Genomic DNA, 144,179 nt, shown 5'->3' on the forward strand with positions numbered 1-144,179 from the left:
ACTCCAGTCCACCCCATTCCAATCCACCCCAATTCAATCCAGCTAACCCCATTTCAATCCACCCCACTCCAGTCTAAACCACCACACTCTACTCAATCAACCCCCTTTGCCCCAATCTAAACCACCCAATCTACTCCAATCCAATCCACCCTACTACCTCAATGCCCTCCAACCCACTCCACCCTATTCCACCCCACTCCACTCTGTGTCACTCCACTACACTGCACTCTATGACACTGCAATCTACAAAACTCTCTGCCACTGAACCACTAAACTCTATTTCCCTCTACTTAAGTCAAAAACACTCTACTCCCCCTACTCGACTCGAGTACACTCTACTCCAACAAATCCAACATAAACTGTTACAAGTTGAGTCAAGCACACCTCCTGTTTTCTTTTTTAGCAGTGTCTACAGGAAGTCTAGTGGTGGGTCATTGCTCCAAACACTGTGTTACGCACTGAAGAATTCTCATATGGGCAGCAAGCCTAGGAACATATGTTGGATTTGGGTTTCCTGGTGCCACTATTACAGCAGCTACATTAACAGGCCCAGATTTACTAATGATATCCAACGCAAACCAGGATGTGTTGGAAAGTTTGTATGTGTTGGGAAGTTCACTATACATTACTTTATGCTACTTTCCGTCGAGTGGACATTCCATGGGTGGTGCATGCAACTTTTTGTTCAATCACCAAAGGATTTTGATGCAATTAATTATCTATTAACATTTGTAGAAAGGTATTTACACCAAAACCTTACACCTCCTTGATGCAGATGTAACAGAGAGAAATGATTTCACTTGTCCTTGTTTTTCCCACTTGCAAGTGTAGCAAGTCTTAAAGGGTGGTTTTGTATTGGAAGGGTCCCCTTCCAGTACAAAACCTATGCTTTAAAAAGCACACATACACTTACACTATGGCACAACGTTGCATGCATTGACGCATGTCTGCCAAAAGTGCATACAGGGAGAATAAAAATGTGCCATATCTTTTAGGTTTCTCAAAGGGAGAGCAAAAAATCTGGCATTTCTAAAATATGGCACATTTTTCTCTCTCCCTTCGACTCTAGGCGTGCAGCAATTTTGGTTGCTGAACAGCTTTGGTCCACAATCTGTCAAAAGCAGCAGATAGGCACATATTTTGGCTGTCTGCACCACAGCAAAACCAGGTTCAACTCGCAAACCCTGAGATGCGAGCCTGTTGCTTTGTACACAGCCCTTGGACTCAGTTGAAAAGCAACAGCACAGCATGCCCAGTTTGAGAGAGTGTTCCAGGACCTTAAGTCTTTGTTGTTAGCCTTATTTTAATCCACTTTCAGAGACACAATGCTCCAGCAGATAGATGCTCAACACAACATTTATTTCCCTTTAATCAGGGGCATTGGAATCTGATTATATGCTACCTAGCATCTTATCATAACTGAACTGCCCCTGACCCTCATATCAACGGTCATTCCTTATTTCTATGACATCATAGCCAAGTGATGCTTCTAATTGAAGGGTTTTATTCATGGGTCTCATGGACAACAGACACATGAGTATGTAACAAGCCTAGCATCAGCATGCCCTTGTCTGGGTTGTTGACATTTGTGGTCCTCTTGACAATGGACATCACTTGATTGTGATTGTTGATGAATACTCCTGTTTTCCATTAATAGAAGATCTTTCATCTATCACTCAAGAAAATGCCATTGAAAAATTAGATGGCATTTTTGCTACATGGGGTGGCCCTGTGATTTCAAAATCTGACAATGGCCCACCTTTCAACAGTCGAGAATTTAGAGACTATCTCAGTCACTTAATGTGAAGCATTAGAACAGCACCCCTCTTTGGACACAGGCCAATGGCCTTGATGAACATTTCATGAAGACTTTGAAGAAAGCTGTGATGCAGAAGCTTGACCTTAAGGCTGTCTTGAATTCCACTCTTTGCGGTTACCATTCGACCCCTCGCTCAACCACAGTTGAAAGCCATGTGACCCCGAAGTTCAGGAAGCCATGACAACCAAGTAGCTTTAATGGACCAACCATAGGTCAATCACTGAGGATGGAATCCCTACAAAAGACTTGGATCAAAAAGTAAAATGAAGGCCTGTGAAGACAAGCAACGGCATGCAAAATTTCTACTTTCACTAGAGGAGATCGAGTGCTTGTGCGTCAGCCTCGAAAGAGGAAATCTGATGCTCCCTTCGATGCTGGGCCTGTTCATGTTGTGACCAGCAAAGGGCACATGGTGACTGCCCAACGTTCTGGGAAATCTATTACACGATACTCCTCGCGCTTCCGACATGTGTCTCATCGCTCACTGAGCATTTACACCAACGTAGAGACTGGGTCTGAATGGACAGTTGAAAATTAATTGAAGGCTGTTGTTTCTACATCAACAATGCAGATCACGACACTTCGACTGCCTGTTCCCATTTTCCAAAGACACGATCTGGACGAGTGATCAGAGCTCCACGAAAACTCATTGAAGAGCTATAATTGTGCATATATTTGTCAAGATTTTTTATTTTTTATTTAACCAAGGGAGAGATGTAGTGTAAAGTGAGTTAGAAATGATGGAACCCTTTTGGCTATTTATGGAGTCCATAGACTGGTGATGTAAGTGTCAGAGCGTAATGAAATTAATGCAGGTTTAGAATGAGGAGTTTGCGTTGCACGCTCATGAGCAAAGATGTGGAAAGCTACCATCCGTGTGTGGCATAATCATTGGCGAGTTGGGAGGACGCTACACCTCATATCAACTATCAATCCTTTTTTCTGTGACATCATAGGCCAGTGCTGCTCCTGATTGGAGGTTTCTATTCTTGGATCATATGGGCAACAAAAACATGAGTATATAACAAGCCTATCATCAGCATGCCCATGTCTAGATACGCTCTGATGGCCCACCACAGCAAAGACCATGGTCAGTAATAAACGCGTGAAGCTCAGCTGGGTCTTAACATCATTCTCCAGAGCCTGGGAACTAGAGATGTTGTTGAAGAAGGTAGTATTTTTCTGCTAGTCAATTCACAGATTAGACATTTGCTCAACCTTATCTAGTTGACCCCTGGCCTACTTTCATGCTGATGCAAGTAGGCTTGGCGAGGGACAGGAACTGAAAACAAGTGTTCATTGGCTCTATACGCTGGAGGCTCGACCGAGACGTGTTTGTTCACCTTGGCAGGTTCCACGTATGCCAGATAAAGTACAGTCCAGAGGTGCCTGAACAAAAAGAAAACAGAGAGGAGATCACTCAGCCAAACAGCCTGTTCGATTCAAGGGGCTGGGGTCACGTCTTTGTCCAACATTGACTAAATCTGTGAAAAAAAGGAAAATTCTGTCTTGAAGGCGCATTTCAAAAGAATTATCCTGTATTTCAGCAGTCTGGTATTGGGCAAGTGAATGAAGTGCCTGTAGTAGTCATCTTCACAGCAATGAAGCTAAAGAGTATTATTCAAGTTGTGCTAGGCAAATCCAGTCTGTAGGCAGCACTCACAGAACCACAACTGACACAACCGTCAGCATTAGAATACCTCTCTTCCACCTGAGGAGGGAATACATGCTCCAAGTTCCAGAGCACAATATGCAGTGGCTAATGCAAGTAAATAATGATTAAAAAGTCAAGAATTAAAGCAAACGTTACATAACAGTAAAAACAATAAATACAACATGTTACACTGCACCTGACATAATGGGGAAGTGTTTGTCATAATTATGAGGAACAAGGGAGATTTTTTAAATATGGGGCTCGAAAGTCACCTGTGCAAAGTTTTCACCTTACTGACTGCTCTGAAGTGGCCTATCAGACAATATTTGGGTTGTTTGGAAGGGGAGGGGCAATATATGTATCTTTGAGGTTATGTGACTGTCTTTGCTACAAGCTTTCGCGCCATTTTAGAGATGAGTGAGTCTGGAATGTTTCTGATTCCGGCCTTTCCATACGGGTCTGCCAGCTTGGCGCCGACTGCAGAGCGGGGTCTAACGTAAAGAGATACTTCAGCCTTGCGTAGATCCTTCCAATGTAATATGACCAGCGGAACTTCAACTCTTTTGGTCTTAGCAGTAGATTGAAATGTGACTGCCCACTCCTGCCCCACATGAAACAAAGAACAGAAGCAACTTCCCTTGTGTTCCAACTGGCGCGCCAGCTTCCATCATGGCTGCCAGTCAGGGATTTAAGGGACAGCCTCAGAAGCCACCAGTGGATGCACCTTACAAGATGGAGTTGTGAGTTCAATGGCTTGTCTCCAAGTGCCATGTGTTGAAGTACTGAGCAATCCTGTTTTGGGCCTTTCTGAGACACCCTGGTGAACCAAACCACTGGTGGTTACCCCTTTGGCCCACACCAAGGTAAGACTACAGTAAATGGCTGCAATGAGGTGCTAGTGGATTTTATCACTCATACTGTAAATGGCCAGTCTAGGGCTATTCACATTAATATTGTATGGTATGTACATAACAGAGAATTTGTAGATGTGATGAACGACTTCAACACTCTTCACATAAAAATATTGCAGGTAGGGGCTAAAAAAAAAAAACCCCATCAGAAATATTGTTAATTTCAATGAAATCATTTAAAATAGTTAGAATATAAATAAATATAATTAAATGTAACAAATATACAGATGAAACATCAATTATTTAATTGTAAAAAATGTTAACACATTTTTTGCATTAACATTTTTAATGTAACATTGCATTTTAATAGTATATAGCTAAGGTACTTTTACTTAATTCTATAACTTTTAATAATTAATAACGCATAGTAAAAATAGATATGTGTTTTGACTTTCAGAGGGATTTATTTTCTTAATCTAAATGCCAGAAAAAGAATTTACATTTATTTTAATATATTTACATTAATGCAAGATTTAATTTAAAATTAAGTTACTAGTGCTGTAGCTTTTTTCGTTTGTTCTAAATTAAAAATAAATATATTAAATTAACTTGCAGTAATATTTATGATATAAATCTGTATTTTTTATTCAGATCAACTTTTTAACTTTTCCCTATACTGTATCATAGAAAGACCACAGGGACACCCCCTTTGAGTTGACAGTACCGGGTCAATGGTTTGCAACTGTAATTTTTTGTTTTAAAAAATATTTTATTGCATTTATGATACAAATAACAAACCAGAAGAAGAAATCTCACAGATATGGTAAACAAATATGCGAACTGAAACAATCCCAACAAACCAGACAAGTGGATGTCACTGGAGCAACAGTGAACAAGGTAGAAGTCCCATCATGATGGGTACCAGAGAGCAAGTGGGTCAATGATACAGCTAAATGTGCACCAGGGATAGCCTCTATGTTCCGAGATCTGGGCCCCACTGCGACACCCCAAGCCCCTCTTGTGCAGCTGCCACCGTCACATCACTCAGTCCTCTCGGTCGGTCGGGCCAGACAGCACACCGGAAGACTCATTTCAAGCCACACAACCTTATTCCACAAGGGCAGCAGGAGTGCTAGCTGCAGTAGGGATGGTAATGGAACATACGGATTCAGCAGCAGATGACTGAAGGGAGGCAGGGGCTAACGCCTCTGTGTCCCTAACTCTCCCTTGTCTGTCCAAATGTGGGCAAGCCACTTGTTCCTCTGGAAAGGTTAGGAGGGTAAGTGAGGTACTATAGCTAGTCGGACTCGGGATCATAGATACTGAGGTGGTATGGATACTCAGTCCCTACCTACATGCTGATGTTCTACGGTCCCAAGCATAGTTCTGTTTCTGAGCATAATCCCTGCAACACTTTTAATGTCCACCCCACCATAATGTGTTCAACATGTGTTAGCGGGTATTATTAGTTTAGGGTTCAGCCTTGCTGGGTATCAACTACTACAGAGTATTGCAATTGTTTTTTCCATCTGCTAATCTGCATAGTATTAAATAGTGTGTAGGTAATTAAGTAATTTTTCTTTTTTATAAGTAAAATCAGTGGCTGATCAATGAATTATTTAGTGTTGGTTGTTGTGTGCCTAAGAACCGTGATACAAGGCCTTGGTGGCCAGGCCCTGTGGTCAACACGCTGTGTGGGTTCTCAGACACAGGTGTTTGGCTGCCGTCAACTCCACCACATGCAGTGTAGATTGAGCAGACATGAGTGATTGAGTGCAGATGTGGCTGCAAGTCATGTGCAGCAGGGTTTAAAAAATAAAGTACATTATAAAAAAATCAATTCACTGAAAAAAACATAATTAAATTGTGAGTTCTGGTTCAAAGCCATCACACTACTTAAATTCACCATTTATTTTTAGAAAGACATGCCAAAACATGCACAACCCTTCATATTGCTATCTTGATTGCTCTTTTGTTTGTGTCTGTCCAATTGCCAATTTGGTGTTTTGAGTATGGCATATGGCAGGAGTTCTGGAGGGTGTTGCGTGCATTGCTAGCCATAACTGGCCGTGGTTTTGCAAGTTTGAGCAAAAACCATAACTCACGATACAACTGTGTTTTCTTCATTAAATATGTAAACAAACATGGTGCTCTGACCACCGAATTTCAATAATTAATTTTCCCAGTTGCTCATGGCTCAGAACTTTGATTACAAAATGTTGCAAAAACTCATGATAAGCAGACTCATATGGTTGAACATAAGAGAAAGACAGACCTATGGCTCACAAGTCTTTGGCAGCAGTCTAGTTGTTAGAATTAGAGAAGTGAGGGTGGACTCTTTTTCAAAATTAAAGGGATATTGAACCCTATGGTCCCTATGGTCCAGTAGATAGCAACATATCATTTAAACGTGTTGGCCATGTTTTTTTATGAGGGTTTTTTTGATAATGTACAGATTAATGAAGCTGCTTCGAGGTCCAAGCCAGTGAGTGCCGCATGTCTCCGTCATGGTCGAAGGACTGAGACAAGATTTAAACCATGGGGTGTGCACACATAACTGAAGGTACCAGCTGCAATTAGTGCTGTCGGAGGAGCAAAACAAAACTAGGAGGAAGTGGGAATAAATGTTGCGGCTCTCTTCACACAGCGACAAAAGCTACAGTATCAGGTTTGCACAGTGAATAGCGTTGCTCCCGGTGATACAGAGGGAACATGGGGAGAGGCCAATTCCTTTTCGGGGATCCCATCTGCAAAGGTGCACTTAGGGAGAAAATGTGCTCATTGCTAATCAAGAAGGTATAGTCTGTTCGTCATACGAAGACTGCATAAAAAGTTAACAAACAGATTTTGGAAATGGTGAGCATCACGTACCACATGTATGCAGATGGCACGTAGCTCTACTTCTTGGGAAGATATCATCTGGTTCAAAGACATTCGAACGAAAACCCAAATTTGGCTATCATGGAAACACCTCAAATTGAGCCCTATAAAACAGAACTCCTGCTCTTCTCACCTGGCCACTGTCACCCACAATACATGCATGTCTGACAGGCTTAGATACCATCAACTGCACACCTGACCTGCAATGGTCGAAGCAACAGAATCTATTGGGATCACACTAGACACAAACCTTAACATGCAAGCACATATCAGGATAACCACTCGCAGTGTGTTTTACCAATACGGACTGCTTAATAAGCTAAAACCTATCGTGCCACCACAAGACTTTCAGCTTGCTATTTAATCCTTTGTTGTGTGCAGACTTGGACTACAGGAGTGCAACCTTAACAGGCCTACCAAAAGCATAGATGGCACCACCAAGTGAAATTATAAATGTCTCAGCAAGATTAATCACAGGAATGAGGGATTTCCATCATATCATGCCTTCTCTGAAGTCTCTCCTGTGGCTCCCACTGGAGACCATGATACAATTGAAGAAAGTGTGCATGAGGCACAAAGCCCAGCACCTTAAGACACCCAGGTATTTAACAAATAAGCTCAAGTTTTAAGGAGGCAGTCGCTCTTTATTGGAGCGTGAACTCTCTCCTGCTACAACCCACCAAATTCAAGAAAAAGAAGACCTACGCATGCACTTTATTCGGATCCGCAATGAGAATATGGAACTCACTTCCATCAGAAATTAGGTCTAACACTTTGACCTTCGCATTCAAGAAGGAAGTCAAAAGAATGTTACTAAACAGCTTCTTAAGATAAGGTTCTGGATCTGAGGCTTTCCACCCACAGGGCACCACCCTAAGGAAACTATGCTACTCCAGCAGTCATGCATCTACGTGCCGCCACAAGGGTTGATGGTGATTTTAGAAAAAAAAATTCCTAGATGCGGATTTCCTTTGTAGAGTATATTTTAATATCTTGGAATGGACTCACTTGCAAAACATCTGATTGGATGTCATGAAATGAGATCTGATGTTTGTGCACTGTACTCTGACACCCAAGGGTCATACTTGCGCTCTATAACACTCTCTAAAATAAAAAGAAAATACATTTAAAAAACTGTCTGAAGAATTGAATAATCAAGGTGGGCCTTAATGCGTAATAAAGCTAAAAAGATATACTAGTGCAAATAGTAGGAAGTCAAAAGTTCCAATGCAACACTGCTACCGCAAGACACTGTTCAAAAATGATCCTCCAACAATTGCCAAACACCAGCTGCTTTGGGAAGTGATGAGACTCTGACTTCCCTCTCCTTTTTTACAATCTCTATCTGAGATGGCCGCCATTTCTGAAATCTCACTTCCTGCAAGGTTCAGGTTAGTTTTATTTTGATTGCAGGGTTCATGGCCGTAAACACCAAATTTCCTTCGGACATTAATATCCATATACCTAGCTGCCTGTCAGCCTTGGTGTGGTCTTCCTCCAACCCTTTTGCTCTACTCTTCTTGTTTTTGATTAATTTATTTTTGTTGGCCAGGGCTCTGCACACTTTACCACTGCTAACCAGTGCTTAAGTGCTTGTACTCTGTTCTTTAAACATGGTGAAATTGGTTCACACCCAATTGCCACATTTAATTTACTTGTAAGGTCCTAGTAAAGTGGTACTCCATGTACACAGAGCCTATGCATTAAGTGCTACTAGGAGGCCTACAACATTGATTGGGCCACTCTCTTAAGTAGCCCCTTTAAACCTGCCTCAGGCCTGCCATTTCACTCTGTGTGTGTGCAATTTTAAACGGCCATTTTGACCTTGCAAAATAAAACTTTTACCAGGCCTAAACCCTCCTTTCTAATACATATATGTCAACTCTAGGTTATGCACTGAACAGACAATAGCGCAGAAAAGCAGTGTATTTAAAAAGTGAACATGTACTTTTAACTTTTACCTTTCCTGGTAGTAAAAAACTCTTACATTTGTTTTTCACTACTGCAGTGCCTGCCTCTCCCATAGAATAGCATTGGGTTACCTTATTGCATTTAAGAAGTGAAAACTTTCAATTAGGAGCAAGCAGCACTGTTCAGTTTGGTCTCTAAAGTATTCTACCTTTAAACCCTCTTTAATGGTAAAGTTGGATATTAAGTCACAATTCTGAAAATACCACTTTTAGAAAGTTGGCATTTTCTTCAGTCGTGGCCAGCAAGGCTCGTGGGTGGCGGGTTGAGCATGGGGGGAGAGGGTATCGCACAGGGGGATCTGAAATAAATTTAAAAAATGTACCTCGAGGCTGGGTCCCGCATCTTCCCTGCTCCTGCTCTCCTGCCTCTGACAGGAACAGGAAGCAGGCAGACAGGTTCCCTTCCCTGAGCCAATCACAATGCTGCAAAGCAGCACTGTGATTGGTCTGAGTGCCGTGCCATGGCGCTCAGCCACGGGCTGCAGGGGTGGGCATGTTCTCCATGCAGGCTGGAATGCAGCCTGAATGGAGAACAAAGCAGTGTGCATGACTGTTTTGGGCGGCCGGAGAGGGCCAACCAAACAGTCATTGCGCACTTTAGGAGTGGGCAAACCACTCCTCCCCTGCCCTGCTTAGAGAGCAGAGTAGCCTTGCCCACCGCCCGCCGCAAAGCAGCAGGATACGAAACATAAACTGACAACTCTAACTCTAAGTTATTGTCATTTTATGTTTCTCACTGCTTAAAAGCACTGGGGCGACGCTCCTCAGATAGCGGAGGACCCGCCCCTGATTTTCTTGTCCTAATCTTTTGGTGCCTGCAGCCTGTATCCTGGGTCAAGTGACTAGATGTAGGTGGCAGTTGTTTTTTGTGTATTACTCCCAGACAGTGATACAAAGGTGGAATAAGTGTCAGCAGAATGGGCCATCACTGACTTAATGGAGGGACGGAACTATCACCTACCACATTCACACATCACAAAAGCTCTGCCTCAACGCACTCACAAAAGGTTTCACACTAGTCTTCTGTGCCCCCATACAAGCTGGGTCCAGGGTAGGGAGGCAGGAAATTCCAGATACCTCTGTAGGGGGAGGATTTTAGAAGCTTCTCTCACTTCAAAGTGGGCAATGTGGACAAACAGTGGATCCGCACACTTAATTCTTTAGTAGACTTTTAGACCGGGGAAGACTCAGAAGAAGGACTGTTGTGCTGCTCTGCTACAAGAAGGACTGCTTTGATGGGCTGCTGCCTTAGTGAGAAGGACCGGACCTGCACCTTGAACCCACGACAACCAGCGTGACTCCAAGGGCTAGTTGACTGGCCTACTGATCAGAATCTTACGGACAGAAAAGGCTCCATCCATCTTGTACCCTGCACCTGGACTCTGACTGCTGTTAGTCTGAACCCCCCAAATTGTGTCCCTTTAGTCCTGGACCCTTGGAAGTGGGGGTAAAGATGCTCTGCCAGCCCAGCTGTGGTCTCATCAGAACCAGTGTGATGCAGCCTTGATGCAACCCGCATACCAGACTGAACAGCTCATCAGATCCTCCGCTGAGTGATGCATCCTCGACGTGGACGACAGAGCCTCTCATCTGAACCAATTCAGTGTGATGTAGCTTTGAGGCAAGCCCGCTTCGCAGCCCTCACAGCTCATCTGAACCAATGCTATGTGACATATCTATGAGATAGACCTCACATCACTTTATGGGTTTGCCGCTGCGCAGCAGACTGCTCTACAACTAGTATTTAAGGTACATTTCTCAGTGGGGCAACTTGGCCCCTGTGTCCAGCCTACGCTCCATCATGGTCATTCTCAACTAGTGACCTTGATCCAATCTGGCACGGCAAGCTATCCACAGTTGCTGCTTTGTGCATTTAGGCACTATTTTTAGATAAATCTTTAAAATTGCATATCTCCTGTTTTACTAATTGGATTTTTGTCATTTTGGTGAAAAAGCATTTATTACATTTTACTCTATTGTTCTAAAATGGTGTTGTGTTTTCACTGTAAAATGCTGTTTTTGTGCTATGTAAATACTTTACACATTGCATCAAAGTTAAGCCTATCTCTTTTGTGCCAGACTACCAGAAGGGTTAAGCATAGATCAATTTGAGGTTTGCTTGTGTTTCACACTAACAAGAATTGTGATTGCTGCTTGAGTAAGGTTTCACCCCCATCGAACAGTGACCCATTTGTCACTCTAGCTCTACAATTGTGGCAAGCATTTAACAAACACCATTTAGACTTGTTATTACCTGTAACTGAACAATTATTAACACCAGCGTATCGTGTAATCATGACAGTATTATGTTTATGATAACATTTAATAATATAGACGAAGAACTACTCAAAGAATGGCGTGAACATACCATGTAAAGTTCCATCAAACGTATAGGCACTTTATAAAACATGCTAAAAGAAAAATGGACATACAAATGGCCAAAAAAGAAGACGTCTATAAAGAATTGGAAACATTAAAGGTGAAGAATTTGTAAACAAAGCTTTAGAGACAATGGAGTTGAACCTAGAGAGACATGAGGAAAAAACACTGGAAAATGTAGTACATTCATTTTACAAAGATAAGTTGGATAATTAACACAAATGCAACATCACAAAATAAAATGATGGGCGGAGTCACAGACCTGGGTTTAATCCATTGTTATTTTACTCATTACGTCACCCCACTTTGAACCCAGCCATACGGAAATCAGTCTTGACCTTGCTCCCCATGGGAACAGACCAACATGAACTGCCAGGCCAGGTCCTCCCTGGACCGTAAACAAGCATCCTGGGACCTGTTTCAGGGAATCACCCATCATCAGACAGGCTAGCTTGAATCCAGTGGTGCAGCGAGCAAGGGATCCACATCTGGGCATACCTTAAGCCACTTAGAGTGCACATAGCAACGTCACAAAGTAAAACTTTTCAGACGCTCACCCCCAGTCACAGATCTGGGTTTGATCCATTGTTATTTTGCTTGCGATGCCACCCCAGTTTGAACCCAGCCATATGCAAATCATTCTTGACCTTGCTCCCTATGGGAACAGTCCAGCCCGAACTGCCAGGCTACGATAATACACCTGATCTGGATATGTTCCAATATTATCTAACAGGAGCAAAGCTTCCAAATTTGTAGAAAAAAACTGACAATGTCTTAGCTAGTGGAAAATAAATGTATACAGCTCAACAACAAATGAAAGTTATGATAAATAGATTATGTTAATATGCAAATGTAAATAAACATATGTAAGAATTGTAAGAAATGATTTGCAAGAAACTGTTGTGAAGAACAAAAAAAATAAGAAGAAATGTGTTGAACAAAATATAGAGTGAGATCTGGATTTGATTTAGTGGGATTTAATCCTATGTGAAAATAATTTTAGACTGGTAGGGCCTTTTTGTCGATTACCCATTCTTACTTATACCTGAATAGGCTGTGTACTGTCCCCACACAACGGTCAGCATAACCCCCTGTAGCGAGTCTGGAGCCAGGGTAGGAAGGACAGGGACTTTGTTCACTTCAAAGGCATGTCTTTGAAGTCTACCCCACTTCAAAGGCCCAACTGGGTATACGTACTGAACCTCAGACCCTACTACTCCAGTACACTTCTGGATTTGAGAAGACTTTGCCAGGGAGAAGGACTGATGTGCTGCTGAAAGGATGTCTACTCTGCTGGCCTTGCTGAACTGCTGCATGTCAGTGCTGACTTGCTGCCTGCTGCCCTCTTGTCTGGGTGCGGAGACTGGACCTGCATCACTTGAACCCAGAGTGACTCCAAGGGCTAGCTGGCTGGTCTCCTGATCTGAAGTCTCAGGGACATAAAAGCCTTCAAACCAACCTGTTCCTACACCTAAACTCTGCAATCTGTGAGTGTACCCTACCAAGTGGTGCCACCCAAACACTGTGGGCCTACTGTGTTTTTCCAGTGGAACCGACACATCCCCTGCTGAGCCACACATCCAGAGCTGCACCAACGCATCTCCTCAGCTGAGCAGTGCATCTTCAAGCAGACCCAATGAATCGCCGCTGTTGCGTGGATTTGAACCATTGTAAAAGACTAAAATTGCCATGCATCCTTCATTATGGGACCGACACACCGCCTTCAGAAATGCTACTGTATGATGCTTTTCCCAGTGTAAGCTCCTCGCATTGAAGGCATCCTTGATGAAAACACAAAAAATTTGTATCGCAGCTTTACCGCTCATCGGAACCGACACATCATCTCACTGTGCCTTGCATCCTCGACACTGACGTTCGCATCACAAGCCCTGTAGACAGGATCTGCGACATCGATGCGTCGAGTCTGAAATTCAACGAGGCTGCGGTGCGAGGCCGCAGCCTCGTTGAATTTCGGAGTCGACGCATTGCCTCTGCTGCGTGACGCATCTTTGACACGGATCCACGCAAACAGGATGAAAATGACAGTTCAGAATGATACAGAATGAACAACAAACAAATACTGTTGTGACACTCTGGAACTCTGCTAGTCTGCTAACATAGGTAGGTATGCCTTATAATTGGAATTTCCTTGAGAGCATCTTGAATTGGGAGGTTGCCTGAAAAAAGACAGGTTAGCACAAGCAAAAATAAAAATAAAAACTGAACTGGAACAATAACCCAATGAAAGGTAAGGAATCAAGGATCTGGATGTATTGCTGACAAATCAAACCCCTGGGGAGGCATCCAAAATGGTGCGGTCACAACGCCTCCTTCATTACCATTTTGTCCACCAGATTTGTATGTTATGACTCGTCTCTAAATTTAATGTTAGCATGTCTTAAACACATTTCAGGTTTTTAAATGAGTCCCAAATGGCTGGAACAGAGATGTCTCACTTGACTGGTAGTGGATACTTGTGTGGATGATTGCCCTGATTTGAAAAAAACAAATGGACTAAATCCTATCACTGTCTGAGTGGAGTCATTATAAGGAATTCAACAAAAGGTAGGAAAGATTTCCAGTTGGACTGTGAAGAATTGATAAATCAACACTAATCTTCTTACACAGTTTTGTTTAGTCTCTCGGTTTGCCTGTTTGTCTAAGGGTGATATCTGGATTTTAAGGCTTGATCTATTTTCAGGTTCTTACATATTAAGGACCAAACTCTAGAGACAAATTGAGAACCAATGTCTGAAATAATATACTTTGTCAATCCATGCACATTAGCCAAGGCAGAAAAAGATGAGACAGGCATTAGGCTGTTGATAAAAGACAAGGTAGAGGAACAAAATTAGCCACCATAGAAAAAAAAGAATGACTACCATTTTAGTAGCATAGCTTTGGATAGAGGTAGGTTGATGATTGAATTGTTTGAAATAAGTTTCCAATTTTGAGCAGCAATTTACACTGGTAGTACATGTCCTATTGGACACTAGGTACTCATTCTCTTTTCCTTGTGGACATGTATCATAAGACTTGATAAACGTCTTGACAATTTTGAGTATCAATGGGCACCAGTTACCTGAGCTTCCATTATTCCTTTACTATGAATTTCAGCCAATTTGGTTACGTGATTAACTTGAAAGATTATCAATTGAAGATCCTTAGATGGAATTCACAATCTCTGGTTGCAAAATAGGAAGCCTTCACTCACTCCAATTTTCATATTTCTTCTTTATGCAGAATACATTCTGGAAAGGCAATCTGCTACAGTGCTATTTGATCTGGGTATGTAAGTGATGATGAACTCAAGCTGCTGAAAATAATAGCCTTTCTAACTTGGCAGCAGTTCTTACAATACACTTATTGTATACGTTTCTATGGTCAGTCTAGGTAACAATTGTAGAATTTAGAGCTCCAATAATTAACATATCTCCATTGCTTGAACACAGCCTTGATTGCTAACAATTTATTTGCAAGGACTAAATAATAGTTTTTTGATGGGGTTAGTTTGTGGGATTTGTAGGCTACTGGAGATTCCTTCTTGCCTGTGCTCTCCCGAATCAATACTGCTCCAATTGCCAAATCAGAAGCAGCAGTTGTAATGATAAAAAGCTTCCTGAAGTGAAGAGAAATCAATAAAGCAATATGGGTGCTTCAGTTAATCTTTCCTTCCGAGAGGGTTGAGATACTTCTTTAGACCACTGAAAAAGCTTTTCTTTCTTTATGGGAAAAAGAATTTCAGAGCAGTTCTTAACAAATTTTGGATAGTAATTTACTACCTCAATTGACTCTGAGTTTCTTTGACAGAAGATGGTACCGGCCACTGAAGAATACTTCTAACCTTCTTGCCATCCACAGCAACTCATTGGGTGGAAATAATAAATGTATTGTACTGAATTGTGATCAACCAAACTTTTTCAACAGTTCAACCAAGGATACAACTATGAACAAAAAAGGTGAAAATGTCCTCGAATGACAAGATTACCATTATCTTCTATAATTCCCCTAATATTTTAAAGAATGACAGGATTCTTTATCTGATTTTATAGCCCAATACTTATCTAAGAATGCCACTGCATTCATAAACCTTCCCTTTCTGGGACATATATAGGAAGCTACACTCAGATTTAACAACTCTAACAATGAATGTTTATTGAGACTCTTGATATAAACATTGCACTAAGAACCCACCTATGCCAACCCAATCCAAACACCTCATCCTAGTCCACCCACTCATCCCAATTCACTCCACCCCAATCCACCCATCTAACCCAATCCAACTCACAGCAATCCAATCCACCCCAATCTAATCCACCCCACTCCAATCCAAACCACCCCACTCCACCCCCAATCCACCCCACCCCACTCCAATCCAATCCACCCCACTCAAATCTGCCCCACATCAATCCAAAACAATCTGCCTACTCCAATCCGCCACACTCCAGTCTTCCCCACTCCAATCTAAAACAATCTCCCCACTCCAATCTGCCCCACTCACATCCAAAACAATCTGCCCTACTCCAATCTGCCCCACTCCAATCCCTCCTTTCCAATCTGCCCACTATAATCTGCCGCACTCCAATCCAAAACAATCAGCCCTTTTCAATCCGCCCCACTCCAATCTGCCCCACTCCAATCCAAAACAATTGGCTGCACTCCAATTTGTCCCACTCCAATGCAAAACAATCGACCCTACTCCATACTGCTCCACTCTAATCCAAAACAATCAGCCCCACTCCAATCCAAAACAATCTCCCCACTACAATCCACCCCACTCCAATCTACCCCACTCCCATCCAAAACAATCTGCCCTACTCCAATCTGCCCCACTCCTTTCCCTCCTTTCTAATCCAAAACTGTCTGTCACACTCTAATCTGTCCACACTAAACTGCCGCAGTCTAATCCAAAAAAATCTGCCCTCTTCAATCCGCCCCACTCCAATCTGCCCCACTCCAATCCAAAACAATTGGCTGCACTCCAATTTGTCCCACTCCAATGCAAAACAATCGACCCTACTCCATACTGCTCCACTCTAATCCAAAACAATCAGCCCCACTCCAATCCAAAACAATCTCCTCACTACAATCCACCCCACTCCAATCTACCCCACTCCCATCCAAAACAATCTGCCCTACTCCAATCTGCCCCACTCCTTTCCCTCCTTTCTAATCCAAAACTGTCTGTCACACTCTAATCTGTCCACACTAAACTGCCGCAGTCTAATCCAAAAAAATCTGCCCTCTTCAATCCGCCCCACTCCAATCTGCCCCACTTCAATCCAAAACAATTGGCTGCACACCAATCTGCCCCACTCAATCTGACACAATCTGCCCCACTCCAATCCAAAACAATCTGCCCCCTCCAACCCATCCCACTTCCAATCCAAAACAATCTGGCCCACTCCAATCCACCCTACTACAATCTGACACACTCACATCCAAGACAATCTGCCCCACTCCAATCCAATCCACCTTAATCCACCAATCCCAAACAATTCCACCCCACTCCCTCCCCAATCCACCCCACTCCAATCCCATCCACCACTATCTGCATTACTCCAATCTTCCCCACTTCAATCTGTTCTAGACCAATCTGCCCCACTCAAATCCATAACAATCTGCCCCAAACCAATCCAAAACAATCTGCCCCACTCCAATCCAAAGCAATCTGCCCCATTCCAATCCAGAACTATTCACCCCACTCCAATCTTCCCCACTCCAATCCAAAACAATCTGTCCCACTCCAATACAAAGCAATGTGCCCCACTCCAATCGAAGACAAGCTACTCACTCCAATCAAACCCCCTCCAATCCAAAATAATCCCCCCACTCAAATCAGCCCCACTCCAATCCAAAACAATCAGCCCACTCTAATCTGCCCCACTCCAATCCAAAACATTCTACCCCACTCCAATCCACCCCACAGCAATCCAATCCATTCCAATCTATCCAAACCCAATCTACCCTACTCCAAACCATCCTAATCCAATCCAATCCACTTCAATCCAATCTAATCCACCCTAATCCAATGCACCCCATTCAATCCAATCTACCTCTATCCAGTCCAATCCACCCCCTGCAATCCAATCACATCAACTCCAATCCAATGCACCAGATGCCAATCCAATCCACCCCACTCAAATTCACCCCACTCCAGTCCACCCCACTCCAATCCAAACCATACACTAAATCAGTTTCACCTCACTCCAATCAACCCCACCACACCTCAATGTAATCCACCCCACTCCAATCCACTCCACCCCAATCCAATCCAACCTGACCCACCCCAATCCACCCCACCCCAAACCCCCACCCCACTCCAGTCCACCGCACCCCAATAAATCCACCCCACCCTATTTCAATCCACCTCAGTCCGCTCCAGTCCAATCCACCTCACTCTACTCACTCCATCCCACTCAACCCCAATCTAATCCACCCACCCCAGTTCAGTCCACCCCACTCAATCCAATTCATCCAGCCCACCACACTCCAATCCACCGCACTACAATCCACCCCCTCTAATCCAACCCACTCCAATCCAACACGCTCCAATCCAATCCACTCCACTCCAGTCCACCCACTTCTGTTCAATCAACCTCACTCCAATCCACCCTACTCCAATCCAATCCACCCAACTCCAATCCAATCCACCCCATCCAGTCCAGTCTAATTGACCCCCCTCCAGTCCAGTCGAATCCACCCACTCCATTTCACTCTAATTCAACCCACTCCAAACTACTCTATTCTAATCCCATGCACCCACCCAATTCCTAACACTCCAATTCACCATTCTGAAACCAAACTAATCTATGCCACTCCAGTCCACCCCATTCCAATCCACCCCAATTCAATCCAGTTTATCCCATTTTAATCCCCCCACTCCAGTCTAAACCACCACACTTCACTCAATCCAACCCACTTTACCCCAATCCAATCCACCCCAATCTATTCCAATCTAATCCACCCTGCTACCTCGATGCCCTCCAACCCACTCCACCCTATTTCACCCCACTCAACTCCACTCTGCGCTACTCCACGACACTGCACTCTACAAAAATCTCTTCCACTGAACCACTAAACTCTATTTCCCTCTACTCAAATCAACGACACTTTATCCCCCTACTCGACCCTACTCGACTCTACTACACTTTACTCCAACAAATTCAGTCTACCACACTCCGCTCCCCCCTCTCCAATCTAGGACACTCAATTCCCAACCTTATCTAGTTGACCTATGGCCTACTTTCATGCTGATGCAAGTAAGCTTGGCGAGGGACAGGACCTGAAATCAAGTTCCAGGGGTCATTTCACTGCAGTGCCAGCAGCAAGTAATGGAACGTACCAGTGCATGCCCTGGAAAGTGTTCATTGGCTGTACGCTGGAGGCTCGACCGAGACCTGTTTGCTCACCCTGGCGCGTTCCAAGTACATGGGATAAAGTACAGTTCACAGATGCCAGGACAAAAAGAAAACAGAAAGGAGATCACTCAGCCAAAGAGCCTGTTCGATTCCAAGGGGTGGGGCAAGTTTTTGCCCAACATTTATCAAATCTGTGAAAAAAGGGAAACTGTGTCTTGAAGCTGCATTTTAAAAGGATCATCCTGCCTTTCAGCAGTATGGTATTGGGCAAGTGAATGAAGTGCCTGTAGTAGTTGCCTTCACAGCAATGAAGCCAAAAAGTAACTTGTAGGGTCAAGGCCTTATTCAAGTTGTGATAAGCAAAGCCAGTCTGTAGGCAGCACTCATGGACCCACATGCTCCAAGTTTCAAAGCACAATATGCAGTGGCAAATGCAAGTAAATAATGATTAAAAACTGAAGAATATAAAGCAAAAGATATATAACAGTAGGAAAAATAAATACGACATGCTACACTGCACCTGACACAATGGGGAAGTGTTTGTCATAATAATGAGGATCAAGGGAGATTTTTTAAATATGAGGCTCGAAAGTCACCTGTGCAAAGTTTTCACCTTACTGACTGCTCTGAAGTGGCCTATCAGACAATATTTGGGTTGTTTGGAAGGGGAGGGGCAATATATGTATCTTTGAGGTTATGTGACTGTCTTTGCTACAAGCTTTTGCGCCATTTTAGAGGTGAGTGAGTCTAGAATATTTCAGATTCCAGCCTTTCCATACTGGTCTGCCAGCCTGGCGCCGACTGCTGAGAGGGAGGAGGGGAGTGGGGGGGGGGGGGGGGTCTAACGTCAAGAGATACTACAGCCTTGCGTAGATCCTTCCAATGTAATATGACCAGCGGAACTTCAACTCTTTTGGTCTTAGCAGTAGATTGAAATGTGACTGCCCACTCCTGCCCCACATGAAACAAAGAACCGAAACAACTTCCCTTGTGTTCTAACTGGCGCGCCAGCTTCCATCAATGCTGCCTGTCAGGGATTTAAGGGACAGCTGCAGAAGCCACCAGTGGATGCACCTTACAAGATGGTGTTGTGAGTTCAATGGCTTGTCTCCAAGTGCCATGTGTTGAAGTACTTAGCAATCCTGTTTTGGGCCTTTCTGAGACACCCTGGTGTACTAAACCACTGGTGGTTACCCCTTTGGCCCACACCAAGGTAAGAATACAGTAAATGGCTGCAATGAGGTGCTAGTGGATTTTATCACTCATACTGTAAATGGCCAGTCCAGGGCTATTCACATTAATATTGTATGGTATGTACATAACAGAGAATTTGTAGATGTGATGAACGACTTTAAAACTCTCATGAAAAATATTGCAGGTAGGGGCTAAAAAAAACAACCCATCAGAAATATTGTTAATTTAAATGAAATCATTTAAAATAGTTTGAATATAAATAAATATAATTAAATGTAACAAATATACAGATGAAACATCAATTATTTAATTGTAAAAAATGTTAACATATTTTTTGCATTAACATTTTTTATGTAACATTACATTTTAATAGAATATAGCTAAACTATTTTTAATTAATTCTATAACTTTTAATAATTAATAATGCATAGTAAAAATAGATATGTGTTTTGACTTTCAGAGGGATTTATTTTTTTAATCTAAATGCCAGAAAAAGAATTTACATTTATTTTGTTATATTTAAATGAATTCAAGATTTAATTTAAAATTAAGTTACTAGTGCTGTAGCTTTTTTCTGTTTGTTCTAAATTAAAATGAAATATATTAAATTAACTTGCAGTAATATTTATGATAAACATCTGTATTTTTTATTCAAATCACCTTTTTTACTTTTCCCTATACTCTATACTTTACCATAGAAAGACCATAGGGACACCCCCTTTGAGTTGACAGTGCCTGGTCAATGGTTTGTAGCTGTAGTTTTTGTTTAAAAAAACATTTTTAGTGCATTTATGATACAAATAACAAACCAGAAGAAGAAATCACACACATAAGGTAAACAAATATGCGAACTGAAACAATCCCAACAAACCAGGCAAGTGGATGGCAGTAGAGCAACAGTGACCAAGGTAGAAGTCCCTTCATGATGGGTACCAGAGAGCAAGTGGGTCAATGATACAGTTAAGTATGCACCAGGGATAGCCTCTATGTTCTGGGATCCGGGCCCCACTGTGACACCCCAAGCCCCTCTTGTGCAGCTGCCACCGTCACATCACTCAGTCGCCCCAGTCAGTCGGGTCATTCAGACAGCACACAGGAAGACTCATTTGAAGCCACACAACATTATTCCACAGGGGCAACAGGAGTGCTAGCTGCAGTAGGGATGGTAATGGAACATCCGGATTCAGCAGCAGATGACTGAAGGGAGGCCGGGGATAATGCCTCTGTGTCCCTAACTCTCCCTTGTCTGTCCAAATGTGGGCAAGCCATTTGTTCCTCTGGAAAGGTTAGGAGGGTAAGTGAGGTACTATAGCTAGTCGGACTCGGGATCATAGATACTGAGGTGGTATGGAGACTTAGGGCCTCATGTAGGTAAATAAATTTTACCGATTCTTAAATACCGAGCCGTACCGAATCGGTAATTAAGAATCGGTAAGTTATATGTAGGTAAAAATTCGGTAACAGTTACCGAATCGGTAACATTCGGTAATCAAGAATCGGAAATCACCGAATCGGTAAATACCGAGGCGGTATTTACCGAATCGGTAAATACCGAGGCGGTATTTACCGAATCGGAAAATACCGAATCGGTATGTACGGAATCGGTAAATAAAATCACATGACTTGACGAAACAGCTAATCCTGTGCAACCACACCCCACCCAACCAGTAAATGGCCACACCCAGGCAGGTGTACATAATTAGCCGACCCTGGAGAGGCTTGGAGTGCAGAGGAGAGGCAGGGAGCCGGTGCCTGTGCGAGCGGGAAAACGAACATCATGTCCAGCCAGAGAACACAGAGAGACGGAGGCGAAAGGAGGAGGAAGCTGAAATTTAGCCCCAAGGAACTCCAGGTGCTGGTGGAGGAGGTGGTGAAGCAGCACCAGAAGCTGTTTGGAAGGCAATCCCTGCAAGTGCCTGAGGCTGAAAAGCGCAACATTTGGCTGGCCATCCAGGCGCAGGTCAATGCTGTGGGAGTGACCCACAGGGACATAGAGGTCCTAAAGAAGCGCTGGTATGACCTGAGGATTGTAACCAAGAGGAAGATGGGCGACATCCAGAAGGAGGCCAGCCAGACTGGAGGTGGAACCAACAGGGCACCTGCCCTCACCGAACTGGAGGAGCTGGTGGCGGCCACAATCGAGCAAGAGAGCGTCGTGGGTCTTGGGGACGCCGACAGCTCTGCCAGAGCCGCCACACACCAAGGTAAGACGAAAGCACAGCAATGTAGCCCCCCCTACCCCTATCCCACATCCCCCATTGTGAAACGGGAATCACACTGCAGTCCACATGTGTCAGTGCAGACAGGCAATGCATTCTGGGAGATGTAGTCAGGGAAACACCAACCATGATGTAAATGGCACAGGGCAACAAGGCATGTCACGCACTTGAGGCACAAGGAGACAGAGGACATTTTGAAATGTGAAATGATTTATTGTGACGCTTGCAATGCAGCCCTTCGGGGACACTGAGCCAATGTTGTATTTCTGTCCACAGATGTGACATCATGCAGGAACGGGCATGCTGCAGGAGAGAGGCCACACCGGCCACACAGATCACCTCTGGCCAGCACAAGTTCAGACCAGGGAGCAGGCCCACTGGCAGGCGCACCACCAACACAGGCAGCTTCGCCGCACCCAGAGCCAGCATCACCTCACCCAGAGCCAGCATCACCTCACCCAGAGCCAGCATCGCCACTCATGTTTGAGTCACCGGCCACATCTCCGCTTGCAGGTGTGAGAATGAGGAGGCGTCCATCAGCCAGGCTACGAGCCTTAGACACCTCGTCTGACGACAGCATGGGCCCTGAAGAACTCACCGGGCCCCAGGAAGGGAGCCATGCCACTGTGCCCCACACCTCACAGGCAGCACAGACGGGAGCAAGAGGGCGCCGCAGGTCGCGTGTCCAGAGTCCACCAGCACCCATTGACGGCCATGGTGTCTTCTTGGGGCTCGAGGGCCAAATGTTGAAACAACAGCGCCTGCAAACAAAGGCAGTCATGTCAGTCCAGAGGCACATGCGGGTAATGAAAACTACATTAGTCAACATGGACAATAACATCAGCGGTATGGCAGCGGGCATTCGGGACATGTCCCAGTCAATCCAGCAGTTGGGATGTATGACGTTACAACGCACACTTTTACAACGCATGCACTTACAACGCATTTTTTACAACGCAAAATCCATTACAACGCACTACACTTACAACGCATGACACTACAACGCATTTTTAAAAACTACCTTTACAACGCATACCATTACAACGCATAATATAAAATTGCATTTAAGGTAAGTATTAGATAGTATAGGGGTAAAAATTACTATTCTAACTCCAGGGGGTGCAACAGTAGGGTAAGTGTTGGATAGTATAGGGGTAAAAATTACTATTCTAACTCTAGGGGGTGCAAGAGTAGGGTAAGTGTTGGATAGTATAGGGGTAAAAATTACTATTCTAACTCCAGGGGGTGCAACAGTAGGGTAAGTGTTGGATAGTATAGGGGTAAAAATTGCTATTCTAACTCCAGGGGGTGCAACAGTAGGGTAAGTGTTGGATAGTATAGGGGTAAAAATTGCTATTCTAACTCCAGGGGGTGCAACAGTAGGGTAAGTGTTGGATAGTATAGGGGTAAAAATTGCTATTCTAACTCCAGGGGGTGCAACAGTAGGGTAAGTGTTGGATAGTATAGGGGTAAAAATTACTATTCTAACTCCAGGAGGTGCAACAGTAGGGTAAGTGTTGGATAGTCTAGGGGTAAAAATTACTATTCTAACTCCAGGGGGTGCAACAGTAGGGTAAGTGTTGGATAGTATAGGGGTAAAAATTACTATTCTAACTCCAGGGGGTGCAACAGTAGGGTAAGTGTTGGATAGTATGGGGGTAAAAATTACTATTCTAACTCCAGGGGGTGCAACAGTAGGTTAAGTGTTGGATAGTATAGGGGTAAAAATTACTATTCTATCTCCAGGGGGTGCAACAGTAGGGTAAGTGTTGGATAGTATAGGGGTAAAAATTACTATTCTAACTCCAGGGGGTGCAACAGTAGGGTAAGTGTTGGATAGTATAGGGGTAAAAATTACTATTCTAACTCCAGGGGGTGCAACAGTAGGGTAAGTGTTGGATAGTATAGGGGTAAAAATTACTATTCTATCTCCAGGGGGTGCAACAGTAGGGTAAGTGTTGGATAGTGTAGTGTAATATTATGCGTTGTAATGGTAGGCGTTGTAATGGAATGCGTTGTAAAGGTAGTTTTTAAAAATGCGTTGTAGTGTCATGCGTTGTAAGTGTAGTGCGTTGTAATGGATTTTGCGTTGTAAAAAATGCGTTGTAAGTGTAGTGCATTGTAAAAGTTGCGTTGTAAAGGTTGTTCCCCCAGCAGTTGTGCAGCAAATTAGATGCTGACATTGAAGCACGGCGCCGGGAACGGAAGAGGAGGGACACTACCAACAGGGCACTCAACCGTCTGGCAACTGCGACTTCTCTACTCTGCCGGCGCTCTGTGTCGATGCAGGAGGGCCTGACACACTGCTGCAGCGACCTGTCTCGGGGGATGGTGCAGGTGACAAGTGCACTAGGGGTGCTATTGACTAGTCAGCCGTCGACAACTGCTGCAGGGGATGCTGCGGAGAGCATCGACAACAGCAGCAGGAGCAGCATCACACCCCCCGTCCCAGAAGGACGCAGGAGCAGCAGGCGGCTTGGGGTTGGCTCTAGTGAGGATGCACAGGCCGTGCCATCCACCACTGCAGCGCGTATGCGCAAACATTGATGTAGCCCTACTTAGCCACTTCCCATTGGGTGACGTAACCCTGGACTTACTCCTTGTATTGATGGGATATTGCCAGATTGGCTTGTTCATGTGTTCATGGCGTGGTGCCACATTAAAACTACGTCATGGCTTATCACAACTGGCTGTGTCCCCTTACTTAGTCAGAAATAGTTGCATGTGATCTCTGTCCGTCTCTCTCTCCCATCGATTGCAGTTGGCACTCTAGCTGCGTTGCCCTCTGGCTGGCCTGACTCATCCTCGTTGTCCTCAAAATATGTTAGTTCCACATCTGTACCTTTTTTCGTGGCAAGGTTGTGCAGCATTGCACAAGTGGCAATGATCTTGCAGCAGTTGATGGGTGTGTACTGGCGTGCGCCTCCGCTCTTGTGGAGGCAGCGGAACCTGCTCTTCAGTAGTCCAAACGTGCGCTCCACCACATTGCGTGTTGTTTTGTGTGCCACGTTGTATCGTCTTTCACTCTGGGTTGATGGGTGTAGGTAGGGAGTGCGGATGAATGACCGGCATGCATATGCACTGTCGCCTAGATGAGTAAAAGGGAAACATCAGTCACATGCCTCTATACACTATGATTTGCAGGTTGCAAGGGGCGTCACTGTTACTTACCTAGCAGGTATCCCTCTCCAAATTCTCCGGCACTCAGTCGTGTGTAGATCCCACTATTCTGAAAGATGTAAGAGTCGTGGGTGCTCCCAGGAAACTTTGCAACAATATCTGTGATGATGTTCCCTGCATCACAGATCACCTGCACATTGATGGAGTGGGTGGACTTTCTGTTCCTGTAGATGTGCTCTGTGTCAGCTGGTGGACAGATTGGGATGTGTGTGCCATCAATGCAGCCAATGACATGGGGGAACTGTGCCATGTGATAAAAGTCTGTTTTTGTTTTCTGCAGTGCAGCCTGTGTGTTCGGGAAGCTGATGTAGTGGTGCATTCTCTGCATCATAGCATCCAGGAACTTCCTGAAGAAACGGGACAGGCAACTCTGGGATACACCACCCACCGCAGCTATCACCACCTGATAACTGCCGGATGCCAGTAGATGTAGGCTGCAGAGCACCTGCACATGTTGGGGTATGGCGTGCGCCCTTCTTATTGGCTGGTCCAGGAGTGGGTGCAGGTCCCTGATTAAGTCCATGATGGTTTCGGGGTGTAGCCTGTACCTCTCATGTATCTCTGCATCAGTCAGCTGGAAGAGTGTGATGCGCTGTCTGTAGATGCGTTCCTCCCGTCGCCAAATCCTCAGACCTGCTGCCTGTAGACGTAGGCGCCTTGCAATGACATACATAGCGGCCATGTTGTCCACGCTGTTGCATTTTGGGATTGCTTATGTGCACTGTTGATGGTTACCACCTGCTTTCAATCCGTGTTAATTACCGACTCTTATTTACCGATTTTCTTGGATTTCTTAATTACCGAGTGTTCCTACATGTCATTTTAATTTTTACCACTTCATATTTACCACTTCATATTTACCGATTCGTTAACCCCTTCGGTGCTCATGACGGAACGGTTCCGTCATGAGCCACGGTTGAGCTGTGCTCATGACGGAACCGTTCCGTCATGACCACGCCCGCGCAAGAAACCGTCAGCACAGCGGCGGAATTTGCGCAGCATGGAAGGGGTTAATTATGTATTCGGTAAATATGAATCGGTATTTTAGAATTCGGTATATATGAATCGGTATTTACCGCCTCATATTTACCGAAAAGTGGTTTTTGGACTCCTACATCTCACTTGTCTGAATACCGGTCGGTAACGGCATATTTACCGAAAATCGTCCGTTACCGACCGGTATTTGGCTACCTACATGAGGCCCATGGTCCCTACCTACATGCTGATGTTCTATGGTCCCAAGCATAGTTCTGTTCCTGAGCAGAATCCCTGCAACACTTTTAATGTCAACCCCACCATAATGTGTCCAACATGAGTTAGCGGGTATCATTAGTTTAGGGCTCGGCCTTGCTGATTATCAACTACTACAGAGTATTACAATTGTTTTTTCCATCTGCTAATCTGCATAGTATTAAGTAGTGTGTGAGTAATTAATTACTTTTCCTTTTTATAAGTAAAATCAGTGGCTGATCAATGAATTATTTAGTGTTGTTTGTTGAGTGCTGAAGAACTGTGATACAAGGCCATGGTGGCCAGGTGTGGTCAACCCGCAGTGTGGGTTCTCAGACACAAACGTTTGGCTGCCGTCAACTCCGCCCCATGAAGTGTAGATTGAGCATACATGAGTGATGGAGTGCAGATCTGGCTGCAAGTTGTGTGCAGCAGGGTTTAAAAAGTTCTGGTTCAAAGTCATTACACTACTTAAATTTACCGATAATTTGTTTAGAAAGACATGCCAAAACATGCACAACCCTTCATATTGCTATCTTGATTGCTCTTTTGTTTTCTGTCTGTCCAATTGCCAATTTGGTGTTTTAAGTATGGCATATGGCGCGAGTTATGGAGGGTGTTGCGTGCATTGCTAGCCATAACTGGCAGTGGCTTCGCAAGTTTGAGCAAAAACCATAACTCACATTACAACTATGTTTTTTTCAGTAAATATGTATACAAACATGGTGCTCTGACCACCAAATTTCAATAACTAATTTTCCCAGTTGGTCATGGCTCAGAACTTTGATTACAAAATGTTGCAAAAACCCATGATAAGCAGACTCATATGGTTGAACATAAGAGAAAGAAAGACCTATGGCTCACAAGTCTTTGGGAGCAGTCTAGTTGTTAGAATTACAGAAGTGATGATGGACTCTTTTTCAAAAGTGAAGGGATATTGAGCCCTATGGTCCCTATGGTCCAGTAGATAGCAACATATCATTGAAACGTGTTGGCCATGTTTTTTTATGAGGGGCTTTTTGATAATGTACAAATTAATGAAGCTGCTTCGAAGTCCAAACCAGTGAGTGCCGCAAGTCTCCTTCATGGTGGAAGGACTGAAACAAGATGTAAACCATGAGGTCTGCACACATAGCTGAAGGTACCAGCTGCAATGAGTGCAGTCGGAGGAGCAAAACAGAACCAGGAGGAAGTGGGAATAAATGTTGCGGCTCTCTTCCCACAGCGACAAAAGCTACAGTATCAGGTTTGCACAGTGAATGGGATCTCATTTAGCGTTGCTCCCGGTGATACAGAGGGAACATGGGGAGAGGCCAATTCCTTTTCGGGGATCCCATCTGCAATGGTGCACTTAGGGAGAAAATTTGCTCATTGCTAATCAAGAAGGTATAGTCTGTTCATCATACGAAGACTGCATAAAAAGTTAACAATCAGATTTCGGAAATGGTGAGCATCACGTACCACATGTACGCAGATGGCAGGAAGCTCTACTTCAAAATCTCTTCTTTGGAAGATATCACCTGATTCAAAGACATTCTGACAAAAACCCAAATTTGGCTATCATGGAGAAACACCTCAAATTGAACCCTATGAAAACAGAAACTCCTGCTCCTCTCACCACGCCACTGTCACCCACAATACATTCATGTCTGACAGGCTTAGATAACATCAACAGCACACCCGCAATGGTCGAAGCCACAGAATCTATTGGGATCACACTAGACACAAACCTTAACATGCAAGCATATATCAGGGCAACTACTCGCAGTGTGCTCGGACTGCTTAATAAGCTAAAACCTATCGAGCCACCACAAGACTTTCAGCTTGCTATTTAATCCTTTGTTGTGTGCAGACTTGGACTACAGGAGTGCAACCTTAACAGGCCTTCCAAAAGCATAGATGGCACCACCAAGTGCAATTCTAAATGTCTCAGCAAGAGTAATCACAGGAATGAAGCCTTTCCATCATATCATGCCTTCTCTGAAGTCTCTCCTGTGGCTCCCACTGGAGACCATGATACAATTGAAGAAAGTGTGCATGAGGCACAAAGCCCAGCACCTTAAGACACCCAGGTATTTAACAAATAAGCTCAAGTTTTAAGGAGGCAGTCGCTCTTCATTGGAGCGTGAACTCTCTCCTGCTACAACCCACCAGATTCAAGAAAAAGAAGACCTACGCATGCACTTTATTCGGATCCGCAATAAGAATATGGAACTCACTTCCATCAGACATTAGGTCTAACACTTTGACCTATGCATTTAAGAAGGACGTCCAAAGAATATTACTAAACAGTTTCCTAACATAAGGTTCTGGATCTGAGGCTTTCCATCCACAGGGCACCACCCTAAGGAAACTATGCTACTCCAGCAGTCATGCATATACATGCCGCCACAAGGGGTGATGGTGATTTTAGAAGATTTTCTCCTAGATGCGGATTTCCTATGTAGAGTATATTTTAATATCTTGGAATGGACTCACATGCAAAACATCTGATTGGATGTCATGAAATGAGATCTGATGTTTGTGCATTGTACTCTGATACCCAAGGGTCATGCTTGCACTTTATAACACTCTCTAAAAATATAAATATAATAAATTAAAAAAAATGTCTGAAGAATTGAAAAGTCAAGGTGGGCCTCAATGGGTAAAAAGCACAAAAGATATACTAGTGCAAAAAGTAGGAAGTCAAAAGTTCCAATGCAACACTTCTACCGCAAGACACTGGTTCAAAAATGATCCTTCAACAATTGCCAAACACCAGCTGCTTTGGGAAGCGATGAGACTCTGACTTCCCTCTCCTTTTATTCAATCTCTATCTGAGATGGCCACCATTTCTGACATCCCACTTACTGCAAGGTTCAAGTTAGTTTTATTTTGATTGCAGGGTTCATGGCTGTACGCACCAAATTTCCTTCGGACATTAATATCCTTATACCTAGCTGCCTGTCAACCCTTTTACTCTACTCTTCCTGTTTTTGATTAATTCATTTTTGTTGGCCTTAGGGCTCTGCACACTTTACCACTGCTAACTAGTGCTTAAGAGCTTGTGAAATCGCTTACACCCAATTGCCACATTTAATTTACTTGTAAGCTCCTAGTAAAGTGGTACTTCATCTACACAGAGCCTCTGCATTAAGTGCTACTAGTAGGCCTGCATCATTGATCGTGCCACTCTGTTAAGTAGCCCCTTTAAACCTGCCTCAGGCCTGCCATTTCAGTCTGTGTCTGCAGTTTTAAACTGCCCTTTCGACCTTGCAAAATAAACCTTTTACCAGGCCTAAACCCTCCTTTCTAATACATATAAGTCACCTCTAGGGTAGGCACTGAACAGCCAATAGCGCAGGAAAGCAGTGTATTTAAAAAGGGGACATGTAATTTTAACTTTTACATGACCTGGTAGTGAAAAAGTCTTAAATTTGTTTTTCACTACTGCAGTGCCTGCCTCTCCCATAGAATAGCATTGGGTTACCTCATTACATTTAACAAGTGATAACTTTCAATTAGGAGCAGGCAGGACTGTTCGGTTTGGTCTCCAAAGTATTATACCTTTAAACCCTCCTTCATGGTAAAGTTGGATATTAAGTCACAATTGTTAAAATACCACTTTTAGAAAGTTGGCATTTTCTTCAGTCGTGGTGGGCAAAGCTTGCGGGTGGCGGGTCTACCATGTGAGGATGGGGTGTTGCGCAGGGGGGATCTGAAATACATTTTAAAAAATGTACCTCGAGGCTGGATCCCGCGTCTCCCCTGCTCCTGCTCTCCTGCCTCTGACAGGAACAGGAAGCAAAAGACACACAATTTGTGGCCGGAAGGCAGAACAAATCAAAACATTCACCCCCAGTCAAGCGATCTGGGTTAAATCCATCATTCTTTTGCTCACCATGCCACCCCAGTTAGACCTGGCCATATGCAAATCAGTCTTGACCCTGTGCCTCATGGGAACAGTCCAGCCCAAACTGCCACGCCAGGTCCTCCCTGGATCGGAAACAAGCATCCTAGGACTGATTGATTTAGGCCTAGATCTCTGTACTGGGGTGAATGTATGAAATTGTTCTGCATTCTGCCCATCAATTGTTGTTTTTGCAGGAACAGGAAGCAGGCAGACAGGTTCCCTCCCCTGAGCCAATCACAATGCTGCAGCATTGTGATTGGTCTGAGTGCCGTGCCATGGCGCTCAGCCACAGGCTGGAGGGGTGGGCATGTTCTCCATGCAGGCTGGAATGCAGCCTGCATGGAGAACAAAGAAGTGTGCATGACTGTTTTGGGCGGCCCAAGAAGGCCAACCAAGCAGTCATTGCGCACTTTAGTAGTGGGCAAACCACTCCCATCCGCCCGCCGCAAAGCAGCAGGACACGAAACATACTGACAATTCTAACTCTAAGTTATTGTCATTTTGGGGAACATGGCGGCCGCTAGCTAAACGGCCGCGGTCCTGCTCCCTCGGGCTTCGTATGGTTCTTGCTGGTGGGGTCCCTCTACCTTGCGGCTGAGTTAAGCACCCTCCTCCCTCCACTCCTACCTTGAGGTGTTGTTTCGGTGTTGTCTCGGGCAGTGTGCCACCATTGCTCAGTGTAGTTTATGGCTCCGGACCTTAGCAACGGCTCATCGGTGCTCAGAGACTGGCGGTGGGAAGGTGCGGCACGTGGGTGGCAGTGCCGTGGTACAGCCTGCTTCCAGTTCCGGATCACCGGAGGCAGGGTCAGCACCAGCACCGGCCCCTACATGAGCTTCAGGACTGCAGCAGAAGGGGAGGCAGAGTTTGGACTCCAGGTAGGGCATTCAGGCTCCAACCCGAACGAGGGGGCCATTGTAGCTGTTTGGAGAGGAGGTAAGGGGAAGTGGGCTTTTTCTTCGTACAGTTCTATGGGTAGTGTCTCTTGGTTCCATCAAAGAAAGACCTTTGTAATTTCCTGGTTGCCTGAGAAAGAAGAGCTATTTTTTGTATGGAGACAAGCGATGGTTTTAATGTGGGTATTTTACCGCCAAAAGTTAGCAGATATACCCTGTGAGCCAGAGGAGCCCATTCTTCTTCCAACATAGATATTATTCAGCCTATCCTGTCCTCCCGAGTCTCTGCCCCGTCTCTGAAGTTAGAGTGTGAGCAAAACAAAGTAAGTGGAAGGGGGTGTGATTGAGCACAGAACTACCGTTAAGGGGAAAAAGGTGGGCAGGGGTAGGGGTAAAAAAGCATCGCCTTTAAAAGTGAAAATAACCCCTTCGCTGAAAACATACTATAAGGTTATGTCTTCCTCAACTACCTGAGACCCTCAAAAAGATGTTGAGCAGGAAAGTCCTCTGGCGGGTCCGCATAACCCCTGCAGGCTGCAGCCAGGGAACTCTCTAGACATCCCCAGTAGTAAATCTCCTGATGAGTCAATTGTAGTGCCAAATGTAATGCCAACTACCTCGCAAAGCAATTCAAGGGACCAAGACCACTGGACTCTTCGAAGGATTCAGTAGAGAGCTCTGAGGGTCCATCACCTACTATCCACCTCGATGTAAGTCTCTCAAACAGATTCACTGTCTTGGCATCTCAGGACAACCAGGTGGTTCAGCCGAATGTTCCCTATGATTGCACCGTTCCCGACACTATGACTTGTTCATTGGTGTATATATTACTGGCTCTTAAAGATGACAAGTAGGTTCACTGTTTCGGAGACGAACCAGGCTGAGATGACAAGTAGGTTTACTGTCTCAGAGACAAATCAGGCTGCCATTCAAGCATCCTGTGAGTCTTTGGCTCAGAAATTGGAGGAAGTTACACTAAGAACCGACGCAATAGAGTTGGAGATCCCTAAAATCAAGGAAGCTATGCATACTACCTCAGTGGACTAGGCAAAGTTAACGGCCCAGAATAAAGAATTAAAAGACGACCTTGAACGTCTGGAAAACCATTCGAGGAAGAACAACCTGAGGCTCATAAACATTCCTGGACCCCTTGAGGGGACAGATATAAAGGGGTTTGTGATCTCTTTGTTAAAGGAAACAGTGTTGAAGAACTCGCCCAGTATCGACCTTGCGCATGAGATACAAAGGGTGCATCGGGATCCATTTAAGAGGAATCTAGCCAAACAAAAACCTAGGAAGATACTGGTTAATGTCTTGGCATACACTGTCAAAGAGCTAATTTTAACTTCGGCCCTCAAGGAGGGCACTATAACATCTACTGGTCTGAATTCCTTTTCCTTCTCCATAAGATCTGATATTTCTCACATTACAGCAACAACACAGTGGGAGCTGGGGAAGAGGTTAGAGAAGTTAAATGGACTAGAGGCCAGGGCACAGCTGAGGTTTCCGGCGTCATAACGTGTCATGTGGAATAATCATATGCATCAGTTCCGTACGACCAAGGAGGTGGATGCTTTCATTGTAAATTTTAAAAATGGAGATGGAGTATAGGTACGGAGGGCGTTGAAGTTAAGTTGGCCCCTAGCAGGCAAGACCTTAGATTTAAATGTTAATAGTTGCTTATCCCTATAATGCCAGAGGGAGCGGAGATTGAATAGGATTTGCCTAATGGAAGGGAGGGTTCCCCATGGGGAAGGGGGTCACAGGGTGGGGGAGCGGAGGAGAGGGATGGGGTGCACAGGGTGGGGAGCAGTGGGTAAATATTTTTTAAAAATCCTCGTCTCTAAATTAAGAATTGTCCATCTGTTTTGCACTGAGTGTTCACAAGCCAATGGCAGGAACTTCCCTAAGAGATAGTGAGGTGAAATTCATCTCATGGAATGTGAATAGGTTAAGATGTCCCCGCAGACAAAGGTTGGTACTGAAATATTTAGAACTTTCCTCAGCCCAAATTTGTCTTATTCAGGAGACGCACTTAAGTTTTACAGAGTGTCGTACAATATTTTCCAGAATCCCCTGGGTAAAACATTACTGTACCTCTCAACAAACAATGCATAGTAAAGGTGTAGCAATTTTGATTAAGCTGGGGGTATCTTTCTCTATTAAATCTGTACAGACCGACCAGTCATGGAGGTGGGTAGTAGCCCAGTTGGACTTCGGAGGTATAGAGCTAGTATGTGCCTCAGCCTCATTTTGTGGACCCAATGGTGACGACCCAACCTATATCTGTAAGTTACAATCTAAGTTAACAGAAGGAGTCCCTCACCTGATTTTTGGAGGTAATTTCAATGTCCTTCTTGATCCACAAAAAACAGGTCAAATCAGAGCCGCTATATAGGGGCCCCTCGGGTCTGATGAGCTATGAAGAATTTGCTGCATGACCTGGACATAGTAGATGTCTGGAGGGCAAAGATGGGGGATACCCAGGGGTTCATATTTTACAGTAAGAAGCATCATCACTCATCTAGGTTAGACTATATCCTAATCGACAGGTCTAGCCTGGACAGTCTGACGGGGATTTCGATACTACCAAGCCACTTATCTGATCATGCGCTGGTGTCATTCTCCTATTCAAGGAGGAGACATATGCTACAACCCAGATGGACGCTCAATAGAACTATGCTGCTGGACCCCGAGATTATCCGGGCCATTAAATTGTCTTCCCTAGACTATTTTCCAATAAACATTGGTTCAACGACCATGGATTTTGTCTGGGACGCCTTTAAGGCCAATATGAGGGGCAGGCTACATGGTCTTATACGCTCGAAGAATAGGGCTGAGGCCCGGGAGCTACACACTATTGAGGGAAAAATCCTTCAGTTAGAAGTGGAGAGAAATCGACTCTGCAATGGGAGTCCAGGAAGGTTGGCACAAGTACAGGGAGACCTGGAAGGTGCTCGGCAGGAGTACAGGGCAGATTGGATCAGAAGTGTAGGGCCCAATGGCTCACTAAAATATGCAAAACTTTGAGTATGGGGAGAAGGCAGGCGCTCTACTGGCTTGGAAAGCTAGAGTGGATTGTTCAAAGAACAACATTAATGAACTGATTATAAATAACAAAGGAGAAAAGTCAAGCAGTTCAGAGGACATGCAAGCCTGCCTTCTCTTCCTCTTCTCAGAGCTTTGCAAAGAGGAAATGGTCCCTTCCACTGACTATATGCAAAATTGTCTGAGAGGGAAATCTCTGCCGACTTTAACGGATGATAGCCGTGATGTCTAGATGCCCCTATTACCGTAGAAGAAATTAAAGATCAAAAATAAACAAATGTAAAAATAATGAAGCCGCGGGTTTGGATGCGCTCCCAAATGAAGTTTATAAACTTTTATCGGATGAGTTGGTCCCAGTATTGGGTAGTCTGTTTAACTCGGTGTATAGCCCGACAGGTCAGGTCCCCAGGTCCTGGAAAGAAGCAACCATAGTATTAATACTGAAACCGGGGAAGGATCCCCTTAAAGCCGATTCCTATCGACCAATCTCCCTGCTGAACGCCGATTATAAGATATTTATGGGTATTCTGGCGGGGAGACTGGCCAAACTGGTCCCTAATCTGGTCAATATCGATCAGAAGGGCTTTATATCAGGGAGATATATTCAGGAGCAGACACAGCTGTTGATTGGCAACATTGATTTGGCCAAGGCAAGATCAGACCCCTTGGCTATTGTAGCCTTAGATGCGGCCAAAGCATTTGACAGAGTCTGTTGGGTGTACCTCTGGGAAGTTCTTGGTACAATGGACTTTAGCCCTATTTTCATTCAGACCCTTAGGAAATGTTACCAGGGAGCCTCTGCAAGGTCACTGTTGAATGGCATGTTGACTTCCAGCTTTAACATTCAGAGGGGAACAAGACAGGGTTGTCCCATTTCGCCCTTGCTGTTCAATATTTATATAGAGCCATTAGCTCAAGCTATTAGATTGGATGACTTAATTTACCCCTTTAAATCTCAACTTTATCAGTGTAAGTTGGCTCTATACGCTGATGATTTGCTGTTGTATACCAGTAATCCGGGGGCGGTCATACCAAGGGTTGAAACCCTTCTGGAAGAATTTGGCTCTATCTCGGGCTATCTAGCCAATACTTCTAAAACAGAGGGAATGTGCTGGAACATAGACCAATGGGAGGGTACTACAAGTAAAGAGCTAAAATACTTGGGCATCCATATTGTCAAAGAGCTGGATAAAATTCCCCAGATCAACTTGAATAAGATCATCAAAGAAATAAATCGCTTCTTCGCTAGATTGAGGAATCTTCCTCTGACAATCTTTGGAAGGGTTAACTTGGCGAAGATGGTTATCCTCCCCAAGCTGACCTACTTGTTTAATGCAATCCCCTTGGTCTTTCCCAGCAAGATTATTTGTAAGATTCAGAGTAAGATTGGGAGTTTCATCTGGGGAGACAAAGGAGCTAGGCTGTCATGGAAGAAATTGAGATGTAGGCTCTCCCGGACTTTGGTTGGTCCGCGGTCGCCTTTCAGTTTAAAAGTGTCCGGATGTTAGTCTCAAAACCGGAGGAGACGTTGTGGGGGAGGTTGTTGGGCGAAATGGCCATGGTGGAGGTGGTGGAGAAGGTTTCCTGTACAAGTTTGGGGCTCCGAGGTTCTTTAAACAAGTCCGCTTGAAGGTCCTTAAGGCCGTTTTGGAAATTTGGCACAAAGTAAGATGCAGGTGGGGGATCGGGTATTACTCAAACTTCACACCTATATGGGACTCCCCCGGGACCCCGCTTTGTCTCAAGGACAATCTGGCAACACCAATTAAGAGAGCGGGTATTACCATCTGGTCAGATCTCTTAGCAGCAGAAGGAATCCACCCCTGGGAGGTATTAGGGGCAAAAATTGGAATTGTTTTTTCCAGGTTTAAATATATACAACTTGTATCCTGGTTTGAAGCGGAAAAGGGGGATATAAGACGAGACTGGGAAATGGAGCAGTTCCTTCAAACAGTACATCTAAGGAAGAAAGAGATTTCTATTTGGTAGAGGAAGTGCTTGGATGCTGAAGATCTGGAACTTCCCCCGCAATATACAGTCTGGAATCAATCCCTCTTTGAGTCTAACATTGTCGACTTGTATGAGCCCTCTTTGAAACTACTCTATAAATTTATTAAACCGGCCAGCTTAAAGAAGAAACATTTCTTTGTCATTAACAGACTTTACTATACACCTGCCAAAATAGCCAAGTTTGCCCCTCTATCCACCCCAAAGTGTCCAAGGTGCAAGACTCTCAATGCCAATGATATCCATATCTTCTATGAATGTTCTGAACTTAGTGCTTTCTGGAAGGGTGTGGGGGATATCCTATGTGGCATTTTTAAAGTCAATATTGAGGTTAACGCTTCACTAGTAATCTTTGGGGATGATGGTCTGCTTAGTCTGAATCTATTGCAGATCCATAGAGGGCTGTTTCTATATTTGGTGTTACTCGCCCGGAGAGAGATATGCATGAAGTGGAAAGATCCACGGCCCCCGAAATGTGATGATTGGCTTAAAGCCGCATTTGCCATGGCACATTTAGATCAGAATGGAACTGGGGAAAATACGGCAAACATCTGGCAGCCCCTAATGATTTGGGGCTGAGATCTGAGATTAATATAGTACCAGCTGCCTTCTTCCGGTCCAATGATTACACCAAGCCTTCATCAAACGGGGCTGGTCAGGCTGACCTAAGCAAGTGCAGCAAGTCCTAGGGTGCCCAGTTGGTAAAGACAGCTTTCACTAAGATCTGCAGAAGCTTATTGGGAGATGAGGACAAAAAAAAAAAGTTATTGTCATTTTATGTTTCTCACTGCTTAAAAGCAGTGGGGCAAAGCTCCTCGGCCATAGCGGAGGACCCGCCCCTGATTTTCTTGTCCAAATCTTTTGGTGCCTGCAGCCTGTGTCCTGGGTCAAGCGAGTAGATGTAGCTGGCAGTTGTTTTTTGTGTATTACTCCCAGACAGTGAAGCAAAGGTGGAATAAGTGTCAGGAGGATGGGCCATCACTGACTTAATGGAGGGACCGAGCTATCACCTACCACACCTACACATCACAAAAGCTCTGCCTCAGGGCACTCACAAAAGGTTTCACACTAGTCTTCCGTGCCCCCATACAAGCTGGGTCCAGGGTAGGGAGGCAGGAAATTCCAGATACCTCTGTAGGGGGAGGATTCTAGAAGCTTCTCCCACTTCAAAGTGGGCAATGTGGACAAACAGTGGTTCCACAGACTTAGGGGCATATTATCATGGACGGCGTTAAAATTATCGCTGCTTTAGCGGCAGGAAACTGCAGCTAAAGCGGAGATAATGGGCTTGATAATATGCCGCAGAGAATTCCAATAGAAGCCCATGTTCTGGTGTGAACATGGGCTTCTATTGGAATTCTCTGCGGCATATTATCAAGCCCATTTTCGCCGCTTTTAGCGGCAGTTTCCTGCCGCTAGAGCGGCGATAATTTTAACGCCGTTCTTGATAATATGCACCCATATTCTTTAGTAGACTTTTAGACCTGTGAAGATTCAGAAGAAGGACTGTTGTGCTGCTCTGCTACAAGAAGGACTGCTTTGATGGCCTGCTGCCTTAGTGAGAAGGACTGGACCTGCACCTTGAACCCACGACCACCAGCGTGACTTCAAGGGCTAGTTGACTGGCCTACTGATCAGAATCTTAAGGACAGAAAAGGCTCCATCCATCTTGTATCCTGCACCTGTACTCTACCTGCTGTTAGTCTGAACCCCCCAAATTGTGTCCCTTTAGTCCTGGAACCTTGGAAGGGGGGCTAAAGGTGCTCTGCCAGCCCAGCTCTGGTCTCATCAGTAACAGTGTGATGCAGCCTTGATGCAACCCGCATAACAGACTGCCTAGCTCATCAGATCCACCGCTGAGTGATGCATCCTCGACGCGGACGACAGAGCCACTCATCTGAACCAGTGCAGTGCGACGTAGCCCTCACAGCTCATCTGAACCACTGCCATGTGACACATCTATGCGACGGAACTCACATCACTTTATGGGTCTGCCGCTGCACAGCAGAATGCTCCACAACTAGTATTTAAGGTTCATTTCTCAGTGGGGCAACTTGGCCCCTGTGTCCAGCCTACAATCCACCATGGTCATTCTCAACTTGTGACTTTGGTCCAATCTGGCACGGCAAGCTATCCACAGTTGCTGCTTTGTGCATTTAGGCACCATTTTTAGCTAAATCTTTAAAATTGCATATCTCCTGTTTTACTAATTGGATTTTTGTCATTTTGGTGAAAAAGCATTTATTACATTTTACTCTATTGTTCTAAAATGGTGTTGTGTTTTCACTGTATTGCTGTTTTTGTGCTGCATAAATACTTTACACATTGCATCAAAGTTAAGCCTATCTATTTTGTGCCAAACTACCAGAAGGGTTAATCATAGTTCAATTTGAGGTTTGTTTGTGTTTCACACTAACACGAATTGTGATTGCTGCTTGAGTAAGGTTTCACCCCCATCGAACAGTAACCCAATTTGTCACTCTAGCTCTACAATTGTGGTAAGCATTTAACAAATACCATTTAGACTTGTTATTACCTGTAACTGAACAATTATTAACACCAGCGTATCGCGTAATCATGACAGTATTATGTTTATGCCAACATTTAATAATATGGACGAAGACCTACTCAAAGAATGGCGTGAACATACCATGTAATGTTCCATCAAACGTATGGGCACTTTATAAAACATGCTCAAAGAAAATTGGACATACAAATGGCCAAAAAAAGCAGAAGTCTATAAAGAATTAGAAACATTAAAGGTGAAGAAGATGTAAAAAATGCTTTAGAGAAAATAGAGTTGAACCTAGAGAGACATGAGGAAAAAACACGGGAAAATATAGTACATTCATTTTCCAAAGATAAGTTGGATAATTAACATGAATGCAACATCACAAAATAAAATGATGGGCGGAGTGTTGAAATTTTTCCATTGTTATTTTGCTCATCACATCACCCCAGTTTGAACCCAGCAATACGGAAATCAGTCTTGACCTTGCTACCCATGGGAACAGACCTGGACCGTAAACAAGCATCCTGGGACCAGTTTCAGGGTATCACCCATCATCAGACAGGCTAGCTTGAATCCAGTGGTGCAGCGAGCAAGGGATCCACATCTGGGCATATCTTAAGCCACTTAGAGTGCACATACCAACATCACAAAGTAAAACTTTGCAGGCGCTCACCCTTTTTATCCATTATTATTTTGAATTGCCATGCCACCCCAGTTTGAACCCAGCCATATGCAAATCAGTCTTGACCTTGCTCCCCATGGGAACAGTCCAGCCCAAACTGCCAGGCTATGATAATACACCAATATGTTCCAATATTTTATAACAGGAGCAAAGCTTCCAAATTTGTAGAATAAAACTGACAATGTCTTAGCCAATGTAAAATAAATGTATACAGCTCAACAACAAAAGTTATGATAAATAGATTATGTTAAAAGCAAATGTAAATAAACATATGTAAGAATTGTAAGAAATGATTTGCAAGAAACTGTTGTAAAGAACATAAAGAAAAATAAGAAGAAATGTGTTAAACAAAATATAGAGTGAGATCTGGATTTGATTTAGTGGTATTTAATCCTATGTGAAAATAATTTTAGACTGGTAGGACCTTTTTGTCGGTTGCCCATTCTTACTTATACCTGAATAGGCTGTATACTGTCCCCACACAAAGGTCTGCATAACCCCCTGTAGTCTGGAGCCAGGGTAGGAAGGACAGGAACTTTGTTCACTTCAAAGTCATGTCTTTGAAGTCTGCCCCACTTCAAAGGCCCAACTGGGTATAAGTACTGAACCTCAGACCCAACTTCTGGATTTGAGAAGACTGTGCCAGGGAGGACTGATGTGCTGCTGAAAGGATGTCTACTCTGCTTGACTTGCTGAACTCCGGCATGGCTGTACTGACTTGCTGCCTGCTGTCCTCTTGTCTGGGTGAGGAGACTGGATCTGCATCACTTGAATCCAGAGTGACTCCAAGGGCTAGCTGGCTGGTCTCCTGATCTGAAGTCTCAGGGACATAAAAGCCTTCAAACCAACCTGTTTCTACACCTAAACTCTGCATTCTGTGAGTCTACCCTACCAAGTGGTGCCACCCCAACACTGTGGGCCTACTGTGTTTTTCTAGTGGAAGCGATGCATCCCCTGCTGAGCCACACATCCCGAGCTGCACTGACGCATCTCCTCAGCTGAGCAGTGCATCTTCAAGCAGAACCGATGAATCGCCGCTGTTGCGTGGATTGGAACAATTGTAAAAGACTACCATTGCCACTTTATCCTTCATTATGGGACCGACACACCGCCTTCAGAAATGGTACTGCATGATGCTTTTCCCAATGTAAGCTCCTTGCATTAACGGCATCCTTGATGAAAACACAAAAAATACGTATTGCAGCTTTACCGCTGTTCTGCTTTGGTTTTCCCTCCAGATAGAACCCGCTCCACAGAGCCCTTCTGACCCAAACCAGAACGTTACCCCCTCCCTAGGGCCTTTTTACACCTAAATAACCACATATATATGTACCACCTAAGGACAGGGAATTCCTATTATATATATATATATCAAGACCTCACAGCCTCGCAATCTCAGCAATCACAGTCTCGCGGCCTCAGGCAGACCCAGAATCTCCTACCAGACGGCAGCAACACCCAGTCTCGCGGCCTCAGGCAGACCCAGAATCTCCTACCAGACGGCAGCAACACACAAAGTCTCGCGGCCTCAGGCAGACCCAGAATCTCCTACCAGACAGCAGCAACACACAAAGTCTCGCGGCCTCAGGCAGACCCAGAATCTCCTACCAGACGGCAGCAACACCCAGTCTCGCGGCCTCAGGCAGACCCAGAATCTCCTACCAGACGGCAGCAACACACAAAGTCTCGCGGCCTCAGGCAGACCCAGAATCTCCTACCAGACGGCAGCAACACACAAAGTCTCGCGGCCTCAGGCAGACCCAGAATCTCCTACCAGACGGCAGCAACACCCAGTCTCGCGGCCTCAGGCAGACCCAGAATCTCCTACCAGACGGCAGCAACACACAAAGTCTCGCGGCCTCAGGCAGTCCCAGAATCTCCTACCAGACGGCAGCAACACACAAAGTCTCGCAGCCTCAGGCAGACCCAGAATCTCCTACCAGACGGCAGCAACACACAAAGTCTCGCGGCCTCAGGCAGACCCAGAATCTCCTACCAGACGGCAGCAACACACATAGTCTCGCGGCCTCAGGCAGACCCAGAATCTCCTACCAGACGGCAGCAACACACATAGTCTCGCGGCCTCAGGCAGACCCAGAATCTCCTACCAGACGGCAGCAACACACATAGTCTCGCGGCCTCAGGCAGACCCAGAATCTCCTACCAGACGGCAGCCTTAGCACGAGCTCATCCTATTATTACCGTAGTACACGACAGGGGAATCGGGGTTACTATGTATCAGATCACACAAAGACTATTAGTTGAGCACAACCTGTTCTCTAGTTAGAGGGGCTCGTTTCCCCCTCATCCAGTTACCACTTACCTGACCAGGATTAACCTCTGTTCATGTTGAGTTAACTCTGACTAAAAGAATAGGCTATCCTCCTATATAAAGACACACAACACATGCTAACTCACGACAAGCTAAATACTTTATTTAAATGCCACATGCACATTTGCAAAATACATCATATATACAACCTGCAAGGAAAGTAAAAGGTTAAGTTATACACTTCAAAGAAAAAGGGGTCGACATCACCTTAGTCGTATGTAGCCTGTGCTCAATGGTCATCTAGGTTCCCTTCTCGTCTATGCCTCGGCTTCGCCTGGAAGTCACCCCTCCGCAGTCGCGGGTCTACTCCCTTCTCCCTCTCCGAGTCACTGGAACCTCTTCCTCATCGGCTACTCTCTCCTCTTTAGATTCAAGTTCGTCATCTGTCTTCCCTGGAATAAGTAGTAGCTTTTCTGCTAACGGCCAGATGCCGCCTATGGTCTAGAAGCAAGTGCCAGTGTCTGCCTCAGACTTTCACTAATATAGATGTGCATTCTCTCATGGAAATTTCCAGCTCGAAACCTGCCGCCAACCAAATTCCTGTACCTCCCCGTGCCAAGGACACGTTCCCAGCCGGCCGGCCTGATGTAGCGTCTTCGGCATGAAGGAGAATACAATCCTTCGATAAGGGCCGGCCTGAACCGGTTCTCTCCAAGCGAATAACACCTCCTAACTAAAACACTACCTATGACCTAGAAACTTCCCAAGCTGCCAGAGCAGGAGGAAAGATGGAGTCTCTCCCGTTTAAGGCCTACCAGGCCTGAATGCAGCACAGCTCCATTAGATACCCTCACTACAGAACAGATTACCCCTAATGCTAACGAATCTATCCCCTAGGATATGTATGCAAACCCTGATCTATGGGGAAGAACACAGGATCATGTTAAATTGCCTAATAAATAGGCTCTATACACTACTCTAACCCTTAGACTTGAATGGAAAGAGACTGAAGTCACATTAGGCCCCCCTTAACACGGAAAGGCCGGGGAAATCGAGCAGTACATTCCACCCTTGACTTCAGTCTATTATACATTCATTAAACAGGACTAACATCGGTGGAAGAATAATATCTCTCCCGTTTAAGGCCTACCAGGCCTGAATTCAGCTCCATGAAATACCCTTACTACAGAACAGATTACCCCTAATGCTAACGAGTCTATCCCCTAGGATATGTATGCAAACCCTGATCTATGGGGGAGAACACAGGATCATGTCGCAGTGCCTAATAACTAGGCTCTATACACTACTCTAACCCCTAGACTTGAATGGAAAGAGACTGAAGTCACATCAATAGCAGTACAACACAATAAGGCCGGAAAGATCGAGCAGTACATTCCACCCTTGACTTCAGTCTATTATACAGAACACAGGATCACGTCGAAGTGCCTAATGACTAGGCTCTATACACTACTCTAACCCCTAGACTTGAATGGAAAGAGACTGAAGTCACATCAATCGCTCTACAACACAATAAGGCCGGAAAGATCAAGCAGTACATTCCACCCTTGACTTCAGTCTATTATACCTAATATGAAACAAAACGAACTGATCTATGTCCAGTACCAAGTGTGCAGAATTGAAGCATTGAAGGAATACACTTGAATAAAGCGACAGATAGAAATCAAAATGCCGATAATAATCAGAATACCTAACAATCGTGTCCATGTTTAAGCAAAAGATAATCAATGGCCGCTCGATTTTGCAAAATGGTCCTACGTTCACCCTGGGCGTCCAATAGCATGTCAGACAGGACTGTAGAAGTATTATTAATGGATTTCACCATCCAGCAGGCCATTTTCTCAATAGATTTGGCATTATAGACTGCCAAAGCAGGAACACCAATAATTCTCATCCACACAACTTACAAGCACCACTGTGCACACAGAGAAGTTTGAAGCAAGGTAGAGTCAAAAAGGCAGAATCACATTAGACCGCGTCAAAGCCAATAGGTCAAAATCATAATTCACCTAACCCAAATAACATTATACGCTAAATCCCTCAGTATACAACATTGAGCACATGTGTGCACCACCACCCACAAGACTGCACCTCAACATACCATACCTTCTATTCTTGGAAAGACTATTCCACTAAAAGGCAGAACACACTTAAGTCAGTACAGAATGGTGGTGGTTGAGGGTCACCATAGGGTGTCAGACCACAAGTGGCTGATTCACTACATTGCACCCCATGACCCTTGATCATCACCATTCACATATGTCAAAAACAAAATCTAGCAAATAGCAACTGTATTACATAACTGAAAAGCAAAATGATCATTAAAGTACTGCATATCGCAAGTGAAAGCAAAAACCATTGAAAACCACATGTCTAAATTAAAAGTCACAAGTACTAAAAAGCACATGTTGAAACAGCAACTCATATTTTGAAGTTGCTACACAAAAATACATAAATCAAAACAAAGCATGACTAAAAAGCAAAAAAAAACTCATCAAAGGTATGTGATAATCACTGTAGAGCAAATAAAGTCCGCATTCTCCAAACACATGTAGTAGCCACAACTCAGGTGCAGCTAGAAATAGCTCATAGACATCTGGATACATGTTGAATGGATACAGAAAATAAATCAATCAAGCTTTTGAACGCTCCTAATGCTTCTAATGATTAAACTGGAGACTCCACTGTCAAACTCAGATATAGTAGCAACAGCTACAAGTTATTACTGTTCACTAACTTAGAAAATATCTACTCTGAGCGCTGCAAAGCGTCTCTATTGATCTCCATCCCTAAAAAAAAAACAAAACAGTCCTTCAGTATGAAAAAACACACAGCCTTCATGCAAATAAAGTTGGCCGCACGTGAAGGAAACAGTTCCACACTTTGCTGATCCCATTTCGCTTGGAAAGAAGCAGGCCATCATGCTCTCCGGTATACATCAGCAGCTGTATCTTCTTGATAAGGGAGGACCCCATCCAGTCTGGATAGCCACCGGCATCAGCCGCCACCGTCTCGTCTGGTGATCACTCCAGGCTTGGGGGGGGGGAGGGAAGGGAAGGGGGGAGGGGGGGGAGAGGGAGGGCCCCACTCACACGGGAGAAGGGAGTCCCACTCACACGCGGAGAACTGGGCGAATCTGAAAAAGAAACAAGCATCACTTTTCTTGCAAAGAACATTTTCAAAAGTACAATATTTTAATTTCTGTCTATATAGGTCTCCTCCAGCTCTGGGGAATCGTGTAATAATACTACTAACGCTTTAGCCTCTAAAGTCTGGATAAAATCCCTCCGTTTCAATACACAGCCAGAAGGGCTGGGGCAGTCTCCTTCTCTCACTTCCCTCACTGCACCCCTCACAGGTGCTGCCCCCCTTCACAAATCTCCGCGGACACTAAATGGCCCCTTGCCAAATATAACAAGCAGAGGCTTCTCCGGCTGTCTGTAGCTCACACGTTATCTCCTTCAAGGTCGGAGAGAACTGCACGCCTGCCAACTTTCTTGGACTGTCTGCGACTCTCCTCATGGGGGGGGGGGCTGCGCCTGTGCAAGCCTCCCAGACATCTATGTCCAGGAAGCTGTCCCTGCCTACGGGGGAGAGGAGCTGAGATGAGATGACCCCTCCCGTAGGAATTCCTTCTCGGACTTCACAGAAAGCCCGAGCCCTGCCCAGCGTTGCTGGATGATCTCACTGCAAGACTCCCAGACAGCAATCTGAATTCAAAAGCGACCTAATATTTCCCTGCACTTTCCTGTAACTAAAAAGGGCACATTGCTCTAGAAGTAACTCACGAAATAAATGTTCATGTTAATGAAGTGGCCACACATCAGACTTATTGTACACAATCAGCTGTTCACATCCAAAATCACATTGTTGCAATTCTCTTTTAAAGCAAAATGTATCATACACTGTCATGTCTAATTTATGTCCGCAACCGGTGATCGTGAAGCCCAAAACATTAGTCTGTTTACTTTCATGCACATTCCATTCAGGCTGAGAAAGCTCCTCAGAGGAATTAACTAAAACCGTCTGTGTAGCACATAGCCTGCCTGCATTCTCTGTTACACTTATCACACCTGAATCATTCTGGCATGGCAAAGTGAACAACTTCACAGCCTGGTACACGTTTAATTTTGTCTTCAAAGATATATTAGCAAACTGGGCATCAACCAGCTCTGTTTTCAACTCACTACGTTCTCATTGCAAATGCCCACATGTGTAATGCATGTTAACCAACACTTGAAAATAACACCGCTGTCTTTCTCCAAAATGTCATTAATCACCTGCTGAATAACACCCGTCATTGCAACTACGGAGACTGGAATTTCAAGGGAGTCCCACGTTTCAGAGCCATGCTCTGAGATCTTACATGCACTTTACAACTGAAAACATTAGATATGCATTCCTTAACTAACACTTGAAAGGGATCCAGCCCTCTCTGCCTCACGTAGCAAGCTATTTAGAAGCACTCTTTACAAGACACGCTGAAACACACACATACCAATTCTAAATCAGCACAGGTAGCTCACTTCACGAGCCAGCACATCATACGGTCTGCCCCCATGCAAATAAATCAAGTGATATGTAACAGTCTGCTTCCAATTACTCAGCCCACTCACGGGCTAAGGCTTCACAAGGCATTGAATCCCAGCCGGGAATATCAACGGGCAACTTAAAAGTATATTTACATTGTCTAGAACAGATCGTGAAAAAGAGAGAAGAAGAGAAAGAAAAGAAAGAAGAAGAAAGGCTAGACACACCAGTATATCACAAAGAACATACAAACAAGATCACGCACACGCCGGCAGCAAACACGGGACAACACAACGCACACAGAATACGTAAACGGTTCACGACGCCAAATGTTCTGCTTTGGTTTTCCCTCCAGATAGAACCCGCTCCACAGAGCCCTTCTGACCCAAACCAGAACGTTACCCCCTCCCTAGGGCCTTTTTACACCTAAATAACCACATATATATGTACCACCTAAGGACAGGGAATTCCTATTATATATATATATATCAAGACCTCACAGCCTCGCAATCTCAGCAATCACAGTCTCGCGGCCTCAGGCAGACCCAGAATCCCCTACCAGACGGCAGCAACACCCAGTCTCGCGGCCTCAGGCAGACCCAGAATCTCCTACCAGACGGCAGCAACACACAAAGTCTCGCGGCCTCAGGCAGACCCAGAATCTCCTACCAGACGGCAGCAACACACAAAGTCTCGCGGCCTCAGGCAGACCCAGAATCTCCTACCAGACGGCAGCAACACCCAGTCTCGCGGCCTCAGGCAGACCCAGAATCTCCTACCAGACGGCAGCAACACACAAAGTCTCGCGGCCTCAGGCAGACCCAGAATCTCCTACCAGACGGCAGCAACACACAAAGTCTCGCGGCCTCAGGCAGACCCAGAATCTCCTACCAGACGGCAGCAACACCCAGTCTCGCGGCCTCAGGCAGACCCAGAATCTCCTACCAGACGGCAGCAACACACAAAGTCTCGCGGCCTCAGGCAGACCCAGAATCTCCTACCAGACGGCAGCAACACACAAAGTCTCGCGGCCTCAGGCAGACCCAGAATCTCCTACCAGACGGCAGCAACACACAAAGTCTCGCGGCCTCAGGCAGACCCAGAATCTCCTACCAGACGGCAGCAACACACATAGTCTCGCGGCCTCAGGCAGACCCAGAATCTCCTACCAGACGGCAGCAACACACATAGTCTCGCGGCCTCAGGCAGACCCAGAATCTCCTACCAGACGGCAGCAACACACATAGTCTCGCGGCCTCAGGCAGACCCAGAATCTCCTACCAGACGGCAGCCTTAGCACGAGCTCATCCTATTATTACCGTAGTACACGACAGGGGAATCGGGGTTACTATGTATCAGATCACACAAAGACTATTAGTTGAGCACAACCTGTTCTCTAGTTAGAGGGGCTCGTTTCCCCCTCATCCAGTTACCACTTACCTGACCAGGATTAACCTCTGTTCATGTTGAGTTAACTCTGACTAAAAGAATAGGCTATCCTCCTATATAAAGACACACAACACATGCTAACTCACGACAAGCTAAATACTTTATTTAAATGCCACATGCACATTTGCAAAATACATCATATATACAACCTGCAAGGAAAGTAAAAGGTTAAGTTATACACTTCAAAGAAAAAGGGGTCGACATCACCTTAGTCGTATGTAGCCTGTGCTCAATGGTCATCTAGGTTCCCTTCTCGTCTATGCCTCGGCTTCGCCTGGAAGTCACCCCTCCGCAGTCGCGGGTCTACTCCCTTCTCCCTCTCCGAGTCACTGGAACCTCTTCCTCATCGGCTACTCTCTCCTCTTTAGATTCAAGTTCGTCATCTGTCTTCCCTGGAATAAGTAGTAGCTTTTCTGCTAACGGCCAGATGCCGCCTATGGTCTAGAAGCAAGTGCCAGTGTCTGCCTCAGACTTTCACTAATATAGATGTGCATTCTCTCATGGAAATTTCCAGCTCGAAACCTGCCGCCCACCAAATTCCTGTACCTCCCCGTGCCAAGGACACGTTCCCAGCCGGCCGGCCTGATGTAGCGTCTTCGGCATGAAGGAGAATACAATCCTTCGATAAGGGCCGGCCTGAACCGGTTCTCTCCAAGCGGATAACACCTCCTAACTAAAACACTACCTATGACCTAGAAACTTCCCAAGCTGCCAGAGCAGGAGGAAAGATGGAGTCTCTCCCGTTTAAGGCCTACCAGGCCTGAATGCAGCACAGCTCCATTAGATACCCTCACTACAGAACAGATTACCCCTAATGCTAACGAATCTATCCCCTAGGATATGTATGCAAACCCTGATCTATGGGGAAGAACACAGGATCATGTTAAAGTGCCTAATAAATAGGCTCTATACACTACTCTAACCCTTAGACTTGAATGGAAAGAGACTGAAGTCACATTAGGCCCCCCTTAACACGGAAAGGCCGGGGAAATCGAGCAGTACATTCCACCCTTGACTTCAGTCTATTATACATTCATTAAACAGGACTAACATCGGTGGAAGAATAATATCTCTCCCGTTTAAGGCCTACCAGGCCTGAATTCAGCTCCATGAAATACCCTTACTACAGAACAGATTACCCCTAATGCTAACGAGTCTATCCCCTAGGATATGTATGCAAACCCTGATCTATGGGGGAGAACACAGGATCATGTCGAAGTGCCTAATAACTAGGCTCTATACACTACTCTAACCCCTAGACTTGAATGGAAAGAGACTGAAGTCACATCAATAGCAGTACAACACAATAAGGCCGGAAAGATCGAGCAGTACAACCGCTCATCGGAATCTATGCATCATCTTCACTGTGCCTTGCATCCTCGACACTGGCCTTCGCATCACAAGCCCTGTCGACAGGATCTGCAACATTGATGCGTCAGTACCTCGCACCGCAGCCTCGTTGAATTTCGGAGTCGACGCATTGCCTCAGCTGCGTGACGCATCTTTGACACGGATCCAGCCAAACTGGATGAAAATGACAGTTCAGAATGATACAGAATGAACAACAAACAAATACTGTTGTGACACTTTGGAACTCAGTTCAAGTCTGCTAACATAGGTAGGTATGCCTTATACTTGGAATTTCCTTGAGACCATCTTGAATTGGGAGGTTGCCTGAAAAAAGACAGGTTAGCACAAGCAAAACTAAAAGTAAAAACTGAACTGGAACAATAACCCAATGAAAGGTAAGGAATCAAGTATCTGGATTTATTGCTGACAAATCAAACCCCTGGGCAGGCATTGTGCGGTCACAACGCCTCCTTCATTACCATTTTGTCCACCAGATTTGTATGTTATGACTTGTCGTTAAATTTAATGTTAGCATGTTTTAAACACATTTCAGGTTTTAAATGAGTCCCAAATGGCTGGAACAGGGATGTCTCACTTGACTGGTACTGGATACTCGTGTGGATGATTGCCCTGATTTGAAAAAACAAATGGACTAAATCCCATCATTGACTGTGTGGACTCATTATAAGGATATAAGCAAAAGGTAGGAAAGATTTCCAATTGGACTGTGAAAAATTGATAAATCAACACTAATCTTCTTATACAGTTTTGTTTAGTCTCTCGGTTTGCCTGTTTGTCTAAGGGTGATATCTGGGTTTTAAGGCTTGATCTATTTTCAGGTACTTACATAATAAGGACCACACTCTAGAGACCAATTGAGAACCAATGGCTGAAATAATATACTTTGGCAATCCATGCACATTAGCCAAGGCAGAAAAAGATGAGACAGACATTAGGCTGTTGATAAAAGACATGGTAGAGGAACAAAATGAGCCACCATAGAAAAAAAAGAATGACTACCATTATAGTAGCATAGCTTTGGATAGAGGTAGGTTGATTAAATTGTTTGAAATAAGCTTCCAAAATTGAGCAGCAATTTACATTGGTAGTACATGTCCTTTTTGACACTAGGTACTCATTCTCTTTCCCTTGTGGACATGTATCATAGGACTTGATCAACTTCTTGACAATTTTGAGTATCAATGGGCACCAGTTACTGAGCTTCCATTATTCCTTTACAATGACTCAGCCAATTTGGTCACGTGATTAACTTGCAAGATTATCAATTGAAGATCCTTAGATGGAATTCACAATCTCTGGTTGCAAAATAGGAAGCCTTCACTCACTCCAATTTTCATATTTCTTCTTTATGCAGAATACATTCTGGAAAGGCAATCTGCTACAGTGGTATTTGTTCTGGGTATGTAAGTGATGATGAACTCAAGCTGCTGAAAATAATAGCCCTTCTAACTTGACAGCAGTTCTTACAATACACTTATTAAAGATAATACGTTTCCATGGTCAGTCCTAACTAACAATTGTAGAATGTAGAGCTCCAATGATAACATGTCTCCATTGCTTGAACACAGCCTTGATTGCTAACAATTTATTTGCAAGGACTAAATAATAGTTTTTTGATGGGGTTAGTTTGTGGGAATTGTAGGCTACTGGATATTCCTTCTTGCCTGGGCTCTCCCGAATCAATACTGCTCCAATTGCCAAATCAGAAGCAGTAGTTTTAATGATAAACAGCTTCCTGAAGTGAAGAGAAATCAATAAAGCAATATGGGTGCTTCAGTTAATCTTGCCTCCGGAGAGGGTTGAGATACTTCTTTATACCACTGAAAAAGCTTTCCTTTCTTTAACAGATCAGTAATGGGAAAAAGAATTTCAGAGCAGTTCTTAACAAATTTTGGATAGTAATTGACTACCTCAATTTGACTCTGATTTTCTTTGACAGAAGATGGTACCGGCCAATGAAGAATACTTCTAACCTTCCTGCCATCCACAGCAACTCATTGGGTGGAAATAACAAATACCATATATTTTACTGAATTGTGATCAACCAAACATTTTCAACTGTTCAACCAAGGAGGAACTTGTTTCTTTAGTATATAACTGGGATCAAAAAAGGTGAAAATGTCCTCAAATGACAAGATTACCATTATCTTCTATAATTATCCTTAATATTTTAAAGAATGACAGCATTCTTTCTCTGATTTTATAGCCCAATACTTATCTAAGAATGCCACCGCATTCATAAACCTTCCCTTTCTGGGACATATATATGAAGCTACACTCAGATTTAACAACTCTAACTATGAATGTTTATTGAGACTCTTGAAATAAACATTGCACTAAGAACCCACCTATGCTAAATATGAATCCTGGTCTAAAACCTAAAATCCCTGGATATGACAACTACGCAAGTCTTGCTGACTCTGGCTATGACCATTGGACTATGAAAAATGGACACTATCAATGAATGCTGGACAAAGACAATCTGATTCTGGCTATGTATCTTGGAATTGGCCTTATTTAGAGGTTGGTGAAAAGTATCCTCAGGGACAAATGTGGCAGATGTCCATTCTGCTGTATCACATGTGCATTATAGCCTATGGAACTGGTAATTTTGTGGTCGGGATATCCACCTTGCTATGAAATAATATCTCATGCATCAAACATGTCTGCTTGTAAGAATTCACAATATATTCTCCAACCTTTTCTTGCCCTTCATATGGTGAGAGATGTACACCAGTTAAGTGCAGGAGTAAAACCTTTTAACAAAAAGCAAATCTTGTGATCAAATCAAATGTTGCAGTGGTTCTTAACCTGCGGTCCGAGGACACGTAGGGGTCCGCAAGGCTTACTCAGTAGGGTGTGTTATTATGTTACAAAATTAAATAATATTACAATTACTTCATTAAAATTAATAAAGTATATAGAAATAAATAAGCAAACTTGAAAATGTATTTAAAAATTGAACAATTGTTTGGTGTAAACTTGTATTTTTGTGTATTGGTATTATTGAAATTGTCCTCGGGTTGCAGTAATTATTCAGTGGGAGTCTAGAGATGTCAAAGAGTCAAGCGATATTGCTATAGGTGAAGGAGCTTTTCTACAGGGTGAATATTTTCCCCATTGAGCAAAAACAGAAAATGAAAGAAATATGCCTTGGTACAGTGGTGCTGCCAGCCCCAATGTAGAATTGTACTGGGAGTACAGCACAACCCAAAAAAGTCACATGAATTTTCCAAAAGAACCTCTCGAATGCTGCTGCTGGATATGTTCTTGAATGCTACTCCTGTGAGGCTTTGTGAATACCTAGAAAACATAGGAACACCTAAACATACACTTGTGTGTTTTCTTTGTGAATGGGGTCCACTGACTCAAGCTATAAAAGATGGACCAAGATGCACTGACACTTGTGACAAATACTGGACTAAGGCCCACAAACTCTAGGAATGAAAGCTCATCCAAGACCAAGTGGCAGCAACAACCTCCTTATTCTTGGAGATCTTGAAACATGTGGGAAGTCAACATAAATTGCAAATGTGCAGTAAAGGAGTAATTTATTCAAAGGATGTTTTAGTTATGTCAGACCATTCAGTTGTCCTTATGAAAACTACTAAAGAATGCTGGACTATTGTGACCCATCTGTCCTACCTTCTGCCCATACTTTTATTTAAAGAACCTAGGCCATAGCTCCATCTGACTCCCTAACTTCTACTTCTCTAATTGTATCTGGTGCTACTACACAGTTGGATTGTCTGTGCCCTTTGTATACCACTAAGTTGCTTCAATAATTAAGAAACAAAATGAAAACTCGTTGTTTGCTCAATTTCCTATTACACCACACCCCTCCACTCAAATCAACGTCCTCGTCCCACATCTAGCCTTGGTGGATCTTGACTGAAGGTCACCCATATTTTGTGACCACACCAAAGTGCTCTACGGGTGAACATATTTGCGGCCATTGGACAGGAAGTCAGATCAGTGTTAAATTGCTTAGTCAAACAATCCTTAAAGCAAGCATCACATTATAATTGTGACCATCTACTTATGATCAAGGAAAGAGATAAGGATATCTGTCTAGCCTGTGTGACCACATTTGGGACAGAATCAAACAATATCAGAAAAATCATTTTGTTTAAAAGTCATCTTTTGAATTCTGATGATTTCAAAACTGAAAAACCTATGTCTGCTTTCAAAACAGCTAGGAGCTTAAGAGACAGGTTGGTTAAAGCATATACTGAACCAGAGAATCCTTCGATCAGTCAACTATGTGGACTCAGTCCTAATGTTGGACCTCACTGTTATGGTGATAGTATTCAATATAACACCTTTACAGTAAAAACATGTAAACTGTGCTTCTAAAATGTAATTTACAGTATTGATTGTCCTTGTAAACTCAAATATATTTGCAAAACTACTCAATATGTACGCCACTATGTTGTAAATAAAACAGAGATATGATTAAGCATTCACTGAAGACATGTGCTCTTCATGTCTGAATTACGTTTTCTGCTTTATATTGACTAATATTCAGACTCCATTCTGCTTAGCCCTCCGCCATTTTGTATGGCCATGAAACCGCGTGCTCTGCACGAGAAGAGTCTTACCTCTTCATTAGTCACTCCCGAGATCTGCCTAGCAACAGTCTATAAATAACTTCTTTGTGCGTTTAGTGCATGCTCAGAACTGACCACATCTGTCACTGATTAGGCTTTGCTTGAATGTGTCTTCGCGGGTCTCAGGAACCGTTAACTCCACCCATGTATTGATCATGCACTGAACATGTCCATATAAGACCATAAATCTTGCTTCATGTTGTATCCGCCTACTTATGAGCCCCTCTATTATGTATAAAAGGGGACCATGTGCCCAAATTCTTTGTGCTACTCTGTGCAATACTGTAGAGTGTTACGTAGGTTGTAGGACCACCTTTGAAGATTAATTCACTTTGTCTTTGTATTTGCAGTTTCCGTGCCAACTTCCTTCTAGTACTTCGTACACAGAAGGGCGAACCCTTTGTACTTGCGGGCCTAGCTGGGGCCTGTACTCATGTACTCATCAACTACGCCACTGTATGTTGCAGCACCAACCCAGAATCTGATGTAATGTACTAAGGGCCAGATGTAAGATGCATTTTACTGCTCACAAATGGTCCATCGGGCCATTTGCAACCAGTAAATGCTTTTTGGCATGTACCAACCCTATTTAGTGAGTTAGTAACCTAATACAGACTTGTAAAATAGGGTTTGTGAGACACTATTAGGAAGGGGCATGGTCAGGACGTCCCTTCTTAATAGCGAGTCGCACTGGTATGTAGGATTGTTTTGCTACCGGGAATGTGGTCGCAAAACATTTGCAGTTACCACCAACTTCAAGTTGGTGGTAACACATTCGCAAACAGGAAGGGGTGTCCAAGGGACCCTTTTCCCTTTGTGAATGTGGGCATCAACTAATTTTAAGAGCAGGCAGTGGTCCCACAGCCCACTCACTATTCTTAAAAAATTAAAAGGTAGCTTTTCATTTTTTTTTTATATGCATCTCGTTTTCCGTTAAGGAAAATGGGCTGTAATACAAAAAAAAATGGATTATTTAAAAAGCAATCACAGACCCCAGGGTCCACCATCCCTGTGATTGTAGCCATTCACAATGGGTCGCAAATTGTGACCTGCCTCATGAACATTGATAAGGCAGGTCCATTTACGACCCACAAAGAACCGCTAATACTGTCAAACACACTGTTGTACATCGCAGTTTGCGATTTCCAAATAGCAAATTGCTAAAATTTGCTATTAGGAAATCGCAAACCTGTGATTTCGTACATCTGACCCTAAATGTGCCACTAGCGAAACATTATAAAACACTTAGGGGCATATCATCAAGAGCAATATCGCCGCTTTAGTGGCACTTTTTGCGGCTAAAGCCGCAATATTTTTATCGCCCTATCAGCAAGCTGTCGCTAGCAGCTGTTAGCGACAGTTTACTGGCAATAGCGCCCCTTGTCAGCACGCCTCCCATCGCATCGCTAATGAGATGCAAAGGAGGCGTGCCGGACAAGACTCCCTTGGGAAAATATCGCTAACCGAGCTTCGTCATATTGACAACGAGGGTTAGCGATATTTAAAATCACATTAAATATGCCTTAACGCAGGAATTTAACATCTGTTAAATTCCTGAATAAGGCATACCTAACATGGGGGGTGGATTGTGTGTCTAAGACCACAGGCCCTATCATCTAGGATATCTCCGTTTTCCACCATGTAAAACGGCGATATCCGCACTATCTCAGGAATTTTTATCGCCTTGGCGATGCGCGTTGTTGATAACGCGCTAACCGGGCGATAAATTCCAGAGTTAGCCGGCGATAAACATGCAAGCACGAAGCGCGCGTTGCGATATTTTTCGCCGGACCTTGATAATATGCCCCTTATTCATTTTGGTAACAAAATAAAATTGTGTGTGCTTTCAGATGTCACCAACTCTACAAGAAGACATTAAGTGGACTGGCTACTTACTATGAAAGAAAACACAGAGATATAGCAGGCAGATACAGTTAAAAAAAGGTCTTAACCAACATTTAGAATTTTTCTCACTAGCAACTTTATAGTTATATAATTTGTCTTTTCAGTTTTCTGATTACATTTTACTCTTTTGCACCACATGGGTACTAACGCCTCTTGCACATACACCTTGATGTCTGGATAGCATACAATTTAGGTGTTGCTTTTAAATGTGTGCTATACTTTCTGCCAGAAAGGGGCATATTATTGAGCTGCCTTCTATCCCTCTATCCCTACATTGCTTTGGTTTCTGGCGATAGCTCTAGGGATTTGTTGCATTTATGTATTAGCATTCTGTTTCTCTATGCTTTTTACCATTTGTTTTCACTTTTGGGTTTTCGTTTAGAGATGGGGGCTTGATTGGTCAGCCCTGATTTAAAATGGTGACTGTGTTTCATGTTCTCAAATGGCTCACTTCAGCCAGCATTAATTGTCCTTGTGGCAAAGAGAATGCGTATTTTGCAGAACACAGCCCCTTTCTGGTTGGAGGATTGCCTCTTTTATTCTGCCCTTTATGATATACGACTGATTTCCCTTTCTGTGCTATTCCTGAGCTGGTGAGTCCGATAGGGCAGCACCGCCTTCCTCACTTTTGAAGTTCATATTGTCATGGCAGCCACGCCACATGCTATATAGTGGTTTCATTCCCCAAATTGCCACTCTCTTGATTGGTTCCTGGCGTAGAGTTGTTGATTCATTCCCAAATTCAATGGCTTCATAGGTAAGCACAGGATTCGGTGACTATTTTCTGGCTTCACTGTTCACATTTGGCACATTTAGCTCATCTTTGTATGACTTATTTATGTTGTTGGGTAATATTGGTCCATTTGTGATTATAGATTTGTTTCTGTGCATGTCCTTTTGACTTTCAGACTGATTCATGTCATGTTAGTCATTTGTAAGACTTTTGTGTACTCTAGGGACAGCTGCAATTGTGTGTGGTACTCTGTTGTGTATTTCAGAATTTACTTCCTTCAAAGCATGTCCCGTTAGTTAATCTATACTCTCCTTGGCCTTTGGTTGAGGTCAGAAAATCGGTTTTCTTCTGAGGCACTGGTCAGTTTTTATTGCGTAAGCATGCTTTCAGGTGTCCTGCATAGGGTCTGTGACTGATCCACACTATGTTTCCGTTATGTTTTTTCACTGTATGCATACTTCTTGTTTGTTTGTACTGTAACGTTACTGGCAGTTTTTTTGATCACTAACTTCCCCCTTATCACTCGCCTTAATCCCATCTACTGGGCCCTCTGATGGATCTTGCTTCGTACTGAGATGGGTCGGACATAGGGGATTCAACTCCAGTTTTTCAATGAGGACCAGGAATTGGGTAACTGACCTACAAACTCGGAATTAGATTCATGTATATAACTCTCAGAACAAATATATACAAGTTAAGTATTATCGCTGCTAGACCAAATCTCCTGAAGAAATTCAGTCGGACCAAGATCATCCAAACCAATAATTCCGTTAAAGCTATGCAGAATAATAACATTAGTATCTGATGTCCAGAGCTCTCTCTATCTGAATTCCCTCCTACCATTGACAACCCAAATGGAATGCACAATCAATCATTGGAGACAAATCATGGAGAGACAGAAACAGGATTTAGTTAAAGTTAGATTTTATCATAATTATTTAAAAGAAGCGACTACATTAATATCAGGCATTTAAGACTTAAGAGTACAAGATAATCAATTCAAAATTTGATATTGGCATTAATTACCAAAGCGCTGGGAAAGCTCAGGAAGGGACATAAACCATGCCAGCTCAAAGTTACCCTCCCATGAGGGAAAGATGTCCAGGAATAGCGCTCACAGCGCATGTGTGAGTCGAGGAAAGCAAGTAGAGTCCGCAAGGAAGTTCCAAAAAGCACGAAGAAGCGATGTCTCTCCAAGAGAAGGAATGGTGGTGATGATTGCCTTTCCGTCACAAACATGTATAATTTAATCCTCAATATTTGGGGTGACACCTCCTGGGTCACCTCATTCCGTCAGACCACTCAGTCCATTGGTCAGTTGGTATGGGTGATTGTCATGCAGCATAAAGAAGACACATATTATAGCAAAAAGGTGGTGATCATCACGTATCAACTTTCAAACGATAGCCCTTTTGCAAAAGCACATGAGTGAGTTCAAGAGGACAGGTTCTCATGGCAGGTGTTCCCAAAATAACGAAATTGTTGCAATCAGTCTTCAAATGCAAAAAGGAACTCTCCCAATGAGAACTAGTTTCACTTCACATTGCAAGTTTACAAAGCCATTCCATGAGAACAGAATCAAGCAAAGTAAGGAAAATGCAGGCCTAAATTGATTTTTGTTAAAAAAAAACAGAATATAAAATATTGGAAATGTACATTTCACTTATAACCTTTTGGATTCTATATATTTCTTTGAACGTATTTGCACTCATAAAGCATTTTAGTTTCGTTGTAAATAGCCTATGTAACTATGACTTATTACTGCATTTTCAACTTACCAACATGTAAAGTTATTTTATAAAATAAATTATTAATATCGACTCTAGTGATTCATTTTAGTATGAAGATTATTTCTCAAAAGTTTTGGAGCAATTGGTTTAAGTGTAAACGTGCAGCACCCTTTTCTCCTTTATCTCTTGGTGCGCAATTTCACATATGTGAAAGATGAAGTTCAGATTGAGACTCCTCAATAATACACATAATATCCTCTAGATTACATTAGTTTTCATTAATTCCTCATGCACAGTATTTCATAAATGTAAAGAAGAAAATTTCCTAACTATGTAAATTTCTTCTATTACGTTTCGATACACCAATACTAGTAAATGAAGTACAATCTATGTTATTCTCGGCTGCATGCTTTTATGATGCATTAACTAAGTGGCATATTTACAAGGGCTTATCGCCACTAGAACGTCAGTTTTTGTGAAGCTCTATTGGCGATAGCCCCTTTGCCCTATTTACAGGGCAGCGTTAAGACACTTAACGTAGCTTAACACTGCCTTGTAAATAATGCCACTTTCACGCAACACTTAGAAGGGGCGGGCAATGGGTGTTCCAGTGGGAGTTCAGGCGCAACACCCATTGCTTTTTGACGTTGCCCCATATAAGGGTGCCGTAAATATGGGGCAGCACTAAAATAGGACCAGGGAAAACCTCGTCTTAACCTGGTGCAAAGAGGAGAAATTTTTTATTTTTCCTTGTTTTGCTGTTTCTATGTGTGCTGCATTCTGCAGCACACATAGAAATAGCAAATCGCCAGTAGTGATTGTTCATGTGCAGGAAAGTGCCCCTTCCTGCACATTAACAATCATTAGAAAATGACGAGCTGCAAATTATATATGTGCTGCATTCTGCAGCACACATAAAAGTTACAAATTGCCATTATTGATTGCTTATGTGCAGGAAGGGACACCTTCCTGGATATGAACAATCATTCCCTGCAACACAGGCACCCTTGAACTATGGTGCAAAGGTGCCTGTGTGGACGCTAGGCAGCTAAATTTAGTGCCAGAGCTAGGGGAAACGCAGGGGTGTGCCGCATTCTCGTAAATACGGCACATCGCTGAGTTTTGAAACTGTCGGAGCGCGGCGCTAGCAATTTTAGCTTAACACCGCGCTCCAACAGTTTCCTTGTAAACATGCTCCTCAGTCTTCAAGTTTTTCCCATGTTTTCAGTAAGTTATAGGTAGCACAGTTGGTTCGAGTTTGTCATTTTTTCTCTCAAATATGTCATAATCGGTTTTATGTGTCAGTTAAAAGGTTTATCAGTTTATCCGCTTCATCAATTGTTTTTGTTTCTATATGATAAATGTTTGTATATTTTATATGTATTTCCTCCTTAGGTCATTGCAAGGGTCATACATTTTTATATTATTGAAACTAGGTCCTGAAGATGGTCTAGTACACTCATTTGACACTAGAGACCGAAACGTCTACTTTGACCATCATTCAACCACACATCTCGGGCAATGTAAATTCGATGTTGGAATGATTTTCTGATGGACATAAAGAGGTTGGATAGATTGACCGTTTGCCATTAACTACCACATGATGAACTGTGATTGAAATAAACAGGTTGAATGGATTGACCGATTGCCATTAAGAACAGTGATTAAAATATTTTATGACTAATGTGCAACTGGTATGCAATTTTTTCATGACCCTATAGCAAAATCAACATTATCTCATTATTAAAAACAGTGTGTATCCCAAACCTTATTCAGAGTACGCCTCACCTGGTTAGTTTTATGTGTATATTGATTTGCTCAGTTTTGATATCCTTGCATGATTAAAGTGATTGAATATATATGATACCAATCACCATTATGAAATTTGAATTGCTTGCAAGGTACTCCTACAGGGGCCTTTTTGTGTATTGCAGATGCACTGAAGGCAATGAACTTTACTGAGCGAGCACCATGTTTGTTTCACTCACAAACGTTTTTTTAAACAGATTCCCAGAGTGGGAGTTCTAACTCTGTAATTCTCCGACTTAGAACATGAACCACAGGCTGAACAGCTCAGGAACATACAGAAGCATGGAGTGACATGTGCTGCTCTGTGTGTCTGAGCTCTGTTGTTTTAACATAACATAACATGTGTATTTGTAAAGTGCACGTTCACCCCACCAAGGTATCTTGGCGCTGAATAACATATGTTTATTGTTCCCCAACTCAATGGCACTCATTTTATCAACCTCAGATGTAAGAAAGGCTGAGTGGACCCACCGGGATTTGAACCTGTGATCATGAGGTCGAACACAGGCCCCTGTAGTGGATGCATTAGTCCACTGAGCCAACAGACCCGTCAAAGCTTGTGTTCTCACTAGCTGTGTTACCAAATTAGAGCATGTGCTGTACAAAGTGAGATATTGCTAAAACAAGTATGCAGATATGTTCTATCCTCTGCAAAGGCGCGGAACTTGATATTGCCCCTGATCCTCCCAAATTGTCACATCTCTGAGCTATATTGTAAGATCAGACATGACACGGCTGATGCAGCTACAGCCTTCCATTGAAATGCATTTGACATGGGTCAGAAGACAATGCATTTGCAGCTAGATACATACCTGAACTCCCTTCATGTGATCCAGTTTTACTCAATCACACAGCATCAAGCAGATACACCTTTCCTGACAAACTTAGACAGTTGCTGTTTGCAGTTTTGTTTTGGTCATGAACTTTTTTTTGCTGGTAGGTGTTAGCCAATGCTAAGAATTATAAAGGGAATTTAAAAGTCTCAAAATGGATTGTGCAGTTAGCCAAAAAGCCAGAACTGATGGACGGTATCCAATAGTGTAGGAAGGGCACCAATGCCCCCAAAGCAAGCTAGTTAATTGGGCCCCAGTACCCTAATTGGCAGGATAAATACAGACACTAACTGTGGTGACGTTGGCCTCTCTCAATCCCCGGCCCTGATGCCACTGCACTTGCTGCACTGTTCATAGCTGTGCACTTGAAAGAATCACAGAGGATGTGGGACCTCTCTTTAGCTAAGCCAGATTGTCAAACCTGCAGAATAACCATGCTATGGACTGTGACAAAACACAAAACTATTGACTCATTTTACAAAATATATTGACTCTGGTATCAGTTCACCTGTACCTTGTACATTACACTGTCTGAAAGAAGAATAGGAGAGAATACATCAAAATATATTTTTGGTATACTGACAATACTCTTCATAATAATACAATGAAATGTATTCGAGCAGTGACACAATCACTTTTTGGAATAAATTGTAGTTTAATGGAATTTATACAGTCTGGCCCAGATTTTTTACAGAGCTTACTCCTTACAGTTTGTTTCTTAGTGAGGTGTATGTTTTTTAAGTGGTGTCAGAAACCATAGATGATGGTTCACTCTAAGGTAGGGAAACACATCAATGGAGGTATTACAATCAAGGATGTAGTCTTGTAGGTTACAACATGAGTAGCTTTATTAGGTTTAGATCAGGTCACAGGTAAATTATGTAAAGCCCCATCAGGACCATTATCCTGCTGCTCAGCCCTTCTCAATCCAACTGTCCACTTATACAGTTACAAACACTCAACATTCCAACCATCCAATGGCCTCACTCACTGGCTGAGCAGCAGGGAACCTCAAGACTGTGGGGAGAATGCATAAGGTAGCAAGCAGCCACAACGGGAGGCAGCAGGGGATGAGACGTCCCATCACTTTATTAGTGTCTGTGACCAACGCAAGAAGCTGTTACCAGCTGAGTCATATGGCAGTAGGCCTAGGTACATACATTTGATGTGGGGTTCCTGCTTCTATTACTACAGCAGCTACATTCACAGACCCAGATTTACTAACGCTATCCAACGGAAACTAGGATTTGTGTTCACTAAAGCAACGCAATTGCAAAAAACTTTACTTTGCCCTACTTTGCATCAGGGAGGCATTCCATGGGTGGTACTTGGGCATTTCCATGCTACCACGGATGGGTTTCATTAAAAATCCTTATCACTAACATTTGCAGACAGGAAATTTACACCAAAATCGTACGCTCCTAAAGGCAGAGATAAAGAGGAGAAATGTTTTTATTTCTTCGTATTTTTCCAATTTGCAGGTGTTCTGCTTTATAAAGCGCATATACAAAGTAGGAAAAGTTTTAAAGGATAGTTTTTGTACAGGAAGGGTCCCATTACTATACAAAATATATGCTTTAGCGAACACACATACGCTTGCACTATGGCACAAGGATGTGTGTATTGGTGCATGACACCCAACAGCGTGCACAGTAACTCAAGGCAGTTCAGCATCATTGGTTGCATAGCTACTTTGGTCAAATATTAGTACATCTGTGACCAAAAACTGTCAGCATCAGCAAAAAGGTACAGGTATTGGGTGTCTGTGCCACAGCATGGTGGTCAGACAGGTTAAATTCTGTCAGGACCGGAGGAGAGGATTATGCATACTCTCTTCGCTTTATTATTCACAGCAGCCATTTTAAAGAACATCTCAAAGCTACTATCCCCTTTAACCCTTGGGAATAGGAAAAAAGTGATCACAACAGTCTAAGTCAATAGGCAAACAAGTCCAATGCACACCCAATCAGGACCCTAAGTCCAGAGCCCACCTGACTCCATTGAAAAGCAGCAGCTTGGCCCTCCCCGGTTGAAAGAGGGCTCCAGGACTTCAAGTCTTTGTTGTTAGCCTTGTCTTGATCCACTTTCATTGACACACTGCCCCTCCAGTATAATGAGAACACTACATTTATTTCCCTTCAATCAAGGACATTCAAATCAATGTTCATTCAGGGGACCCTATTGTCATATCTGACCCCTCCTTCACTGTCATGCCAACTCTCATTCCTTCCTCCTGTGAGATCATAGCCTAGTCCAGCGGCTAATTAGAGGGTATTATACATGAGTATCATGTACAACATAAACATGAGCATATAACAAGCCTGGCATCAGTATGCCCTTGTCTAGATACGCTCTGGTGGCCCACCGCAGCAGCGCCCATGGCCAGTAATAAGAGCATAAAGCCCAGCTGGCCCACAACACCACGCACTCTTGAGAGTATTCTGGGAAAGGGAGAGGTCCTTGCAGGCTGTATTATTTTTTTGCTATTCACAATTGTAGACCTTTACCAAACCTTATCTAGTTGACCTCTAGCCTACTTTCATGCTGATGCAAGTAAGCTTGGCGAGGGACAGCACCTGAAATGAAGATCCGTGGGTCACTTCACTGCCGTGCCAGCAGCACGTAATGGAATATACCAGAGCACAACAGTGCAAGCCCTGGAAAGTGTTCATTGGCTGTACACTGGAGTCTCGACCGAGACTTGTTTGTCCACCTTGGCACGTTCCACGTACATGGGATAAAGTTCAGTTCACAGGTGCCAGGACAAAAAGAAAACAGAAAGGGGATCGCTAAGTAAAAGAGCCTGTTTGATTGGGTACACGTTGTCCAACATTTATCAAATGAGTGAAAAGGACCAATTGTGTCATGAAAGTGCATTTCAAAATAATTATCCTATATACAAGCAGCATTGTGTTGGACAAGTGAATTATGTGCCTGTTGTACACCCATATGTACACATGAATCCACTGATTTACCTGCTTGCTCAAATACACTGAAATCTGTTTAATTAACATCCTGGGTGGAAAACACTCAAATGAAAATAATTAGCTACTATAAGTTTTTATTAAAAGTTTACAGCATGAAGGTGGGCATTATCATCAGCAAAGTAATAAACAGCAAACAAACAAAAATAAACCAACCTTAACTCCTCCCACCCCCGACCAGCCAATTGCAGGAAGCATTTAATAAACACTCTGTATACTTGTTATTACCGCTAACTCAACAATTATTAACATCCTGTATTGTGTTATCGTGAGAATACTATGCTCATACCAACATTTAATAATATGGACAAAGACTTTCTTGAGAAACTATGTGAACATACCATACCATGTTCGACCAAACCGATGGGCACTTTGATAAAATGCTCTAAAAGAATAATGGACATACCAACAGCCAGACGTCTTTAGAGAATTGGAAAATTAAAGGATTACGAAGATGTGAAAAAAGCATTAGAGAAAAGGAAGTTGAACCTAGAGATGTAAAATCAAAAGAAGTGGAAGAGTTGTGTTGAGACGGAAGGGGGGGCAACACCAAAATTGTTGTGAGACCCTCAACAGTGTTGTTCTGCAAAAGGCATTTAACCCGTTGGCATACTTAGCCACTGATTATTACATCATTGGGTCTTTTACTCCACTAGGAGGGATTGTGTCTTGAATCTGAGACCATATGGGATCCACCATGTGAGGAAAAAAAGCTTAAAAATACATCCTACCTTTAGAAAGGGAACATTTTATTAAGAAGATCAAGGGTAGTGGTAATTATAAAAAAAAAATGGGAGATGTGAAAAGAGAGGTATTAGGTGTCTCTCACAATTATCTCGGGAAGAACCAGGTCAACATGTTTCAGCCAACTTTGCACCCTATGGGTCGATGGCTTTTGTCAGGACCGTAAAGATGTCTTATAGGATCCCTTCATGAAGTCAAATTAAATCAAATCAAATGGGACACTTTCCCTCAAACTTATGAAGATTTTTCTTCTTTTTTGGTAATATGGGACTCTTTTTCCAGTCCTAGAAGGAGGCTAAAAGACATGGAGAACAATGTGTTATGTATCAGATTCTAGTACTGATATTGTCCCATATTTCTAACAATGCATGCACCCAAAAAGTTCTATAAATGTGTATTTTTGGTCCATTAAATAGTGAATATCTTCAACCCTTTTGTTGTGCGACTGTGTGAGTAATAATTGCTCATGTATTCCATACTAGGATGGATCTTAATTTTGGGCGGGGGGCTCTATTATCAAAGTCTCCACTATACAAATGTTGGACAACTTATGCTGTGCAGCTCTCACTGTATTTTGAAATGATAAGGAGTTTAAGTCTAGGTAGATGTAAACATAGACATTGCTTTGAAAATTAACAGTAGGGGTAAAAGAATCTGTGACCTCAATGTTAAGTATGTTGTATTTTTAAGAGAGTGAAGTAGTAAAAAAAATTCCAATTAGCAGCCCTTTAGAAACTGGTAGAAAACTGTCTTGTAAGGCTTCTGTGGCGTACCTTAGTTTCTGTTTTGGAAGGTCTTCATAGGTCTGGGCAGAGGCACTGTATTACTATTTCTTTCATTAGAGAGAAGTTATAAAAAATGGAGATTGGAGGTTTATAAATAGATCAAGGAGTGAAAGGGGTTTTAAAATTGCTCCACTCCGCCTATTGTGTAGACGTTTAGAGAGTCCCCCTACAGTTGTAGTTTCCCCCTTTACCTCAGTCCTTCAGTCTGCACTCCACAACACATCGTCCCCAGCCTGCATCTTAAAACAAGTGGGGGAAGCTGCCTGGTTTTATAGCAGTGTTTCTTGCCAGGTGTTCCCAATTGGTAGAACAGGAAGACAGGAGCATTTTTTAAATCATGAACCGAGGGGCTTAAAGTGGTTTTGTCATGCCCCCGGGGGACTTAAAATGACGTAATCTGATCTTAAAACAGAGTTTGATGTTTGCTGGTGCCCCTGGGGTATCTACAATAGCAACCACCTCATGCACTATTTGAAAGTCTAAACATTCAGTTCTTCAGATGTAATGGAATCTTTTTATTTGAAAGAATAATCATGAATTACACTTTAGAACCAAATGTTTAGGCAAAAGTACACTCTTAATGACTTTTGAATAGTACATGAGGTAGTTGCTGTTGTAGATACCCCAGGGACACCAGCAAACATCAACCTCTGTTTCAAGATCAGATAACGTCATTCTAAGTCCCTCGGGGACTTGACAAAACCACTCTAAGCCATCGTTTAAAAAACACTCCTGTCTTCCTGTTTTACCGATTTGGAACACCTGGCAAGAAACACTCCTATACAACCTGGCAGCTTCCCCCACTTCCTTTAATTTGCAAGATGCAGGCTGGAGAGGACATGTCCTGGAGTGCACACTGAAAGACTAAGGTAAAGGAGAAACTACAACTGTCGGGTGACTCTCTAAACATCTCCACAATAGGCGGAGTAATTTTGGAAACCCCTTTCACTCCTTTATCTATTTATAACCCTCCAATCTCCATTTCTTTATAGCTTCTCCTCTCTAATGAAAGGAATAATAATACCGCGCTTCTGCCCAGACCTATGAAGACCTTCTAAAACAGAAACTAAGGTACACTGAAGAAACCTTACAAGACAGTTTTCTACCAGTTTCTAAAGCGGCACTGATTGGAAATTTATTAATACTTCTCTGCCTTTAAAAACAACATAACATAACATTGCCGTCACAGATTCCTTTACCTTTACTGTTCATTTTCAAAGCGATGTCTACGCTTACATCTACCTATACTCAAACTCCTTATCATTTCAAAATACAGTCAGATCTACACACCATAAGTTGTCGGAAATTCGCAGAGAGGAGGCTTTGAAAATAGAGCCCCCTCAAATTAAGATCCATACTAGTATGGAATACATGAGCTATTATTACATCACATAGGCGAACAACCCCAAAAGGGTTGAAGGTGATCGCATTTAATGAGGCAAAATACACATTTATAGAAATCATTGGGTGCATGCATTATTAGAAATATAGGACAACATCAGTACCAGATTCTAATACCTAACACAGTGTTCTCAATGTCTTTTTGCCTACTTCTAGGACTGGACCCATATGACCAAAAAGGAAGAAAAAAAATTCAAAAGTTGGAGGGAAAGTGTCCCATTTGATTTGATGTGATTTCGTGAAGGGATCCTATAAAGCAACCTTTCGGTCCTTACGAAAGCCATCGGCCCATAGGTCTCAAAGTTGGCTGAAACATGTTGACCTGGTTCTTCCAGAGATAGATTTGAGAGACACCTACTATCTCTCTTTTCACATCTCACATTTTTTAATCATACCACAACCTTAAATCTTAATAAAAAAATGACCTTCTAAAGGTAGGAGGTATTTTTAAACCTTTTTTCCTCACATGGTGGATCCCATTTAGTCTCAGATTAAAGAGACAATCTCTCCTGGTGAAGGAAAAGAACCAACAATGTAACAATCAGCCGCAAAGTACGCCAACGGGGGACATGCCTTTGATGGAACAACACTGTTGAGAGTCCCACAACAATTTTGGTGTGCCACCCCTTGTCTCAACACAACTCTTCCACTCCTTTTGATTTTAAATGTTCTTTTAAAGGAAATTGAGTGGAACTTTAGCTTCTGTTATGATTCCTACCGCCCTCACAACTGCAGAACATAAGGACTATTGCTTGATGTATGATGATAACCAAAATTAACAAATAATGTACGGAGAAAAACTATAAAGAAGAATCTAATCCTTTATATATACATGTAAGCAAGAGCGCTTCTGTCTACAGTATTATTTGCTTTTTTATTTCTTATTAAAAAAAACATTCTTTATTGATTATGCCCCTTTGCTATTTGCAAAATATGGGTGCATGGTTTTGGAACAAACGCACATGCTCCAAGAACACATTGCACCAACTGAGGAAACGTGTCTATGAGCACACAAGTCAACCATCTTCAGCTCAGCTGCTACACACGCATCAAACATTTGTGTGCAGTGAACTATAAATAAGGCGGAGATCTGAGAAACAATGCTTGGCCTCTATAAAGTTTTCACTTACATGTGCTCCAACGTTCCAGCGGCGAGGTCTCCAAGTGATGCTTTGCAGCTTCAGCAGTCTCCGCCTTCCCTGCTCCTGACGTACTGCTGTTTCCAGTGGTTGCCTGTCTTCCAGATGAGGTTTCTCTTCTGACATCTAGCTTCCTGAGTTCTGCTTCCTAAAATATAAAGAAAGGACAGTGAGTTATTTAATCTTGAGCTAGCGGCTGCAGCACAAGTACAAGGAATACAAAGGTACCTTCATTATTGATAAAGACAACACGTAGATTGTTAATTATAGAGACATTTGTTATTTTTTTTATTTTTTTATATAACATCGCATTGTTTTGGTTAATTGGGCAATATCAGGAGTAGCCTATTTGTGACTTTGAACTTGCAAGGTGACAAGAGGTGACATTTAAACCTTGACAGAAGCCGTTTCCTGATCATAGAAATGTAACATTTGTAGTGACATTGTTTTGGAACATAAGAAGAAGAAAACTCTTATTAAGTGATTGCAACTAGCAAAAGTGAGTGATGAAAGTAGAAAAGGCCATCTAAAATTCAATCCTGTAACTCTGTAACTCCTTTTTTTGTGATGTTATTTATTGTTCTTGCAGATCTAATACAGCAACAGTATAAATATCCTATAACAGAGAAGGCAGAAAGTTTATCAGACAGCTTGACAATGTGTTCTTTGGCATATGAAGATTACGAAGAAATCAATGTTTTTGAGGCATGTATTTGGTTACTTAGTATTATCTAATTACTGGAGTATTAGACATTTAGACTCCTTTTACTCAGTAAGGTGATCATTCATTGGTTTTCCTTTAGGTCACTCCTACCCATTTAACCCATTAGAGGCCTGAATCCAGTTAAGACTCCTCATCATTAAACCCTTCGAGCATCACACTACAGAAAATCACACAGTATCTCGTGCTACAGACAGTGGCTTTCAGCGTTCCTGTGTTTAGTCTTTTTCTTTCTCATCCCAACCCCCTTTCCCTTGGTACCACTCTTGGCTCAGTGTATAGAAAACCATTGTAGCTGGGAAGGGTTCCAGGAGGTATCGTGTCCAGTCATCTCACGAAAGGAAGACCTGGAGTTTCAGGTGAGTGGACTTGACACTCCCTCTTTTGATTCTTGAGGGTTGAACCTAGTGAAACATAAAGAGGAAACTCGAGAAAAGAAAGCATTCAAATTCGACAAAGATAAGTTGTATTTTTTATTTGGATATGCATATACTTTCGCAGGAAATTATGAGACTCTGAGAGCAGATTGATAAAATATTCCCAAAAAATAAAAGAGGGCATAAATCAGAAAAAAGCTCAGAGGCCGATTCTTCAGTGAGTGAGAGTTCAAGCAATTAACGTAATTGTTTTAGAAGAAATGAACCTCTTCCACATGACAACCAGATAGAGACGGAAAAGGAGCCCACAGAGAGAGGTAGAGGAAATGTAAAACAAGGAGGAGGAAGAAAAAACAAAGATCCAATGTTTACACAGAAAACAACAAAGCGGATCCTCATGACAAAAATATGTTTGTGCTTAACATTGACAAAACTCCACTTGGAACTGGACAACACCATGACAGCATACAACTGGCTATCAACGAAAAGGAAAAAGTTTGAAAATGTGGTTAATGTAAGGCTTGTGGATACGGGGTGTACAAAGAGGAATATTACACCTTGGATGGCAGAAGATAAATGAATAAGGAGTGTATCACATGTAACACTAATGATGTAATAGTTAGGTGCTCGAATATATCTCTCACAAGAAATATACTGGGAGCACAACAAAGAAAGTAAGAATAATAAGAATACTGAAACACCTACCTGTGATAAATAATTATGACAGTACCTACCCAATCGCAAAGCATTTCTAAGACAAGCAAGAGGGAAACCCAAAAAAATATGATGTATAATATCGCCCAAGAGGATGGAATTGAGATCTCCAACTGAGAAAAAAGGGGACTGCGGCAGCGATCCAAGATGGTGGATGCTCTTTAAGCTCAGTCAAAGTTTGCAATTTATGTCAATTTTAAAAGACTGATTGCGGTTTTAAACTTGACGGGCTGCATAAATATTGGGGTTTCATGGCCTCTGGGGCATACCTGATGCTTTTTTTAAATCATTTTTCGTGCCCCTCCGCTTACTTTGCTGCTCCTTCATTATTCCCAATAAGAAGCCTGCTTTTCCAGAGACTGCCTGAGGGAGAGGGGGGTCTTATTCAGCCTGCTGTTCTTTATTGAAGGTACTCTTTCTGCCTTTTGCTTTACATCTTAAACGCAGGTCTAAACCTGGCAACTGTTAAACTTTGCTATTTGAGCACCATAATTTCACTGGTTTATTGCCTACTTTTCCAGTATTTCTTCTGCAAAGAGGAGGACTTTGTTCCCTATTTTCATATTTACTCAACTTTACCAACCTTTGAGAAAATTGTCTTTTATAATTATATAAAAATGGATATTAAAAAAGCACAAAGTCCTCAAAATACATGAAAGCTAGCATCTTCTCCACCTCCTGCCACAGCAAATATGGTGGATTGACATGCGAATCAATGGCAACATTTCTAGAAGAAATACAAGCCATACATAATAATACAGACACCATCTGCTCTGATAGTGAACATTTGCAGAGAGATAAGGCAGCAATCACAATGCAGACCTCTGATAATACCACTAAAATAAGAGATAATAAGGCTGCAATTGACCGAATGTTTCCTCAGGTTAGTCTTATTGTACCTATGAAGAAACAGCTCCTTGACCTAGAAAACAGAAATCACCATTATAATTTGCTTAATTTCAATCTTCCAGAGAATATTGAGAGACAAAACTATAGATCTTTTTGGAGAATCTCATACCTTCACTACTGAAAATAAAATTCTCTGAAAAGTTTGAAATTGACAAGGCTCATTGAGTTCCCTCATATCATAAACCAACTTAATCCAAACCAATTCAAATGATTTTTAAAGTACTGCAACACCATCACATCATACTTATTCAAAGGCTGTCAAAAAATTCAAAGCTTATGGTTGAAGGACATAAACTTTATATCCATCAAGGCTTTGCAAAAAAGTCTCTGACATACGCCTTAGATTAAGAGAAGCTGGATATAATTATGGTTTGTTTGACCCTACAGTGATGCAAATCTGGAAAAATAACATCACCAAGTCCTTTCACCTCTCCTTCTGATCTAATTGCATATCTTGCTCTTCATGCTCCGGTGGCAATGAAATCTGTCTTCTACAAATGCTAGTTGATATTTTTTACTGCATAACTAATATTATTCTTTCTTCTATTAGCAGGCTACATGCTCTTCATTCGATAACTGGATCGTACCTTTGCAGTTTCAATAATTCATTCCATGTGATTTGTATTTCAGTGGTATAATGGTTGTTTGTCCTGTTCATGGGCTACTTGTTTGCTCTATTCCTTTCTATTTTTTCTATATCCTATATATATCCCACTTTTTATTACACTTTTCTGTTCTCTTTAATCTATTACGGCTAGTAGTTGCAAATTTCAAATTGTGTCACATAGGGCCTGATTGCGAGTCTGGCGGTCTGAGGACTGCCAGACTAGCAGGGGCATGATGGTGGTGGTCCAACCACTGCTGAACAGCGGTCAAACCACCCTATTACAACTAGGATGGTTGGACCGCCATTGCACAGTCACAATCAACAGGCGTTAGAGATCCTTGGTGGTGGCGCAGCAGTTTTGAGGCCACAATATGCTTGGCGGACATCCCTGTCCCGCCAAGCATAATACGAGTTTCCCCTCTGCCATGGTTTTCATGACGATTCCTACTCCATGAAATGGAGTAGGAACCATGGTGGAGAGGAAACAAAGGGGGCCCTACAGGGCCCCATTGTGCCTCAGGGCCATGGGATGCATGCAAGGGGGAACATGTCATGCCCCCATGTGCATGAACCCCAGTACCTGCCCAGCATGGTCTGCACCAATCCATACCATACAGGTAGTGTGTTTGATGTTCCCATTGCAGTGCCTATTTTATAGGCTCTGTAATGGGACTGCCAAAGAACATGACAGTGACTGTTACAGTCATTATGTGGCAGGCTGTATGCACACGGTTTGGCATTGTGGGGGCGGTGGCTTGGCAGTCCTGCTCCCACACCACCAAACTCGGGTCCTTAATGTTAACTGCCTACAACATCCAGCAAAACGATACAAAGTTCTCGATTATTTATACAGATATAAATCTGAAATCTCTTTTGTACAAGAAACCCATATTGATGATACCATCTTAGCATCTATGACTAATTCGTGGGTGGGAGTCATAGTTTCCAGGTTCTCGTCGCAAAAGCGGTGTCGCTTTCCTTTTCTCTCATAAATTACAATTTTCCATTTTAAATGCCCGTTACATTTATGTTCATATCCAAAGTGAAAAGTCTGCTCTCCATTTAGTCAATATTTATGCTCCCACTCAAGATGACCCCCATTTTTGGCAAACAATTACATCCGAAAGACATACTATAGACCCTGTACCTATCATTATGGGAGGTGACTTTAATATAATTTCCTACCCACTCTTAGACAGAATTTCCACAGCTAACTTACACTCTACAAAAACATGCTCTGTTTAAAAGCTTTATATAAACTACTAAATTATTAGATCATTGGTGACTCACACACCTAACTCCAATGCTAATTCTACATATTCACATATTGACTATTTATTATCCTCCAGACATTTAACTCATATGATTTCCAATTCTTTAACCTTGGCTGATGTCCCTCAAAATACATATAGGTGGAGAATTAATATTGACACTTAACTTTCTGGCCAAAATCAACTCAAATTGGCAGCTGCTAACACAGATTATTTCCAAAACAACACACTTCTAGATACCTCCAGGATTACTCATTGGGATGCTTTTGAACCATACATACGAGGCATTTTCATCTTTATATTGGCATATGAGAATAAATTATTTAATTCCAAATTATCATTACTAGAGATACAAATTATAACAGTGGAACAACAGTTTATACCTTCTACAGATATACAATTTAAGTTAAAACTTCAAACCCTTTGATATGAATACAATACACTGCTTAGTAAAAGAGCGAATCTTGATATTTGTAAGCAGAAAGTTCAATCTCCAGTTTAATGCTAATAAAGCGGGTCGTATTTTTGAAAACTATCTATGTATTATAATAAATAAGATACAGATTCCTGACATTTGTTCCTCAAGTGGCAGCCTACATCTATCCACCACAGAAATAGCTCACGAATTCCAAGAATTTTATTCTTATACAGTACACCCCATGATGCTCCTGATGATACAATTGTTCAAATCCTCTCTCAGTGTAATTTGCCAATGCTACCCCTTACAGATAGAAATATTCTTGATTCCCCTTTAACTATAGAATAAGATTACTCTGCAATTAAATCCTCGAAGTCCAAAAGTGTGCCTGGTCCTGATGGAATTCCTGCAGAATTCTACAAAACTTTCTCTGCAGAAATAGCCCCAGTCCTCCTATCCTTTTTTCAGGATTTTGCTTTGAATGCTTCTGTTTAAGGTTTATTTAAAGATGCCACAAATATGGTGCTCCCCAAACCAGACAAAGACCATACTCTAATCTCAAACTTTTGCCCCATCTCGCATATTAATCAAGACTGAAAAACACATGCAAAAATTATCGCACTTAGACTATCCCAGGTATTAACTCATTTACCCAGACCAAACTGGTTTTATGAAAGTACGTTTATCAGCATACGATACAATACTTGTCTAACATACTATTGCTTCATTATCTAAAATAAAACACCATATTGGTCTTTTTTGCTCTAGATGCTGCAAAAGCATTTGATAAAGTTAATTGGAAATTGTTGTTTAAAACTATGGAGGCATTTGATTTTGGAGCAACATTTCTTTCTGTGGTTCAAGCTTTGTATTCTTCACCTCAAGCTACTACGTATGTTAATGGTACTACTTCTGTGTCCTTTGCTTTATATAGAGTCATGAGACAAGGATTCCCTCTCTCGCCCCTATTATTTTTACTGGCATTTAACCTTTATTGTGTCTTCTACGTAATTCATCAGACAATATTGGAATTAATGATAATAACATTACTCTAAAAACTTCTGCTTATGCTGATTATGTTCTACTCTATATTAGCGACCCCATAACCACTATACCCAGTATGCTGCGCATTATGCTTCACTCTCAGTATACACAATAAATATTAATAAAACTGAATTTTTTCCACTGAATGTCTGTTGAACAACAGATATGCTTAGAGATACCAATATTATTTGGAATTCATCTAGTCTAAAGTAATTAGGGATTTATTAAAAAAATTAAATTAAGGACACTGTCTACATAAATTGCAAAAAAGTAATCCCTCATATTACAGAGAAATTAGACAAACGGTCTTCCTTGAATTTATCCTGGTGGGGAAAATTGGAAGCAATTAAGACGGTTATTACACCACAAATATTATATATGCTATCTATACTGCCTCTGTCATTTCCTACTTCTTTTTATGAGTCCCTCAATAAATTTCTCATTAAATAAATTTGGAATAACAAACCACCAAAAATTAAATATAAAACATTACAACTCTCAAAAGTAGAAGGTGGTTGGTATTCCTGATTTTCAAAAATATAATATCTGCCCAAAGTGTTCATTGGTTTACAAACTCATACGTCGGTCTTGCCAAAGTGGGTCCTGATTGAAAAGAATATTGCTACTCCGTTTCCTCTACCTGCAATCCTTACTATGGACCTTCGTAAATTAGGGTCAAATTTATCAATTCTAAATATAACAAAACATACTAAGGTTGATGCATTATTTCATAATGAAATTATCTACTCCAAAAAATGTCACTATGGTATAATTCTAAGATCAAACTTCATACTCCTATCTCTTCTTGGTTTACATGGATTGATGCTGGGATGTTTTACGTTTCAAATATCTTATAACAACATGTTTTCTCCTTCTCAGAGCTACAGTCCAAATATCATATTCCAGCATCTGCTTCCTGTCAATTTGTCATCTTATGTAACACCATCCTCAATGCCTGTAAATGCTCCATTCCTCACCCTTCGTGTTCAGATATGGAGATTATTTTCAATATTCATAAGCTCTCTGGCCATATTGCATCTAAAAATATAAAAAGAAAATACTTTCTAATCCTTCCAACCTCTCACAGCTGTGTAATTTTGTAATCTTATTCTTATTATCAATTATACCACACTCAGTATAAAGACAATTTGGCTCAGCAATATTTCTAGTTGGTTACCCTTGTCCATCTGCTAATCCAATTAATTTCTTTTAAACAATTGCTTTTGGTCTCCTGTCATTATATGATGCACACCTTTCTGTAAACAAGACTGTTTGCATTGTAATTCAGAATCTGGTACAACAAAACATATTTTTTTTGATTGTCCGCTCATTTTCTTGTTTTGGACTAATGTTTGGGACAAAATTTCTGATATATTTAAGTTTAGTACACCCCAAACTTTTAAAATTATTATAAACAAATCTTTTTCCCTTGCATCGCCTTTATCATATATGACGAAAAAATAGTTTGATCTTCTTATTTCATGTGCAATCAAATCTATCACTTTGAATTAGAAATCTGAAAACATTTTATCCGTACAAGTCTGGTGGGATTGGATTCTTTATCTAAGGAAAGGAATTGATTTTTCTTTTAACAAAACTAAAAAATCTCCTTTAATCCAAATTCTTATATGGAAAACATTTGACGAATATGCATTTCTTTTTACTATTCTGAAAATAGTATTCCATATGAAGCCCTATACATGTTTATATGTTTATTATTTATATTTCTTTTCACAGTTGTTATCAATTCCAATACATTTCATTGCACAATTAGACATCATATGTATATCACTACTGTGACTGTTTGCTACATTTTTGCTCACATTCTTTTGTGGCTGTTTCTTGTTAATCTATTTATAAAACAATAAAATATTTTGAACTTCTAACTGATAATCCTGTGGGGGAACAATCTTGATACTGAATAACTTATGGTAAATTTGGCGTAACAAGTACATTGATCACATAACATCAATAGAAAGGATAAATCTAAACTTGCTCATTAATTTACGAGTTTATCACTAGAAGACATCACATACCATCATGTGCAGTACAATAATGAAGTAATGAACAATGCTTCCTTTTTGTCCCACCACATGGTTCTGCTATCATAATTCCATGCCGCATTTTGCACTCCAATGCATGAACCATGATTAGATGAAGAAATGTGTTCTTGAAATTTGGAGGCCCAGGCCACAAGTTAATATGTGTACAGGTATGGCAGTTTACTGTGATAGTTTTTTCCTTAAATGTTAATATGCTCCATTGTTAACAGTAATGTTTTCCAAGTTCATGATTTTAAGGATATTTAGGCCATTACCATCCCTTTCCTTCAAACATATAATGAAAAAAGAGCTTAGGACAAGAAGCAGAATGGATCGATACAAATACAGAAATTTAGGAATGTTCATGTTCACTATATTGCAGTCACCCACTAGGCAGACAGATAATTATTTCCAATTGTTTTTCAACATGCTTTGAATGGGAAGTCCATTTGAAATGGATGACCTGTCTAATAATGCTACACATTTGTATATGGAAATAAATCATCGTAGATCGATCAGGGTATCAAACTCATCTTTTTAAAAGTTCATAATTATTTGTGTTTTAGTTGAATGAGTTGATAGCCAGGCACTTTTCCACAACATTCAGCCTCTTGCTCTAAGAAGAAGTATCCTGGCTATCGTAAGAGGAATATACAGCACCATACTCAGTGAAAGCTGAAAGTTTGACCTCTATCCCATTGAGCACAACAGGCTGTATGTTTCTATTATTTAAAACATGTTGTAAATAAGGTTCCAATCATATTGCAAATAACATCTGAGAAAAGATGCACCTGAACTGTTGCCATGTGTATTCTATGCCGAATTCTTTCACATCATAACCACTCTGGCAATTGGATTGGTATATAAAGCCTGCATCTGTCAAATGAACAATACTCCAAAGTCCAAATTTGTCATAACCAGCCAAAGAAATCACCAGGATACCCTGTCAAAGGCCTTCTCAGCACTGAGAAAGATAATCCTGTTTATTCAGCAAATTGGTAAAATATAATAGTGAGATGGCAGTGTTAATATGAGTCATAGGGGCTGATTACAATCGTGGAACAATCGCCACCGCCGGCACAGAGGTGAGCTCCGACAGCCCTGTGGACCGCGATTCTCCCAATGCCAGATTATGATGGCGGTGGGACCCAGACAGCGACCGTGGCAAAGGCAAAGTCCGTCCGCCACGGAACCACCACAGGCAATCGTTACGATTGCCCGGCGGAGCGGTCTGCATCCATAAAATGCTTGCGGTGCCTAGCAAGCACTGTCCTCCAAATTAGGATGAGGTCTCCAGCCAGCCTTTCCGCGGCGATGCACTCTCCATTAAAAGGCATGCGGAGTTTGGTTTTGGGGCCTTTTGCGGGCCCCCCTTGTGTTGGGGGGAGGTGTGGGTGCACTTGGGGGGTACCCATGGTGCCCCCTGCATTTTACTGCATCAAGTGGCAGGCACAGGTTATTGCCTGCCATGTAGTAGAGTGAAATGCACAACATGCCCTTTTAGACATCGCGGCGTTGCTGCTGTCAGCAGCAATCGCCGCAACGTTAAAGGTGCGGAATCCGACTGCCGTGGTGGTGGTCCCATCCTAATCGGGTACTGCATGTATATACTTTTAAAGCAGCTCATAGAATATTAACTGGTGTTGCTCCTAAGGTACATAAAAAGAACTACTTTAGAAACAGCTCCATATAGTTACAAAATTCCAAGTTGCTAATCAGGGCATGCCCAAATTGCCACATCATGACTAGACCCAATTGGGCAGTTAGTAACAAGAAGTCACGATCAGACTTAACCTGGGACATTCTGCCATGCATATATGCCACAGGCTAGTGTGTGAAACAAAGGCCATATCAATACAAGAGTAGTGTCTATGGGCAGAAGAATAATAGGTATATACTGGCAGATGCGTTTCTGTAGCTTCCATGCATCACTAAGCCCATGTACTTGAATTCACTTAAGTATAGCACTTGTGACACCTGCATACATGGGGTTGACCAGTGATGTATGGAACCTAGATTGTAATCCATAACAGAATTGAAATCATCAACCAAAAAAATAACCACCAGCATTGGGGCCATACATGGCCCTGAAAACATAGAACTTCTGCTTGTGAAGACTCTGAGCAATTGCCCATCTTCCCTGGCCATATGCAGCCGATTTAAGCACTACACAGAGCATTTGTTGGCCAAGCTGGAGATACCTCTAATTGATATTTGGAGTGAGATACACCTAATCAGATCAAAACCCAATTACCAAAATAATGGGCAGTCATCAAAAGTATTATGAGTTTGTAATAAGCGGAAAATACTCTCTTTAATTAGATAAAACACAACCTGGCCCAATCTTCGCTCACTGTGGATATTGAGGCCATAGGCATTATAGCTAAGACTAGTTAATTAGTGATTTAAACTTTGATCAGAGGCCCTACAGAGGGCATACCCTCTGTTCATAATTACACTTTTGATAATGTTGAGCCATATAATTGTTCCTCACTTTCTTTGCCCCAAAACTGATGATCTGTGAACATACACAATATAACTTATGTTCTTGAAGAATATGAGAAATTGGCTGTCTCCTCTGGCCATAAGTAATGATTTAAGCACGCCAACAGACCATTTTTGGCCAAGATGGAGACACCTCTAATACATACTTGCTGTGAGGTACTCATAATCAGATCAAAACCCAATTATCTTAATAATGCACAATCTTCAAAAGCAATGTGAGTTTGTATATAGCAGATAATACTCTGTTGAATTAGACAAAGCACAATCTGAATAAATCTTACTGGGGTATTGGGGCCACTGGCACTCCAGCTAACAATATTTCATTAGTGATCAAAGCTTAGTGGTACTTAAGCCCTGCTGAGGGAACTCCTTTGATCATATAAATCTCCTTTCATTCTTCCTCTTTTTGATACAAAGCACAAACCTTCAAATCTCAGACATACCCTGGAAAACAGGTAACCTGCAAACCTTACCCCATCTTCATTGGGAAACCCCATCCTCTCTCGGGCAAAATGCTAGCTGCTGAATAGAGTGACAGGAATGCAGGGCCATCATAACCTTCCTCTACCACTTATAAAGAAAGACTGAGTATAAGGGAAGGACATATTGCCCAATGATCTGCCTATCTCTATTTGTGCTAGGCTGCCAAGCCCATATAACAATAATATCTGCAATGCCCTTATCTTTCAAGGAAAATAGCAATGAGAAAAAGAGGTCAATTCTAAACATGCTAGACAGATATCAAGTCTCAATCCACATCAGTCATAGTTGTCCAAAGGTGCCCCATATCAGAAAATAACTAATTTCCATTATTAATACACATTACATGCATTGTTCCTGTGATTGTGAGACTTGACATACCCCCCCTTCCATTTCTCTGGTAGATAATTAACCTAAGCTTCGCTGGTGCAATAATATGTTCACCCATGTCTAAACACCCTACATTTGGTGGGTTCTCCTGCAAAGGATGACTCACTCTATGAAATTGCCAACTCCATTCAACTGTTAAGTAACATAAGTCAGAATGGGCAGAGAAGGCAATTGTAATGACCATGACAGGTACAGAGGGTCGAGCTCTTGAAAATATTCAGTGTAGGATCAGAAATAGTCAAAATATCTATGTATATTTTAATGGCACAGGGTTGTGTCCCTGAACCTCAACTAGAGCTTTTTCAGGGTGGAAACCTCTGACTGCTTAATTTGAGAATGATCAAAGACCCAATATGATAAATCAGTTAATGCTTTTTGGAATAGGATGCCAAATAATTGATAGAGATCATTACCCTTTTCCACTTCCTTTAGTCCTAAAACCTGTAAGTTGTTTCTACGTTTATGACTCTCTCTATCTTCTTATTTCCATTCAATATCTTGTACATTGTGTAGAAGCTCATCCAATTGACCCATCACTTGCGCTGTCGTCTCTTAAGTTTTAGCAGCGCATCTTTGAGTTCCAACAAACAGTAACAAATGGCATTAATCAATTTTCTGACCCGAGAACTGAGTTTTACGGTTACCTGCTTTAACCTCTTCGTAATGAGAAAGTTACTCTGCCCTATTAATCTGTATCAATTGAAATATAGCACCAAGTGAAGACATAGAGAGGGAAACCTATATACCTTTTTTAAATTGACGCATAAGAAGTTGATTCTACACAGACCAGTGATGGAAAAATATTTAATCTAGGTAAATATGACATAGCAAAATATGTTGTATGGAACCTAGATTGTAATCCATAACAGAATTGAAATCATCAACCAAAAAAATAACCACCAGCATTGGGGCCATACATGGCCCTGAAAACATAGAACTTCTGCTTGTGAAGACTCTGAGCAATTGCCCATCTTCCCTGGCCATATGCAGCCGATTTAAGCACTACACAGAGCATTTGTTGGCCAAGCTGGAGATACCTCTAATTGATATTTGGAGTGAGATACACCTAATCAGATCAAAACCCAATTACCAAAATAATGGGCAGTCATCAAAAGTATTATGAGTTTGTAATAAGCGGAAAATACTCTCTTTAATTAGATAAAACACAACCTGGCCCAATCTTCGCTTACTGTGGATATTGAGGCCATAGGCATTATAGCTAAGACTAGTTAATTAGTGATTTAAACTTTGATCAGAGGCCCTACAGAGGGCATACCCTCTGTTCATAATTACACTTTTGATAATGTTGAGCCATATAATTGTTCCTCACTTTCTTTGCCCCAAAACTGATGATCTGTGAACATACACAATATAACTTATGTTCTTGAAGAATATGAGAAATTGGCTGTCTCCTCTGGCCATAAGTAATGATTTAAGCACGCCAACAGACCATTTTTGGCCAAGATGGAGACACCTCTAATACATACTTGCTGTGAGGTACTCATAATCAGATCAAAACCCAATTATCTTAATAATGCACAATCTTCAAAAGCAATGTGAGTTTGTATATAGCAGATAATACTCTGTTGAATTAGACAAAGCACAATCTGAATAAATCTTACTGGGGTATTGGGGCCACTGGCACTCCAGCTAACAATATTTCATTAGTGATCAAAGCTTAGTGGTACTTAAGCCCTGCTGAGGGAACTCCTTTGATCATATACATTTCCTTTCATTCTTCCTCTTTTTGATACAAAGCACAAACCTTCAAATCTCAGACATACCCTGGAAAACGGGTAACCTGCAAACCTTACCCCATCTTCATTGGGAAACCCCATCCTCTCTCGGGCAAAATGCTAGCTGCTGAATAGAGTGACAGGAATGCAGGGCCATCATAACCTTCCTCTACCACTTATAAAGAAAGACTGAGTATAAGGGAAGGACATATTGCCCAATGATCTGCCTATCTCTATTTGTGCTAGGCTGCCAAGCCCATATAACAATAATATCTGCAATGCCCTTATCTTTCAAGGAAAATAGCAATGAGAAAAAGAGGTCAATTCTAAACATGCTAGACAGATATCAAGTCTCAATCCACATCAGTCATAGTTGTCCAAAGGTGCCCCATATCAGAAAATAACTAATTTCCATTATTAATACACATTACATGCATTGTTCCTGTGATTGTGAGACTTGACATACCCCCCCCTTCCATTTCTCTGGTAGATAATTAACCTAAGCTTCGCTGGTGCAATAATATGTTCACCCATGTCTAAACACCCTACATTTGGTGGGTTCTCCTGCAAAGGATGACTCACTCTATGAAATTGCCAACTCCATTCAACTGTTAAGTAGCATAAGTCAGAATGGGCAGAGAAGGCAATTGTAATGACCATGACAGGTACAGAGGGTCGAGCTCTTGAAAATATTCAGTGTAGGATAAGAAATAGTCAAAATATATATGTATATTTTAATGGCACAGGGTTGTGTCCCTGAACCTCAACTAGAGCTTTTTCAGGGTGGAAACCTCTGACTGCTTAATTTGAGAATGATCAAAGACCCAATATGATAAATCAGTTAATGCTTTTTGGAATAGGATGCCAAATAATTGATAGAGATCATTACCCTTTTCCACTTCCTTTAGTCCTAAAACCTGTAAGTTGTTTCTACGTTTATGACTCTCTCTATCTTCTTATTTCCATTCAATATCTTGTACATTGTGTAGAAGCTCATCCAATTGACCCATCACTTGCGCTGTTGTCTCTTAAGTTTTAGCAGCGCATCTTTGAGTTCCAACAAACAGTAACAAATGGCATTAATCAATTTTCTGACCCGAGAACTGAGTTTTACGGTTACCTGCTTTAACCTCTTCGTAATGAGAAAGTTACTCTGCCCTATTAATCTGTATCAATTGAAATATAGCACCAAGTGAAGACATAGAGAGGGAATCCTATATACCTTTTTTAAATTGACGCATAAGAAGTTGATTCTACACAGACCAGTGATGGAAAAATATTTAATCTAGGTAAATATGACATAGCAAAATATGTTAAAATAGGCATAGCATATGAGCGATACATATGCTCTGTTTAGCTAAGACTTATCAATATCTAGAGAAATTGCTATGAAAAAAAAATATATATATAGCACATCCAAGTTGACGAAAAACTGGTTGTTCTTCCACTTGGGTGTGCAATTGACCAGGGGATTTTGTCTACCCCCACTGCTACCACTGATAACAGAGTGCATCGCCAAACCACTTTGACAGTCTTGTGTGCAGTATATATGTATATAAATATATATATATATATATATATATATTATATATATATATATATATATATATATATATATATATATATATATATATATATATATATTAGACGTTTTTAATATATAGATAAATATATAGGCTTATAGCTTCACCTCCTACATCATTGTACACTCAGCTACTATCCAGCCAGCTGACTCATGGCTAGATAAAATAGTTGCAGCCTGTCATTTGCAAACATTTGGCTAACCAGCTGTAACTTGCATAATTTCACTTGTTGGTTCATGGTTTCATATTCCAGACTGCTAACCACAATGCTAACCTTCCCCTTTGTTACTTTCACACACACCCTTTTCAGAACTCCCTGAGTTGAAGCAGATTGTTTTTTGCAAAATTATCATTTTAAGTGTTGTCACATAAAAACTCAAGAGCGCCCAGTTACTCCAACTGCATAGGAAAATCTAAAATATGCTTATTATGGAGATAAATGTCAATATTTATTCTAAACATTTGAGATGCAGCTTTAGAGTCTCAAACTCTACCTCTGGGTCTCTAACAATTCCCTAAGTAAGCCAATAAAATGCCCATACAATGCACATCCAACAGAAATGAAATTAAGCCTCTGCAGTAACATGCTACTCAGTGCTTTAAATTTCTTTCTATTGTGAACCTGTTTACAGAATATATCTCTCTTTGACCAGCAGCTCAAAGTTGTTTAATTCTGTTTTTCCAAGTCGAGAAGCTCCTTCTCTATTTCATAATGAAGATCAGTGATGATTGATGTCAATCAATGTTTTTGTAGTATTAGGGAGATTTACGCTGATATTCTGAAAACTTTTTAAAATAATATCCATATAAAGCTTGTTCCCACAAGTTGAGAGCTCTTTTAAGGCACATTTGCTTGACAGAGCGAAAGTGGCCTATTTATACATTTAAATATTTTTCAATAGGCCAGTCAAATAAAGCTTGAAGAGGATGACACACATTTCTCAGACCTACTAACTTGGAATCATTTTTCATCATGTCAGATGAGGCAGGAGGGACTTGGAGAGGGTTGGGCCTGGAAATGAGGGTAGAGCTTTCAGGAAGTCACACCCGGAGCAGGTTTGGTGGGCAATGAGACAGGTGGGGCTTGAGGAGGAGTTAGCAACTTATTCCTATTGCACCAAACACAAAAAGTTACTGAAGCCACCTGTTGTCGGAAACTCATAAAGGTTGTGAAATCGGTGTTGGATTGAAAATCGTAGGGCCTCTCTAGGTAGGTGTTTCCGGCTCACATGGTGCTCACCGTGTGATATTGGCTACTCAATGGGTGACTGAATGAAGAGAGCAGATATTGTGTGACACATGGTGATACAGTGTGAGTTGATAGGTCTGCATATCAGCCACAGAATTTTGAGGAGCAACCCAGAACAATCCCGTCTTTGGATTAATAGCTCTGTGGTGACCTCAAATACAAAATCTTAAGTGATTAGAAAGGAAAGAAAGATATGTACCATTCAAAGTGCACCCCAACTGAGTAAACTGGAGCTTTAAAGAGAGGTAGATCACCCAGGTCATCAAATTTCATCCAGGCAATGTAATCTCCTACAAACTCACTTCTCCATCCAGGCAATGTTGGATTCATCATGGCCAAGTTGTTTTTTCCATACGCTCTAGGAAAGGTGGATGCAAAATATTTCTTCTCACCCTTATGTTGTCCATTATCTGTTGAAAATAGAGATGTATTTGCTCACTACAGGGTGTTCAATGTATTAATTCACATTAACATACCTGCTTGAGAACAGTTCAATAATACAGAAAATCCTTGTCATATGTTCTCACTTATTATACATGAAAGTTACACTGGAAATGGAGGTATATTTCTCTCATGCTTAAATATGTTGTATTCCAATTGGTCACTTGCAACTGAATTACCATGTTTATGGACACTGTCATCTCTCATCTTTAAAGAGCTTAGGCAGAGCTTAATTTTCTTTACACTATAAATGGTATTCCACGGTGGGCTACATGGTGGCACCTGCATTTCTGGTTTTACACCACTTACTTTTGTACTTTTCCCCTTCATTCCACACATATTCTGTTTACTACTGTCTTTCCTGCATATTCTATTCCATCTCTGAAAAATTTGCTGTGTCTAATATCCTGTTCTCATTCTGCTTTGTGTATCATAGGTCCTGTTCCCCCAGTGACTGCACGTCCTGATTCATATTTTACATTGCTGCTGCTTCCCCATTGACTTATTTCTTGCCCCAACCTCTTTGCCTTATGTAGTTTTCCCTCTGCATATTATGACTTAAAATGTTTTTTGTATTCTGCACAATGAAAGTAGGTATTGGTGTTCACCAGATCACTTTCACAATTTCGTTCATGAGAGTATATTTAGATATATCCTTAGCCTCATTTGGTGATCACTTCTCAACGTTATTAGTGCTGTCCTTACCGTATTTATTTTATTACAGTACTATCAATTTTTGCATTGAGTTAGTGAAGTAGTTTGACCTAATTTTTTATGGATATGTGTTACATCACATATCTCAAAACAAATGATGGAAAAGTAGAAAGTAACACAAGGATGTAAACTTAGTGGCAAGTGGTAATGGAAACGCAATCCTACTGGCGATCCTCAGAGCAAATCACTTTTTCCTCCAACCAGGAGGTTCCTCTGTAGCCGCTGCTGAAGGCCACAATCTGCCTGCATGCGATGAGTGTTATATCCGGGTTACAGGGCCAGTTGTTCACCAAGTGCTCTGTGGACACACGAGAAGATGCCTTACTAATGTGCCTGGACTCACTGCCACCTGTCACATGTCAGCCTAGGTAATGACCACAAGACCACGCCACTAACATACTTTCAGCGGTAAGGGGTAGTCGACCAAATGTAGACATTTCACAAACTCCCCGCTGCCCAGGACTCTCAAGACGTCGGTGCCCATCTGGGTCATGATCCTCATGCTGGCCACGACTTACGGCAAATCCGGCAAATCCACCAGCTCAATCCCAATCTTGGACAGGGGCGAACCAATGAGACCCATACTGAAAGGGATGACTTACATAGTGAGACCTATGAAACAAAACGGGTTAAAAATTAAAGAAGGTTGTCATAGACTTAAGATTGTATAAAATAACAGATTGCCACACAGTAACATCAATTACATTAATTTGCGGGTTACTGCCATGACAATCACGAATTGTGGCCCACAATGTTCTATCAAAGTTGACCAACTGTCAGCTTTGGTGGAGCGCTATATCTCTTGAGTTATTCTTTTGCAACTTAACGATAATATATAATGTTACCTATATGTTTATGGATCATAAGTCAACCAATCAATTTAATTAGTCCCTATATCCCACCTCAGACTGCTTTCTGGATCATACTACTACATTTTTATTGTTTAGCATGGTATGTAGACAGTGAAGTCCATGTACTCATTACATCCCTGTTACTACACGAAGTTGGTCAAATTCACAAAGATTGGTGTATGAGCAGGTGTGACTTACCGTTCCAGTACTCTCATTTTACTGGCACCATTGGCTCCCCATAATTAGAAGAGTTTAGTGTGAGTCATTGATAACCAGATAATAATCTTTAGAGGAATTTTAGAGGTATTCCTTTGTTTACTCCTGTCTTACTACAGGAATTCAGGAGATTACAGGAGTAAGTCACAGTAAAATCTTTATGAATAGGACCCATTATATCCCATCTGCCGTCTTAATAATCAATCAAAAGGTATTTTTAATATTTTAACCAGGTTAATTAGTGATTAGACTGATGTGCTGTTCAGGCCATTTCTATTGGCAAAGTCTATCACAAATGTTTGCTTGATTACCACCTAAGGAAGCGCTTTGTAAGTTTAATCTATCATACCAATGTGTTTTTTAATCAAATTACATTTTCCCTATTCACCAGTTAGCAACTGTCTTTTTGGTTGAGAAAGGAAATGTCTGATTTTACCTGAAATTTTCACTTGTGAAAGATATTGAGATGGACAAAAGAAATGTATAATTAATGAAGAAATAATTGTGCATCCACCTAATAAATTTCTGGGTCATTTTGGACACTCACTCAAGGCCTAAACTTTTCACGTCCAAATAATTGATTCCAAGAGGCTTATTTACAAGCCCCTTGCGCCACCGATGCGTCACTTTTTTTGATGCACCGGGGGCGCAGTGTGCTGCCCCATATTTACAAGGCCACCCTGCGTGGCTTATTATGGCTTTGTAAATATGGCCCCTTTTAACTCATCACTTTGTGTGATGCCATGGGTGTTGCTGTGGGTGTTCTCATGCAACACCCATGGATTCTGCCTTATTCCCAGATATACAACATTTTGTAAACCTGCGAATGTGTCAGAATCTTACGCCTCCCCATCGGATGGCGTAAGGAGGTGCAACCAGGAGAAATACTTTTATTTTTCCTCGTTTTTTCCTCTTTCTATGTGTGCTGAATTTTGCAGCGCACATAGAAAGAGGAAAACATCATCAATGAGTGTTTTTGTGCAGGAAGGTGTCCCTTCGCAATGCAGACATCTGTGCACCATGGTGCAAGGGTGCCTGCATTGGCGCAAGGCAGCCAATTGTCCCCTAGCACAGGGGAAAGCACAGTGATGCATCATATTGTTGTAAACATGGCGCATCCCTGTGCTTTTACAATGATGAGCTCGGCACAGCAAAATGGCTTGCGATGCCGCACTGAGTCATTTTGTTGTAAACAAGGCCCCCTGTCTGTTAGTCCAATCAGTTGAATTGACGCAAAACATGAATACAACACCCAGAGTGCTTTGACAAATAGTTTCATTTCAAAGTCCATCAAAGCATAGGGCGTTAATAGCAATTAACTGACGCTCAATGAAAGATCTTCTCAGATGAAAAATACATTAAGCAGATTTTTAGGAGAGTAAAACAGTGCAAACAAGAGAGACTAAAAAAGAGAACGCGTATGGCGCCCTCTGTGTGTATGCGCCTTTGACATGTTTTAACAAGATCAGTACTATCTACAAAAAGATCAAAACTAGTGAAAACGCTCTGGGTCAATCATTGCAATTTACTCAGGTCAATAGGCCATTTTTTGTACCTGAGAGGAAAAGGGGTTAATGACAAATCTTGAATCTCTTAGACAGTGTGATCAATTGGACCACACATTAATAGTCAGAGTCTGTATCACGAAGTTGGAAAAGATTTATTAGAAACTCAAAGGCAAACTATTGTAAACCATTCACAAAAACATACTATAAACATATAGTATTCTCAAAGGAAGACCAAACCGTCATACAATTTTGGTCCTCAATAACAAAGAACATATAAGGATTTCTGTAGCCGTGATACAGAACATTTTAAATAATATTTGATGACTGTACGAATACTCTTGATCGTTCTTCCCATACATGGAAGAGATTCACAAAATCTTCCAAACCCAATACTGAACTAAGAATAGGGTAAACCCAATTAAATCAGAGAAAAGAGAAAGGTGTCAGCATCAGAACCTCTGCAGAAGTTCTGTAGGCAAAGATCATCTATGGCCCGAAGCCACACAATCAGAACTGTCTGAAGAGATCTATACCTCTACAAGTCAAAGGGGCATCTAACTAACTTCAAGGTGAGTTCACTAATAAGAAAAACACAAAAAGTCGAGAAGCATGACATCACATCATTCAACTTGTTATTACAATTTCACATAAAGGTTCTTTGCGCCAGGTACGATCTTCCTGTCTTCCAGTCTCTGCTTCTGAAGTGTCCTTGGATTCCTCCCTTCAGCAGATATCACCAACTGCTAGTACTCCCTTTGTTCTTCATTAGGTTTAATTGATCTTGCCAGTTCTTCCTCGCCTCACTATCTCAAGAATACAATGTGCCTTTCACTAGCTAAGAATGCTTTGGTCCGCACCTGCAAAGAAGAAAAACATGTCGAAAACAACTTCCACGTTTAGTATTAAATGTCTTAACTATAAGGTTAAGGATTACAGTCATGCTAATTGAGCAACTTATCCTAAATGCATTTTTAAATTCTGCAACATAAATGAATCAAATATAAGGAGAGTTCTTCATTTTATACTGTACTCATACATGTGAATACACCTTATTAAACTAAAAGCGAGAACTGAGTGTGTCATAAGCACTTTACTAACACACAGTGGGTCATTTTTTTCTAGTCCATGGCAAATGTACTGCTTTAAAAAGCATTTTAGAGCACCACCTTACAATCTAAACCTGTAGGAGAGTATTTTCAGCAATCCAGTTGTCCCTACAAAGAAAAGATTAATATGCACACACACACACACGCACACACAAAGACACACACACACATATATATATTTTTTTTCACTGAAAAAAAACACAGGTTTCAGGGACGTTATAGTTAGTTGGACATTTTATTCGTACAAAACCAGAGAAATTTGGCCGTTATAGTTAGTTCAGCTAACTATAACTCGCGCACCCGCAATGCACTGCTAGCGCCAGTAGGTAGTTATAGTTAGGACCTCGTTTCTATTCAAAAAGCGTTTTTCTTTTCCAAATAACTTTAGCGCCGGTTGACGAATCTACATGAAATTTTCAAAACTCTCCGTTCAGCTCCTGTCTTGAAAGTTTCGGGGTGATTTGTCAAGCGGGGCCGAAAAAAGGGCGTCCCAAACGCGTTTTTCCCATGTTAATTTCCATAGGAAACTTAAGACAAAGCTACAGCCCGAACTACTGAACAGAACTACACCAAACTTGGCTAAAAGGTGTAAATCTGTTCAGTAGTTCATGAGAAATTAGAAAAAGTTTTGATATCTGTGGGCGCTATGGGTTTGCGAACCCTCCAGAGCACGAGCTTTATTCTCATTGGCTGCCAACACTCCAAACCAAGAACTGTTGGCAGCCATTTTGTGACTTGGTTACCGAGTCAGAAGAAATCTGTTCAAAAAAGGATGAAAAACAAGAAAAGGCGGCAGGGTAGGAACATCCTGACCCCCTAGGCCCCATTTTTTTTATTAAATAGAGGGCGCGCGACTTTGTGTGAGAAAAAAACAAAAATGGAGTGTGGGGTTATTAAATAATGGGTGGGGGGCTTGGGGGCTCCCCCTAGCACCGGGGACCACCACTTCCCCGGAGCACTAAAAATTGAAATTTGGGGGTCCGTTACGGACCCCCAAGCCCTGGGGACCACCACCTCCCCGGGTTTTAAAAATGTTGGAAGGGGGGCTGCGTGGCCACCTCCAGGAGCCCATAGTGGCCCTGGGGACCACCACCCCCCCAGGGCATGCCCTGGGGGATGGGGTCCCCGGGGTGAATATAAATTAATGGAAGTGGACAGGTTTTTTTTTCTGTCAAAGTTTGGAGTCGCGACCCTAGCGCAGCTCTCAGCGCAGCCCCCTAGTGTGAACGCGATGGGTGCGCAGTTCCCAGCGCGGCCCCAAGTGTGAACGCAATGGGTGCGCGGCTCCCAGCACGGCCTCAAGTGTGAACGTGATGGGTGCGTGGCTCCCAGCGTGTCCCCTAGTGTGAACGCAATGAGTGCGTGCCTCCCAGCGTGGCCCTAGTGTGAACGCGATGGATGTGCGACTCCAAGCAAAAATAATTAAGATTTTTTTTAATATAAACCGAGAATATATGTTGGGTTACTGGGTAGCTCTAAAAAGAGCCCTTGTTTTCATTGGGAAATTGTTGTAGCTACATGTAAGTGTGGATGTAGAGCTTCAGGTTGTTGAGAAACACTCTGTTGCCTTGGTCAGCGAATTGTACTCCATCACTTCTGTAGATGCCATCCATATGGAAACGTAGATTGTTGTTATAGATATGGTCTTTGAGGTAAGCAGAAACAGCTTTATTGAAATTATTTCTAGATTTCTCAATCTGAGGACAAAATTGATTGAACCACTTCCATTTCTGTCTTTGTCATATGTTAGAGTATACAAAGACAGTTTGGGGGAAAAGCAATATCAATTCTGCAAAGGTGTCCTTCATTAGCATTTCCAGACCTACCCCAGTCAATGTGCCTAGGTCGTTGCCACCACAGTGCACAATCATGAGGTCAGGAGGTTGGAGGTGCAAAAAGGTTTTAATCAAAGGCATTAATTGATGCCACTTTAATCCTCTCTGTCCAATCCATTTAATGTCTACATTTTGTAAAGCTAGGTCTTTGTCAATGCCTCTGCGTTCAGAATACCTTTTGCACCAGAAAACATAGCTGTGCCAACAATCCACACAGAAAGCATCTTGAAGGGATGTATGTAAGTAATCAAAAGATGTCTGTAGCTGAGGTAATCAGTTGGTAGAATGAGAGGTATCTAAAATGGTGGAGAAGATGCTGTTTTTAAGAAAGTAGAGAATTGATTGGCTGTTTAAGTACATTGTACTTTTAAAAATAGGGTGCATTTTACTTTGTTTAAAAAGCATGTTTCTTATGGGTTAGTACAAAATGTTTGAATGGTACAGTAGAAAGGATAAGGTCATGTTTTGCAAAGCCAACCACACCTGCTGTTTACATTTGCAACATTGTGTGGTGAACTTGAAAATATGGTGAACCTGTGACCTGTCAGTAAAGTTGAATGTTCCTTGAAGTGTTGCTATGGAAACTGGCATTAGGCAGAATGGGGGAAGAAGTCAGTTGCTAAGGGTTCTTATGTGTAACCAATGGAAATGTGTTTTACAATTTGAAAAACTCTGGGAAGCAATGTTATTTGTTGCCTATGTGTATTTGTATGGAGAAAGAGAGGGAAACCTTGCCATTACTGGTTTTACCTTGCTGAGTCTGGTGCATTATATTGATTGTGTGTAAAATAAAATCCTGTCGGAGTTTGTGAGATTTTTCATTCAACACATTTATTTGCAAGGTGAGTTACAAATTTGTGAGGTTTATTTTTTTTAAATGACATTATTCTAAAAGTGTGTTGTTTGAAATATATTATTACATGTAGAGATGTATATTGGAGTTGTTTCATTGTACTTAAATGTTGTTTAAAAAAGAGTCTCTACAGTAATATGTGTATTTTTTAAGATGATTACCGATGTTATTAATTAAGCTTGTTTTTTAAGTCTGTACAAAGGTATAATTAAATGATGCTGCATATTTTTAGATAGTTGGTTGAAGATGCAGTACAAATGTGCAGTTTGAAAGATGTTTATATAAGGTGTAGTTTATTAGGCTTTATTTTTTGTTGTCTCTACAAAGGTATAGTTGAATGATGCATAATTATTAATAGTTTGGTAAAGATACAGCACAACTGTGCTGTTTGAAAGATGATCATATAAGGTGTTAACAATTAGGTTTCTTTTATTAGTTTGAACAAAAGGTAAAGTTAAATGAGGCCATATATTTTAAGATAGAATGGTGACATAAGGTGCTCTTAACTAGGCTTCTTTTTTTAGTCTAAACAAAGGTATAGTTGAATGATGCCACATAATTCTAGATATAAAGGTGAAGATGTAGAATAAAAGAGTGGTTTTAAAAATGCTCATAAAAGGTGTTGTCAATTAGCCTTCTTTCTTAAGTCTGTTGAGAGGTATAGTTTAATGATGTCGCATATTTGTAGATAGAATGGTCAAGATGTAGCTCAAAAGTAAACCACCACATATTACCCTTTGCAGGCGTGTTGTACTTGTCTACTTAACTAGATAATATGTAATGACTCATCTATGTGTTCAAATTGTATTTATACAGTTATATGTATGCTTAGTGAACTATTGAGGGGTGCCTGACCGATAAGAAGAGTGCAAAGGTAGTGTCTAGGTGATTTTAAAACTACATGAGTAATGATTGACTGATTCCATATTCTGCAATCACCCAGTTAGTATCCAAGTATTCATTAAATCACTCCGTCACTACCCAAACAGTTATGAAATCACACAGGCACTCCCCATGCACTCTCCCAATAAGCCGAGAACTACCCATGTACTCATGCAATAAACCAAGCACTTATAAATTCACCATGCACTCTCCTTGTAGTATTCTAATCATTCAGTCAGTACCCATGTACTCATGCAATGACCCAGGCACTAACATATGCAGTGCAAGAGTCCCCTGTGCACTACTCATGCAGTCCTCTAACCACCTACACACTACTGATTCACTCTTTCAATTACCCAGGTAGTACTGATGTAGTCCAGAAATCTTCCTGTCACTAGCTATGCACTCCTCTAATCACCCAGCCAGTACTATGTACTTATCAAATTACTCTGCCAATTCCCAAGCACTTATAAATTCTCCATACATTCTCCTTGCAGTACTCTAATCATCCATTCAGTACCCATGTACTCATGCAATGACCCAGTCACTAAAACATGCACTGCTACAATCTCCTGGGCACTACCCATGCAGTCCTCTAACCACCTAAGCACAACTCATTTGCACCTTCAATTACCCAGGTAGTACCCATGCACTCCAGCAATCACCCTGTCACTCCCCATGCACTCCTCCAATCACCCAACCAGTACTAGGTACTTATCCAGTCACTCTGCCAATACTCGAGCACTTAAAAATTCACCATGCACTCACCTTGCAGTACTCTAATCATTCAGTCAGTACCCATGTACTCATGCAATGACCCAGGCACTAACACATGCACTGCTACAATCCCCTGAGCACTACCCAAGCAGTCCTCTAACCACCTACACAGTACTGATTCACTCCTTCAATTACCCAGGTAGTACCCATGTAGTCCAGCAAATACCCTGTCACTAGCTATGCACTCCTCTAATCACCCAGCCAGTACTATGTACTTATCCAATCAGTCCGCCAATTCCCAAGCACTTATACATTTTCCATGCATTCTCCTTGCAGTACTCTAATCATTCAGTCAGCACCCATGTACTCATGCACTGACCCAGGCACTAACACATGCACTGCTACAGTCCCCTGAGCACTACCCATGCAGTCCTCTAACCACCTGACACTACTGATTCACTACTTCAATTACCCAGGTAGTACCCATGTAGTCCAGCAATCCCACTGTCACTGCCCATGCACTCCTCCAATCACCCATCCAGCACCATGTACTTCTCCAATCACTCCGCCAATTCCAAAGCACTTATCAATTCTCCATTCATTCTACTTGTAGTACTCTAATCATCCAGTCAGTACCCATGTACTCATGCAATGAGCCAGGCACTAACACATGCACTGCTACAATCCCCTGAGCACTACCCATGCAGTCCTCTAACCACCTGACACTACTGATTCACTACTTCAATTACCCAGGTAGTACCCATGTAGTCCAGCAATCACCGTGGCACTAACCATGCACTGCTCTAATCACCCATTCAGCACCATGTTCTTATCCAATCACTCCGCCAATACCCAAGTACCTATAAATTCTCCATGCACTCTACTTGCAGTGCTCTAATCATCCAGTCACTACCCATGTACTCATGCAATGACCCAGACACTAATACATGCAGTGCTAGTCACCTGTGCACTACCCATACAGTCCTCTAACCATCTACAAACTACTCACTTACACCTTTAATTACCCAGGTAGTACCTATGTAGTCCAGCAATCCCCCTGTCACTCCCCGTGCACTCTTCCAATGACCCAGCCAGTACCATGTTTTGATCCAATCACTCCGCCAAAACCCAAGCACTTACAAAATTCGCCATGCACTCTCCTTGCAGTACTCTAATCATCCAGTCACTACCCATGTACTCATGAAATGACCCTTGCACTAACACATGCAGTGCTACAGTTACCTGTGCACTACCCATGCAGTCCTCTAACCACCTAGACAGTACTCATTTACGCCTTCATTTACCCAGGTAGTACCCATGCACTCCAACAATCACACTGTCACTACCCATGCACTGCTCCAATCACCCAGCCAGCACCATGTTCTTATCCAATCACTTCGCCAATTCCCAAGCAGTTGTGAATTCTCCATGCACTCTCCTTGAAGTACTCTAATCATCCAGTCACTACCCATGTACTCATGCAATGACCCAGGCACTAACACATGCACTGCTACAATCCCCTGAGCACTACCCAAGCAGTCCTCTAACCACCTACACAATACTGATTCACTCCTTCAATTACCCAGGTAGTACCCATGTAGTCCAGCAAATACCCTGTCACTAGCTATGCACTCCTCTAATCACCCAGCCAGTACTATGTACTTATCCAATCAGTCCGCCAATTCCCAAGCACTTATACATTTTCTATGCATTCTCCTTGCAGTACTCTAATCATCCAGTCAGCACCCATGTACTCATGCACTGACCCAGGCACTAACACATGCACTGCTACAGTCCCCTGAGCACTACCCATGCAGTCCTCTAACCACCTGACACTACTGATTCACTACTTCAATTACCCAGGTAGTACCTATGCACTCCAGCAATCACCCTGTCACTCCCCATGCACTCCTCCAATCACCCAACCAGTACTAGGTACTTATCCAGTCACTCTGCCAATACTCAAGCACTTAAAAATTCACCATGCACTCACCTTGCAGTACTCTAATCATTCAGTCAGTACCCATGTACTCATGCAATGACCCAGGCACTAACACATGCACTGCTACAATCCCCTGAGCACTACCCATGCAGTCCTCTAACCACCTGACACTACTGATTCACTACTTCAATTACCCAGGTAGTACCCATGTAGTCCAGCAATCACCGTGGCACTAACCATGCACTGCTCTAATCACCCATCCAGCACCATGTTCTTATCCAATCACTCCGCCAATACCCAAGTACTTATAAATTCTCTATGCACTCTCCTTGCAGTGCTCTAATCATCCAGTCACTACCCATGTACTCATGCAATGACCCAGACACTAATACATGCAGTGCTAGTCACCTGTGCACTACCCATGCAGTCCTCTAACCATCTACAAACTACTCACTTACACCTTTAATTACCCAGGTAGTACCTATGTAGTCCAGCAATCCCGCTGTCACTCCCCTTGCACTCTTCCAATGACCCAGCCAGTACCATGTTTTAATCCAATCACTCCGCCAAAACCCAAGCACTTATAAATTCGCCATGCACTCTCCTTGCAGTACTCTAATCATCCAGTCACTACCCATGTACTCATGAAATGACCCCTGCACTAACACATGCAGTGCTACAGTTACCTGTGCACTACCCATGCAGTCCTCTAACCACCTAGACAGTACTCATTTGCACCTTCATTTACCCAGGTAGTACCCATGCAGTCCAACAATCACACTGTCACTACCCATGCACTGCTCCAATCACCCAGCCAGCACCATGTTCTTATCCAATCACTTCGCCAATTCCCAAGCAGTTGTGAATTCCCCATGCACTCTCCTTGAAGTACTCTAATCATCCAGTCACTACCCATGTACTCATACAATGACCCAGGCACTAACACATGCACTGCTACAATCCCCAGAGCACTACCCATGCAGTCCTCTAACCACCTACACACTACTCATTCGCTCCTTCAGTTACCCAGGTAGTACCCATGCAGTCCAGCAATCCCCCTGTCACTTCCCATGCACTCCTTCAATCACCCATTCAGCACCATGTACTCATCCAATCACTCCGCCAATACCCAAGCACTTATAAATTCACCATGCACTCTCCTTGCAGTACTCTAATCATCCAGTCAGTACCCATGTACTCATGCAATGACCCAGGCACTAACACATCCACTGCTACAATCAGCTGTGCACTACCCATGCAGTCCTCTAACTACCTACACACTACTTATTCGCTCCTTCAATTACCCAGGTAGTACCCACGCAGTCCAGCAATCACCCTGTCACTTCCCATGCACTCCTTTAATCACCCATTCAGCATCATGTACTTGTCTAATCACTTAGTCAATTCCCAAGCACTTATAAATTCACCATGCACTCTCCTTGTAATACTGTAATCATCCAGACAGTACCCATGTACTTATGCAATGACCAAGGCACTAACACATGCACTGCTACAATCAGTTGTGCACTACCCATGCAGTCCTCCAACCACCTAGACACTACTCATTCACTCCTTCAATTACCCAGGTAGTACCCATGCAGTCCAGCAATCACCCTGTCCCCACCAATGCCACCGTGGGGCAGTGGGGCTGGGCGGTGGAGGGGCCCGCGCTGAAATGCATTTGGCGTTTCAGCACACGCAATTAAATTATTTGTATTTATTTATTTACTTACATTACTCCGGTCGGCCATGAGCCGGAGTTTACTAACCCCAGCCTGCCACTCCCCCGCCCCATCCCACCACCCCACAACACCTCTTCTACGAGCCGCTACTGCCTTGCACTCATACAAGCACCTATGTAGTACTGATGCAGTTATCCAATCACCCAGGCATTACCCATCCACTCATCCAATCACACAAAAACTATCCATACACTCATACAAGCACATATGTACTACTGATGCACTCATGCAATCACCCTGGCACTACCTATGCAGTCTTCCAATCACTCAAACTCTACCTATGTATACATGCAATAACCCAGGCACTACTGATACACTCATACAATCACTCAATCACTACTGATACAGTATTCCAATCACCCAAGCACCACTTATATACTAATGCAAACATCCAAGCATTACCCATGCACTTATGCAATAATCCAGGCTTTACCCATCCACATGTCCTAATATACAAGCACTAGCCATGCACTTATGCAACCACCCAGGTATTACCCATACACTTGTCCAGTCACGCAGGCACTACCCATGCACTCATCCAATCACTCAGGCACTACCAAAGCACTCATGCAATCAACCAGGCAATACCAATTTACTCATTCAATCACACAGGTACTAGTGATGCACTCATGCAATCACTTATGCACTACCCATGCACTCTTTCAATCACTCAAGCTCTACATATTTACTCATGCAATCATCCAGGCCTCACCATCCACTTATTGTTCTTTTTTTTAGCAGAGTAGGTGGTTCTAAAAAGAACCGTTTTTTAATTCTTTTTTCAATTTTATAACTTGTTTGTGTTTTTTTTTAACTATTTTGTAAATTCTTTTGGTGTTTTACAAAAAACGAAAAACAACAAAACAAACAGTCCAACTTTGCAATTAAACTATCATTGCAACAGAAAATGCAACAAAAAAAATGAACAAGAGTGGTTTCTTGCAGCAGAATCCACAGTATCAACAGACTGCTTGCAATAACAAACTACAGTTTTGCTCTTGATGCAGCGGTGTTCTAAGTTTACGAACTTGGGACGGATGTCGAGTCCACGGTTTGCTGCAGAGGTGCTCGGTTCAGAAGTTTGGTCATCATGCTGCTCTGCTATCTGGGCACGACGATGTTGCTCGCGGGCTAGATGACGAGGATGCAGTGTCTGCAGGTGCTTCATCATACTGGAAGTGCCGCAGGAATACTTCTTTTCACTTCCATGTGAAAGGACCCTGGGACATAGCGTGCAGCTAACTTTCCTTGCATTAACCTTCTTTTCCCCCTCAGGAATCGTAAAGAAGGTCTATACCACAGACTCCTTTCTCTTCTTCACTGGTTCCTCCAACTCTTCTTCTTCTGTTGCCAAATTGACAGTTTCAGATGAAGAAGCCGTTTTCAAGTTGTTCAAAAAACACCCCAAAAAATTTACAACCTAGAAAATAAACACAACAGGTGTGTCTCCTAGGATGCAGTCAAAGGAATGAAAAAAAAGGGAGGGTGTCCTTCACATTCTAGAAACAAAATCTTGTAAACCAATTAAATGCTTTCTTTTGAAATCACATGGGGTTCGCGCACCCGGCGCGCTCCTGGCGCGCACTCGGTGCGACTTAAGAAAAATTTATTTAACAATAATATAACTTTATTCCAAATAGAAATATATCAATTTTATAATTACTTTAGATAATCTCTTCCTTTAAAACTCATACTAAAGTTATATACATATACTTTTAAAACAAACATTTGACAGGAGTCGCGCACTCGGTGCGACCACATACGTACATTACATTATGCGGGGGAGAACACTGCGCACCCGTTCCATACCACACATGCATCCAAAGTAAGGGAAATTTGCTTAACACTAATATACCTTTATTAAAATTACTAATATATGCTTCTTCAAATTAAATTATATAATCTCTTGGTTTAAAACACATATTAAAGTGATATACATATACTTTTTAAATAAAAACATTTTACGGGAGTCATATGTACATGACGTTACGTGGGGCCGGACACCACGCACCCATCACATATCAAACATGCATCCTCCATGACTTTACCAATATGGCGGCAAAAAAATATATATATATATATTTTAGAAAAGAAAAACATTATATTATTTTTACAACAAATAAAAAGTAATGTAATTTTCTTTTTAACATATAACAGTTACAAAACATCATTTAAAAAACCTTTGAAATTCACTGAAAAAACCAAAGGTTTTCAGAGATGTTATAGTTAGACATATGCATTTTAAAAACCTTTGAAATTCACTGAAAAAACCACAGGTTTCAGGCACGTTATAGTTAGAAATTAGCATTTAACAAACCTTGGAAATTCACTGAAAAAACCACAGGTTTCAGGGACGTTATATTTAGTTGGACATTTCATTCGTACAAACCAAGAAAAATGTGGCCGTTATAGTTAGTTCAGCTAACTATAACTCGCGCCCCCGCAATGCACTGCTGATAACGTCACATATTACATCATTCATGACATGGTCAGTGGGCCCGATTCACAGAACTAACTTAAGACAAAATCCTAAACTTGCTACTTTTGGTATTCACAGAAGGCATTTAGTAGTAGTAAAGTTAGGATTTTGTCTTACGTCTGTCTTAAGTCTGTCCTAAGTTTGTCTTAAGTTTGTCTTGAGTCTGTCTTAAGTCTGTCTTAAGTCTGTCTTAAGTTTGTCTTAAGTTTGCCTTAAGTTTGTCTTATCTCTGTCTTAAGTCTGTCATAAGTCAAACTTAAGACAAAATCCTAGCTTTACTACTACTAAATGCCTTCTGTGAATACCAAAAGTAGTAGGACAGACTTAAGACAGACTTAAGACAGACTTAAGACAGACTTAGGACAGACTTAAGACAGACTTAAGACAGACTTAAGACAAAATCCTAACTTTACTACTACTAAATGCCTTCTGTGAATACCAAAAGTAGTAAGTTTAGGATTTTGTCTTAAGTTAGTTCTGTAAATCGGGCCCACATACATCACTGATGACATCACTGATGACATCACTGATGACATCATCCAAACTCATTCACTGATTCCTGGGCCTACAAACACATCCACTCATTCACCCATACAGTTACTCATACATGTAGTCACTCATCAATACAGCACTATCATATGCACTCATACACCTATACAGACAGTCACACACCACCACTCACCCTTAGAGTTACTCACACACCTAGTCAGTCATGCAAAGAATCAATCAACCTCCCATTTAATCACCTATACAGTTATACACACCCCACCTCACCTATTCATACAGATACTAACACATACTTACTCTCTTATACAATCACTGACACAAGCACATACTCATCCATACAGCCACTCTCACAATCACTCACTCTCACATATAGTCATTTATATACTCCAACACTCACATATTCTGCCTCTCATATATGTAGTTACTCATACATATACCACTGAGACATCCATTCACTCACCAACACAGCCATACGCACACTCACTCACCCATACAGCCCTTCACAGACACACTCTTGAACCCATACACCCAGTGAATCAACCACACACATCTATGCACAGAGTCACACACCTCCCACACACCCACACATATACTCAGACACCCATACAGCTACTCAGGCAACCAATCAATAACCCATATAGACACTCATGTAGCTACTCACCAACCCCATGCAGCAGCTTACACAACAACAGACAGACTGATACAGACATTCACACAGTTTAGTCACTAACCCATGCATTCAGTAAGACACATTTAATCACTCACTTATACAGTCAGTCACGCACCTACTAAATGTTCCATCCAGACACTTATGCATCAACTCATTCTTCAATACACCTTGGCATATATATAAAACATATTTAAACTTTATAGAAACACACAGTCACTGGATGATGTCATCAGTGATGTCACTGACCATGTCATGAATGATTTAATATGTGACGTCTTCAGCAGTGCATTGCGGGGGCGCGAGTTATAGTTAGCTGAACCAACTATAACGGACACATTTCTCTGGTTTTGTACGAAAGAAATGTCCAACTAACTATAACGTCCCTGAAACCTGTGTTTTTTTCAGTGAAAAAAATAAAAATACATATATATATATATTATATATATATATATATATATATATATATATATATATATATATATATATATATATATATATATATATAAATATATCACAACACACAATAAATGCACCTTCTATACTTAAGTGTATCACATTCCATTGATTATTATTACATCACACGAGTGTAAAATGCCAAAGGTACTTACAAATATGTGGCCTTGTCAACCCAGAAAGGATGGAGCAAAATTATGCTACTCCATGAGAGAATATGTTGACAGTTTCCTTGTCCTAGTTTCTGTTTCTTAATCCTTATCTTTCATGCATCCTGGAAGCGTGGCTTAAACGCCTTATCAATGTCCTCTTCTTACATCCAACACCAAAGCTGACTGGTTCTGGTTTGTAAATGGGCAGATTGCCCCTCTGATCTTGAGTAACGATGAGCGTCATTCTCTCGATTTGGGCCACATTCCTCGGGTCGGTGAGAGCCAGCCAGCTATGGAAAGAAAGGACAGACTCTTAGGCAAATACAAGGCAACGATCCAGCATCAGTGTGCTGCTAGGTTCATTCGAGACAACGCAAACACAGAGTGTGCCAGGGATTTCTGTGAAATGCATTTGAATTACAGCGCAATTGAAAGATTAGGAAATATATTCCACTATTGATTTCTCTCTTAAAGTGATACAATGTGCCTACTACCATTCTTTCATATACTGTTACCGTAGGTAGTGCCTTTGAGATACATCTGAACCCCCACCAGCCACCCCAAAATCTGGGCAACCTGCATTCAGAGAGTGGCTCACAGTCTGGTGTGGGAAGTCCTTATTCACAAAAACCCACTCCCATATGACTGAATTTAAATAACGCGGGAAAAGGTGAGACAGAATAAGACTGGAGTGGGCATCACTGACAGGGGCATGTAATACTAGGGACATAGCTATCAATGGTGCAGCAGGTGCAATGTCATTGGAGCTCACTGAACCGTAATCATTGTTGTATTTTGCTAACCAACCAGCTGTCAGGGCGGACATTTTCATTAATTGCAGTCAGGACAATCGCACCTTTACTACAACTCTGCTAAATTGGTCTACACCTTGAATATCGATACCAGAATATCAATAGGACACCATATCGAGGAAATAAATATAAAAAATAAAATGTTGACAGGTACGTAGGTCTAGATATAAGATACCTAACTCCACATATGTGTATCTTATTTTTATATATATAAAATATACATATATGTGGAGTTAGGTATCATACATCTAGACCTACTTACCTAATTAATTAATTCCGTCCAGTCTGCCACCTTCTATCTCTTTTATAACGAAAATATTAACTACAGCATACAGAATGCATTAAGCAGGGGAGTATCACCCATTATCTGCTAAAAAAGTGAAAGGCTGTATTTTAGCCCAGTCAAAATGAGGGAAGAGTGTAGATTTTTTAAATGTTTTAAGGGTGATGATTAAATAAGCTAGTAAATGAGTGACTGAATATACTTGTATTACCCTCTATCCTACTAGGCACTGTCTGGGTGTCAGGAGATTCAGGAGATTCAAAGGTAGAAGGACTGGTTAGGAAAGAAACAAGTGTTTACAGAATACAGACCCCTCCAGCATAAGGCACCATTTACTTACCAGTTCTCATACTTGGTCAGCCTCTTGACCATGCTGCTCTCCTCCATGTGGGTCAGGATCCTCTTGTTCTCCTCCTCGGCCCGTGATAGATGTGGATGCTCTCAGGCTGGCACACCTTGGTATTGCCCACCACAAAGACCCTCACACCTGGGCTCAATCTGTTCAGTTCCCCCTGTACCATCTTGCTGGTGATCTTCAGCTTGGTCTGCAGCAGGGGCACCGTCTTAGAAGAGACCTAAGAGTGTCCCAGTGGCTGGACTGTCTGAGGGCTGGCAAGAAGTGAAAAGTTCATATGCTCAGCAAATTTTCTATAAATAGTGTCTAATGATTACTAACAGATTAACAATGACTTACACTAACCTCTTATAATTACGTGAAGCAAATGGTTTTATGTGTATAGCACTGTACCTTTCAATAATTTACCTAAATATGTAAATAGACCGATGATGATCAGAAGAGCTGCAATGGCTTGTCAGTTTGTAAGACTTTGGGTAATCAATGACTGAATTCAGTATGATCCACATTTTTGGGGGTATTTTCAGTCTAGTACTGTTCAATTTAATAAGATCATGTAGCCTCTTCTGCAGCTCATTAGATAGCAGTCAATAGAACCACAGTTCAGGCATCCCCACAGCCAGGGTGGGCATTGGCCTTGCAGTGCTATGTGACACTTTGATCCCTCTGGTGCAGGGCGTGTCTTTGAGCTTTGCGGGGCAGCACTGCCAGGTAGGTCAGAGGTAGCCCTGACTTGAACCGTCGAACAATGTGGGTCCCAGGGACCACTCCTTGATCCTCTATTTCATCAATCAACAAGTATTTGAAGCCAGCACATCTCTCCTGCAAAATTTGCATGCATCACAGCTGTGGAAATACATGCATGTAAGGGCATTCGTTAGAGTGAAGAACACAGCTTTGCAATTTACTCCCCACAGCAGCAAGTCTCTTTTGTCTTCGATTCTCTTCTTGTGCAGTCATCGTCAGAAGGAAATCCATGATATTGAGTGTTATAAGACAGTAGATGGACTGGCCCAGGCTGGGAAACTGCTCCTCTCCCTCAAACGTACTGAGAGCACCTTCTTATTGAAAGCACCTTCATTCTTATCTTTCCATCTCATTGTATCACTATCCTGACGTGTGCTGTGGACCAGGGACCACCAAGGAAAGGCGGCGGAATAGTCCCTAGAATATTGGCTGTGGAACTATGAGATCGAGGTACAAATCAGTCCTGACCCACTAGATCATTTTGTGATTTCTGCAAAACATGTCACTTCCCTGTGTATCAGGACTTTTCTTTGTCAATAATGTAAATTCATAGAAATAGGCTGAGCCCCCAGTGTTAAGATCCAAAAAGAAAATGTACACGCATATTTATCATCCCTGTCTGGTCGTGCTGTATAAAAGATCACATTTTGATGAATTAAAGTGTGGACTCATGATGGGATAGAGGTTTGAAGTAAATAACTATGGTTAGTACAACATGCCAAGACATCACTGAAGAAATAGAAGACTGTAAAATGTATAAGAGGAAATTGTACGAACAAAGACTAAAAACACGAATCAATAATATAGTCCTATACGCGACTCAATACAATGACATACACCTGCTCTCAGAGCTCAAAATAACACCAAAGGGAATGCACTAAAAATTATTTCAGTACCCACCCAAATAAATTACTTTTTATCCTTAAAAACAATGAGCACATATTTACTTGAAGGTGTTAAAAGGCTAGAACAGTGTTCTGTGTGGAGCCGATGGATTGACTCATCCATTTATCCATCCCCTAGTCAATGACAAGGAGTTCCCTTGAGGTGGGTGTTAAAATGTATTGTTTGTGCCACAGGAAACAATTCAGCTAGTGGTGTGAACTATATAAATTGTATATATTGATGTTCCTACTGGACTGAAATTGATGATGAAGGGGGAGTGCCAAAAGCATGTCGGCTATGTCAATTAAAGTACACATGCAACAAAATGCATTCAAGTTATGTTAATCTGCTTGTCTTGCATGAAAGACAGGTCGACAAATGCATGTATATGGAATCAGGAAGTGCAAGCCCTGCAGCTAACACATAGCATCTGTAGACCATATTAGATACTATTTTCTGGATCACTCCTCCAATGATTTGTGTAATATAATGAAGACATATAGTCAACAAGTTTGACATCCAATTTGACTTTTAGGGAAGTCATAGAGTAAATCTTAGTTATGAAAGCACACTTTCTGGATTGTACCTACTTTTTCCTGGGTGAGGCTGATATAATTAACTCTGCTATCAGTTTCTTAGCTACTTGAGTTCTTCTATCTTTCTTTAGATCTTTCTGGATTCCTATAGCCTCTCTTGATTCTTGGAGCTCTTCCTTTGCTCTTGAAGTCTTGTTCTTTGAAGATGCTCCCGGATGCCTTGAATAGTTAAGGGTGAGGACTCCACATCGCTACTGCAGGTGGGCTGAGGAGGCTAGTCTCCTGCGTCATAAAGTACCTTTCTCACCACTTAGAACTTGGCCATAAACAAGTGTCATCAGAAATCATTTTGTGAAAAAAGCAAAGCCCTCTTGCGGGTAATGATTGATCAAATTATTGACAATATGTACTTTTTCTGTCAGCAGTAGCGCAAATTGAGATGTTTGTACAACCTGTTGTGCATTTCGACCTTTGACCTGCTCGAATTCTGATGAAAGTAGGCTAGGCTATTTGTATGGATGGTGAGTGTCCTGAACTGATAACCTGGTTACTTGCCACCAGCAGTACGTCATGGCACATACCTCGGCATACCAGGGCAGCACAATGGCACAGGAGGGTTTTCGGTGCCTGTACTTTGGTGCCTGTACTTTGGAGCCTTGAGTCAGGCATATTTGCTTACCTTGTACATGTTCCTGGATGCAGGATAAAGTACAGTGTGATGCTGAGAAAACACAGAGGTGGTCTGTCAGCAAATTCAAAGAGCAGGGGGGGCTCTAGCAATGCAGTGTATGAAGATGTGTTCCAGGGCAAAGGACGCACAGACGCGCATGCAAATGGGTTAATGGCATTGCACTGCTGCATAGTGCAGGGCAGGTAGTCTGTTCTTTCACAGGCAATGAGGATGTGCCAAACATGAAAGGTACACTCAGTGAGCAGTCCTGCCTTGTAGAATATTCCCAATGCTTTCTCCCACTAAAGATAGTTTTTGGACAAAATATTGGATTAAAGATATCGTGTGACATGTATATCCTATTAAGACAGAATATCGATGGAAATCATTTTTTTTGTATATAATATTGTTGTAAAAAATACAGTTATATTTATTATTGTTTACTTTAATATCATGGTAAAAAATACTGTGTTTTAAATACTTTATACAAAATACTCAAGCACACCACGTTACCGCAGCGCCTCCAGTGTTTTATTGAAATATGGCTGCTAACCAAGACTCGTTTCGGCATTAGTCTTGATCAAGGGCTGTGTGTTATTTTTAGAGAAATGTTTTTATATTTCATATTTTAATGTACTTAATTTTGTATATGTATTTTTTTATTGACTGTTTCTGTTAATGTTATTTCCAAACATTTATAAAGATATACAAATAATAGTAATGAATATGTTCAATTAAGGGGCCGATTCCGATCTCGGTCGGAAGGGCACCGAATCGGGTTCGGCATTAGCAGATCCGATTCGAAGGCTGATTTTCCGTCCGAGTCATACACGGGTCCGGACGTCAAAGTACGATGCGAACAAGAGCGAAATCTCCGTCCGAATCGTTTCCAGGTCCGAACCACTCCGTACGACTCGGTCACAAGCAAACTGTGGTGCTCAATGGAGACGTTTCACTACCGAGCTAGTACGATGCTCGATCTGGACAGCCGGATCGAGTCGGAGCGTCCGGCTCACAATAGCTCCCGGAGTTGGACTTTGGGGGTCCGCGTCAGACCCCCATCACCCGCAGCCTTACGACTCGGACACAAGGGGAGACCCATGGGTCTCCCCAACACAGGCATGTATGGTGCAGATGGCACCGTTGCGTACCCACTGTAGGGGGCGCACTTGTTTGCAACGTGCCCATTCAGTCAATGGGAGCCCATGTATGCGTCGTACGACCGGCTCCCATTGACTTCTATGGGAGTCCGACCGAACCGAGTCCGACAGCATACGGCCGCATCGTACTCGCTCGGTTGGACTGCAGGAGTCCGGATCGGTTGGGAAACACCCCGAATCCGGCTCAGTCGGAGTGCTGTCCGATCCAGATCAGAATCGTCCCCTTAGTGTACAGTATTAAAATAAACAAATTCTAGTATGCTTATTTTAGTATTTTAATAATACTAAATAAATATTTGTGTTGGTTGCATATATGTTTAGTAATTTTTATTTATTGTACTATTAGGGGCCGATTCCAATCCTGGAAAAAGGCTGTACGACTCGTTGTACGGAGCGTTTTCTCCGTACGACTCGTACCCGGTAAACTTTCATTACAACCTAGGAAGTACGATTCGTACAGAAAGCCTATTTCCGTACGAATCATACAAAAGATCGTACGGGTAAAAAAAAACAACGATTCGAATCCGGAACAGCCTGTACGCGATGTCCGGACGTATTTAAGCAGCGGTTTCCGGCCCAGCAAGTACGATTCGTCCCTACGGCACTCCGTACGGCTCTTTACTTACGGGAGCCAAAAACAGCCATAAAAGCAGAGTCCTACAAATGGAGCCCCGGTACGCGACGTACACGCCATGAACCCCATCGTACGTGTCATCCCAGTCCTCTTAGCCTACGACCTGGTGTACCGATACCGACGCACACGCCGCAGAAGGTGAGAACAACACCCAGGGGCCAGGGTGGGGGGAGGGTCAGGAAACATACCCCATACCCAAAGCGAAACCTATAATATGGAGCCCATACATTACCACCAGGGTCTGGTCACTTGGGGGGCGTGTCTAGCAACCCCTGCGTACCGCAACAACGGAAGTGGACGTGTACGGTGCGTTGCATACGTACCAGTACAATAGTGATACGATGCGTACACACGCAATGAATGCGCGGGGGGGGTACGGTGCGTTTCACACGAACAGGTACGGCACCAGTACAATAGTGATACGATGCGTACACACGCAATGAATGCAGGGGTACGGTGCGTTTCACACGTACAGGTACGGCAAAGGTACAATAGTGATACGATGCGTACACACGCAATGAATAGTACGGTGCGTTTTACACGTACCGGTACGGCACCAGTACAATAGTGATACGCGTACACATGCAATGAATGGTACAGTGCGTTTCCCACATACAGGTACGGCACCAGTACAATAGTGATACGATGCGTACACACACAATGAATGCGGGGGTACGGTGCGTTTCCCACGTACAGGTATGGCACCAGTACATTTGGGATACGAGGCGTACACACGTCACAAATGTGGGGTTATGGTCTGGCCCTGCATGTTACCTTCATATTGGTGTGTGTGTAGGTCCAGGCCAGCAGTGTACTGCTCCAAGGGGGTGGGTGGGTGCAGAGGATTCCCAGCAGTGGCCAGCCATATGGGGGTGGCTGCAGATCAATACCAGCAGTGTCCAGACATGTAGGGGAGGCTGTATAGGACTCCCAGCAGTGGTCAGCCATATAGGGGTGGCTGTAGATGAATACCCGCAGTGTCCAGCCATATGGGGGTGGCTGCAGATGAATACCAGCAGTGGACAAACATATAGGGGTGGGTGCAGATTAATACCAGCAGTGTCCAGACATATGGGGGTGGGTGCAGAGGACTCCCAGCAGTGGACAGAGACATGGGGGTGGGTGCATATGACTACCAGCAGTGATATGGGGGGTGTACATCATTATCAGATGACCACACCTACATGGTGGAATGGACGCATCCCTAACTTTAGACTATGATGATAGTGCTATAACAACACATCACTGACAGGAGTGTCCCACTCCCAGGAGGATGGATGTCTTTCACCCACTGCATGACACACCACATGTGGGTGTGAGGACAAATAACACATGCATACCCACCCATGGCGGATGCAGCACAATACACAGCCTGATTTCATGCCACAAGACTGTATAGTTATGTAACTGCATACAAAACTAAGATAGCCAAAAGGAACACACACTGTCACGCACATCCCAGGAGTGATAGGAATGTCCAGGTGCTGGTCCAGCCACCAAGATGTTGTCTCTCATGGAAGGAATAGGGTGGAATTCCCCTAGATACAATGCCCACAATTGTGAGTCAGGTGCCCAAATACCCTGCATAACACGTACCATTTGTGTGGTCGGCCGTGATTACACACATGCATAGTGCTGAAAAGGGTGAATTTGTCCCTGAAGGCATTCTACATACTCAAAACACAAGTACAGTGACTAGCAAGGATGGCACAGACGATTCAGCAGGAGACATCGGTGAGCAGGCATGGCCGTTGTTGAAGGGATCCGTCACCAACAAAGGAAATGTTGACACAGGTCAGCACAACAATTGTGCAACTGTTTGTAGGGAAGATGTCAGGTGCCACAGAGGAAGGAACACTCCTATGGACAATGTCTCAAAACAAAATGAACACACACTACCAATGATTCTTTGCAGAGACATTGTGATGGCACATAGATACCATGGTCCACCTCATGACCATCATACAAAAACATTTCTCAGAACCCTAACACATTACCAGAACACCAACTCCAGGAGCCTCATCACCAACATCAAGTACCTGAAATGCAATAGTGTTGAAAGTAAAACAAAAGGCTTTATTCAGCACAAACAAAAAAAATCAAAAAATAGACTATTTACACAGGCCAATGGCCAGTCCATATGTTAAGTCCAAGGGGGGACGTAGGGGACCGCGTCTACCCCTAGCTTGCCTGCACAAATGAACCTCCAGGTTTGTCGGACGGGGGTGGGGCATCATCTTGGGCAGTACCAGGCACCGCAGGGACAGGAGGGGGAAGGGTAGGTGTGGTGGGTGCAGGGGTGGGCGTCTCCACCACTGGGTGTGGGTCAGCGCCGAAGGTGGAGGCGAGCTCGGCGCTGCACACCGCTGCTAGTACGTCCAGCCTAACCCCTGCACCTGAGGATTCCCCAGGGTCAAGGGAGGGTGTGGTGGGTGAGTGATGGGGTGCAGCGCTCCTGGGGGAGGGGGTCGACATGGTGGGGGACTCAACTCCCGTGCCCGGGGACTTCCTCGCCCGCTTGTGGGGTTGTAGCTCAGCGGGGGCGAGGTCCAGCTCACCCAGAAAGAGCTGCTTGGGTGAGCGTTTGGCAGGGGAGCCAAGGGGAGTGGTTTTGGAGGGACAGGGTTGTGAGGACTGCGGACTGCGACTGTGGCTGCGTGTATGTCGTCTGTCCCCAGACCCTGTGGGTGTGCCTACATCCCCCTGAGTGTGCGTGCCAGGAGGTGTGCGCTTTGCCTTACTTGGGGGTGTGCTGGCTGTGTCTGGTGGGGTGCGTGCTTGTGACTGTCTGGGTGTGCGTTGGACAGGTATGGTAGAGGGAAGTGTGGATGGGTCCGGGGTAGGGGGGGACGGAGCGCTGCAGGAGAGTAACTGCTGCCGTCAGGGAAGAGTCCATGGACCGCAGAATCCAGCGTTGGTCAGACATCGTTGCTGACATGCCCTCCATGAACGACACCATCTGTGTGAGCAGTTTAGTGTGGCCATGGAGGACATTCAGCACTGATGCCTGCCCAACCTGCAACTGCTGCAGCATGTCCACAGACTCTTCACTGAGGGCAGCAGGGGTAACAGGGGCAGGGGGTGCAGTGCCTGGGCCGAAGGAGACATGGTGGGCCTCTGCACGGACAGAAGGGACGAGAGCAACTGGGTGGGCGGAGATGGTAACGGAGGAGGCGGGGACAGATGTGAGGGTACTGCCAGGTGGTGTAGCAGCCTCTGCCTCCTCGAGGAAGTCAGCGTCGGACCCGTCGGCATCGTAGGTGGTATCGCCTCCAGACAGGTCCTCGGACTGACTCCCCTCGCCCTCCGTGCCACTGGCTCCCTCAGACTCTACAGCACTGGTGACACGGTCGCTGGGTCCCTCCTCCAGGTCCGTGTAGGTGTCTTCCTCTGTTTCGGATGATGATGCTGTGGGCAAGGAGAAGAAACCGAAATGCATCAGTCACCTGTATACATCTGACACATGAGCACAAAAACAATAGGTCACAGTGCATATCAGGCAATGCATCATGAGTAACAGCTAGATTACTCCGCACATATGTAAGGCCTGTACTGCCAAGTTGGTAGACCCACTATGCCACTTGGACACAAGGAAAAAAAGAACACACCAGGCCACAACTTGAATGAGAAATACACTGAGAAGCTAGTGTCTGTGAACAGGTGAGCACAGCAATACAATGAAGTCATGCCACCTCTTGTTTACCCTGAAAGAAACAGTAGTGGTGCACCCAAGGTAAACTAACACACCTCAATACTCAAGGTGTCACCACACTCAGAGACCTGTAAGTACTTTGGAACACAAAACGAAAAAATGTTGGTACCTTGGGACTCACAATACTTTACACAATCAACATGTTTTGAATGTGGCAATTTGCCATTTCGTGAAAAGAACACTCATGTGCCTGCATGAAATATGTCTCCCAAGGAAGTGCACACAAAACTACATTTACACTGTCATTGAAGAAGCTGGCACCTTTTTCTAAGAAGCCACTGTTAGAAATAAATGGTGTTGCAGAAAGTACATATACATGGGCCCACAGAGGTCTTGATGTCTTGACACTCGTTAGTTTGTATCACCAACAGCAAAGGAGTTTCACAAAATCAAGACCACTGTGGGAACATGTATATGGAGAATCTGCAACACCATTTAATTCTAACAGTGGCTTCTTTGAAAAGGTGCCAGCGTGTTCCATGAAAGTGGAAATGTCGTTTGGTGTGCACTTCCTTGGGAGACATCTTTTATGCAGGCACATTAGTGTTATTAACACAAATCATCAAATTACCACGTTTAAAACATGAAGAACTGTTGACAAGTGCTGTGAGTGCCAAGGTACAATTTTTTTTTACTAACAACTTGAATTATGTCAGTTGTCACATGGCCATCCGTCACCTGATTACAGAGTAGGCTACACATATGACCTACTGCCTGTCATCTGGAGTGGCACACATGTCCAAACCCAGGACAATGCATAAGCTAATGGGCCTGCAATTGGGTTGTAAAAAAGCATAGCTGTACTGTGGAGACACCCTCGTGGCAAGCCAGAATGTCCACACAGATGTCAGCACACAAAGTCCAAACTGTGTTGCATCTGAACCACACACAGGTGCCAAAAATGTATGAGCAGGAATCATGTTTTTAAAAAACTGACACAGGCTGCAAAGCACGAACATTAAGCACTGGCCACCACCACAGGGGCACTGCACGGTGATTCTTTGTACAGCCAATTCTCACACACAGGTCAGACCTGGCAAGGAAAAATCAGGGGTGCCCATGTAGGCCTCTCCCGCGCAACCCCCCCATACCTGAGTCAATGTGATTGATACAGATCAAGAAGTGACACCTCTTAATCAGGGTTACAAAAACTGTGCAGCAACAATTGCTACATTGACACAACATCACCTCGTGGGGCTGGCAACACATATTTGTGACAAACAACCATCAACAGATTATTGTGAATAGCCACACAGGCACTGCCCAGTGTGAGTATGCACAAGCAAAATGGTGTATCCCTGTCCAGTGGACACATGTAGCACACATTTGAAAAATACAAACTAGGCCAGGGAACAATGGCACAGAGGCAGACCTATGCTGAACCCACAGAGTATGTGCACAGTGTTGAATGACACACATGATTAGGAGGCCAGGGTATCTCAGGGGACTGTAGTGGGCACACTGCTCCGTGTTCCTGGAATGATCTGACTGTCCCATGAGCAACCGTCATGGCACTATGCATATCTCCCACTCATGCAAATCATGTCTGAGGCCACAACATTGGTCATGCATGGTGCAAGGGTGTTCAGTTGAAACCTCACACTCCTATGATGAGACTCATCATCAGTGCCAACAAATATGGACCCCCAACACAGTGAACAGGTCATGGGACAGGCAAGGTACCAACACAAGTCACAGACCACCCTCCCACATGATGCGGAAAACAATGTGCACTTAGATTTCCTGGCACCCTAGATGACCATGTGCAAATGTGATAACACACAGACCAGGGGACACATGTCAAGGAGGGGAAGGGATGAAAAAGAGCACCAGGTGACATTGGGGAACAGAAAATGCACTGCACATATAAACTCTGGGAGTGTATCCAGGCTACAGAGCACTTCCAAAAGCTGGTGACACATAACACAACAAACAGCCATGTACCTACCCCCTCCTTGCTGCAGTCTCTCCTGGAACTGCCTATCGAGGTCAGGGAAGACCACCACCAGGACACGGGTCATGTGGGGGGTCAGGCGTCGGCGCCTGCCGTGGGGACGAGGAGGGTCGATCCCCAGCTGGACCCGGGCGATCCGCTGGGTCCAGCACAGGATATCCTGCCACCTTTTTCTGACCTGTGGTAGGCGCCGACTATGATCCCCCGCCGATCTCACGGCCCTGACGATGTCTTGCCAGATCAACATCTTCTCGTAGGCAGTTACCTGTCAGGATGACAAAGTGAGAAAACATCACTACACCTGCTCCATGTCCCAGAGACACACATTTGAACTTCTTTGAAATGTTGAACAGGGCATAGGATGCTGACAGGAATTGCATCATTCTCAATGGGAAATTGGCCTGTGTGTAAACCCCAATGCACTACATGGCATTGAAAGTCAACAGATGGCATAAGGGGTGCGACATACTCACTGATCATGGCACACACTGTGCAGCACATGCAACAGCAGGCTGATGAACAGCACGTGCCAAGCAGTCACATGTCCCACTCCACTGACGCACCCTCAGCAGACTAGACAGACACACCCAGGCACAGATCACTCGCCTGTCATTGACAACAGCGGATACAACCCTCACTCTGCACATGTGCCACTTGCCTGTGGGGTGTCACAGGTGTCGTGCTAGCTCTGCAAGTCAGACACACAGCACGGCTTACTTGTCACATCAGATGGGTAGAGCTGTTGCCTCCTCCATGCAGCTGTGGTGCAACACTTCACATAGACACTCACCCACATGACAAGGAACATTCACACACATCAATGTAAATGAGGTCGTACACATCATTTGGACACTCTCACCACAGGTCCACTCAACTCATACACATCTGTGGGTACAGTCACCTGTCACACCGGGGGGACCACTGAATCACCTCAGGACAATAGGAAAAAAGCACCCAAGGATTTGCCAGGCAGAATGTGTCATGCACTATGCAGTGAATGTCACAGTAAGCACAATGCAAGTGAGGAGTGCACACAGGAACTACATCATGCTCTGCATGAGAGATATAAGCATGTCCCCCCCCCCCGGGACACACTATAAACAACATTGCATGTCTGTCACACCTGGACACAATGCCAGAAGTGACAGTCACACAACTGGTGCACAGTCAAAGGTAGTGTTTTACACTGCTTATGGCAACATTACAACAGTGATACAATTCTAACCGACACCATGGGTACGATGCGTACGCACGCAATGAATGCAGGTGTTCGCTTCGTTTCACATAGCATGTCTGTCCCACCTGGACACAATATTGACAGTCACACAACAGGTGCATAGGCAAAGGTAGTGGAGTCAGCACTCACCTGCTACCCTGGTCTCCCATACAGCTTGGGGTACTGTGGGAGGAGGCAGTCCAGCAACGCCTCATTCTCCTCTAGGGTGAATGGCTGGGCCCTCTCCAGAGTACACAACATGGTCCAGAGGAAGCAGAGACAGCAGCAGTGTGGTGGACTTGAAAGTTGTGCAGGCAAGTGCCCTCTCATGGGTTCTGGCTGCCTTATATCTGTCTTGCTGAGGGGCATTCATTTAGAGGAGTACATAGTGTTTGGTCATACTCATTCGCATCGTACGTTTACTCCAATCCCTTTAAACATACACCAATGACACGCATTCGCATCGTTCTAATTTTGAGCATCATGTCAAGTCAACAACCACTTTGCAACATTGTATTTTTTTTCCAACTGACTGTTCCAGGACACCTGTTGGACACATTGCAACTGAAAACTCTGTATCCATGACAACCAGCATGCATTGTGGGCCTAATACTTGTCCCCTATGTGTCCCCTATGTAATTTTGAAATCCACACACATGTACAGTGCGTTTCACACGTACCCGTACGGCACCACTACAATAGTGATACGCGTACACACACAATGAATGCGGGGGTACGGTGCGTTTCACACATACCTGTACGGCACCAGTACAATAGTGATACGCGTACACACGCAATGAATGCGGGGGTATGGTGCGTTTCACACGTACCCGTACGGCACCACTACAATAGTGATACATGTACACATGCAATGAATGCGGGGGTACGGTGCGTTTCACACATACTCGTACGGCACCACTACAATAGTGAAACGATGCGTACACACGCAATGAATGGTACGGTGCGTTTCACACGTACCCGCACGGCACCAGTACAATAGTGATACGATGCATACACACGCAATGAATGGTACGGTGCATTTCGCACGTACCCGTACGGCACCACTACAATAGTGATACGCGTGCACACGCAATGAATGGTACGGTGCGTTTCACACGTACCCGTACGGCACCACTACAATAGTGATACGCGTACACATGCAATGAATGGTACGGTGCGTTTCACACGTACCCATACGGCACCACTTCAATAGTGATACGATGCGTACACATGCAATGAATGGTACAGTGCGTTTCACACGTACCCGTACGGCACCACTACAATAGTGATACGCGTACACACGCAATTAATGTTACGGTGCATTTCACACGTACCCGTACGGCACCAGTTCAATAGTGATATGATGCGTACACACGCAATGAATGGTACGGTGCGTTTCACACGTACCCGTACGGCACCAGTACAATAGTGATACACGTACACACGTAATGAATGCGGGGGTACAGTGCATTTCACAGGCTTACAATGGTGATCAGGCTCGGTTCTAGAGGGTGGGCCGGGTGGGCCAGGCCCAACCAAACATGAGCCTGGCCCACCCAAACATGAGCCTTGGCCCTCGCAGTGAATATGCCACCGATGTAATAAAAACTGTTCAGATAACTGATGATTTACGATCCTGGTGCAGAGAAACCATTTGTCTGTTGGTAGTTTTTAAATGCTGATAAACTGAATTTTATGGGAATAGCTCAGTGGGTTACTGCCTTTATCACAGATATCATTGTGTTACTTGCAGTTCAGAAGTTACTATCCTAAATTAGGACAGTGACCTATGAACTGTCATCAAAGAGCTGCATTCAAACTTCGCTTTTTAGTGTTGTGATTTAGTTCGAACTTCTCCAGTCTTTCATTATTCTAATGTTACTAAAAAGAGTTTGTTTGGGCAGTTATACATTTTTATCAGTAAAGCCAACCCCCAACCACTGGAGTACTCTTTAAATCCTGAGTTTGTGCTTCTCCAGACCAAACCCTCTTAAAATATATTGCCCACCAGTACAGATGACGTGATTCCTACACCTTGTAATCCTCATTAATTTATATGACATTACCCGTACACTGATTTAGTGTCTCTGTATAACATGTACTGTTATGTAAAGTACTGTGACACCCTACGCTTATATGAGTAGCGCTATACAACAAATGAAATGCATATGAGAGAGGGGCTACGGAGAGATGAGGGGCGCTGGTGGAGAGTGGCAGTGACGGAATCTGAGGAGGATGTTATGGGGTGGGGGAGCTACTGAGAGAAGAGGGACACTAGTGAAGGGTGGCAGTGAGGGAATATGAGGAGGTCATGGGGTGGGGGAGCTATGGAGAGATGAGGGGCACTAGTGGAGGGTGGTAGTTAGGGAGTCTAAGGAGGAGGCCATGAGGGGGAGGGGCTATGGAGAGATGAAGGGCAATGTTGGAGGGTGGTAGTTAAGTTATCTACAGAGAAAGAGGTCATTGGTGGGGCACCACAAAAGACTTCCACACCAGCACTAAATCCGGCCCTGTCATGGCCTTTCTGTTTTCGTTTATTTAATTAACAGTCAGGTGATTAGGACAACTGTGGAACATACTTTAAAGTGCGTGCAAATTACATTCACTGCTCTATTCAATGTTTCAACTTTGAAGGTGATTTTACTATTGTTTTCTACTGGGACTAATGAAAGTGGAATTGGATGGTGGCTGATATGGTGCTGGGGCCCAAGGTCAGCTGTGAGATAAGGTGCAATGGAGAGGGGTGGTAGAAAAGTGGATAATCAAGCCTGTAAGGGAGTGCGCTGCAGAATTAGGGGTCAGGTGGAGATAGTAATGAAGAAGGTTTCTTCATGAAGGCTCACACAGAGGGAGCCCGAGTAGTGTCACTTGCTTGATACTCCCACCTTAGAGACCTCCTCTTCCCATCAAAGGGACATTACATGGAAAAATACACTTTTTGAGAGTGATAACATTTAGAAAGAGACTTGGAAAATAATGCGTTTTACTGGGCCTTGTAAGACTAAGGAGAGATAAACGAGGGCCCAGAAGCAGGCCTGGCTAGATATATAAGCGAAAAATCAGGCCAGCAGTGGCCCACGCGAATGCACCCTTGGCCCACCCAAATTAAAATTCCGGGAGCCGGGCCTGATGGTGATACGAGGCGTACACACGCTAGGAATGGAGGGCTACGAGTCGCACAAGGATGTCCATCAAGTACTTGTCAATGCATCCTTTCATGTGCGGGCCCTAGGTGTGGCGGCCAGTGATATTGCACAGGTCATCTCATCTTGTTGCACAATTGATGTGTGATGACCTGTGGACACATGTCATGTGTGATGGGGCACTATGTGGCACATATCACCTTGCCACTTGCCACATGTGTGTCTGTAGTCCAACTGTGTCATGCACAGCAGCAGTGGGATGGCACAGTCATCAACACCCGCACCTGTATCCTGATGCCAGGGACAGGGACACTCTATCAACTGACATGTCACGATCAGCGTGCCTCTATGTGACTATGTCAGGTGTGTGTCATGTGTTCCCATGAGCTTGCTGTTAGTGTTCCGTCAACTGCATCTGTTGTTGGTGCATCCAACATGGGTCTGTGTGGAGATGGGCATGGCACACATCTACGCACACCATGCCACATGTGGATTCCCACGGCTGTAGGGTCTGTGTGCATCGGACATCATATTTTCCCAGGCATACATGCCTGCGTCGTCTCAATGGCTGTGTTTTTTTGTTCTAATTCAGTAGTCCATCTGGCACTCTTGTAAGCGTGTTCTCTTATTTACTCTTGTTATTTTGTGCTGCTTCCTCCCAGTGTTTTGTCTTGAAACACTGTCTTAAAACAAGTCAAATTGATAAATCAAGAGTACGTCTTTGAAAGAATTTCTTTTGAAAGTTTTGATAAGAATTAGACCTATACAGGTCTCAGTATACCTGTGCGCGCCACCAATTCGAAAGTAGAACCCACCACTTTCGATCAATTTGACTTGTTTTAAGACAGTGTTTCAAGACAAAACACTGGGAGGAAGCAGCACAAAATAACAAGAGTAAATAAGAGAACACGCTTACAAGAGTGCCAGATGGACTACTGAATTAGAATTTCTCAATTTGTCTACCCCCCATCGTGAGCACCAAACAAACATGAATCTTGAAGAAATAGCACAAATCACCAAAAACAAAGCAGAAACTTTAGCCTATAGCTCTGAAGAAGCTGAACAAATATATGGACTGATAAAGGAAACCAGAGCTTTCAGCCCTCAATTAAGCACAGTGAATCAACTATTGAAACAGTTGGAACATGTCAGTAAACGCGAAATCAATCAACATTTACACGCTACAACGCTAATTCATTATCACAAGAATCAACGCATCCCTAGAAGTCTCAGAATAGCTTTAAAACCCATGCTATGCAGGAACAATAAAGTTTTCCTCAACAAATGGTACCAAATACTCAACAAATGCAGTTTGGATCTGATCTTATTGATCGTGGAGGAGCTCTTTAAAGAAATTAAAACATTAGAAGAAGAGCTTGAAGGAATTAAACGTGATCTGAACACACATGAAGATTTGACAAGTACATTAGAAGACATCAACAAAAAACTTGACAGATACGCTAAAGAAATAGAAGACAGAAAAATTAAGAAATATAAAAGAGACACTATAGCTTATAAGCTGGAAGAAGTGTACAGTTGGGCTGACGTGTACAATCAAAGAAATTGGCAAAAACCACAAACTGATGTAAGTTCATCCCAAGAAAGTGTTATATCTGATTCGGAGGTAGCACAGAATAGGAGACCGATTGATAAACATGCACAAATGGGACGAAGAGAACAACAAACCAAGGTAACTTTTTTAGAGACCAGTCCGGCCGCAAACAATGCTCCTTCGCCATCAATAATTACGGGCAACCTCCAAAAACAAGGAGGGGAAAAAGAAAAAACAAAAGAAACGGAGAAAGAAAGGGAACTCCGATCAACCAAGAAGAAGACAATCTCGTCATAAATATATCAGATGTACAACTAACCACTACAACTAACCACAGCTCAAACTAATCTTTTGAATAAAGGGTTCACGTTTGTGCCAATATATAAATCAAATCCTCAAGAAACGGAGATTTCTATTTTTAAATTTTTGCGGACTTTGCGTCTAAAGTCTTTTTTTGCCAATTTTCCACCATCAGAAACACCAGAGAGCGCCATCAAAGAATTCAGAGTTAAAAGCACGTTTTGTGCCCCTACTTCACACAAAACCATTGACGCCTATGAAAGAGTTGTCACAACTGAACTGAAAAGAATTAATTACTCAGGAGGAAATAAAAGTAACTTTTTCAAAAAAGAGTGGAACACCTTGAGATCACTTAAAGAAATCACTTAAAGAAATGACAAACATTACTATACAAAAAGCCGATAAGGGAGGAGCCCTAGTAGTCATGAACACAGAATTTTACACAGAGAGTGTTAGATCACATCTACAAGACGCCAATACATATCGCAGACTTGAGCAAGATCCCACTGATGCCTTTGTAAGCACATTAAAAATAATCTTGGACAAAGCATTAGAAATGAAATGGATAACAACAAAGACATACCAATTTCTAAATGTCAAATATCCAAGGAGACCTCAGTTTTATATGCTTCCAAAAATACATAAACATGCCACTATACCACCGTTTAGACCCATAGTGTCCGCCTGTGGATCAATTTCAGAACCTTTAGGACAATATTTGGATTGGTTTTTGCAACCGTTGGTACAAAAATGGAATACCTACATTAAGGACACGACCGCATTTTTAAATCTGTTGAATATGGTTGAAATACCAATGAACGAAGAGCTATGGTTATGTTCAATTGATGTAACAGCTTTGTACACCTCTATCCCGCACAATGAAGGGTTAGAAGCCATGGAATGGATCTTACTAGAAAACGAAGTTATAGGAACAGATAAGTCTTTTCTGTTGGAACAACTTCACTTTGCATTATTTCACAGTTACTTAGAATGGAATAATGAATTCTATGAACAGTGTAGTGGAACATCGATGGGTTTTGCGGGGGCACCTTCCTACGCGAATACCTTTATGGCAAAGTTTGAAAACTATCATATATTGAACAATTCACAATGGACAAGTGGTATCATGGTATTCAAAAGATATATTGATGATATTTTCATATTATGGAAGGGAGCTGGAGAACATCTTGTGAGAAACATTCAAATACTGAATCAAGTGCATGAAAGGATTGAGTTTACCCACGAAATGGACAGAAACGAATTGGCTTTTTTGGATGTAAGAATAACCAGAAAAGATGGTCAAATCAATACTAAGGTTCATACTAAAGTCACCGATAGAAACAGCGGCCTCCACTTTGACAGCTTTCACCACCACTCATTGAAGACACATCTACCGTTGTCTCAATTCATCCGTTATAAAAGGATTACATCAGACCCTAATGATTTGTCCTCCATAATTGATACACAGATCCAAAAAAACATGAAACGAGGATATCCCAAAAAAATACTTCAGGATTCTAAAATGAAAGTTTTATCCATGAATAGAGGATCCCTACTCAACAAACAAGTAAGAACAGACAAAAAACTCACAGTATGCGTATTGAAACATTCAGTGCAAACCAGTCAAATCACAACAATTATGAAAAAACATTGGTCTCTTATCACAGAAGAACCAGACCTTCGACCACTGGTAGCAAATCAAATTACATTTGCATACAAATGATCAAGAAATTTAAAAGAACTAATGAAGAGCTCTCACATGGAAAATAAACAAATCACACACAAAGGAATGAGGAAATGTGAAAATTGCACGCACTGCAATAATGTGATGATTGGCCAAGATTTTACTCATCCAACGACTGGGAAAAGAACTACTTTATTGCACTCAAGCACGTGTGACACCAAAGGAGTAATCTATGGAATCAAATGTCCATGTGGGAAGTTATACATAGGACAAACGGAACGCAAGATAAAAATAAGAATAACAGAACATAAAAGCAACATCAGAAATAAGAACTTAAAATCAGCATTGTCCAGACATTGGACAGAAGCAGGTAATAATATCGCACAACTGAGATTCACGATACTGGAAGTGATAAAACCACATCCTACTATGGATGCCCATAAACAAAGATTGAGAGCGGAATATTTTTGGATTAGGAAAATGGACAGTATGCAACCGAAAGGAATTATTGATAGGATTGAACTATCATGCTTTCTTTGAGCACCTGTTGAGGATTAAATATTGTATTCCTGCTAAAACACCATATCACCATCCCAATTCAAGATGGCTGAACTTATGAATTCTTGTTTTTCAGATGATATCTTGTTTGGATCATTCATTGTTGATTGAATTTTCTTTTCACATTGTTTGCATTGTTCACTTTAGAATGATAAGCTTCTTGATATTTTTCATGTTCTACTTTTAATACCCAAAACGTGAGTTTGTGCTTGTGTATTGTCTTATACATATGTTAGTAGTCATTATTGATTTGTTTCAACACTTATTTAATATTTAGTAACACCGTAGTATCACACGATTAACCGGTTCTATAGCGTTACATCTACGCGTTTGAACCTATCAGAGTTTAATTAAGAAGTAGAATTCACGTTCACACGTATAAACTTTATTCTTATTGGTTAATAGATATGTGGTATCCTCATACACGCAAGAGTTTTAGACGGGTTACGAGAGTGTAGACACGTCATTTTGACGGAAACCAACCACTACATGTTTACAACAGTACTAACACGTGAATTCCCATAAGGCAATCGTGTTGGAAGACTTGAGCAAGTTTGAACCAATCAGGACACGCTTAAATACCACAGACAAGTGAACGTCCACTAACTCGGTTTCTATTGGAAGACGAATACGCGGCAATTTTACACCAGGAAGTAAGTACAGACATACTCACGTGAATAGAGAACAACTAGGTTACTGGTTTTTTAGTTTTATTTATCATTTACTAAATAGACGTATTTAGCAATAGTGCACTGGATAAGAGGTCACTAAATCATGTTAAGGATTTAAATACATCATTTGAATGTGAATTGAGATAACACGAAAAACAGTCACCATTTCGTTAAACTAAAGGAAGTTGTTTGTATTCACTTTTATATTGACACTGTTCTTCTTAGACCGCCCTTTTTTCCACCATTAAATCTAGAGATGTATTACCCTCCATGAGTAGCGAGGTATTAGCTATAGACTGTTCATTAAATAATTAGAGTATTGCACTAGTTTTCTTGTACTTACATAAGAATTAAATAGGCTGAACAGCCCTGTAAATTTCCTTTTTTTCTTTCCAATCACAGACCCCTGAGGAAGGGTCTACTTATCGACCCGAAATGCATTGGGTGATTGTAAAATTGTAAAAAGACAGTAAATTCAGAGGAAATAATGGATTTGCAATGGAGATACAACAAAATGTTTGTGAATAAACAGAAGGATGATAAATCAAGAGTACGTCTTTGAAAGAATTTCTTTTGAAAGTTTTGATAAGAATTAGACCTATACAGGTCTCAGTATACCTGTGCGCGCCACCAATTCGAAAGTAGAACACACCACTTTCGATCAATTTGACTTGTGTTTTTTTGTTGTCACGTGTACCCCTTCATCGCAATGTGTTTGATATGTACATTTGACATTCCATGTGACCTGTGCGTGTGCCTTGCATTCAGCTGTCTGGATGAGATGACATCCTTCCAATGCAGCTATGTGGATGTGTGTTACTCCGGTGATATCTCTGGCTGTTCACTCAGACTGGCCCCCAGCTCATTTCAGGGCATGTCATGTAGACTTGACAATCAACAGGTGTATCTGGCTTTTCTTAGGAGTGCCAGCAAGATGGCATATGTGTCCTGGATGTATTGCACACACCGGACTCCATAGTTACCTGATGTTTAGTAGCAGTTTAGCATGTGCTATGTTCAGTGACATTGGTGTTGGCAGACTCTAAATCTTCATTATTCCAAACAATGTCCTGCAGGGCACCGCCTGTCCCAAGACCAATGCCAGACTTGGCTGCCATGAGGGAACGTGCCTGCATCCGACGTTACAGCTTCACTCGACAGTTGATTGAGGACTTGACTAACAAGCTGGCACCACACCTCCAACCGCGACACAGGTATCCTACTGCGCTGACCCCCAAGATGAAGCTGATGGCAGCCCTACATTTTTTTGCCACAGGTACGTTTCAATTGACCATAGCTGATGTTGGTGGGATGTCACAGAGAATGTTCAGACGTGTCCTGCGTGATGTTTTGGCAGCCATGTTGGAGCACCTTGATGAATTCATCAAATTTCCTACTCCTGAGGAGTTGACAGATGTCAAGGGAGATTTCTATGCCCTGGGAGGGATGCCCCATGTCATTGGGTCCATTGATGGGAAACATGTGGCTTTGGTACCACCACAGGCACAGGAGCAAGCCTATCGCAACCGAAAACATTACCACTCAATAAATGCCCTTGTGGTGTGTCTTGCTAACATGCTGATTTCCCATGTCTGTGCACGTTTTCCAGGATCAGCACACAATGCCTACATCATGAGTCGTAGCAGGGTGCCACAAATGATGCTGTGGCTGCACAACGAACGAGCATGTCTTGTTGGTGGGTACAGTCTTTTTGTCCTATGTGTTGCGGTATCTTTGTCTCTTAAGGCATCTCGTGACCCACTTATTTACATGATGTTTCCATGTAGGGGACTCTGGATATCCCAACATGCCACGGCTACTGACACCTCTCCACAACCCAAGAACAGCTGCAGATCACCGGAACAACAATGCACACGGGCAGACCAGGCGAGTGATTGAGAGGATGTTTGGCCTCCTGAAGAGACGATTCTGGTCCCTTGACAAGACAGGCGGGTCCCTTCCATATGCACCGGAGAAGGTCTGCAAAATCTTCATTGTGTGCTGCATGCTGCACAACATGGCAGTTGAGAAGGCAGTGCCACTCATCCTGGATCCGGATGAGCAGGAACATCCACCCGTGGAGGATCAAGGGCTTGGTCATGAGGCAAGTGATGAGGAGGAGGATGATATCCAGAGTCAGCTCATACGCAACTTCTTCTCATAATGGGTATGAGTGGGCAAGCTTGTAGCATTGAGTGGCATGTGTTGCAATGTGTGTGTCCAGCTGACTGAATGCAAAGTGACTTTGATGTGTGTTCTGATGTGTCACTCGAGTGATGATGTCATGCCACACAGTTTTGTGGAGAGACTTTCTTTGAAATTTGCATGTGTCCAACATTGTTCATGTTTCGTAAATGACCATGTGTGCGGCGATAATTGTTTTAGGTGACTTCTTGTGTGTCTGTCATTTCCAGGTTTTTGTGCCTGTTGTCTGCTCATGTCTTCTTTGTCCTCCTGCTATTCCTAATGAGGATTGCAACGTGTGCTGAATCAGCGTTCCATGCACGTACATGTGGAAATGTCAGTTTGGGTAAGGTTTGCAGCAAGGCTTTTTGGTGGTGGTACGGGTTGGGAATGTGTGGGGACTGCTTCTGTGCATGTTGTGGTACCATGCATACATGTCTTCTCACCATGGAGCATATAACATGTAGCATCACTCCCATGACATGATAGTCACCCTTCTTGACAGTCATCTGTAGTGGAGTGTGGAGTCTGATGAAGGCATCAATGTGTGTAAACCTTGCCTCTGAAACATTGCGGATACTACAGGTGGACATAGTGTGGGACATCACAACAACAGGCTCTATGGGGAATTGCAGCCTCTCCGTGTGCAGCAGGATGTGTTTGGCTCATCCCCTTAACTTGTGTGCCAGTTCATTGGGATTTACAACATCCGTGTTGTGAAGGGGGGGTCCAGCGTATGTCCCACATGTTATGTCAACTGACCTGTGAGTCTGTTCATATGGATGCATTTCCCTTTGTTTGAGTTTGTGGAATAAAGGTGTTCAGCACAATCCAAAGTGCCTCATCTCTGTCCCTGCAGATCTCTTGCCAGTTTGCATACGTCATCTATGGCATAGCATATGAGTGTATGTGTACCTCGGCAACATGCATGCAGTTCTTCATGGCTAATAATCTCTATTGTGCATGAAGTACCTGGTTGTGTATGTATTTGTGCAGGTTGCTCCCCACAACGGGACGTCAACGCATGCTGACGGTGTGTCTCCTGTGCGCAGCTCCGCATTTTGTTGCATGATCCTTTGGCCGTCATTTTTGGTGATTGTTCATACATTTTCTTGGAGTGACCCATGAGTAACCTGACACTCCTTCCTTTACATACACCTGTCGAACTGTGCCTTTCTGACCTCCTTGTCTTTGTGTGCTACTTTTTGCCTAGTTTCTCACCCCTTCTGCCTGCTGCTGCCTCACCTGTGGCACCGCCCCACCGAGTGCCCTGATTCTGCAACCCACACACCTCCAAAATGCTCATCCCTTCCCCCCTCCACCCATTCTTAATGCAGCCAGCAGCTTGTCTGTGCCACTGTTGCGCCAACGCCGTGCCAAAGGCAGGACCGTCTGCACCTGCAAAGTGCACAGTGCATGACCCTCTGGTCCTTGCATGACCCACGTCACACAACAGGCTCATGCTGCAGCCACCCTCCAAGCAATGTCCTCCAGACAATCAACCGCCTGCTATCAGGCAACCCCTAATCGCACACACGATGCCTTCGCATGCTCAGTGTGCAACTCCAACTGCCTACACAGCACTGCCCCGCCTACCAGACACTGTCAGAACAACCAGGTCATGTGCCTCCTACTCCACACCCGCTTCGTCCACCAGCACGCCATTGGACTCTGTTACCTCCTCAACACAACAGCCCCACACATCACCTTCATGACAGTAACCTGGATAAAAGCATCCTCAGCACACAACTTCTTCATTGCGATCTCAGACGGATACAAGATCACCCGCAGGGACGGCACCAACAATCCCGGAGGATGAATTGCAATTTATTCACAAGTACACCCTCAGAGTCACAAATCCGGTTTTAATCCAACCCCCTGGCAACCCTCAGAGTAACACTCATCTACAGATCTCCAGGCCTACATCCACAATTCCGCTAAGCCATCAACACGTACATCTGCACGCACGCCCTCACCTCCACAGGCTACATGTGGCTGGGGGCCAGTAACTTCTTGCTGGAGGAGAACCACACCACCATCCATCATTGGTCCATCAACATTTGCATCCACGTCTCTGACAAGCAACACACTGCCCCACACCCTGCTACCGATCCCTCAAAGATGCTTTATGTAAGTCACCACAGACAAGCTGTGTGGGACACTCAAAAAAACACCACCGCCACACCCTGCAACCTCACACACTGGATCAGCAACTGATCCAACAATCTTGCCACATTGACAGACTTTCCTGTGAAGCACAACAACAGTAAAGCCACCTGGGACAAGGCGGATCTAGCCGGACTCTTGTGCAAACCTTGCAACACAAAGAACCATCAGTTACCTTACAGCCCTGGAAAACGCCACACACAGCCATCGCCATATCTTCAGCAAGGACAAGTGGAGATCCTTCAGATAGGGGCGAGGCACCAAAACACACGACATCAAGGAGCTCCTCAGCATTATGAGTGAACTGACATCAGATCTCCATCCAAAAGACACCCCACCCTTGCAAGGCAGATCAAATCCCTTGCAACTTTCTACCACTGCAAGCTCATGGACATACATGACAGCCTTGGCACACAGAGGCAGACAGCACTATTATCCGCGGGACAAACCCCCCTCAGGTTCTGGACTCCCGTCAGCAGCAAATACACCACCTGGCTCATGTGCACCATCCTCTCTGGCTCTCCATCAGGCCCCTTCCCACACAACATCTCAACCACATCATTCACCATCCTTGAAGCCCACGTCCATCGCATCATGAATGTCTCCTTTGAGTTTGCCACATTCCATGGGAGCTGGAGGCATGCAGAGACCCAGGCCCATCTTAAACAATGGACGGCAGCACCGCAGGATCTCCTGGAACATCACCCTGCTTCCCTACCCAGCAAATGTCATCAGGAAGACACTCAACGAGCAACGGACAAACTTCCTCCACGCAAACAGCTCCAGGCAACCGGCACCAGACCGTCTTCCACAGTAATCACACCACTGCAACCGTCATCATTGCCACCACCAACGACAACTATGCCCTGCTCAACAATGTTGAGACCACCCCCCTTGACCTCTCAACGGCATTCTACACCATGTGCTACCACACTGTCAGCTCACACATCTCCAACACTGGTATCCAGAGGAGGGCCCAGGATTAAATCAACAAGTAGCTCACCAGCAAGGCCCAGGGAGTCGGCCTCCACCCTGGGCCTTGCTGGGGTCCTACACTGGGGTCATCTGGCCCATGCCCCAGGGCATATCTCTCAGCTTGACGATCTTCAATGTCTCCATGACCCCCCTCTCCACCATCGCATGCACACACGACCTCATCATCATCTCGTATGCCATTGACACCCAGCTGCTCCTCAACCTCACCAAAGACCCAGCCATTGCCAGAACCAACCTTCAAGAAGGCATGAGATCTGTTTACGAATGGCTGAACATCAGACACCTGTGGTTGTATTGGACAGGACTGAGGTCATCATCTGAGGATTGTCCCCTTATGTCTGGGTCAACTCCTTGTGTCCCACCAGCCTGGGCACCGCACCAGCACCCAGTGGCCACGCACGCAAGCTGGTGTTCATCATGGACTCATCTCTCACAATTACCATGCAACTCTACACCATCTGTACCTCATGCTGCAACACCCTCCGCATGCTGCAAATGATCCACAGATAGATCCACTCCAAGGCAAGACAGACCGTCCTCCAGGTCCACGACACCAGCTGGGTCAACTACAGCACCGCCCTCTACGGAGGAACAACGGCAAAACTGCAGGAGAACTTGTCCACATCCAGGGTGCATCCGCACACCTCATCTTCAACATCCCCCGCCCCAGCCACATCACCGTCCACCTGAGATAGCTACAATGGCTCACTGTCTGCTGCAGGGTCACCTTCAGACTCCTCAACCACACTCAGGAGGCAGTCCACAACCCCAGACCCAAAACCGACCTTGGACGTCTGTCATCCAAGACCCCGTTGGCCCAACTCCGTGCAGCCCACCTTGCCCTGGCCACCATTCATCACATCCACAGAACAACTGCATGCAGGAGATAGTTCTCCCACCTCACCAAACAGACCTGGGACTCCCTCCCCGGGCACCTCCACATGACCCATGACCTCTACGCCTTCATGATACTCTTCCAATTTGGTCTGTCCGAGCAGTATTGCAAGCCCCCCCTCAGCAGCTTGAGGCCATCACGGGTGAGTATTGGGCTCCATATCCTTATTTGATGATACATTGTGACCCATGTGTGTCCTCGACCAGACTCAGATCCCAGTGTATGGATGGCTGGAGTTAGTTCCACACTCAGGCATACTTTGACATATCCCCACACGTATGTTGTGGACTCATGCTAAATGACTGCAACATAAAATTTCAATTATTCTTTTTTGTATTATAGGTCTGGGGCATGATTTGTGCAAAGAAAATGGTGCAATACAGGGACCATAGAATCCAAAGTTCACAGGGGGTGATGAGATCCTTGGCATTTTAAGTCAGCAGAGTCCAGACCACAGTGTTTGGCATCATTGGTCAGACTGTGACCAGCAAGTCCATGTGGCAGATGATGTCACTCAATGAGGTGCCGCTGTCGCACATGAAGGCCTGGCCAGGTGACCTGGGAGATGTGGTTGGGCCGCTGCCTCTCACAGTCTTTTCCGTGGACGACCCACCTTCCTCGGGGGACCCTCAGATGCAGGCCTTGACGATGCTTGGGACGCTCTGTCGGACGAATCCTCGTCCTCCTCCCTCCCTGTGGCTGGTGGTGGCTTTGCCTGTTTGCACAGGGAGGGTTGCCCATGTTGTCTGCGATCCGACGGAGTTAATGGTTTATGTCCCTTTGCACCGCCAGGAGCTCTACCAGTCTTGCCTCCATCCGTCCTTGGTGTTCTTGTTGACTGGCGTGTTGCTCTGCCTGCTGGTTCTTTATCTCTGTGATGGTCCCCTTTATCTCTGTGAGGGTCACCACTACCTGGCTGAACTCCCTGGTGTCACTCAGGTGTGCATCCATGATGTTGTGCATGTGTGACATACCGGTCTCTTCAGCTGGCTGGTCAGGTTTTCGCCTCCGCCTGCCTACACTCCCACCACCCCTGCCCACACGAGCCTGGGCTGCCATTGTGGGCACATCGGGTCTACGGGACCCCTAAGGGATGTCAGTGGCGGTGTTGTCTGCCTCCTCCTGGGTGCCCGGCGCACCTTGTCCCTCCTGGTCAGACTGGCTCAGTTGTTCACTGCGGGCACGGCTCCTCGGTGTCTCCTGGGATGTGGCAGGAATGGGGGTGGTGGTTGCCACAGATGTTCCTGAACCAGGTGCTGCAGGGCGGAGAGTCGTCGCTGCCGGTGGGATCAGGTTCCTCCCAAGCCTGGGACTGTGATTCTTCACCCCCATTGTTGGGGGGAGATTCATCACATTGCCCTGTGTGTGAGAGACAGACAATGTTAATGCTATTTCATGTAACATCCATGTTTCATACCCATTCAAGTTGGCACTGTTCCTCCAGGTAGTTGTATGTGCCTAGCATTCTCCTCAATGTTCACTTGTGGATGGGTATGTTGCGGGGGACAGATTGATATGTTCTCCTGAGTCTTTGACATGTAGATTTTTGGCTTGGAGGCTTCTTCGGCTATGTATTGGTCTTGTTGTGTTACATGTCCATTGTGACAGTGGGTAAATTCATTGCCTGTCCCGGGGGTGTCTGCTTGTGTAAGGGGTGTGTGGGACAGGGCCTGCTGGTGGGTGTAGTGTGATTTGGCACTGGGGCTCCCAGGTGATGTAGCTGTCCCCCCATGGAGCATGCTGCCATGACAGTGAGTGTGAGTTCCTGTCCTAGATATCTGACCTTGTTGTCTTGGTGTTTGTGTTTGCACTGGTCACAGGAGGGCCTTGTGCTGCCCACACCAGGGCCAAGTGTCAGCTATCTTGTCAGTACTTTACCAATCCCTGTGCATTGCGCATGGTGCATGGGTATGTACCTGGGTCATATGGGATGAGGGCAATTGTGTCTGATTTGGAGTTCAACAATGCGTTTTGTGACACCCACCCTCCCAGCATACCGGACATCCATTCTTGGGTTAGTGCTTCGTGTAGCATGGGACATAGCATGGCCTTGCTTTCTCAATGGGGCATGTTAGTGGCATTAGCGTTGTTTTTGACTGTGGTTCTGGCCGGTGAGGGCTTGCGGGTAGCTGCATGCAATTGGTGTAGTTGGGGTGTGGTTGCCATTACCCCCATGTTACATAAGTTGTTTGTGTACTCACCAGGCTCTGGGACTCCTTGAAGTCCATGTACTCCCACCGGCGGAAGCAGGGCCATCACCTTCTCCTCCCAGGGATGGAAATGTACGGGTCTGCGGGGCCCACCACCTCCAGTGATGTTGCTCTGGGCGTAGTCGTCATTCATTATTTGCTTGACCGACCTCTGCAGATCGTACCGCCTGGCTTGGCATTGAGTCCTGGTCCTTCTGATGGATGCAACAGCATTCACCCTATCGACGATCCTCTGCCACAGGCGTGATTTTTCACCTATGCCGGTCTGTCTGACCAATGTTCCAAACAGCTGTGGCTCGACTCTGATGACTTCATTGACAAGGATCTCCAGCTCCTCCCTTGTGAACTTTGGATTCTTGTCTGTGGGCATGGTGTGGGGTGAGGGAGTGGATGGTTGTGGGTGTGTGGGTCTGAATGTGAAGGTGTGGGTCGGAATGTTAAGAGGGGGTATGTGTGAAGGAGGTTGTGTGAAGGTGTATATGTTAAGGTGGATGGGTGCAGTTGTTGGTGTGTACTCTCTAGCTGCAGTTAGTCTGTTGCAAAGGCTCATGGTTTGTGTGTGTGGTCCCTTTTTATTGGTCCATTTGTGGGTGGGCCTCAGTTTGAATTTTTGGTGGGTGTGTTGTAAGGGGTGGTTGTGAGTTTGCCCCTCTGTTTGCCTGTTTGGATGTGGCCAGGTCAGTTGTTTCCATTTAGTGTGCACTGTAGACGCATTTTGTGGTGTTGTGCGAGTCGAATAGACCCTCCTTGTGCTGTTTTACAGTGTCCGTGGTTCAGTACGACGTACGCGACGTTCTCTGTGGTACGAGTCGTACTCCGACACGTTCCCAGGGGTACGAGTCGTACAGGCACACACCCCCATGCGTTGTGTATGTACGGTGCATACACCAACATGGCGTATGTACGGTGCGTACACCGACATTGCGTATGTACGGTGCATACACCGACATTGTGTATGCACGGTGCGTACAACAACATTACGTATGTACGGTGCGTACACCGACATTGCGTATGTATGGTGCATACACCGACATTGCATATGTATGGTGCGCACAACGACATTGCGTATGTACGGTGCGTACACCGACATTGCGTATGTACGGTGCGTACACCGACATTGCGTATGTACGGTGCGCACACCAACATTGTGTATGTACGGTGCGTACACCAACATTGCATATGTACGGTGCAAACATACGCGATGTTGTTGTAAGGAGCGTACATATGCATGGGGGGCCTGTACGACACGCACCCCAGGAACAACTTTTCCCGGGATATGAGTCGTACAAAGTTCGCTTCGTAGCAGGTAAAGTCATTCCCCGTGTACGGGACGTTTTCCGTACAATTCGCAAATCGGAAAGCTGGTCCGGATTGTACTTGTACGGTCAGACTGTATTTTTAGGATTCGTACGGAAAAGTGTCCGGGTCCGTCTTGTACAACTTTTCCTGATCTGATTCGTACGGATTGGGCCAATCCGTATGTATTTTTCCGGTACGAATCGTACTTCACGGGTCGGACGGGACTTGTACGATTCGTACGGAAATAGTTACGGATATGAGTTGTACGGAAAAAAAATACAGGATCGGAATCGCACCGCCATTGAAATGAAATATGGACTGCTGTGTGATACTGGAATCACGGTAGCAGAATAATAAGTCGCTAGTAGCAATGGGAACCGGTTTCCTTTCTGGAGACTCACTGGAGTGCAGGAAAATGGCACTGAATGTTTGTTTGTTTGGCAGAAACCACCGAAAGGCAATATTGTGCGAGGTAGTACTACAAGTCCCAGGATGCTATTATCATCAATGCACCGGAGCAGGCCCACCAGGGTGCGATAAAAGAACTTAACAAGGTGACTTGTACTGTCTTGTTAATCTACCAAACTGTATGTGCAAGCCCGTGAACAAGGAGCAGGCGCTCCGAAACGCGTAGGGCTTTTTAAACCAATCTGGAAGGAATGCCGGTTTTTACTGAAATAAAGGACTCTGTTGGAAACTACGGGTTTCGCTTGTTATTTGAGTGCGTCTTCAAGCGTTGAACAATAGCAGTGTGATGATATATATATATATATATTTTAGTGCGAGGATATAAACTTAAGGAGCTACAAATTGCATTGAACAAAGCCAATAATTCTAGCAATATGCTTGATGAGAACAGTGTTGATGCTGGTACTATACCCTCTACAGTGGGTAAGGAGGATAAAAAACAAAAGAGTGAAATGGTAGTCTACATATAGTCGACAGGAAAAACAGGTCAGAAGTATTATCAACAAAAACTGGCCAATACTCAAAACTGACATCACTCTTTCTCCTCTACTACCGGAAAAGCCATCTATTACTTTTAGGAGGGCACCGTCTATGAGGGACGCATTAGTCAAGACCAATCCTGAAGTTCTAACATCTACACACTGGCTCTCCAACAGGTAAGGGTTTTTTAAGTGCAGCTCTTGTAAAACTTGCAAGTTTGGGGTAAATAAAATGGAGTTTTCTTATGCCTTTGCAAATATTCCAGTTAAAATCAATGGAATGTTTACTTGTAAAACTGAATTTGCAGTCTACGTACTGGAATGTTCTTGTCATCTACAATACGTAGGCAGTACTAACAGCAAGTATACACATGTATTTTATAACATCTACGAGCAATAGTAAACTCTGACCCCAGCTACCCAGTTGCTAGACATTTTAAACTGGTACATATTAACAATTTAAATGACATTAACTATTTTGTAATTGATGCGGTACCGAGGTCAATAAGAGGAGGCAATAGGGAAAAGAAAATGAGGCAATTAGAATCACAATACATTTTACATTTGGATACTCTGATGCCCAACGGCTTGAATACAGGGGAGGATTTACATAATTTTTTATAATAACATTTTTTAATTTGCATTGACTCCCCCTGTTTATGTAGTCACGCATGGTATTAAATCCATCATCTGTCTCCTACAACTAAAACTGTGACCAATATAGAACCACTAATATATCTTTCTGACGTTCTTAACATTTTGTTTGATTGATTTTAGCTAGGTTTTTATCTCTGATTTTACCTTGTTTTTTCCAAATTTTATTGGGTTTAACTTGGTGTCTAAAAGGGTTTTTAATGTTGGAACTGTTGTGAGGCAGTGTTTAATTGTACTCATCCTCGAATTTCATTTACTGCAATCTCTGCACCTCTTTATAATCTGGTAGAGACTGAATCATTGACCAGACATTATTGCTCTTTTGCACTATTGCATATTTGCACACACAAATCTCTGAAAGTTACTGTATTATATGCAGTTTTTTGCACTTTGGATTTGCAATTTGCACTATCAAATATGTCAGGGCTGCTATACTTGATCCATTGGAAATTAAATCCCCAAGAAATGATGATTTTTTTGAAAGGGTCATACAATGTGTACTATATATTATTGAGAAATTTAAATTCGGTAAAGGTGCATTTATGCGTATCATATGTTGATGAAATGATATATTATATAGGCTCAGCACGACCGATTAATAATGTTTACATTGATAATAAGTATATAACTATGCAATAATAGTATATATATTATTATCAAATCACTTTGTTTGCACTCAAACGTTTTTATGATTTCTTGCACAGTCACTAGTAGATGCTCTGTTAGCTCTTTAACATACTGATGCTATGTGGTGATAATCTTGCGTTTTTTCTGACATATAAGCAAGTATTCTATAGGCATCAGCAGATATTGTTACTTAGCAGGATGTAATGCTATTAAGATGTACTATGGAAAGTATTAACTTTAAACAATTATTTTGTTGAGGAATATTTAAAAATTTATAATTGCTTTTTTATATATCTATATAATGATTATTGTCAATGAAAGAAAACCTATTTAGAAAAAATACTAGGTATATAGTCTGTTGTAGAGCTTTACTGAGCAATGGGAGGGATTACTCTCTCAGGAAGTGACTATTTATTTCACATTTTGGGTCCTGGCAAGTCATGTGCTCAAGACTGGGGTGACCTAGTCGAAACGCGTCATGCTGTGGGACATTGCAATAAAGCATGGATAATCCAACGATACGCTGTGGTCTGCACCTGATTTTGCAAAAATATATTGCTTCAGGACTGTGGTTTCTTCATATATATATATATATATATTCCACACTCGTTGCTTGTTTTTTACCCTGTCGCTGCTCCAGAACAGAGGGTGCATCGTCGATAACGGACCAACCAAGCAAGGTCCAGTCTAAATTCCCAATACCTCGAACACCAAGGATGACGACGCCTTGTTTTGAACAAATAAAAGATTTATTTGTCGGCTGACGGACGCGTTTCACCTGCTCACCAACAAATATCAATAAAGTTTCAACCATTTTAAATACACCTTGTGACATATTACGTGAAAAACTACTCAATGAGTGTATTAGAAGACAGACTTGTAGTTTTTTTTACAATGTTACAAATCTATAGAAAACATTGGTCTCAAAATTAAATAACATCATGCTCAAACCCATTTAATATAAATACTGAATACTCAATCAATATAGATTCATTATAAATTCATAATGCATTTCTCTGCAATACGATTATTGTATCCTTCTCAACCACTTTAAACTCAAAGTTCCACTCCCATAAGTACGGACTGAGCCCATATCAATAGATTCAGTGACAATTATCCTGACCAAGAAGGACACTACTTTGTTTAATATGATCGAAATTACAACCTTACATATATATAAATCCAGCCCTAGTGGGCATTTTCACGCTTGCATTGCCTGATATAACATAGTTATCAACGCACATTAATTATAACATTCCTGCCCCAGTGGGCTGTGGTTATTGGCAGTATGTTATTCCGACTGAATAATATCATAGTCTTCTAAAGTGCTATGTGCAAAAAAAAAAAACCCTCGAATAAACAAAATTTATAAACAGTTAAAAACAGAGATTTGGGAGGACTCATTACAAAATTGTGACAGCCTCATAAATGTGTTTTAGATTTGTAACATTGTAAAAAAACAACATGTTTGTCTTCTAATACAGTCATTGAGTAGTTTTTCACGTGATATGTCACAAGGTGTATTTAAAATGGTTGAAACTTTATTGATATTTGTTGGTGAGCAAGCCTGCTGGGTAGGAGAAATGCGCCGACAGCCGACAAATAAATCCTTTATTTGTTCAAAACAAGGCTTCGTCATCCTTGGTGTTCGGGGTATTGGGAATATATATATATATATATATATGATACACAATAGAGATTACGCTGCACTCCCAGAAGTGTGGCAAGTCAGCTCTTTATTCTTGTAAAATTCTTAGAATTCCACAATGCGTTTCGATTTCCATCTTCGTCAGGTGGTGGCAAATCTTAACTATGATCAACATGCCACGCCTATAAATCTAATGCTAGGCATGCTGGGAATTGTAGTCCCGATACTGTTCAATGGGAGTAGTTCATGATTATACAAACATTAAACTGCTGTGGAATTCTAAGAATCTTACAAGAATAAAGAGCTGACTTACCACACTTCAGGGAGTGCGGCGTAATCTCTATTGTGTATCACATGTTTAGGGGTATGTGGTCTCTACCTCCAAAGCTGCACCAGCAGTTGAGCGTGCCATATATTTACAAAAGGAAAACTGTTAAACATGTTTAAATGACAAACTAAAGTCAATGTTTATTAAGAAATCAATGTATTTACCTGTCCCTGGTGTTGATATTATTTTCAATGATAATATTCACACAATATTGTTGTATTTTGAATTATAGGTATAAGAACGTGATATTTTTGCCATTGATATTTCTGACACACAATTTCTGTCAATCGATATTACTGTTCACAATATTATGTAAGTGAATCCTAAAGAAATTTCTAAAGTTCACCTTGGCAGAAAACATCCTTAAAGCAAATGGATTTAGGAATGACAAATCTGGGAAATTACTTGTATGGTTGATTCTTCCCTTCTTCACCAATCTTTCAACAGCTAATGAGGCATGTGACTTACTGTTCCACAGTACTACAGGCCTTTTGAAGGTGAGCTTGACGTATGGTTCATCAATACTGCTCCAATCCTGGTGCTAAACTTGACATGTGACTGTTGAACATGTTTACATTACCCTTGGTATGTAATGTTTTGCACCAATCCATCAAGACAGGCACGGTAAAAAATGGGCAAAAATGGTACATAAGCGAATAATTTTATTTACTCATTACATGCTAACAGTTCCAAATTACATGCAGATTCAACAAACGGTGCAGTGCAGCCACAGGTCACACTGCACTGCCAAAGGCTGAGTACAGTTTATTTCATGTATTGGGGCCCGGGTTCTTTGCATAGACATACGTCAAGAACTAATCCCATTTCCCAATGTACACTCCCTAAGGGCCTTATTACGACTACGGCAGTCCAGACTGGCTGTTCACCTGCCATATTCTGACTATGGAGGTTGGACCGCCACAGAACCACTGCTACTGCCAGGGATCTGCGATCCCTGGCGGTCTTGCAGCAGTGTAAGGCTGGTAATATGCTTGTGGTGCAGCTGTGGCACCGCCAAGAATATTACTAGTTTCCTCACTGCCACAGTTTTCATGGCGGTGCAACTGCCGTTAAAAGTGTGGCAGTGAAGAAATTAAGGGGGCCCTACAAAACCCCCTGTTGCCTCTGCACCAGGGAAAGCATGTAGGGGGGGCACATGGTGTGCCCTCCTGTATGCATGCACTTCCAGTTCCTGCAGAGCATGGACTTAACAGTCCATTCCCTGGAGGGATGTGCAGGGGCGTTCCCATGTGCTGTGCCTTGCCAAGGCTCACATATGGGCCTTAGCACGGCCCTGCCTTGGGCAAGCCACTGCAGGACCGCCCAACCTGGATTGCTCCAAGACTTCCAAACTCATAACAAGGCCCTAAGTGTGCACAGTTGACAGGTTATAAGCCTTCCGTCTGCCTATAACTTGTTTTGCATTGCCAAAGGAGATGCACAGCGTACCAAGTTATGTAGAAATTTGATGTGAGAAGGTGCCCAAGAGAGCTTGAGGGAAATGTATTTCCTGCTTCCCTCCATGGCCTTGCCTAAGGTCTGTCGACCTCTTAAAATCGCCCCTACCTTACAGTCTTGCTAAAGGATGGGAGGGAATATACCATCTGCTGTTGTAAACAGTTTCTGGGGAAGAGGGGCATTTCTGAGTCTTCACCCAACCCTGCCCAAGGGTGAAGGGTGACACTGTGCCAAAATGAGGGGGATGAGCGCACTCCACAACCCCTCCGCCTAGACCAAGGGTGTGGAGGGCGTCTTACAAAAAGATAAAGAAAACAGTCTACGACTCCATGGCCTAGTGGGGGATCGGGTGACCTGGCATACCCAGGGCATGGTTCAAAATGGCAAACAAGTTACAGAAATGGGTGACAGCTGATAGCAGTACTGTGTGGGCTAGAGAGGAGAGAGTCAGCTGACACATCCCCAATGTCCTGTTTCTAGTTGTGAACCAGGCTCAGCTGATCCTCTCCATGGCTCGCGCCAAGCTGCGGGCTGTGAACAAGCAGATCAGCTGGTGCCACTGCCTGCCTTCTGTTGGAAACATTGCACAGGGGCTGGTACATATCTTTAGTTCTTCTGTGGCCACACAGTACTGTGCGCTTCTTTTCATTTTTAATCTTTTTAATCGGTCCCAGTCCTTGAGCAAAGATTTATGGGCATGAAGGCACACACTAGCCCCAACTGGGGCTACAGTGGCAGGGCATAAGGGTGAGATACCTTTAGAAGAGCAGGAGATAGAGGGGCAACAGTGGAAGGGTTGGATGGAATACACCGGATGCAGAAGACGTGGGGCCACACACCAGAGAGTCAGCGGGCACAAAGAGTAGATGCCAGGCAGGTGGGGCCACAGAGAAGGCCTGAGAGGGGTAGGGCAGGACAGCACACAGAGTTGATCAATGGTTGAGATAACTACAACACAGAAGAGCTGTTTTACGCAAGGGGAGGCAGGGGTGCCCACCACCACAGAGTGTGGTTGCAGAGGGCAGCCAACGTGCCCACCAGTTTAATAGACCTCTGTGTACAGAGTTCTCCGCACTCTTGGCAGAGAACTTTGTTCATAAGGGATAGAAGATGCATGGGTGAAGAACTGCACCAGGACCATCGTCAACCACATTTGTGAGTACATAAACCAGTACTGCTTTAGTGAATAGACCACAATGTGTTTTCCAAGCGAAAGGGTTTTTCACAAAATGCATTCCAAATTAAGTGCCAGATGTACAAAGCTTTTTTGCAGTTGCAAACCAGGCAATTCGCAAAATTCGTGTGTTAAAACTTTTTTCATTTATGTACCAAGCCCATTTTAGGATCCAAGAAAGATTTACCAGTTGCAAAAATGAGTGCACCTGGATACTGAATCACAAGTTGGAAGGGGTATGTTGTGGGCGTCCCGTCCAAATTGCAATTTGGAATCAGATGTATCAATGGTTTTGCAAATGTATTTGTGGTCACAAACCATTGATCAGCTTCGACCTTCATGTCGGGGTGACAACTAATTTGCAAAGGGGAAGGGGACTCTTCTGAACCCCTTCTCCTTTGTGAATTTTTGTTAAACGTTTCACAGGGGAGTAGGCAGACCATTGTGAACTCAGGGCGAAACTTAAAAAGATTTTAGGCCTTAGTATGACTTTGGCAGCCCTCCTGCGGCACCACCACCTCTCGATCTGTAGGAGGACCGCCAAGACCATGGTGTGCATGCCCGCCAGATTCAGAGTTGAATCCAGGTCGGGTGAGCGGTGCTGCGGTGGTCTCATGGTGGCGGCTGTGTTCGGCTCATAGAAGAACCTTCAATGCAGACCGCCACCGTGACACCACCTGCAGCATGTTCCTGCACAGAGTGGCATGCATGTCACACTGTGCAAGTACTGTGGTGCAATTACAGGGGGGCACCCCCACACACCACCCTAGGACTAGGAGCAGCAGGGGACCCTGTTAGGGCCCCCTTAGTTGCTTCTTTGCCACTCCATGAAAAAGGCGCTGAAAAGGCAACTCATAATATGCTCTGCAGTACCGGCACCGCCAGCATATTCAGGCCGGTTTGATACCACCGGCCCAGTGGGAACCTTGATCCCGGTGGAGCCAGCGGTCTTGTGGCTGTCCGATTGCCACACTGAGAATACTGTGGGCTGACCTGCAGTGTGGCGGTGGTCGGACCGCCACCACAAGTACGGTGTCCTGGGGAATGCCGTACTCCTAGTAAGGCCCATAGTTTCAAGTTCAATAGTGCTTTATTTAGACAACCAAGCCATCAAAGTGAGAACAGCATAAAATGACTATGATTAATATTAATGCGATACATAAAAAGGGCAGAAGACAACATAAATCACGCAATCAATTCATAAGTAAATTAAGCCATAAATAGGACGTGACATAGTGATATAAACACATTCAAAAGGTCTATATAAATTATTATGTTAAAAGCAGCCTTTACATTACAAAAATAGGCTGCTTTAAAAAATGTTTACTTTATTTAAGCATAATAACAGAAACTGTGTTCTGCCTACCTTTGCAGGCCACCATCCCTGTGAATGTGGCCAATCGGACCGAGCCACAATTTACAGCCCACATTGTGAACAATAATGAGCTAGGTCATATTGCGAGCCACTACAAATCGGAATTTTGTGAACCAACCTATTAGAACATAAGCTGGTTCACAACGTTCCACAATGGGCAGAAAAACATTAGTCGCAAATGGCAACCAGTTTTTGCAAACAGTGCCACGATACATCGGGCCCTAAATATTTTAGGCACTTTGCCTAATACAAAACCATGAGTCAAAAACAGGAAGATCTCCAGAACAACGTATTCTTATCGAACTTTGTTTTGTAACTCACTTCATATCATCGATCATTTTCATAAATTCTTATAATAATTGTGCATTAGACAATATTCATTGAATAATCCACAAGGTTAAGCCTCCGGCCCACACTCTAACATTTTCCATTTGCACTCAAATGTAGATGTAGCACATCTGTGGCTGCAAAAAACATAAAGACGCTGAAAATAAACACACACGAGAATGAAGACAGCAGAAAAAGTACATTTTCTTATACAAAAGTGTAAAAATATTATCAAGTTGGTGAAATATTTTGAACAGGGACAGAAAACGCAAATAAAAGCATATTTTCAACACAGCAAAATGGAATTAAAAAAAGTAACAAGGAACCTGGGGTGGACATATGATTAAGAATAATCTTCAAGAATCACACTAAAGTTCATGCTCACACTGACGGGAATGTGGGGAGGCAACACCTTACGCAACAGTGCAGTGAACTTTATTTACACTTAACTAAGGTCACTAGACGTTTTGAGGTAGTTTGAACCATTTACCAGCAGTGACTGGGTCAGTGGACAGCTGTGAGGAGAGCCTCCAAGTATGCTCCGCAGTACGGAAGACGCAGTCGAGGTCACCAGAGCCAATGTTTCAAGCAATCCATCCATCACTTGGTCTCAGTGCTGGGTCAGATGCCACACCTGGCAAGTCCCACTGAAGGAATGAGGCATTGACCAAGTGTTGACCCATACAGTGGATGACTGACCAATAAGTGAACTATGAGACTCAAAAAGGAGACAATGAATCTAGGTGCGAGAACAGAAGGTGTTGCAGGGTCTAGGGACAGACTGAGGAGCAACATGGACATTCTCTTGGGGATAGACTGTTGCACTTGTGTGAACCTCTTCCGGTTGGATTACTGTGCTGCATGGGATATGGTATATGGTGTAGGAACTTATTTGGGTCTCCCTAGAGGCAGTTGGGAAAGCAGATCACTCTTATTTTTCTCTTAGGATGCTGGAAGAATTATGTGAGGTCTCTTGCCCAGCGGACCCAGAAACTATACAGATTAAGTAGCAAGTCCTCCTTCTCTGTCCATGCACAGCTGCAGGTGAGCAGACCATCTCTTGGGAACTTTTTGAAGCCAGTATTTCCACACCAAGTTGTAGCCCAGATAACGAGCTCTTCTATAGATGGATGTTAAATTACCTTTGTGAATCACATCCCATCCTGTCTGGAGCGCATGGATCCTTCTCCAGAGGAGTGTGCAGGCTTCAAAGCCCATCTTAGCCCAGCCAGGGAGAAGGAATTTGGAGTCTATAGTAAGGAGAGCTGCACACATTCTACTTGCCTGCCAGAAGCCAGGGATAAGGTGACTGTCTAATCCATGGAAGGAGATGTAGATAACAAATGTCAATATTTATATCCGTAGGATGCCCTCATAATGCGCCACACTTACATGTTCACTACAAACATTCAGTGCTTGTCTCTTCTGGTGGTTTCGGATAACAGTTTGACTTTGTTTATGATTTGTACTTTACACTTCCTACTACCGAACCTAGATGACCAAGCATAGAACAATACTGACTACCTCTTCAAAGAGTGATTTTGCATTACTATACTGTTTGTGCTCTACTGATTGTCAGACTTCTTTACTTGTCATAAATGTGGAATTGCCTTTTGAAAGTCCATGTAGAATGTAATCTCTGCAAAGATTTTAAAGACCAGCAAATTGCTGGTCCTACCCTTCCTGCCGGTTTAATGCAAAAAGATAGGGGCATCCAAAAAGGGCATTCACGCCGTGGATGTTTGTGGAAGCTCATGGGTGAAGAGTTAACTTATTAGTATCTTGGATGCCATGTTAACCTCAGATTGGCCAAGATCAATACTCCAATGGATTGCAATCATTGAGGTAACTTTGGATATCATTTGTGGGAACACATCAGGCATATACCCTCATTCTTGGTTAATATACAGAAAAGTCCAGCACTGGAGACTACAGTTCTTTCTACAGTTTTACAGCCTCAGGTGCCATGCTATCTCAAAATTCCTACCCTATGTTTCAAAAACCCTGAATGAAAAACTGAATGATGGGTAAAACCATCAATTGTTGCTTTTCCTTTTTCTTTCAAATGATCTCCTCCTTACTTTCCATTCTCTTCATGCTTACTCTCTGAGCACAGCCTACTCTAAGTCACATGCATATTTGCCTTAATTTCTATTGTGGTTGTGCAAATTGTCCACATCTCATTACAAAGTTCGCAACCTATCTTTATTTGAACATCATGAGTCCACAACCTAACACTACCTAGTCACCTCTAGCTCATCTATCAGTATCACCAAAAATGAGTACGAAGGGACATACCTCTCAGTAAAGATCACACCTAACTCCTAATAATTTAAGCTACTGCAAAGAAAGTGGAGTATATGCATGGAATGATTTCCTTGAAAGCACAATATTAATCCAAGTAACCACTGCATTAACCACTAAATTTGGGCTATGAAGCTGCATGCTACCCAGCGTAATGCACTTTAAGGCCTCTTCAGGGGTAGGATCAATCAATCAGGCGCTTGTTAAGTGCGACTTCTTACCCGTAAAGGTCTCAAGGCGCTAGGGGTGGGGGGTGCAGGTTCCAGTCGATCAAGAAGGGAGTCTGCCAAGGAGCCAGGTTTTGAGGTTTCTTGCGAAGATGGGGAGCGATGTTGTCTGTCTGAGGTGGAGCGGAAGGGCGTTCCAGGCTCTGGCTGCAAGGAGGAGAAGGAGCGGCCTCCTGATCTGGTCTTTCTGGTGCGGAGGACCACGGCGTAGGAGAGCTGGGCTGATCATAGGGTCCTTTGGGGTGCGTGGAATTTGAGTCGGCTGTTCAGGTATGCTGGTCCGGTGTCGTGGAGGGCCTTGTGTGCGTGGGTGAGCATCTTGAAGGTGACTCTAGCTTTGATAGGGAGGTAGTGGAGTGTGCGCAGGTGCTGGGTGATGTGGCGGTGTTTTGGCAGGTTGAGGACCAGTCTTGTGGCGGCGTTCTGGATGTTCTGTAGCTTGTGGGTGAGGTTTTTGTTTATTCCGGCATAGAGTGCATTGCCGTAGTCGAGTCTGCTGGTGACCAGGGCATGAGTGACAGTCTTTTTGTGTTCAAGGGGGATCTATTTGAAGGTCTTACATGGGGGCGGAGGGTGTGGAAGCAGGAGGACGAGACGGAGTTGATCTGGCGGTCCATTTTGAGCTCGGAGTCCAGGATGATTCCCAGGTTGCGTTCGTGGTTTGTGGGGGTTGGAATGTTTCCGAGGGCGGTGGGCCACCAGGTGTCGTTCCCGGCATCAGGGTTTGGGCCCATGATGAGTACTTCTGTTTTGTTGGTGTTTAGTTGTAGCCAGCTATTTTTCATCCATTTGGTGACGGCTTCCATGCCTTCTCGAAAGTTGTGTCTGGCGGTGTTATGTTCGCTGGATAGGGAGAGGATGAGTTGGGTGTCGTCTGCGTATGACACAATGTTGAGTCCGTATGTTCTAACGATGGGGGCAAGTGGGGCCATGTAGACGTTGAAGTGCATCGGGAGCTGAGGGAGGAATCCTGGGGGACTTCGCAGGTGGTAGGTGTAGTGTCTGAGAGAAAAGGGGGGAGTCTGACCCACTGCGTTCTGCCAGAGAAGAAGGAGCGGATCGAGTCGAGGGCCTTGTCCTGGATTCCTGCGTCGTGGAGTCTGCGTATTAGGGTGCGGTGAGAGACTGTGTTGAACGCCGCTGAGAGGTCAAGGAAGACGAGGGCTACTGTTTCTCCTTTGTCTAGTAGGGTGCGAATGTAGTCTGTTGCGGCGAGGAGGGCGGTTTCCGTACTGTGTTTTTTTCTGAAGCCGGATTGGGAGGAGTCGCGGATGTTGTGCTCTTCGA

At 43.1% G+C, this 144,179-nt stretch overlaps 1 pseudogene; it reads right to left on the reverse strand.

Moving 5' to 3' along the window:
* Window positions 1–35,724: 35,724 nt before the first annotated feature.
* On the reverse strand, window positions 35,725–110,317 carry LOC146812298 (phosphoenolpyruvate carboxykinase, cytosolic [GTP]-like; annotated as a pseudogene).
* Between the last annotated feature and the right edge of the window lie 33,862 nt (window positions 110,318–144,179).

This window comes from Triturus cristatus, chromosome 7 (assembly GCF_964204655.1).
Source record: "Triturus cristatus chromosome 7, aTriCri1.1, whole genome shotgun sequence".
Lineage (NCBI taxonomy): Eukaryota > Metazoa > Chordata > Amphibia > Caudata > Salamandridae > Triturus > Triturus cristatus.